The sequence below is a fragment of the Hakea prostrata genome, chromosome 2, assembly GCF_041222555.1.
Source record: "Hakea prostrata isolate BN-2017 chromosome 2, UWA_Hpros_2, whole genome shotgun sequence".
NCBI classification, from domain to species: domain Eukaryota; kingdom Viridiplantae; phylum Streptophyta; class Magnoliopsida; order Proteales; family Proteaceae; genus Hakea; species Hakea prostrata.
In genome coordinates this window covers 18,636,126-18,780,304 of record NC_142601.1, presented here as the reverse complement: position 1 = coordinate 18,780,304, position 144,179 = coordinate 18,636,126, and the positions used below count along the sequence as shown (strand labels likewise).

The 144,179-nt window shown below is 39.1% G+C and overlaps 4 protein-coding genes, 1 non-coding gene and 1 pseudogene across 7 annotated transcripts; 5 read left to right on the top strand and 1 right to left on the bottom strand.

The window, feature by feature from the left end:
* Nucleotides 1–13,670: 13,670 nt before the first annotated feature.
* On the top strand, nt 13,671–15,343 carry LOC149023949 (uncharacterized). Its single transcript, XM_089142866.1, has 4 exons — nt 13,671–13,972; nt 14,167–14,256; nt 14,345–14,485; nt 14,798–15,343. The coding sequence occupies exons 1-4, from the start codon at nt 13,751–13,753 to the stop codon at nt 14,837–14,839; spliced, it is 495 nt and encodes a 164-aa protein (XP_088998992.1). The 5' UTR covers nt 13,671–13,750; the 3' UTR covers nt 14,840–15,343.
* A 3,016-nt stretch (nt 15,344–18,359) lies between these two features.
* On the bottom strand, nt 18,360–18,466 carry LOC149023948 (small nucleolar RNA R71). Its single transcript, XR_016171859.1, has one exon. It is a non-coding gene; the product is annotated as a small nucleolar RNA R71 (small nucleolar RNA).
* Nucleotides 18,467–19,614: 1,148 nt separating this feature from the next.
* On the top strand, nt 19,615–20,076 carry LOC149023947 (uncharacterized). The gene has a single exon (XM_089143384.1). It carries the CDS (start codon nt 19,615–19,617, stop codon nt 20,074–20,076), a length of 462 nt encoding a protein of 153 aa, XP_088999510.1.
* Nucleotides 20,077–47,586: 27,510 nt separating this feature from the next.
* On the top strand, nt 47,587–69,878 carry LOC149023946 (DEAD-box ATP-dependent RNA helicase 8-like). The gene is made up of 9 exons (XM_089144377.1): nt 47,587–48,075; nt 48,830–48,890; nt 57,457–57,691; nt 64,312–64,550; nt 66,995–67,246; nt 67,329–67,509; nt 69,451–69,539; nt 69,619–69,692; nt 69,788–69,878. Exons 1-9 carry the CDS (start codon nt 47,852–47,854, stop codon nt 69,864–69,866), a joined length of 1,434 nt encoding a protein of 477 aa, XP_089000503.1. The 5' UTR covers nt 47,587–47,851; the 3' UTR covers nt 69,867–69,878.
* A 9,621-nt stretch (nt 69,879–79,499) lies between these two features.
* LOC149023945 (protein DEFECTIVE IN EXINE FORMATION 1-like) lies at nt 79,500–119,565 on the top strand. Of its 2 annotated transcripts, XM_089144375.1 has the most exons (14): nt 79,500–79,975; nt 80,316–80,426; nt 80,922–81,004; nt 81,666–81,783; nt 81,893–82,053; nt 82,333–82,838; nt 82,965–83,035; nt 84,897–85,153; nt 113,252–113,433; nt 117,791–118,074; nt 118,217–118,361; nt 118,451–118,633; nt 118,726–118,980; nt 119,075–119,565. In XM_089144375.1, exons 1-14 carry the CDS (start codon nt 79,824–79,826, stop codon nt 119,222–119,224), a joined length of 2,658 nt encoding a protein of 885 aa, XP_089000501.1. In that variant the 5' UTR covers nt 79,500–79,823; the 3' UTR covers nt 119,225–119,565. The 2 variants fall into 2 exon arrangements, with proteins under 2 accessions (XP_089000501.1, XP_089000502.1); XM_089144376.1 differs by having other exon boundaries at nt 118,726–119,167.
* Nucleotides 119,566–129,358: 9,793 nt separating this feature from the next.
* On the top strand, nt 129,359–133,125 carry LOC149023944 (disease resistance protein L6-like; annotated as a pseudogene). Its single transcript, XR_016171469.1, has 5 exons — nt 129,359–129,928; nt 130,862–131,957; nt 132,084–132,392; nt 132,488–132,820; nt 133,069–133,125. The product of XR_016171469.1 is annotated as a disease resistance protein L6-like (transcript).
* The last annotated feature ends 11,054 nt before the right edge of the window (nt 133,126–144,179 follow it).

Genomic DNA, 144,179 nt, shown 5'->3' with positions numbered 1-144,179 from the left:
CATTGTCACGGGTCACCCGGCTTCAATCCCCCTGCCGAAAGGGTAATAGCATGTGGGGTACCTAGCCATGCAATTCTAGACACTCCTAAGTATGTCATCCAGTAATCATGATAGTGCTAGAGACATCAGAAGGCTGTGGAGGCATGTGTCCCATTCCACAGCCTTCTGATATCCCAAGCTAAGATATCCCAAAGGAATACCCCTTCCATCACAACTACACTACAATCACTCTTTATCATACCATTAATAGTTGTGCAATATCATGAAAGATGAAGTACATCAAGGAATACCACAAACAGCAAGTGTATAATAAGATTCACATGCTTTATACAATTACAGCAAGTTACATGATCAGAGAATAGTAAATAGAACAACAGAACCATCATGTATATGTAATTGCATATAAATAAGAATGCATGTCCTTACCTGTAATTATGTAAAACTCCTCTAACTTGAATTATAGAAACTATTATAAGACTTCTACTTGAAACAGAGAACACCTAAGCATAGGGTTATAAGAATATATAAGAGTCAAGAGTCAAAACAATTCAAAAATCAAACCTACACAGTCACTGGAAACCAGCCGGTTGCTTAAGTTAAGCGACCTCCACAACCGACCGCCCCTGTTTCAGACAGTTTCCAACTCCGAAAATCAGACTTTTTATCATCCGATTTCAATCCGTTTTGGGATGATCTTAGTCCGAATTTCAAGCTTAATAGGTCTAGAACAAAGGGGTAACAAGAAACCCTAGAATTAACCAAGATTTATTACCCAAATCATTCCCCTTGATGGGATCCATCCATTAAACAAATGCAGGGATTCGTTTATGGACAGGATCTCATCAAGAACATTGAAAAGGGAGATACAACAAATCAATTGGGTAACCACTAACAAAATGGGGATGGGTTCATATCAATCAGAGGTTAAAAAGAAGAGAATTGCAAATGGAGATTCATTACCTTAATCAGAATCACCAAGAATAGAAGAGAAAATGTTTCATATCATTAACAGCACTTCAAACCTGAATCCCACACGTTTCCACAGCCGCCTAATCGCCCAAAATAGCAATCCCGAACATAATAATGCGTTAATAGGGCAAGGGATGCTATTTATAACGAACAGGGGAAAAAATAGGGCAAAACCCCGAAAACAGAACCGGGCGGTCGCTCCAGGCGGTCGCTTGGTTCAATCGACCGCCATTAGCAACCGCCCCCATATATATTGCTATACAAGGGTGCTTTGCTCATGGGGTTGAAGACCAAGTACAACCTAACCCAAACGAAGACATGGGGAGATCTTAGTGCGAAAATCAATCATAATAGGTTTGTAACAAAGAGGTTAGGGTTTCATCATAACATATGGCTCATGAAAAGGTTATGATCACGGAAAGAGAGGGAATGATTGTTATCAAGAAAATAACAAGAAATCATAGGAAATCTAGTTTAGGTTAATAGAAACATTACCCATGAGGTTTCCCTCACATAGAAGGTTACAAAAGGTTTCCAGAAAGATCATTCAAGGGTTAGGGTTTCAAGGAATTTATTTGGCTAGGGTTAAGATCATGATGATGATCATAGATCTCAAAGAATAGAATGAGATCATGGAATAGATGGTTGCAAGGATGCATCATCTTTTTCCTGATCTCAAACAAGAACAAGAACGAAGAAAGAATAATTAGAAATCCTAATTAGGTTAAACATGGATCATGAAGAAAATATAGTGATCAAGTTTAGGTTAACACAAATATCACCCAAGGGAAAGAGAAACAACGAATCAAGATTCACCCATGGGAAAGAGAAACAAAGAATGCACAATCTAAAAAAGTGTTGGGAAGTTTCCAACAGATAAAATAACATTAGGGTTTCAGATATGGTTACCTCTCATGAGAGTTGGTTACCTCCCATGAGAGTTACCCATAATTAACTCCCACAAAAACAACCCAAGATAGATAAAGGAATATCTCATTAGTATTTCAAAATAAAGAATGGAATTAGGAAGGGTCTACCAATGAGAGAAAATAAGGTTCTCAATTAAAGTGAAGGGAAAGAAATTCAAATCATACAATTAGGGATTACTAACAAGAATCCGTGTATCCCACGAAAAGACTAAGGAGAATAAAGATTCACCCTTAGGGCAAAGAATTTACAATCAAGAAAGGTTTTGGGGAGGGTCCAATGAATTAATAGAAAATAGAAGGGTTGCCAATTGGTTATCCTCTCATGAGAGTTACCCAAAAATTTCCCTTTAAAATCTCACCCTTTTGGTTTCCAATGGTCCAAGGAATAACAAGGATCAACCCCTCAACCATGAGGACACAAGGGAAGGTCATGGTAATAATATGAGACCTTCCCCACAATAATAAAGATAGGTAGGAAATTAGGGAAAGTATCATTAAGAGCTTTGGTGGAATCAAATTCAAGGATCATCGCCATATGGCTTCAAGATCATATGGCTAAAAGAATTAAAGAAGAGGTCATTACAGCAGTGTAATACCCTTCTCAAAATCAGAATATCAGAAGTAGAGAAGAAAGAATGAATTAAAGAAGAAACGAATTGAATACTAACCTTTTAGAAGAGGAACCGATGAAGAAATTTGAAGAGATACTTGAGGATCTTCCTTGGCTTCGAAGGAGAGGTTCTAGGGATCTTCCCACGTTCTCCCAAGGCTTAGAAACAGATTGAGAGTGAAACACATGAAGTTCCCCCTTTTAAATAGTACAAAGAGTTCAAGAGTTACTAGGATTTCACCAAACTGACCAAACTGCCCCCGGTGGTTGATTGATTGCCAAAGAGGAAAGTCAAAGGTCGATCCCACACTATCTAGAGGTTTAGAAACATAATGGGAATAGTTTACCACGAAATTAAAAGAAATAAAGCTTTTGAAAACCTTCAAAACAGATATTTACCAAAATGCCACTGCCTGGACAGCTTGTTCAAAAACAAAGGATTTAATGGGCTAAACTTCAATATTTTTGGATGGGCTTCTTTCAATACATCATACTACTTACCTAATATGGAGGGATGTCTTCAAACTAGGTCCAACTAAGCTTTAGGTCCATCAACCAAGTTCTTCTTCACAAAAAAATAGTTCAACACCAAATCAAATAAGGTTTCCATAAGGAAACACCATCATCAATATCCATGGGTTTTGGGTCAAACACCATATCTTCTACTGAGATGGCCCACAAAGACATCTTCCTAAGATTTTCAAAGATAGTAAAACTGAAATCACGGTCAAACTTCAAAGTCAACATTAAACAAAACCCGACTTCACCCAAAACAGATCGGGTCTTCGGGCTAGATTTGGGCTGGGTGTCACAACCATAGGGTTAGGGAGTGGAGTCCAATAGCGGTAGCTAGCCTGTGAGGATTCTCATTCCTAGTTTGCGAAGGATACTGAACCGAGTTGGTTGGTGCCATAGGGGATGTATTTGGCCTTCATGTAGTATGTTACCATTATCACTTGCATTGGATTAGAAACCCCGACATGCGCCAGTACTCATGCCAATGGTCGTGGTGAGAGAGTGTTGACTTAACCCCAACCATGGTTTGAGAGCCAGGGGTGGACTTACCCTTTTTCCCAAGATCCCTACAGAGGTAGCCAATCCTTGCCGGATTAGAGTGACTAGACCTACCCAGAGGAGGGCTGGTGTATATCTTAAAGCATGTCAACCGTTAGAGACTTGCACAGTTAGATCTAGTAGCATTTATACTTTGCACTTCATGCATATTATATATTCATTTCTATTGATGTTGACATATGGATGAGAATTATTGTTGTTCTTATTGAGTTCACCAAAACTCATTCATTTATTTGTCTATGTTATATTAGCTTGTACAGATGGAGGATATATGCCAGAAGATGGATTGGTTTCCCATGAAGGAGCTTTCTCGTGTGAAGAGGATGTGGCACCGGCAATGGGAAATGGAGATAGCCTATGCGGGAGCTCCTGCGAGTGCATAGAATGCGGTTATAGCACCCATTGATGGGCATATGAGACAGGTTGCCAGACAGTTTGCCCATCGTATGGAGAAGAATTGGAGAACCCCTCACCTTGACAAACTTGAGTCTAAGTTTTTAGCTTTAGAGAAAGAAACTGGAAAGAAAATCACTTAATTCTTTTTATTGCTTCCGCTGAACTCATATTCTTTTTGATCATTTATTTCTTTCCTTGATTATTTTATTGGAATATTTGGACTCCTGTAATCATTTTATTTAATTATTGAACTTATTCTTGCTCATGATTATCTTTACTTGCATTTATTATTATTGATGGGTAAGACCGTGGATCCTATGACAGATCACTCCCACGAGTTGTCGGGTAGGTAACCGAGTCCGGCGGGTGGGGTGTGACACCATCCCTTATGGTTAGAGGGGCAAGTACCATCCCTTATACTTCCTGACTAGCCTAGCTCACTACGGGGGTGCTTGGAGAAGAAGACCCATCCGGGTGGGTTGGATTTAATAATAAAAATGGGAAAACAAAGGTAGAGAAGGAGAAATTCCCAACTCAAAGCACAAACCCAGAAAGCCGACGATATGACGCTAGCTGTTCGGGAGGAGCATGCATGTGCACAAGTTCCCAAAAAAGAGAAGAAAAGAAAGGAAACCTAATATTGCTTTTTAGGGTATCAATATACACAGAGAACTCCTTGGGAGGGTTCGAATTAACCCTCTCGTTGGGATTAGGGACCCAGAGGAGATAGGTGAAGGGAATAGAGAAATGACTAGAGATGTCGTCAAGTTCGGCATGGAGAATGTGAGAGACAAAGTAACTTGGTCCTTGGGATGGCCTTTTTGACGGTCGGGAGGAAGCCTTGCACTTTTGGGAGACATGGGTTGAAGCAGCAACTTCACCCTCCATTTGGTTTCTTGATGGGCCTCTACGAGAGAATTCGGTTGAAGGATCGAACCATCGGTCAGTGACCTTAAAATTTCTATCGCCGGATATTTCGACAGAGATCAAAGGGCTGTCTTGGTTGGCTGGCTCATCTCCCTCAACTAATCTATCAACAGAATCATCATCAAACGTTCTACCACTACCTATGACGAAGAAGGCTTACAGATGAATAAAAAAAGGGAAGTGAAACCCCAAACAATCGAAGGATGAGGAACCGAAAGAAAGATACGAAAGCAAAGAAGAAGGAGAGAAAGGAGATGAACAAGTAAAGGAAACACTTACTTGTTCAAGCTTAAGTGGATTTGAAGACAAAATGCACGAAAACAAAGTGGCTTGGAGCTGGCTGTTGTCTTCAGTTACAGGTGAGTTTGTAAGAAAGTAGAGTGAAGAGGAGAAATGGAAGCTAAGGATGGTTTAAATAGGTTCAGGAGAAGTATTTGAACGAACGAGACTGATTCTAATCAACGATCGAGTACGAGTGATAGTTCAAGACCATGGATCCAACGAACAAGATTAATTTGAGATCAATGGTTGGAAGGCAAAGACGGTTTGAGACTGAGGGCATCATGATGGCGCATGTTTCCAATAAACACACGTGACACCGCAAGCACGAGACATGATGAGCTAACGGGGCTCGAGAAGACATAGCGTTACTAATAGTAAATGCGGCTTAATGTACGATCGAGAGGTTAAGGGATGTTTAAACTTCCCCTTGCCATGCTTAAGGCTTGTGGTCGAGAAAGACATACCAAGCGATCGGTTCAGTCATCCCGATCTCTTGGTCTAGGGGGTTCATAATAAGCAAGGAAAATAATAATTAACCGGGTCGAACCATGGTCGAGACCGATTCAAGAATCAAATCAAGGGGTATAGTAAGCATGAAGGAACTCAAACGGTTATAGAAGGAGACGTGGTCCCTTTAAACTTGAGGTAGACAATCATGCTCTATATGGAAACCATAACGAACTCACATTAAGGGAGAAAAACCCTATGATCGGACAACTACCAACGAAATTGGTGAATTGATCAGACAGTTAGAAATAAGAGGTAAAGCTTCTATAAAGCTAAGCACAACGTGAGAAGAAGGTATCTGAATCGTTTCCCTCCATTATTGTTTTTCAATTAAGCTTTGCAACTAGCGAGAGCATTGTGGTGGTTCATTGATTGACTTAACCTTCGGAAGTGGCTTCTCAACCATTGAGTCGGCCCACATCTAACAATTGTTTTGCAGGAACTCGAGAGTAGAACAATTTTTGGGCGCCTCATGTGCCCTATATGGAAATCGTAACTAACTCACATTAAGGGCAAAAAACCCTATGATCGGAAAGCTACAGATGACAATCATGAATTGATCCAATGATAGAGAGTAAGAGGTAAATACTACATAAATCGAAAGCACAATGCGAAAGGAAGGTAATTGAATTTTTTCCTTCCATTCTCATTTTTCAATTAAGCTCAGCAACTCGTTAGAGCTTTGTGGTGGTGCTCATACTGACTTAACCTTCGGATGTGGCTTTCCGACAGCCGAGTAGGCCCACATCTGACGTTGTCTTGCAGGAATCCGAGGTCGGTCAATTTCCGGACGCATCAACATACACCAACCTTACGCATAAAATCCCCCTAGAAAATTAAATCATACAAACAAGCTGCCACATCCTCCACCATGAAATGACTATTTACAGTTAACGGTTGAAATCCAAAATAATTTCTTAATAGGATTATATAATCCCTTTTATGGGCTAAAATGACCACAACGCCCCTTAAGTTTAGTTCTATTTTCAAATTTAAACCATAATCATAGATGTGGGTGAAATAATTCCATCTTCACCCAACTTCTTGTTCATTTCTTCTACCATCAGAGCTCCACCTTCCTTACCCTTATGGCAACAACACCCTTCCCAATCCATTCCAGCACAAGAAATTAGGACACCAAATTCAATTCATGATTCAAGTAGATTGATTTCCTATGCATCGTGCACTGCAACATTAGGATGTGCATGTAAACAAAAACTCTAAAATTGATGCATTTGTCCATTTCTATCGGAGTTCTACTTTCTGGACTATGATCTCTTACGAATTTGGTGAAGAGGGAGGATTAATCATCGAGTCCTTTTTCAACTTGGCATACCTTTTGCTAGTGTTTCAATAAAGAGCTGCCACCAAACCTATCTAATTTCCTAATTTTGGGATCGACTGGGATGTGTCAGTAATAATTTGCAAATACATGAAATATATATATATATGTAATTTGCTCAATTATATAATTTGTTTTTGTTTGGGTAAAAAGCTCAATTATATAAGTTGATCTTTAACTTTTGCTTCACTTTGCCTCTTGAATATCATTGTCGAATGAAATACAGAAAGCATAATCAAATTTAAACTAGATATGGTAACCCCATACAAAAGTGTAATACGTAACTAGAGCCGAACTGAACCAAAGATCACAAATGGATTTTTCTTCGCTTCACTTAGAAGCTTAATATTTTTTTTTATATGAAGATAATTTATTCAAGCATCAGAGCCGAGGGCGATGAATTACAACATTCCACTAGTCAAGGAGTGGAACTAGGCCAAAGAATCGTGCTCTCCGAATACTGGCTTTACCTGTTAGCTACACAATTGACACTCACAGAAATATGAACAAAAGAGAAAGACTCAAAGCGGGCTTGTAAGTTCTAAATATCACTCACCATTGGGTAATAAGTAAAAAAGCATGCACTAATGAAGCGTTTACTCTCCCATTTGGAGCTTGTAGGTACCTTTTGAAGGTCTTGGATCAATTTATCAATCTGTATTGCCCTCCCATGAGATGGGCTGAAACGTAAAAGGGCTAGCAAACCACACGGCCTAAGCATATGAACACCCAAAGAGAATATGGTCCATGTCATCTACTCCTTGATTGAATCATTGGAAAAATGAGCCTATAAGGTCTCTTTAATTCAAAGCCCTTCCTCCAATTGGAAGACCATTGACGTGAGCTTTCCAAAGGAGATGCTTTATGAGTATGGCTTTGGCATATGACCTTTCAAATAATCCCTTTGTGAATGTTCTTCCACCTCGGAGTTGCTGATGAGGATCCTTCAAGTCTTTTCTAATCTCTCCTCGACATTAACTTGAGCATGATAGGCAGTTTTGACTGAAAAAAGTTCCATCCTTAGGGGCTCCCCACACCAAGTAATCCTTAATAGAAAATAAACTAAGCTGAATAGAACAAACAACACTACTATCTCTTGGGTGGAATGTGTTTCCAACAAATCCTACTTCCATCTACAATTTTCATGGTTTATGAGACCTGAAACCCACACTACTATCTGGGCTGAAGACAATACTGGATTTTTGCAAATCTATTTAGAGGTTCAATGTTGCCTTCATATTATATATTGCCTCAAATTTGAAATCCTAAAAAAGGAGGCTGTCATTGACAAATAATAGGTGTGATGGCTGGAGCTCTGTTCTTCACTCTGATTCCTCTAATACGACCATGTTCCCCAGCTTGTTTAAGAGTAGATCTTAGACCCTGTGCACCCAAGATAAACAATGCAGGGGCAAAGGGTTCCCCTCTCAAATGCCGCGGGTGGGGTGATGCATTCACTAACCAATCCATTCACAAGCAATTTATAAGAAATGGAGGTAATATGGTGCATTATTATATCAACTCATTTCTTGCAAAACCCAAAATCTAGTGAGAATGGATTCAATATATGACCATTTTAACTTGTCATGTGCCTTCTTCGTATCAAGCTCTAACCCTAAGAGTATGTTCTTTCCTTTCACCTCTTCTTGATGTAGTGAAAGTGCTTCTGTGACATGAAGATATTATCTGGAAATGAGTATAGATGGAATGAAAGATAAGTGATGTGGGGTAATGACATCTTGCAGAAGGGATTGCAGACAATTAGCTATGGTCTTGGTGGCTACCTTTGTTGCAGCACCACCCAAACTAAGCGGCCTTAGTTGGTCAGCAGATTCAGGGCATGGTACTTTTTGCAATAAACAAATGTGAGATAGATTTAGAGCTGGATCTATATAACCCAAGAAGGAAAAATTCATTAAGAAAAGCAATCAAGTCACTGTTAATACAATCCCATAATTTTTTTAAATAAACAGGGGAAAAACCCAGCTGACCCAAGGGCCTTGAGGGGACCTTTTGAGAAAAGGGCTAGCTGACTTTATCTCCTTCTGTACTAGTTGAGCACATAACATGGTGTTCATCTCCGGCTAAGAGTAAATCAAGAGAATCTCGGTCTATGGGCTTGGCAGTGAAGGCTTAGGTAAAGTGCTTTACAAGGATAGAAGTGATTTCCTTTAGATCTGTGGACGAAACACCATTGGCATTTGAGCTTAAGAATCTTGTTTGCTTGCCTTCTCTTCAATTTGATGCATGCAAAATAAGGTATTAGAGTCTCCTTCTTTCAATCAACTTATTCGAGAGCTGTAAAGCCATATCATCCCTTCCCTTGTGAGTTCTTCAGTCAATAAGCCTGACAAATTGTTCACCCTCTCTTGTGAATAATCCTTCCCTCCGATCTTTTTCTCCCTCTCTAGGTCTTCATTAAAGACTTTTGTATTTGTTTGACGTAAGCGAAGGCGTGCTTGTTTAAAACTCGAAATTGTTCTTGACTTTCTTCAAGTTTCTTCTCCATTTTCAAGGCTACTGAACCTACTATGGATATGTTCTACGTGCTATTTGCCACGTCTTCAAATTTTCGGTGTCTTGTCCATGCATACTCAAATCTAAATGGCTCTTGGTTTGTGAAATCTCCTGGATTTCTAACCCTTTAACCCATGGTTTTAAGACCACGAACTCGAAACTTGAGTCGGCAACAATTGTGAACCATTCGAGTCGAGCCTGAAGGTTCAAATATAGACCCAATGATAGTGGATGACCTTAGTAATGACTCAACCACTCTTTTGGAGTTTAAGAGGAGAGAGAAGGTCAATCACGAAGGCATTAAAAGGCGATTTTGGCACGTTTGAAAATCGATGAAGGAGAATCCAAATACAAGGTAAATATACCCAAATGTAGATACTTATAAGACCTTTCATTTAAGCCGAAAAACATTGAAATCAGACCTTGCTTGAGGGGTTAACCAAAGGCTGGTCGATCGAACCGGTTGCTAGGTCTAGGTCGATCACCCATCCCCAGTTTCAAGGCAATTTCGGAAAATTGGGTTTAAAACCCTACTTTATGACTCCGCTCACCTTTGAACATATTTTCTAATGCTAAAGTGGGGCTAAGGTTTGGAGAGGAGGAGAAACCACAGGACATTCCGGATTCCATCCACGCGGCGATGCTTCAAAACCCGAATCATTGCTGAAATGTTGAGAAAGATGGTTCTTCAACCTCTCTTCTCTAAACCTATTTAAATGGTTTTATCCATCAATAAATGCTAGGTTTTGGTATTTAATATTGAATGCATCTAATGCTTTCCACTAGTTATCTTTATGTTTCCCTTTATTCTTGAGAGTTGTTCACGCGATTCATTGCGAACAATTTCGCGTTGAACCTCTCAGAGACGCCTGCGGGCACTTGCAAGAGCCAAATTTAGGGTTTTTCATTTGAGGCCTAGTTGGGATGAATTGTTGATACTTTTAGGACTCTATTGCTATTAATTAGAAGCCCCAAAAGTCTTGCTTCGATCCGATTTCAAATCGGAAGTGAAGTATGAGTTTTTCTTGAAACTAGGTTGAGGACGGGGGGGGGGGTCCAGCCGTTCAACCTATCCTGTAAGCCTATGCAACCGGTTGTGTTCAAGAAGTGTAATTTGGACCTCTTTTGAACCTCAATTGATCCCCAATTAATACTTACTCTTCCTCTTATGTAATTAAGATTATTTTGAGCATAATTACCTACTCTTCAGTGTGATTGGTGGGACTTTGGAGAGTGAAATCAAATTGAAAGGTGAAGAATATACTTAACCATATCTTGTATGTTTAATATTGTTATTCAATTTCATTATTGATATCTTGCTTTATTTTTTATAATATCATGGGAAAAAGTAGTTGGTGTAGTTATTATCACTTATGTTCTTTTATTTGTTTATTATGCAAGGGTGCTACTTATACTTTTAATCATCTAAAAAACATTTAGACTTCTGTTGTTAAACAATATTCTTTCTTTAAACTCGGATTATGAATCTGATTGAACTAACTTTGATATATGATTTGAAGATAACTGTAATAACTTTCGATACTTTATTTCATTTTTGCTCTTAAATTATTCTATGTTGTTATGGATTGTCTATGAACCTTATCCTATAGAGTTATCACCCCCACAGGTATTCGGGTGAGTCCGGATTCAGCTGTGTGGGGTGTGAGTGTGTGACACCCAATAAATGCAACTGTTTGCCAAACTGTGTTCCAAAAACTATTATAGCTTTCAATGATTTCCCACTTTACTTGCAAGTTGCAGACAATCTCTAAGAATAAGAACTCCATGGAAACATCATGGAGCTCAATCCACATATCAGTGGTGTTAAACTGCCATTTTTCCTATTCGTTCCATCTTTGAAGAAGCAACAAATTTCCTGCAATAGGCCATTTACCTTCCTCAATCACGTTCTTCAAATCTAGCTCATGATGGAAGTGACAGAAGAAAAGATTCTCAGTTGTGGTTATTACATTCACCTTAGCACGAGCTTGAGTTTTGTATCGCTTTGCTTCCAACACTTTTCCAACCAATGTGTTCCTACAAAAGAAGACAAGCCTATCTTTGGGGTCATTCTCAACACAAACAATATTATCTTTTGGGTCCAATAGATCGTAGTCCTCGGCAAGGTTTAAAGTATCAGTATCGAGTATTGTATCGATCTAATGATTTTAAGAGACGTATCGTCCTGTATCGAGCATTGTATCGCTTTGACTAATGTATTTTAATGTAATTCAATGGAGAGACGTATCGAGATGTATTGTATCGGTTGGGTCGGGTCAAATATGAATACGTATCGGCTAGTATCATATGGTATCGTGAGATACTTTAAACCTTGGTCCTCAGTAGGGAATGTTTGAGTAGAGGATGATGCCATGAAATCAAGCATTTTTGGGTCAGGTTCACGTTGGTTCAAAGTATATCATTTCCCCCACCCAAAAGATTGGTGCTTAAAATCTTGCGATTGACAATTTGACGCGTACATAATAAAAGAACCAACTTTTTTTTTCCTCCAAATAAACTTAGTAGAGAAAATCCAGGCATTGTAGAAGGTTCATAATTCTTCAGCCCTTAATCAAACGGTCAGATAGGACTTGTAGTTAATTGGTCTGGTAGAGTATGAGTGTGGATGCTAATGGTGGGTTAGTAAAGCGGTTAAAGGCCCAACCTTCCACAGGGGTTTTCACCCATTCGGCGACATTAATATTCAAATTTCCATCCCAGTATATAAGAAGCTCTTAATCCAAAAAACCCTAACAGGAAGCATTCTGTACTCTCCCGACAACCTTACAATCAAGGGCAGACCCACTCAGGGACTGGGGGGCCATGCGCCCCCCTCCCCCCGAATCTTATTAGATATTCAAAATGTCATTTTTAATTAGAAATTAACTCATCAATCTCTATTTATTCTTTCATATCTCCTTTCTCCTCTCTCCTTCGTTTCTTTCTTTTCTATAAGGTACTCTTTTTCTTTGTCAATTTATTTATTGTTTATTTTTCATTTATTTATTGTTTATTTGATTTATATTCTTCGTTTCTTTGTTCTTCTGTAATTTTATATTGTAAATAAAATGTCTATAGTTAGTAAGGTAACTAATTACCATTGGTTTACATCTCTTACCTAAAAAAGATATAGTTTGCATTTGACTTTTTAGGGTTGAAGTCATGTTGTTTTTTTTTTTTTTTTTTTTTTCCGATACTCATGCTCTAATTACCTGTATCTTGTTAAAACAAAAATATCATAATCATTAATTTACCTATTCCCACAATATGTGTGAAAAAGCATTGGTGTTTTTTCAATCTGGATTTTCATTCTTCAGCCCCCAATATTCAATCTTGGTTCCACTCCTGGTTACAACTAGAAATTATGTGGAACTCAAAAGTAAAAAATAATAGAACATAAAAAAAAATCCAGCATCCTAACTTGTGGGCTTCGCTGTAATTTGTGGTCAATAGCTGATGTCGGGAGCCAGGGGGCGGGGGGTCGCTCGGTTCGGTGAAGCGCACGGTCGAGATCGAAATCTCGACCGAAATTTTGATCTCGACCGTCCGTCTGGGTGTCGAGACAGACGGTCGAGATCGAAATCACGGTCGAGATCGAAATCTCGACCGTCCGCTGCACATGCTGCGCATTAAAAGCGCAGCATGCAAGTCACACACCAGAGCCTGAGGTGACCATCCAGACTCGTGGAACATCCAATTGGGTACGGTAATAACGACCTCTTCATTAAATGTGCTCCATCGGGTTGTCGGGTCTCATGCATGGTTACGAGAAGATCGGTTTGAGTTGGAATGGAAAAGTAACATGCACTGTACGTGAAGCCAATATGTGGTCAAGTCAATCGTGCTTATCTATTCCAAAGTCCTTTTCGCCACGTCATTTTTATTTTATATTTGTCAATTAATGGTAATTGTAACGGCTCACCGAGTCCATCCCAGCCAACTTCCGCGTCGGCGCGGTTATTTTCTTCTTAAAGGGCTCTTAGATTTTTTCTGACAAGACTCTCAACCAAACAACTTGACTTTTCTTTTATTTCCGATCCTTCTAGAAAGAAAGGAAAAATACTTCTCGTGGAAAATTATTACACAGATTAGAGTTTCTATAAATCAAACCCTGTTAGGCTCCTCTAGTCCTCTGCTCTCATCATTTAACATTTCACTACGCATTTGATAGAAAAATCGAAAAGGAAGAAGACGATAATGGCGTATCGGAGGCCGAATCGGAGCGATGTTCATCTGTCAGAGGAGGAAGAAGCGAGGATTGAGCAAGAAGCTAGAGGTTACTTTGATGGTTTGGCTCCCAAACGCCACACCAAGCCTCAGCGCAGTGATTACTCATCTCAATACACAGATATGCTTGATAACTCCTCCGATTTCATCCCTGAATTGATCAAGTTTCAACAGCTCGAGAACGATTCCCAGGTTTTGCTTTCACCTCGCTTGTTCTACTTTTCCTTCCCATCCTTCTATGTTTTAGATCTTCATTTAAAGCTATGAAAAAACCCATTAACTCAAACATCAATTGAATTGATGAGTCAAGAGAAATTCCAAATGTCGCTAGTTTTTTCTTTTCCCCCTTCATATCTGATGGCTCTTTTGGCTGCATGGATCAAAAGAAAATGGTTTATAACGGGAGCAGCGGAGAGGAATACGTGGAGACAGAATACTACAAAGATCTCAACTGCGTGGACAAGCAACACCACACTGTAAGAGATTGAGTGCTGTTTGATAGAATTTTTCTGAGCCGACGTTCTAGGTTTTCATTTTCTTGGCGTTTTTTGTTTGGTATGGCAGACTGGAACGGGGTTCATTAGGGCAGAGAACACCTGTGGAAGTTCATTTAAGCTTGCTCCAGATACTTGCTCTGCTTGCCCTTGCTCTGGTAGAGGAAACCCAGCAACCAACGATTGGATTCCTGCCGCTGATGATGAGATGGTAAGAATGAAAAGGTTTTTCAAAAAAAAAAAATATATATATATATATATATATATATATATTTTGTAAACTTTCAAAAATAATTTTGAAATCATTGTAATTATATTCTCGCTTGAGCTCGACTTTAGTATTGTCTCAATGATTTTAATATTGACCGTGATTTCGATCTCGACCGTCCATTTCTCAAAAACGGTAAAAATCATTTTTTAAAAATAGATGGTAAAGATTGAAATCTTGATTGATCTTGCTTTAGATGTGAATCATAGTACAATAGTACATTTTTTTGACTAATTTTGCTTAATTTTGATGCAGGTAATTCTGAGATCAGACAAACCTAATAGGAGTGATATATGAAGGGCATTTTCTTAGCTGATTCGGACAATGATGTTTATAACTTAATGATTCGAACCCTCAATGTTGTATGTCTGGCATGTGCATGTTGACTACTTGTTAGCATTTACCCCCAAAAAAAAAAAATCATTGTTATTTGAAGTATTAGAAAAGCATATGCATGAATGAGGTTATCGATTTGGGTGTTTTTAAGGTATATTTTCCGTGTCACCCCTAGCTTACCTTTCAAAATTAATGTCATCCTCTAGCATGGTTTCTTTGCTAGATAATAAAAGAGTGGAAAAAATAAATATGTGAGACAATTGTTGTGAGATGGGGAATAAGAAAGAATTTTATGGAAAAGTTGTGAGTGTGAGTCTTGTTAATACAATAACCTAGAGGAGGACGAATATATTACCTCTAATGGATTTTATCTTTGATTAATTGCTAATTTAAAATTAACTTGAAATTTTTAAATAAAAATTGAGCAATTATAACCAATTCATAACACAAGAATTTATAGTAGTTCAACTTGTAAAGTCTTCATCCACTTTTCTCTTAGTCTTAAGAGAAACTTCCACTATTGATATATGTCAATACAATGGGTAGAAAATTAAATTCTTACAAATATTTGTTGGTCAAGGGCAAAAGCACCCCTTACAAATCTTTGGTCTAATAAGATAAGTGCATCATTAACTACTTCTATTCTAATTTACTTGGAGTATGATTAAAACAAGTTACAATGATATGGTACGATATTACCTAACAAGGGTATCATACTTTAAATGAGTGATGCAAATAGAATGAATGCACAAAATGAATGATTTGTAATACTTCTAAGTCACCCAAAGGCATATAATCACCTCAGCCTAACTCCAATAAGCTTGCTTTTGCATCCTTGGAATATCCTTGAAGGGTTGAGTAGAGGTGAGAAGTAAGAGTACAATTGATTTTTTATAATTTGAGATCTTGAGATAATAAAGTAGGAAGAGTGTAATCAATGCACTCGATAGAAGCTCTCAAATGAGGTTAAGCGGGCTTATAAAGATGGCCTTGAAGTCTCCTAGCCCAAATCCTAACAAATAGATTTAACAGTCACATTATGATTGAAACAGTGTGTTGTTTGAAGAGACGGTGTACCGTTTGGGCTAATATAGTCATTAAACTAGTTGTTGGAATTAAATTGATTCAGATGGTGCACTGTTGGAGCTGGATGGTGTGCCATTACATGAGATGGTGGATCATTTGGACCAATGGATCAGTCTATTAGATCACTATGATTGCACTAGTGCACCCCCCCCCCCCCCCCCCCCCCCCCCCCTCCCCCCCCCAACCCCCCCCCCAACCAAATAAACCCCCGCCCCAATATTGGATTTCTTTGGTTTTTTTTTTTTTTTAACCGTTAACTCTATGAAATAGAGTTAAGATTTATAACTTTTATACTTGAGATGGCTTGCCTTAGGAGTATTTTGTCTTTGTTTTAGTGATAGTATTCATTAGGTGTTGTTTTATTTAGTCTCAACATGTTGCATTTTGTTTAGTTCATTGTTTGTCACATTGCATGAATTTCCCTTCTTTTTATGGATGAATTTGACTGTTTCTCTTTCTCTTGAACATGTAGGTGAAGATTCACAATAGAAGAACATGTCCACTAACTTTGTTATAGAGTTGTTGCTGCATTGCTACAACAACGGAGCAGAATATTCTCAGATCCAATTCAAATGGAATTGACCAAAAAGGGCTAACTTAAGTGGACTAAATTCTTGTAAATACATGATGGTTTTCAGCCCTTGATCTCAGGAGGAAGGTTCTAATCCTATGGCCAGAATCTAACCTAATGATTGAAGACATTTATGGAAGAAAGAGAAGAGAGGCAAGGAGGAGAGAAGGAGAGATTCGACCAAGGTGTGGAAGAGAGACTTGGCTGAGAGGAAGGAGGTAGAGAACGAATGTTGGAGCTCTTGTGGAAGCAAGGAGCTGCTGGAGTTGCTGATTTGCTGAAGAAGAAAGCTGGAGCTCATGTGGAAGCATTGAAGCCTTAGTTTATTCTTGTTTTTATAACTCTATCTTCTTATTTTCTAGTCTCATGTCAACTATACTTGGTTTTATGTATTTGAATTCTGTTATGGGCTAAATCTTAGCTGTGTTGGGATGATAGTAGTACCTAAACCTGAATTTTGATATGTAACTAATCATGTGTTCTTTAGTTTTATTGCAATCCACTTTATTGTTAATGAATTCAGCATGTTATATTGACTAATTTCAGTTCTTGAATGATCTTTCTTGAATGAATGTTATGATTTCATTAATTGGAAAATTAATGAAGTCTAGGTGTTTGTTGAATTGTGTGAGTTAGCATCATCTTTAATTAGGTTGTGTTAATTAGTAGGTTGGGTAGGAATACCCAATTACCTCACATTACCATTGATTGGATTGGGTTTAAATTGCATTCTTAATTCAATTCTTCATAGGAATATGCTGATGTTGATTTAGGATGCTAGCTTATGTGTATTGGAAAATACCATATTGCCATTCATTCCAAGTTCTTGATTTATCTTGGGGTTGTAGTATTGCTTTAGTATTTGTGTTTTAAAATTCAGGGGAAGGGAAACTTGATTCCTAACACACTTGTCTCTCATTAAGTTTCTTCCATTGCTCAAATCTACATTTTAGTTCCTTAGTTTTCTTTACCTGTCATTTGGTTAATTAGTTAGACAAATACCAATCAACCTTGTTAATTTCATTTAAATCAATTTTACTTTTACATTGAAAGTTAAGGATATAATTCTCCGTGGGATTGATTTTGTACTTATCATTTATTACTTGATTGCGATACGTATACTTGCGTAATATCTTGAGATACAAGCAACAAGTTTTTGGCGCCGTTGCCGGGGAATTTTGTCTTTGATAATTAGTGTAGAAGTAAGTTTTTGTTTTATCTACTGAAATTTCTTTACTTTGATATTAGTTTCCTTTTATTCTCAGGTGCTTTTACCCTTGTATGAACACGCTGCCTGATCAAGAGTTGGCACCCTTTGACATCGAAATAGAAAGGACATTTCGAGCTAGAAGAAGGGAGCAACGAGGCCTAGCAGCAGTTCCAACAATGGCTGAGGCAGTGAGAAATGGATTGAATAATAATGAGACTAATATGGCAGCTGAGGGTGATGATAGAGATAGAGCCATCAAAGCATATGCTGTCCCCATGTTGCATGAGCTGAATCCAAGCATAGTACGGCCAGATATTCAAGCCTTACATTTTGAACTTAAGCCGGTGATGTTCCAAATGCTTCAAACTGTGGGACAATTCAGTGGGCTTCCAACAGAAGATCCTCATCTCCATCTTAGACTCTTCATGGAAGTAAGTGACTCTTTCAAGATACCTGGAGCAACTGAAGAGGCTTTGAGATTGAAGCTATTCCCTTATTCATTGCGGGATAGAGCAAGAGCGTGGTTGAACTCCTTACCTCCCCAATCAGTAGCTACATGGAATGACTTGGTAGAGAAGTTCTTGATGAAGTACTTCCCTCCAACAAAGAATGCCAAGCTCAGAAATGACATAACTGGTTTTCAACAGTTGGATAGTGAGTCTTTATATGAGGCATGGGAGAGGTTTAAGGAGCTCTTGCGTAAATGTCCTCATCATGGCATTCCTCATTGGATTCAGATGGAGACTTTCTACAATGGTTTAAGTGGACAAACTCGATCCATAGTGGATGCATCAGCCAATGGGGCTATATTGGCAAAGTCTTACAATGAGGCTTATGAAATTTTGGAAAGGATGGCCAACAACAACTACCAATGGCCAGCTGAAAGAGCTGCTGCAAGTAAGAGGGTGGCTGGAATTTATGAGTTGGATGCAGTGACAGCCTTAACTGCACAAGTTTCATCTCTCACTAGTGTGTTAAAATCTGTAAACTTGGCTGCAACTGTACAACCACAACAAAATCTAGCAGTCTCTTGTACATATTGTGGTGGGGAGCATGTCTTTGATAGTTGTCCATCTAACCCAGAATCAGCCTACTATGTTGGTAATTCCAGCAAAGCTAATAACCCATATTCCAACACTTATAATCCTGGTTGGAGGCAGCACCCTAACTTCTCTTGGAATGGTCGAGGACAGAATGTAGGCCCATCATCTACCCCAACTAGACCTTATCAGCTTCCAAGTGCTCAACGGCAAGTGAAGATTCAGCCTATAGAACCTTCTTCATCAATTGAGCTCCTATTGAAAGAATACATGGCAAAGAATGATGCAATTATTCAGAGCCAAGCAGCTTCATTGAGAAATTTGGAGAATCAAGTAGGGCAACTAGCTAATGCTTTAAGCAACAGACCTCAAGGATCACTGCCAAGTGATACTGAAAATCCTAGGCGGGAAGGGAAAGAGCATTGCAAGGTTATTTCATTACGGAGTGGGAAATATATAGAGCCACCTCATGTTAAGTCCAGTCAACCGAAGGAAACTAATCCTGTCCAAGAAGAAAGGGAAAAGGAAGATCCAGTGGCTGTTCAAAAGGACCAATCTGATTTTGAAAACCAAAGTGTTGAACCACCAGCTACAGCTCCATTGCAACGGGGTTCTCCGAGAAAAAGTGCCTTATAAACCACCCCCCTTTCCTCAAAGATTTCAAAGGCAGCAACAAAACCATCAGTTCAAGAAATTCTTGGATGTTTTGAAGGAGCTCCACATCAATATACCATTGGTAGAAGCACTTGAACAAATGCCAAATTATGTGAAATTCATGAAAGACATCCTTTCTAAAAAAAAAAGATTTGGAGAGTTTGAAACAGTAGCCATGACACAAGAGAGTAGTGCCTTCTTGTTGAACAAGCTTCCTCAAAAATTAAAGGATCCTGGGAGTTTCACCATTCCTTGTGCTATTGGAGAAAATTATATTGGGAGAGCCCTTTGTGACCTTGGAGCTAGCATTAACCTTATGCCAATGTCAATCTTCAAGAAGCTTGGTGTGGGAGAAGCAATGCCAACTACGGTAACACTTCAGCTGGGTGATAGATCCTTAGCTCATCCTGAAGGAAAAATTGAAGATGTCTTGGTAAGAGTTGATAAGTTCATCTTCCCTGCTGATTTCATTGTTCTTGATTTTGAAGCTGATAGAGATGTGCCCATCATTCTTGGAAGACCCTTCTTGGCCATTGGAAAGACTTTGATTGATGTGCATAAAGGAGAATTAACTATGAGGGTAAATGGAGAGCAAGTCACTTTCAATGTTCTCCAGGGCAATGAAATCTCCAGATGAGATAGAGCAATGCTCAATGGTAGATATCATAGAGGAGCTGGTTTTAGAAGAAGTTGAGACAAAGGGTAGTAAAGATCCATTAGAGCTTTCATTAACATCTGAAATTTCACAAGTGGGTGATGAAGCGGTAGCTACATTAAATGGTTAGATGCAAGACCAGCTGAGACATTAAGAAAGAGTGGATTTGATCCTCTTGTATTATCTGAGCATGCAACTCAATCTCCTAAGCCATCAATTGAAGAGCCTCCTGTGTTAGAATTGAAGCCTCTTCCAGGACACCTTAGGTATGCCTATTTGGGTGAAGGAAAGACACTTCCAGTTATCATTTCAGCAGTGCTAACAGCAGAGCAAGAAGATATGTTAATTAAAGTGCTTGAAGAAATACAGCAAAGCATTAGGATGGACCATATCGGATATCAAGGGAATCAGCCCATCAATTTGCATGCACAAAATTCTGCTTGGAAGACTGCTGTAATAATTCTGTGGAGCATCAAAGGAGGCTGAATCCAATTATGAAGGAAGTGGTCAAAAAGGAAATCATTAAATGGTTAGATCTTTGGGGTGGTGTATCCAATTTCGGACAGACAAGTGGGTGAGTCCGATTACAATGTGTCCCCAAGAAAGGAGGAATGACAGTTGTGGAGAATGATAATAAGGAGTTGATACCTACAAGAATAGTGAGTGGGTGGAGAATATGTATGGACTATAGGAAGCTTAACAAGGCTATAAGGAAAGATCATTTCCCTCTACCCTTCATTGATCAAATGCTTGATAGATTGGCTGGAAAAGAGTATTATTGCTTCTTAGATGGATACTCAGGGTACAATCAAATAGTCATTGCTCCTGAAGATCAACATAAGACCACTTTCACTTGCCCATATGGTACCTTTGCCTTTAGAAGAATGCCTTTTGGTCTTTGTAATGCCCCAGCCACTTTCCAAAGATGTATGATGGCCATTTTCACTGATATGGTGGAACAATTTGTAGAGGTGTTTATGGATGATTTTTCAGTTTTTGGAGAAACTTATGATGAATGTCTCACTCACTTGGCAAAAGTTCTACAGAGATGTGAAGAAACCAATTTAGTCCTCAACTGGGAAAAATGCCATTTTATGGTTAGAGAAGGGATTGTTCTGGGACACAAGGTTTCCAAACAGGGTCTAGAAGTGGATAAAGCCAAGGTTGCCATTATAGAAAAATTACCACCACCATCAAGTGTGAAAGGGATTAGAAGCTTTCTTGGACATGCTAGGGTTTTATAGAAGGTTCATAAAAGATTTTTCACAAATATCTAAACCATTGTGTAGCCTCGCTTGAAAAAGAAAGTCGGTTCGGCTTTAGTGAAGCATGTATGACAGCATTTTTAGAGTTGAAGAAGCAGCTAATCTCTACACCCATCATTGTGGCACCGGATTGGTCTATTCCCTTTGAGGTCATGTGTGATGCTAGTGATTGGGCTGTAGGAGCAGTTTTGGGACAGCGTAAGAATAAGGTATTCCATTCAATCTATTATGCTAATCGGACCCTATCGGAGCACAACTGAATTACACTTGTCACCGAAAAAGAGCTCTTGGCGTTGTGTTTGCATTTGACAAATTTAGAGCTTATCTAGTGGGGGCAAAGGTCATTGTGTTCACAGATCATTCAGCCATCAAATATTTGATACACAAGAAGGATGCTAAACCAAGGCTGATTAGATGGATCTTATTGCTTCAAGAGTTCAATTTGGAGATAAAATATAGGAAGGGGACTGAGAATCAAGTGGCTGACCATCTGTCTAGGTTGGAAAATCCAAACCAAGCAGCTGAATTTGAAATTAAAGAAGTCTTCCCTGATGAACAACTCTTTGCTGTTTCCCTCTCAACACCTTGGTATGCTGATTTTGCTAATTATTTAGCCGGCGGACTTCTACCCCCTATGATGCCCACTCAACAAAGGAAGAAATTTTTACATGAGGTTAAAAGGTATTTCTGGGATGAACCATTCTTATTCAAGCTATGTGCAGATCAAATATTGAGGCGTTGTATCCCTGAGGTAGAAGTAGAGGATGTGTTGAGGCAATGCCATGACTCCCCATATGGTGGACATTATCAAGGAGATAGGACAGCAGCAAAGGTCTTGCAATCGGGGTTTTATTGGCCAAGTATGTTCAAGGATGCCTATCAATTCATTCAAAAATGTGATAGATGTCAAAGAGTGGGAAACATCTCAAAAAGGAATGAAATGCCCTTAACCAATATCTTGGAAGTAGAATTGTTTGATGTTTGGGGAATTGATTTCATGGGGCCTTTTATTCCTTCATATGGAAATCTTTACATTTTAGTAGCGAGTGGACTATGTATCCAAGTGGGTGGAGGCTGCTGCTTGTTCAACTAATGATGCAAAGGTGGTTATTGACTTCATGAGAAAGAATATCTTCACTAGATTTGGTACTCCAAGAGCCATAATCAGTGATGAAGGTTCACATTTTTGCAACAAATATCTTGGAGCTCTATTGTCTAAATATGGAGTTCGTCACAAAGTTGCCTCAAGCTATCACCCCCAAACAAATGGACAAGCTGAAGTTTCTAATAGACAAATCAAGTTGATTTTGGAGAAAACAGTATGCCCAACAAGGAAGGATTGGTCCATAAGGTTAGATGACTCCCTTTGGGCCTACCGGACTGCCTACAAAACACCTTTTGGAATGTCACCATATCAACTTGTGTTTGGAAAGGCTTGCCATCTACCATTGGAACTAGAGCATAAGGCATACTGGGCAATTAAGAAATTCAATTTTGACTCTACTTTGGCTGGTGAGAAGAGAATGCTACAACTCCATCAACTTGATGAATTCAGGCTCCAAGCATATGAGAATGCCAAACTCTACAAGGAGAAAGTGAAGAAATGGCATGACAAGAAAATCTTGCAGAGGGTATTTGAACCAGGTCAGCAAGTTCTGCTGTTCAACTCCAGACTCAAATTATTTCCAGGAAAGCTGAAATCAAGATGGTCGGGTCCTTTTACAATAATGACAGTATTTCCACATGGAGCAGTGGAGTTGCAAGAGGGCATCTCTAACAGGAAATTTCTAGTCAATGGGCAGAGAATCAAGCATTATTGGGGAGCACCATTGGAGCGGGACAAATCTTCAATCAACCTTCAAGAGGCTTAAAAGAAAGGGAGGTCACTTAGATTTCATTATTTTTAGTTTAATTGTGTGCTATTAGTTCATTAGGTGTTGAATAAAAAAAAAAAAAAAAAAAAATAAAAAAAAAAATGAATGATAGATAATTTGCTAACATGTATATTTTGATGTGCAGGGAGTGTGGGGAACAAAAAGAGAATGATTGGGTGTTTTGCCAAACTTATCATTAAATCAAACTGCTGAACAGAGCATGTTTCAATATCCAGCAAATTTCACTATCTTTGTAGTAGCGATGTGGCCACAATGCTACTACAAAGTTTTGACCCTCAGCTACGGGTCTTGCATGTTCTGTTAACACATTCCATTCTCTGTTGAAACTTACATTCTGTGTTCGTTGCTATAGCAAAGCTGCAGCAAAGCTACAACAACGATTAAACCACTCACCCGACCCGGTTTCATCTCAAACCCAACCAACCCATCAAAAATACACTTCAAACTTCTATCAGACCATGCTGAACCCATACTGATTCGAACCAATTTCATTTTTTTTAAAACCCTTCTAAACCAATACCAACCCAAACCCATAAAACCTCTCATTTCAAACCAAAATCAACGAAACACTCAGCTCACTTCGTCGACTCTCACGGCTCCATCGTCTCCTCCACTGCAACTCATCCTCCTCTTCTCTTCCATTTTCTGTTTTTCAAAGACTTTCACACCTCCATTTACCTACATTCACCCACCAAAGCAATCTTCTTCTTCACCGATAGCCCATCTTTCACAAAAACCCTAACTTTTTCCCCCATTCCATCCTCGAATCACTTCTCAGAGGACTACCGATGCCGTACTGGGTTTCGGGCATGTTTTTGTGGTATTTCGACCTTTCATCTTCCCTACACCACATCAGCTAAGTGTTCTCCCCATTTCTTTTCTTTCATTCTATATTTTTGAACTTTCGATTTCTTTGTGTTTTTGTTGAATGTTCAATTTGTGGTTTGTGGGTTATGTGTTTGTTCTTATGTTGTCTTAGTGTATGTTTTCGTTAGGGTATATACAACTTTTCTTATTTGTTTAGGTGTTATTTTGGAGCTACAATCACTTGCACACACCAATACAGCATTTCTGGGTCATCGTTACCCTATGCTCATATCCTCTGTTTTTATGCTTGCCATTTGCACCTAAAACAACATAGAATTTGTTTGTTAGTGTTTGTTTTTGTTTGCTTAGTTATAGTTCATTGTTTGTTAATTGTTTGTTCTTGTTTTCTACTTTTATGGTGTCTCTGTTTTTGTTAGATAAGGTATGTTTTAGTGTTTGTTTGATTAGTTATTTTTTTTTTTTTTTATTTTCTACAATTTGTTTGATTAGTTGTTGTAGTGTTTTTGTTAGCTAAGGTCTGTTTTAGTGTTTGTTTGACTTCAATAGTGGTTGTTAGGGGCCAACCTTGTGCACTCCATTCGAAATGGCCCCTAAGAAGAAGAGCAGAACAGACCCTAGTTCTAGTGCTTCAATGAGTCCCTCTTATTTTGCCTCTCCCATAGCTGAGAACCGCTTCACATCCATCTCCACCAAGAACTTTCTTCCGGAGAAGGGGTTCCAATTAAAACCCAATGAAGCACAAGCCTTTCCATTCATCCCATCCATTATAGCTAGGCATCATTGGGAACAATTTTGCACCCATCCTGGTGCCTACATCCCTTCCATAGTCTACGAATTTTATGCCAATCTCACTGCCCCATCTCAGGATCAAGTCTATGTTAGGGGGATGCACATACCTATAGATGGACCATCCATTAATGCCTATTATGCATTGGACAATGTGGAGGATGAGCACAATGCCTATCTTGCTTCAGCGAGATCCAAGCGCCATGCATAACATTATCCGGACTTTATGTTCTCATGGCACGGAGTGGTCCTCCTCCACCCAAGGTGCATTAACTATTGCCCGCCACACCTTGCAACCGGCAGCCAAAATTTGGTACCATTTTTTACAGACCCACTTGATGCCCTCCACGCATAGTCAGACTGTTTCAGTGGATAGAGCTTTGCTCCTCCACTCTATTTTGGAAGGGCGTCGGGTTAATGTGGGTCATCGCATTCATGAGGCCATTTGTGCTTGTCTTTGCTAGGCGGGGTGGTAGTTTAGCTTTTCCCTGTTTAATTACTGCTTTATGTTTGGCTAACCATGTTGATGTGCAGGCTTCTGATGTCCATACACTCAACAAAGGTGCCATTACACACTTCAGTATCACTCGCATGCTTACACCTAGTTCAGCTCCCCCTTCCAGTGCACCACCTCCTGCTGCAGCATCAGCCATTCCTCCCACTTCTTCTACCTCTGGTGCTCCATCCTCTAGTTACACTCAATTGGAACAGCGCCTCAGTCAAGTAGAAGCCACCCAATTTCAAATGATGTTGGAACATCAAATCTCTCGTGACCTCTTCCTTGGTTATATGCGTTATGTGGCTGCCCGTGATCGCGCCCTTGAGTCTAACTTAAGGATGAATAGCAACCGGTTCCAATCTTTTCCAGCTTTTCCCAACTACCTCTTCGCTAATCCTTGGGGCCAAGATGGGAACTACATTCCTAATATAGATGAGGAGGATGAAGCTGAAGCTGCTGCAGCTGCTGCTGATGATGAGTTCCATTCATTAGATGATGATGATGAGGCCTAGCTTGTTCAGGGAAGTTCCGTTCTCTCTCTTCTTTTATTGTGTTTTCCTTTTATTACCTTACTTTTTTTTTCCTTTCTTTCGCTGTGAGGACACTGCTCATCTTTAGTTTGGGGGTAAAGTTTTGCAATGTTCCAATAATTGCATATGTTATCTTCATGATATGGATGTCCCCAGTTAACAGTTAATTTTCTTCAGTTTTTTTTTTTTAAAGTTGCTGTCCAGTTTTAGAGTAGCTGTTTTGGGTAGATGTTTTGTGTAGTTAATCTGGCTTTTCATGAAATTTGGATGATTGTTAAGTAATGTGAATGTCAGTGCCTCTTACTCTGGTTTTGTTGGAAATCTTAGCACAATTTTGCTATAATGATCTGATGTCTGCATTTACTCATGTTTGTGATGCCATACTATTGATGCACCAAGTGATGTTTCAAGCTCTAGAGAACCTGGGGAAAGCTGGATCAATGTGAGAGTTTTTAGGATTTTAGAATTGATTAAATGAGAACCTCAAGACTTACACATTAGGGATCCCCATTTGGTTGTTTCCAAGAACTTTGTGCATTGTGAATATTGATTGAGGTTTGACCCCTTCCCTTCCCTAAAAGAATAATGCTCCGCTGATTTGGGTTGCCTAGTAACCAGGAATATGCATGTAACCCATGTGTATTTTTGACGTCAACAGTGGCCCGAAATATGAGTATTGTAAAAAAAAAAAAAAAAAAAAAAAAAAAAAAAAAGAATAATGTTCATTTGTTTTGGGCAACCTAGTAACCGGGGAATATGCATGTAACCCATGTGTATTTTTGACGTCAACAGTGGCCCGAAATATGAGCATGCAAGGCACTCTTGTTTGTGATCTTGTTGAGTAACCGGGTATCTTCATCACAAATGAGCGATATTCGCGTAAAAAGGCAAGATGACAACATAAAAAAAAAAAAAAAAAAAAAAAAAAAGTTCATAAATAATAAGTTTGGGGGTCAAATGCTCAAAAGAGTATGAAACAAGTTCTTGGGGTTGTAAAAAGATATGGATTCCTAATTAGTGGAGAGGTAATCATTTGGTCAACATATTAGATCAATGAACTAAACTTGATGACCATGATTCAGCTATACTAGGGTGATCTGGGGCAAGATCCTTAACTTTCACACACACACTTGAGAGCATCCTGATGAGTAAAGTATGACATCTAAGTGTTATTGGCCAGATGTGTTGGATCTGAAAATTTAGAAAAAGATTGAGAGGCAACTTCTGTCTAACACTCATCCTATTGCATGCTTAAGCCAGGTTATTTGCTTTTCTTTTCTTTTGATTTCCTCATGCTTTCATTAGTAGTTAGTTGTTGTTTTCATTTGTCTTTATTGCTCGAGGTCAAGCAATGTCTTAAGTTTGGGGGTGTGATAACTCTATGAAATAGAGTTAAGATTTATAACTTTTATACTTGAGATGGCTTGATTTAGGAGTATTTTGTCTTTGTTTTAGTGATAGTATTCATTAGGTGTTGTTTTATTTAGTCTCAACATGTTGCATTTTGTTTAGTTCATTGTTTGTCACATTGCATGAATTTCCCTTCTTTTTATGGATGAATTTGACTGTTTCTCTTTCTCTTGAACATGTAGGTGAAGATTCATAATAGAAGAACATGTCCACTAACTTTGTTATAGAGTTGTTGCTGCATTGCTACAACAACGGAGCAGAATATTCTCAGATCCAATTCAAATGGAATTGACCAAAAAGGGCTAACTTAAGTGGACTAAATTCTTGTAAATACATGATGGTTTTCAGCCCTTGATCTCAGGAGGAAGGTTCTAATCCTATGGCCAGAATCTAACCTAATGATTGAAGACATTTATGGAAGAAAGAGAAGAGAGGCAAGGAGGAGAGGAGGAGAGATTCGACCAAGGTGTGGAAGATAGACTTGGCTGAGAGGAAGGAGGTAGAGAACGAATCTTTGGAGCTCTTGTGGAAGCAAGGAGCTCTTTGGAGTTGCTGATTTGCTTGAAGAAGAAAGCTTGGAGCTCATGTGGAAGCATTGAAGCCTTAGTTTATTCTTGTTTTTATAACTCTATCTTTTTATTTTCTAGTCTCATGTCAACTATACTTGGTTTTATGCATTTGAATTCTGTTATGGGCTAAATCTTAGATGTGTTGGGATGATAGTAGTACCTAAACCTAAATTTTGATATGTAACTAATCATGTGTTCTTTAGTTTTATTGCAATCCACTTTATTGTTAATGAATTCAGCATGTTATATTGACTAATTTCAGTTCTTGAATGATCTTTCTTGAATGAATGTTATGATTTCATTAATTGGAAAATTAATGAAGTCTAGGTGTTTGTTGAATTGTGTGAGTTAGCATCATCTTTAATTAGGTTGTGTTAATTAGTAGGTTGGGTAGGAATACCCAATTACCTCACATTACCATTGATTGGATTGGGTTTAAATTGCATTCTTAATTCAATTCTTCATAGGAATATGCTGATGTTGATTTAGGATGCTAGCTTATGTGTATTGGAAAATACCATATTGCCATTCATTCCAAGTTCTTGATTTATCTTGGGGTTGTAGTATTGCTTTAGTATTTGTGTTTTAAAATTCAGGGGAAGGGAAACTTGATTCCTAACACACTTGTCTCTCATTAAGTTTCTTCCATTGCTCAAATCTACATTTTAGTTCCTTAGTTTTCTTTACCTGTCATTTGGTTAATTAGTTAGACAAATACCAATCAACCTTGTTAATTTCATTTAAATCAATTTTACTTTTACATTGAAAGTTAAGGATATAATTCTCCGTGGGATCGATTTTGTACTTATCATTTATTACTTGATTGCGATACGTATACTTGCGTAATATCTTGAGATACAAGCAACACCCACCCCCCCCCCCCCCCCCCCCCCCCCCCACACACTCCCCCCCCCTCTTTTTATTTAAAATTTTAAAAAAAAAAAAAACAACCCCCCACCCCCCCATACTCACTTTTTTCTTTTTTTACCTAAATTTTTTTTTTCTTTTTTTCCCATTTTTTTTTTTTCCCCCCCCCCCCCCCCCCCCCCCCCCCCCCCCTCCTCCTCCTCCCCCCCTCCTCCTTTCCCCCTTTTTCTCCGCGCCCCCCTCCCCTGGGCCCCGCCCCCCCTCCTCTCGTTGGGGCGGGTTTCCTTTTTTCTTTCCTTTCAACCCCCCCACACCAATCAAAAAAAACAAATATACCCCCCTTTTTTTGCATATAAATTATTATGGGGTGATGTGGCACCCATGTGGCAATGTTGGCATGGTATTTTTTCAACGAGACCCACTTTTATTATATCCCTCATTTTCTCACAAAATCCAAATAAATATGTGAGACTTTCAAATGGGATGAGGTAAGAAAGTGACATTTTACGTTGGCAGACAAGTTTTCTTAATTTAAGGAAGAGTGACTATCCACTTTCCATCCCATTGAACCAAACAAACCATGCTTCTAGATTTTATGGAAAATTTTACGTTTTTTGACTCTCTTTTTTTTTTCCCACCCACTTCAAATTCAGCAAACAAATGATGCCTAAGTTATCCAATTTATTAATCAGGTCCCTTATAGGATGAACATATATTAATGATATCCTATGGCTAGGAACTCACAGGTAAATGTTGATGTAAGCAAATTAAACTTTTCAAAATGCAAGAATAACTTTGAATGAAAAACCATACATTCTACTCATTTCTTCATCTTCCTTTATGGTTTGCGGCTTCTTCCTTTCTCAGTTGTAAATCCTCACAAAGTTTGGGAACTTTAAAGTTAAAATGTGAGGGTAATATTGAAAAAAGATTGTTAAAAACTAACTGAGACTAATGGTGTTATAAGGGATCTAACTGATAAATTGGATAACTAGGGGGTCGCATAAAAAATTTCCCATGGTTTTATGGCTCATTCATCATTTTTGTTCATCTAGCTTATGATAATTCCTTCATAAGTACAAGAATCTTTTGTTGACTTATTCCTTGTGGTTGGAACTACTATGGGAAGGTTAGTTCATGTAGTAAAGGATCCCATGCGTAACTTGTAGTTCAAGTTCCAACCTTGAAAAACCTCAATGACAAGCATTGTTTCAGCATTGAATGGAACCAATTCGAAAATCACCCCCATATTTGTGTAAAAGTGGTATTGGGCGTACATTTTAACCCTTTATTTGTACCAACCCATTGATATGAGATCAACCAAGAATTGGGATCGGGGACCTTTGGATGTTGATTTCGATGTGGCGATTCTACTAATCAATTGTTGATTCCTAGAACTTTGACGACTAAACAATTTTGTTGCACCCAAATCTGACTCCTTCAAGTGAACTGTAGTCAAACCAAATGGCTAGGTCAATAGCCTGTACACTAAGACAAAATGAGTATGGGTCGACTTTGAGACCAGAGAATTATCTTTGAAGCTCAAATTAGATTCAGTAGCAAAGTTGCCCCGAGTTGGGAATTTTGAAAACTAGAAATATGATGAATAGTAAATGTTCAAGGAGTAAATGCACACTACCAAGTACAATGAGGGGTATTTATAGTGGAAGTTGATGCTTAGTGGTGGTTGGATCATCCAACGTGTCCCAAATTTCCTTTGGGGATGACCCAGGGCTTCTAGGCATATTACCATTCGGACAAGTCTAGGCCTAACACTAGCAAGGCAGGTAAGGCTATTGTTGACAAGACCTAACCTTTTCTCCTTGCAACCTGGTTGGAACAAAGTCCTAAGGTAGGGGTGTCAATTTGTAGCCCAAACCGTTAAAACCGAACCGTACCGGCCCGTTATAGCCCAAACCAGCCTAAACCGAACCTTAATGGGCCGTGTTTGGGCTGAGAATGGCAGAGCCCACACCAACCCAAACCCAAACCGCAACCCTTTATAAACCATTTTACAACCCACTTTATAGTTTTACATTAAATATTGTTTGAGTTATCATATTACCACTAGGTAGTTGGTATAGACTATCATAAAAACTTAGTATGAATTCAAAGATCAAATAATCTTCTATTACTTGTGAATGACAATTAGAAGGATTAAGTATGAATGTCCAATTGAATTTATCAAGTTTGTTTAAATTAAGTAAATATTTATCCAATCCAAAGATATTTCTTTGCATATCAAGCTAAATACCAACAAAAAAAATAAACGGATTTCATATAAGGGGAAAAAAGCCAACTTTCTCACAAAACGACAACCCAATTTCAAGACAATCAATTATAGCACAAGTTGGAATTTAAAAGGGCTTTTAGTTTGAAGATTTGTTTTAGGAGGACTATCCAATAAAGCCGAAGGAATGAACTTGTAGTTTTTATATTACTACTTACTATCTGAGTTTTTGATTTCTATAAAGTAGGTGTAATTTTTACAATGTGGAATGACTTGTCATTTTTTAATGGGAATTGATCAATAACAATTTTGCTTTCCATAGAATTTTGGCTCTTGTTGTAGGATACTCAACTATTTCTTTGTGTTTTTTTCTTGGATACAATAAATTGTTAGCCTGATCGCAAACCACACCAAATCGAAACCGGCACGAAACCGTTATTTTTCTAATGGGCCGTGTTTGGGCTGGGTGTATTTGAGCCTGAAACCGCTCCAAACCGCATCATTGACATCCTTACCCTAAGGAGATAGGGGTAAGGTCTATCTCCTAGTAGGTAAGGCTGTTGTTGACAAGGCCTAACCTGTTATTGCAACCTGGTTGGAACAACGCCCTAAGGAGATAGGGGTAAGGTCTATCTCCTAGCAGGTACGGAAAGTCTAACCTCCAGGTATGTAAGGACAAACTGTACTACTTATCCCAGGATAGGAGCCCAATTCCTAAGTCTCATCCAAGTTACACGGGGATGGGTACATCCCGAGACACTGATATCTGGAGCCTTCCTGTTAATGAAGCCCTCTTGGCTTGGGGCCTTGACTTCACGCCTCATCTCTCACTAGGGGTCGATGAATCAAACTCAACTCACGCAAACCTGGTTTGGACTTTGGTCTATGTCACACCCCACCCGCTAGTACGACCCGCCCAACAACCCGTGGGTGTGATCCATAGCCACAAGATCCGGTTTAACCATCAATAGTAATAAATACACACAACGCCAAAATCAAGAGCAAAGAACAGTTCAATAATTTATGTAAAGGAAAAAAGATTCCAAAATCCAATGAAAAGTAATAAATGTAATCCAATGAATGAATCAAAGGAAATGTATCCAAAAGAATGTTTTCAGCGGAAGCTAAGAAAATTTAATGATTGATTTATTATTATAGTCTTTCTCAGGACTGGCACAACCGTCTTCTATTCTCTCAATAAAAGATGTCATAAAACCCTCTCTCATATTGACCTATCCAAATGATGAACCACTTGGATCCTCTTTATGTCAATAGGTGCCATAAGAGCACTCCATGCACCTGCAATAGGCTTCATGTTGTGTAGCACCAATTTCCATTGACGTCTCCATAGTGTCTTCATTAGAGTTCTCCCATACATATGGAACTTCTCCCGCATCTGTATAGTCATCTGAGGAAAAATAGAGACAATCCACAAAGATGAGTTTTGACAAACTCAGTAAGGCAACAATTTCATGTACACATCAGCATTGCAAACACATCAAGAGTAAAAAGAAAAAGTGATAAGCAACAATATGGATGCATCTAGCAGCTAACCATGAAACTCTCTAAGAAGGCAACACCAACCCTCCTCTGGGTAGGTCTCGTCACTTTGATCCCTCACGGACTGGCTACCTCTGTTGGGATCCCTAGCAACGGGGTATGGTCCTCGTCAATCAACCTTAGCTTGGGTTCACTCTCTCACCACAACTATTGGCATGAGTACTGATGCATGTAGGGGATTCTAACCCAATGCAAGGTCCTGAAATAACATACTACATGTGGTCCAGATACCTCCCTTATGGCACCAAACAACTTGGTTCAGTATCCTTCTCCACCTAGGAATGAGAATCCTCACAGACTAATTATCTCTATTGGACTCCATTCCCCAACCCTATGGTCACCCACATATCGTTGGGGCAGATGCTCTCATGTTCCCACATGACTCCCAAGTAGCCTATTGGGCTCCCATGAGCCCAACCCTACCATTGCTTAATCAATAGTGGACCACTGAATCTCCTCACAGACTGGCTACCACTGTTGGATGAAACAAAGTCACGTTGTGAAATCCCTCGGATTTTGACCAAGACCACTAACCCGAAGTACAAGTAAACGACAACTCTAGACATATGAGCTGAGCTTAGGTGTTTGGAAATCGAACCTATGGAGGTGGATGACCACTATGAAGACCCGATCACTCTGATGGAGTTCAAAAGAAGAGAGAAGATCAATCGTGAAGGCATAAAATGAGGTTTTGGCATGTCCGTAAACCAATGCTAGAGGACTTGAATTTCGAGATAAACCATATCAATGATCAGCCCTTGAAATGACCTTTCTACCCTCCAAAGCCCGACGCAATTGGCTTTCTCATGAAGGAGATATAGGGCCAGTTGGTCAAGGGGGGTTGACCAGCTGGACCAACCGCCTCGCCCAATTTCAGGGTAGATTCTAGATTTTGGGTTTTAAACCCTGTTTTGTGATTCTCTAACCCAAACGCATTTTTTATGCAAAAAGGATGCTGAGAACGTGGGAGAGAAAGGGAGCTCGTGATTTTGAAGTTTCTTCACTCCTTGAGTGGTGCAAAGAGCGAGAAATAAAGGAAATTGCGCCATGAGGTAAGGACTCTCAATAACCCTTTGTAACCTCTCTTCTAAATGCAATTATGATGAATCCTTTACATGGTTATGATGGTTTTCATTGTTGGGATTCATTGAATACTTCCTATTATTCTTTTAATGTTTCCCAATCTTTTGTGAGAATTGGTTCATGCAATCATTTGCATTCACAACAGCCAAAATTGGGGGTTTTCGTTTGAGAACCAATTGGTGTGTTTGAAAGGTAGTTTGGGGACCCTAATACCATCAAATTGAAGATCCCAAAGTTCTATTTCAAGATGAGATCGAATTAGGGTCGAATTTAGGGTTTTTGTCTGAAGCCCTATACTAGGCGGTTGACCAGGACAGGTCGACCGGCCCTATATGGCCCCAACCCCCTACCCTTTGTTTGGGTGTGTGCTCTAGCCCCTTTGATTCCGAACGATTCTTGATTATTAATCATTTAACTTTCTATTGTTTCTGGGTTATTTTAGGTCAATTGCACTCTCTTTTTGGTGATTACTTTGGGATTTCAAAATTTATATAAGCTTAAAAGGTGAAGAATATACTTAACCATATCTTGTATGAATGATGTGTTATTAAATCTTTAGTATTTTGTTATCTTGTAATCTATTATGTATTGTGTGTGACTTTGCGTGAACGAAAAGTAGTGATAGTTTGTACTTACTTCTATTTCAAATTTCATGAATTGTTGTATGAGAATGGCATGAATGTGTGGGCTTGATTTAGGACTATGTCTTCTTATACTTATATACCAACTAGGGTTGTGGGATTCTCCCATTACCCTAGAAACTTTATGTATAAGTGCACTTAGACCTAAGCTCATGAATGCTATATGTCTATAAGTGTTTGGCTAGATAACCCTATGAGTATTACTACCCTTCCAGTAGGGGTATTGAAGTCGGTTAACCAATGATGTTAGTGGCTGGGTCTTGTGAGTACCAAAGGCCCATTGTCATCATGAAATGGTAGGGTTGCATATAATAGATAAGGGCTCATGGGCGCTTAAGACCGGTAACCAACTTATGAGAGGACATGGAAAGCATCTTGTCCATTATATGTGGGTGACCATAGGGTTGAGAAATGGAATCCAATAGATGCCTCCCGTTGAGGATCTCATTTCTAGGTGGATAAGGATATCAGACCAACAGATGTCTCCCGTTGAGGAATGATATCCGGACCATATGTAGTACAAGACTGTATGACTATGCATTGGGCCTAAAGTTGTCATTGACACGTGCCAAATCTCATACCAAACGGTGATATGAGAGAGTGGTGACTTATATCCCCAGCCATGGATTAGTGTGACTTTACTCAACAACTACGGAGAACCCAATAGACGTCTCTTGTTGAGGGAGAGTGATTGAGACTGCACAGAGGAGACTGGTGTCCAACTTAATGCATGTCTACCATAGAGACTTCACGATAAAGTTAGGAGTATAACATTATATTCATTCATTCACTATATTATCATCATGATACATGTTATCATTGTTAATCATAGATGTATGATGTGGGAATTTGTGGATGAATGCATGACATGTTGTTGAGTTGATCTCACTGAGTTCTGTTGAACTCATTCCTTTATATGTATGTTTCTTTTAGATTACACTGCGGGTTATGAAGACTCCATTCAAATGGAGGATTCGTCACCGACAGACTATTATAACAGAGTGACTAGAGAGGAAGTGGAGTTTCATGCCTGTGCCATGACTGTTCCTATGGAGCTAGATTCCAGTAGAGAGTTAGTGATACTTTGGGATTTGATAGTGTCCTTTATGGCACTATTTTATATTTATACCCTCATATCTTTTGAGAAGGGAGAGGACATCTTTTACCTAGACATTTAGTTTAATTCCACTACAAAACATTATTCCCTTTTACTCTGATATTCATTTTGATCAATATTAGTTAATGGATGGTTTGATCCCGTTGATAAATTTAGATTTTATAATTTTTATAATAAGAATTCATTTTATTCTTGTCCTTTGATTTTGCTATATCATATGTGTCACATCCCCCCAGCCGGTACCCTATCTCCAATGCCCGGAGGTGTGATCCGCAGCCCCGAAGATCAAGTTTAGGGTGATCATATCCCACCTAGCACAATAATATAATCAAGAGCACGAACAAATCATTGTATTAAAGTAAATTAAGAAACAAACAAGAAAGGATTCCAGAAGGATCACAAAAGAATATCAGAGTGCGAAAATAAAAAAGATTAGAGTAAAGAGTATAGCAGATATATACTTTACAGACCAATGCGGAAGGTAGATCGAATCTAAGATATTACAATTGAAAGAAAAGAAAAGGAAACTAAGAATCATTTTAAAGCTAAACAAAAGAGTATCTATGTCCATCAAACAATATCTAGACTCAAATGTCTCCGTCATCACACGGACGCTCAAGCCTTAAGATCCAGATAATTCTGGTCCGCTCCGTCATCACACGGGTATTGTAAAATCCGACCTTATCCTTACCCTGACCCGGCCCGGATTTTATACTGTTACAGGTCCGAAGACCCGAAGTGGTGGTAGAAGAGACCTATGGGCCCTCTTAGTGGATGATTCGATGCTTGATGCTGAGCCCATGGACATTGACAATGATGCCCCTCACTTGTGCACCTTGTCAGCGTTGAGTAAAAATCTGCGCATCGATGAAGATTGAATTAGTTGAATCACTTCCCGGAACCCCGTATCAATCCGAAGGTATTTTCTGAAACTAGACTTGTTGATTGACTTGTAGGAGAAAACCCCGCTCAATTTGACCCTGTATAGCATTCCAAATCCACTCCTGAAGTTGCTGTCATAGCTTGGTCGAGTGCTTGGTCGACTGCCAGTCGACCAAGAGTAATGAAATCCGAGTTTGCACTAAATCTCTTCCCATTTTGCCCCTACCTTTTTGGAACTCGTGAATGAGGACCTAAACTAATCATTTGCACTCCAGAGCTCGAGGTTGGGCACTCTCTTGGGCTATTCCTTGAAGTTTGGGAAGATCTTTGACTCCATTCTTTATTGTATACACTAATCATCAACTCAAGGTATGATTTCTCCTATTCCTCTTCTAATCTATTCATGTTTCTATCAATTAATGATCTTGAAACCATGGCTGAAGTGCTGCAACCTTGCAAACACTTAACCATGGGTTTTCCCCCTTTCACTTCCTTAATCCTCCCCCACTCTTGCTATGCTATGATTCAAATGAGATTAATTGCACTCCATCACTTTGATTCTATTCAATCTAACCTATTTTGATTCTAATCTGATATGTAGATGCATGATAAGCTTAGGCTGTAATGAAATTAAGATTCTAGCTTGATTCTTAGCCCTCATTTGATTGATTCTTATCATCCCTTTCAATTTCTATAAGTTCCAATTTAATTCTTGCTAAGCATCATATAGAACTTAAAATTCGATTTGGGTATTTTTGATTGAACCGTTGGATCATCATGAAAATTAGTGTGTAATATCCTCTTACTGTTATAAACATGCCCTCCAAATTTCATGACGATCGGAGCACCGGAAGGACAATTTCGGATCAAGTTTCCATTGCTGTCCTGAAGATAACAAGTCTTGGTCATTGCTTGAGTCGCTTGACGATCGACCAAGCCAGTCAACCAAGAGTTGTTAAGGCCCTGTACTCAGCCAATTTGATCCGTTTGAACCCCAATTCAATTGTTTTCTTCTCTGACATTAATTGTATGATTATCTAGGGTATCATACTTGGTAATCATTGAATCTATTTACAACTTTGAGTAAGGTAAGGACAGTCGTTAACTCAAGTATTTTAATTATACCAACATGCTTACATTATGGGAACTTATTGGTTATGATCATATGAGAAATCCTTTACTATACATGATTGTTATGTGTTTCCTTGTTAGTAATAGAATGTATATATCATTTAGAATATCATGTTCAGTTTTACTTTATGATTCATGTATGATCAATCATGTTATGATATGTATTTGTTTATATGACGAATCATTGATTTAGTATAATATGATGAGATTGAGATTGTGATTGACTACGTATGACTTGGGATTGGGAGGTGTCCTTTCGACACTTCTGTCCTTGGACATTGGAGGGAGTAGTATGGGATATTCCTCGAAGGTGTCCATCGACGCTTTCCCGGGTTATTGGATGACATGTATAGGATTGTCTAGGTGTATGGTTAGGATTTCCCTTGTTGTATCAGACCCGAATCGGAAGGGTATTGAGACCGAACGACCCGTGATAGAATATGGTTGAAGGGCACTCAAGACCGGTACCCAATCCGTGAGAGGACTTGAACTATATTGCGGATACCCGAAAGGGGCCATTTATTGGTAGGGTTGCATATGGATAGACTTGGGCTCACGGGCGCTCAAGACTGGTAACCGACCCGTGAGAGGACGTGAGAGATTCCCATTTATTATATGTGGATGACCAATAGGGTTGATGAGTCCGTAATCCAGGATTACGCTGACTCTAGTGTGAAGGATACCGGAAAGGATCGCCGGGGGCGAGGAATTGACGTATCTGGATCTGACATGATATGACTGAGTAGATGACTTGCATTGGGCTAGGCTTTACTTTGACATGCGCCAATACTTATACCAAACGGTGATGTGAGAGAGTGGTGACTAAATCCCCAACCATGGTTTTTTAGATGACTTTACCGAACTTCCCCAGGCAGACCCAAGATATCTTATGATTGAGGGGGAGTGACTGACGTCCCAAAGAAGTATGGTGCCATGACTTAAAGCATGTCTACCCTAGAGACTAGCATACTTAAGATTAGAATCATCATTCATCATTGTCTCATATCATATTGCATCCTATTTTGACTTGTGTTGATTGAACTGTGGATTATGAAACGACTTGCCTTGCTGAGTTCTTTTGAACTCATTCCTTTTGTGCAATTTGTTAGATTACACTGCAGGTACAGAAGACCTTGATGGCACGTCCTATGACCCGAGCTATGATCCCGCATACTACCCTTCGGGTGATGGCTACGCGGAGAGTCAGAATTGCTATACCGAGGAGGATTATAGTGCGTACCAGGGTTAGCCCCACATTAGTGAGGGAGCGGCCACGTTGGGTTTACTTTATCCATACTTTTGAAGAGGTTATCATTAGGATAGAGGAAACCTATGTGTAGGCCCCATTTCTCTGGATGACTGTAACCATTTGGATATTCTCTCTCTAGTTCCTTTGGATTTGTTCATAACACTAGGTGTAACTTAACTTAATTTATCACTGTTCCTCTGTTGGTGAAGGAGTGACTTCTGATCACTCTTTCTCTTTGAGACTCTGTTATTTAGAATTTGATACTTAATATATTTCCGCACTCTAATTTACTATCTTCTCTTATTCAATTGATCTATTTATGGTTTGTTTTATACATTGATTATATTGTTCATGATTATGTTATCGTGTATGTGGGAGGCATGGCTGCTCGATCTGGATCTTCGGGCTGTGGATCACATCCGGGTATGCCCAGATAGGATACTGGCTGGGTGGATGTGACAGGTATGCTTCACTGTATTGCTTGTAGTCACCAACATCTTGGAAGGCATACGAGTCACACGTCGTGGCCTCGTAGTTCGGGATCTCCCAGTCATCAATATCTGCAACACAATCTAAAGAAAACATGTTCCCCAAAGGTGAGCTCAAATGAACTCAGCAAGCAGTTCAAACACAATTAACAATTATAAACAATCACAATCTCAAGAATAAAAACAAGGCATGAATGCAAATGATATGATACAGTATGCAAGTATGCTTCTAACTCTATATATGTCACATCCTCCCAGCCGGTACCCTATCTGGCATACCCGAGAGTGTGATCCACAGCCCGAAGATCAGGTATCGAGTAATCAACCTCCCACATAAACAATAACATAATCATGAACAATAAAAATAAAAGTGCGGAAGATAAACCATAGATCCAAATAAGGAAAGAATGAATCATATATATAAATCAGAGTACTAGATATAGTCAGAGTGTCTAAAACAGATAAGTAAAGTGAGGCAAAATCCCAGTCTACAACCAGCGGAAAAGTAGTTCTAAAAGAGAATAAGCAAGACAAAATCTAATCCCAATAGCAGGTACACTGGGTAACTAAATTGTTCTCAACTTTATAGACAACATCCTTATAAGTATAAATCTCATAAACAACACAAGGGCGCTTCCACTCAATGGTCGGACTAAGCATCGTACGGAGCATAACCACTCGCGGGATCTTCAGTGTAATTGTTGTAACCGCAATCACCTTCCTAGAGATATGCCTCTTCTCCTTGCTCTTCTTCATAGGGGCCGTCATAATATTCAAGACTGCAGAGAATAGTCTAACAAACATTGTACAATAAAGGAATGAGTTTCAAAGAAACTCAGCTATGCGATTAAATCCATAATAACATAAATGGCGGATTTCGAACAAACATAAATGCAATATGGTATGAGACAAGCAATGAATGAATGAATCTAACTCTACATATGCTGGTCTCTATTGGCGTACATGCTTTAAGTCATAGCACCGTACTTCTTTAGGAAGGTCTCAATCACTCATCATCAGTTGGTAATGGGTCCGGCATCCCTCGGGACATTCCATGGCTGGGGGTATAGGTCACCACTCTCTCACATCACCATTGGTCTAAGTACCGGCGCATGTCAGGGTTAAGCCTAGCCAAATGCAAGTCTTCTACTTAGTTACATCAAGTCAGATCCAGATACGTCCATTCCTCGTCCCTGACGATCCTTTCCGGTATCCTTCACACTAGAGTCCTCATAGTCCCTGACTACGGACTCATCAACCCTATTGATCATCCACATATGGTAAACGGGAAGCTCTCACGTCCTCTCACGGGTTGGTTACTGGTCTTGAACGCCCGTGAGCCCAAGTCTATCCATATGCAACCCTACCAATAAATGGCCCCCACAATGTGATTCCTGTCCTCTCACGGGTTGGTTACCGGTCTTGAGCGCCCATGAATCCCCATTGCTACCACGGGTCGTTCGGTCTCAATACCCCTCCGATTAGGGTCGACATAACGGGACATCCTAGCCAAACACTATTAGACAAGTCCTAGATATGTCATCCAACAGTTTAGGAAGGTGTCCAGGAGGGCATCTCCGGAAACATCCCATAATATTCCCGTAGTAGTCCAAGGACAGAAGTGTCAAAAGGACACCTCTCCTTTCCAAACCATACTTAAGCATACACATGCATCAATTCATATCATCACATGTATGGTAACTTCATATATGGAAAGAAATCAATAATTACAATCACTTTGTATATAATTGGTAAGTAAATCATACATGAGTCAATTTAATATAAGCAAGTAATGCTACTGTTATCAAGATTATGCAACAGTAATATATCATTGTAAGAATCTAATTAAGGAAACAATTCAATGATATTCAAATATAGAAACTAGATTCATGCTATCTATGTTGTTAAAGAAGTAACCATCCTTACCTTTTATAACTCGCAAAGGAATCCTAAGAAATCAAGTAAGATCTTGGCAAACTTGAGAAGAAGGTCCTAAACAAGTGTATACAACATATTAGGAAAGATCCCTAACAGAAAAAGATACCAAAACATCCAACACAGACCAATTCCGAGTTGCTTGTACTCATTGGTCGAGTGGATTGGTCGTTGGTCCAGTCGACCAATGCAGATAGTAGCTAAAAAAAACAGAGTTTTGAGATATAAAATCCGAATTTGGTGGTTCAAAAGGGTACTAATCAAGGGGTAAACTACATCAGTAGTATCCTAACATATAGGGGACCTCAAAACACTAATCGAATCAAGCCATCAAGATCCAAATTAGGAAACAAAAAGTTACCATAATTAGATCAACCATGGATCTTGAAGAATTCAAGATAGAAATCAAAGACAAGAACAATAGGAGAATGGATCATTGCTTCAGGTAAAGGTATCATGAAAAGCATACTTAGATCTTCAAGGAAATAGACCTAAGAGCATAAATCTAAATAAGGAAACAAAACCTACCATATATGTAACTATCATGATTCATGAAGAAAACATGGTATGGTAGAAGAGAAACAACTAGAGATTGATAGATCATGGATCATGAAAAGAAAACACAGCAATAGACTACTAACATGATCAATATAGAAGATCCAAGGAGATCAGAATTCAAATCAGAAGTTAAACAAAGACTAGATCATGGCTTGATCATGATTCCTTCAAAAGCTTGCAATGATCATGGTTAAGATCATTGTTTTAGCCATTAATCCTTAGGATGATCATGAGAGACAAGTCCAGAGATGTTTGCAACAGAGAATGCAGCATCTCCTCTACTGTCTCAACTCAAAAAGGAAAGAAAAACAGAGATGGAGGAGAAGAAGAGAGTGTAGACATACATTTGATGCAAAAGGAAGAGTTTTGATGAAGATCTGTCAAGAAAATCACCAAGGATGCAAGGGAGATGACTTGCAGAGGTCTTTGGTTCGTTCCAAAGAGTTTGGAGGCAGAAAATACGAAGTAGACTCGAGATTGGACTTAAATAGAGCAAGCAAGACCTAATTGCCAAAGACAGCACCCATTGGTCGAGTGGATTGGTCGACTGGTCCAGTCGACCAATGCAGACAGCAATTCCAAAACAGGGAATTGAAGACCCAGATCAAATCCAATCCTAAAGGGGTTTTGCACACATATCAAGTGACTTACCTAATAGGTAGAAATGTCTTCAAACCATGATAGAGAGCACTCCAAGTCCATCAACTAATCCGATCTTCATCAAGATTCAGTTTCCATAAATAGAACTTCATCAACTCTCATGGATTCAAAGCCAGACACCAAGTCCTCCACTGGGATGGCCCAAAGCTGACTTCTTACTTTACTTCGAGTCACTGGACCTACAAATAACAAGGTTTCCGGGTCAAGGTTAGGGCTGGGTTTTACAATGTATGTTGGTCCCTATTGGCAGACATGCATTAAGATAAATCACCATACTCCTTTAGATAGGTTTCAGTCACTCTTCCCTCAACCCTCTCGGTCTATTGGGTTCTCCGCGGTAGTTGAGTCAAGGCATCCCTCTTGGACTTTCTATGGTTGGAGTTTAGGTCAACACTATCACTCACCACCATTGGCATAAGTATTGGCGTGTGTCAGGGTTAAACTTAGCCCAATGCAAGTCATCTACTAAGTCACATCTACTTAGGCTTGGATACTTCCATTCCTCGCCTCTTGCGATCCTTTCCCGTATCCTTCCCCCTAGAGTCATTGTCTCCCTCTCGGCTACGTAGACTCTTAAACTATTGGTCATCTGATGAGCACATTTATGTGTGAAATCTTAGGGCATGCCTCTCGCATTATTGGCACCCACGAGCCCAAGTTTACTATATGCAACCCTACCAATGAATGGCCCCCACAATGTGATTTGCGTCCTCTCATGGATTGGTTACCGGTCTTGAGCACCCACAAATCCACATTGCTACCATAGATCACTAGGCGTTAATATACCTTCCGATAGGGTTAGATATGATAGGGTTTTCCTAGCCAAACACTACTAGACATGCCCTATGTATGTCAACCAATAATCAGGGAAAGCGCCAAGGGCACCATAGGAAAGCGTCCCATACCACCTCCACTATTGGTGTCCAATGACAAAAATGCCAAAAGGGCATTCCCCATTCCCCAATCCCCAATCACAACTTAGGCAAATCACATCACATCATGATTCCATAAACATCATATCCAAGTCCAATCACAATCCCATCATTCACATTCAATACAAGTATGTAAATCACATCATCAATAGCATATTGTAATTAAATAAGTAAAACAGTATAGAAAAGAATCTAAGACATTAACTATCATATGCAAACAAGATCAAAAAATATATAGAATACAATAATGTCAATTGTGAGTGAACGTACTCACCTTGTATTCAACTTCATAAACTCCAAGAAAGAGATCAAAGGGCAAGTCCAAGATCACCAAAATAACCATAAACAAACATGTATAGAACATAAGGAACAAACCCTAACAATCGAAAACAAAATAGAAGCAAAACAGAGAAAAATTGTTATCACTTACTCCGTTGGTGGCTTAAAGGGACCAAAGGTAAGTGACTAAGGCTCTGTTGTACGGATAGAAAGCCCTAAAATTGGACGGAAACTTTTTGTTTGAGATCGGGACACTCCGAAATTAAAAGAGAAACTCTATGTAATAGAAGACTATCTAGCATGATCTAAGCATTGAACAAGGTCATTGGAATAGAAATCTAATAGACCCCCTAATAGGCTTAATCCGTGGATCGATCCATAGATTTCACGGAAAGACTAGAATGAATAGGGATTCATCTTAGAGATAAGAAAATAGAAGATTATGCATAGAAAACAACCTAGGAATAGATCTAACATAGATTAGAATCAAATAACAACAATAAGAATAGATCACGGTCTCGTGCTAGGTTAAACATCGAAATCACACCGTATTGACTATGGAACTAATAGAGTGAATCCCCCGTTCACTCTAAGACCATGAGGATTAGAGATTATGTCACTACAATAGCATAAGACCTTCCTCACAATCAAGAAATTGGGTAGAAATAGAAGAGAGAATAGATCTAGCGAGAAACAGATCGATTACTAACCATGTAGAAGAGGAATTGATGGACAAAAACTTCGACGGATGCTTGAGGATCTTCCTTGGCTTCGAAGAGGAGGCTCTAAGGTTCTTCTCATGTTCTCTAGAGGCTTTAGAACATTATAAGATGAAAAAGAACGAAATTGGAATATATAGGGCTTCAAAAACCTAATTTTCCAAAAAGTGACCAAACTATCCCTGGGAGGGTTGGTCGCTGTACTAAGTGACCAAGCATGACAGTAAGGTCAAAAATCAGATTTTTGGTCTCCGAAAGCCACAAGCTCCACTGGGTCCTTTTCCAACTTAACAAAGGGTTTTTCTTGACTTTATAGGACCTTCCAAAGTTCTCATCACTGTACTCTTGGTCCATCTTCCAAGTCAAACTTTATTCAAGACACCTCTTCTTCCAAACTCACTCGGGGTTCCTTACTAGGATCCACACTAAGTTCAGGATTAGGATTTTGCGGGATTTCACAATATGATTGTTTGGATTTGTCACTGAACCGTTATCCTGTAATGTATCACCCCCACGGGTATTCAGGTATGATTGGATTCGGTTGGGTGGGGTGTGACACACGTCACCGTTATCACAAGTCATTTGACTTTAATACCCCTACCGAGAGGGTAATAATATGTGAGGGTACCTAACCATGTAGTCTAAACCTCCTAGGCATGCAAACCAACAACCATGATAATGCTAGGGGCATCAAAGAACAATGTCTCATACCAGTCCCTGATATCCCAAGCTAGAAATACCCAACAAGGATAATCCTTAATCATAGTCAAAGCAAACACATCATTCCACATCAAGTAATAAATTAAATACATCTAACATTATCCATAACATGTCATCATCGAATAAACATATTTAGCTACTGTTACAGCAGGTTATAAGACTACATACATGTTCATAGTGATAGGAAAATCATCATAACATCATGTCAATCATATATGGAATTGTAACTTTGTCTTAGCGGAAATATCACGGAAAAGCGTATTAAGTCTCTCAAATAACCACTCCAATAGACCTCAGAGATCACCTAGATTAGGATTAAGAAGTTTCATTAAGGTCTAATATCCAAATAGAGCAAAAACAACATCAAAACAACCTCTGGAAGTGGGCTAGTTGCTTGAGCCAGTTGGTTCAATCGACCTCCTTAAGCAACCGCTTGCTTTATTAGGAGTTTTCCGTTTGAAAAATTCAAACTTTTGATCACCCACCGCGATTTGATTTTGGATTGATTGAAGTTCTAACTTTATTCTTAGAACTCTAGAGAGGGCACCACACACCAGATCACAGAAGAAGAATGATTTGAATCCATATCATCTTCTTCGACAAGATCAGCCTTTGATTCAAATATGAAAATTCATCTCTTGGAATGATCCAATCGAGATCATCGATGGAGAAGGATCTAATCAATCCAACCACCACCATAGAATTTTAGAGGGAGGAAATATTCTGTAACAATATAGAATTCAAGTAAAATAAGAGAGTACATAACTAACTTCTAAAAGATCTGAAAGTCAAAGCAAGATCCAAGCCTTCTTCACTAATCGAGGGTTCTTCACCACCAACCACGTGTACACAACTCTACTTAGTCCACAGCAGCCTCCACGAATATAATAATGTGAAATTAGGTTGTGGATGACTATTTATAGGGAGCCAAGGGCAAAATAGGGTTTAAAACCCGCAGCCCAACTGACCGATCACTTGGGGTGGTTGGTTAGGTCAATCAACCGCTTTAAGCAACCACCCCTTAGCACTTTTCAATATTTGGGGTGCTTTGTTCTCCCGATTGATCCCTAACACCAATTTAACTTAAATCAACATGCAAAGGGCTCTTACAATCTTACCTCGATCTTAGACATCTTCAAACTCAAATTGTCCCCTGCTGGAAATCCATCTGCCTAGCCCATCTGGGTTCTGACTGGATCTTCTTCGGGTTCCTAATAAGGCAAGTTCTTCACTAGTAGTATCCAGATCCATGGGATTAGGGTCTAAATCATGGGCTTCAATCCGGATAGCCCACAACTTTTTCTAGCTAGAACTTCGGGTACTCAGGCCTACAATATGGATTCCGGGTTAGAAAATACAGATGTTATTATAGTCTATCCCAGGGTTTGGTACTTGGCCTAAAATAGCATAAGACCTTCGGTTTTTTTTTTCTTCTAGCAATGGTTTGATTAAGTGGATTGGAAAAGCAGAATTAGCCAATATTGGTTCTATTTGAATTGATTTATTGAATCAAATTGAGTTTATTAGATATAGGTTGATCTAGATCATACTTTTTCAACCTTATTCAACCCTTCTTATTATAAAAGACCGACTTTTGATTGTCACCCTCTTTTTTTTTTTTTTTTTTTTTTTTTTTTTTGGGGGGGGGGCTTCATTTCAACTACGCACACCCTGACCACATCCTCAGGAGCATAGTTTAGAACTATTTAAATATATGATGGGGCTTTGTCCCTAATTTAAAAGACATTTGAACTCTTGATCTCATATCATGAGGCATTGGTCTTTGACAGCTAACTAGCTGAGCCAACCCCTTGAGGTCTCCACCACCCTGTTTTTGCTTTCATGCTCTTTTATTGGAAGACAAGTGAAAACTCAAAGACCCCTTTGATATCCCACCAGAAAACAATTTATGAAATTTCTTGCTTCAAGAAACATAAAATTGGCTAAAAACCATGTGATAATACTATATTGTTTTAGGTAATTTTTATGAAAATTTCTGCTTCAAAAATAGTTCAATGTAACAACTATTTGTTTCTTGAAGCAAAAGTTAGGGGTGGGCTAAGTTTAAGTGCAACAGTTTAGGGAGGGTATTCATGTAATTTGATATTCAAAAAATAATAATTCCTGCTAATAATATTTTTGCTTCTAAAACCAAGTTTTATCAAATGCCTAAACATATGTTTTTGTTTCTATAAATAATTACAAATGTATCCGATATAAATGGAACCAGAAGGTGGGTATGAATTTTTATTTTATTTTTTTAATTTAAATAAAAGTAGTGTAAAAGTAAATTAACAAGGAAAAACATTATCTGTTGTGCATAGTAGTGCACATATGCCAGATAGCTGACTGAAAAAGCAAAGAAACTAAAATATTATTTTGAACTTTTCAAATTTACAATCAAGCTTTAAATCTCAGCCAATTATTTAGTATAAAAGTGCACTACTGTGTGAATTTTTTTTCCACACTAATCGTGGTTCGTCCGCCGGTCCAAATAGTTCTACTGCATGGTACTTTGAGATCAACGCCCGTTTCCGGATAAAACGAGACAACGAGGCAAGTTTTGGATAAGATTTTAAATTTCAATAAGGGTGGAATGGTCTGTACGTACGTTCCCGCTGTTTTGGGCCTTTGGCGCACAACGAACCCAACAGATGAAACCGTGGAAATATTTTAATCCGGAAGGATGAGTTCTTGTCCTCTTCTCGGTTTTCATGTTACGTTCATTTCTTGTGCCCAGGTCCGAGGCTCTGAGCTTACCCGGACCAATCGCAAATTCCAGGGATAACTGAACAAAGATCGCTGAGGCATTTCTTCTATTCTAACCATTTACAGTTACAATCCGATAAAACCCTTGAAAGAATTCAGATCCAAAGAAGTAGAATATACAGTCGAGAAATCGCAAATCTGAGGTGTTTGCGGCAATGAATTCAAGAGGCAGATTTGGTCCTGGGACCATGCATGGTCCTGGTTATCGGTACATTCAACCGAATTACGTTCACAGAAATCCTCTGCAACCCACTCTACATCATATTTGGCAACAACAATGGCCTCGACGCAACCAGGCCGAAGTCGAAACTGCTTCCATTAATGATACAAATCCGAAGGAAGAAGAAAAAAGAATTCAATCCGAATGCATCGACTTAAGGTACCATCCTTGCTCATTGTTCGAGTTTATTTGGATTATTTTTGAATTTCTTATGGAAAGCCTACCCAGGCGAATGCATCGACTTAAGGTACCATCCTTGCTCATTGTTCGAGTTTATTTGGATTATTTTTTAATTTCTTATGGAAAGCCTACCCAGGCGAGCTCTTACATTTTGAGTTTCTGATATATTGTCTCTTGCGAACCCACGACAGCCTATTCGGATTTGTTGTTGTCTCTTCTTACCCTGTTCGAAGCTATTGATCCATAGAGGTTGTCTTTTCCATTAGTTATTTGCCTCTAGTCTCAATTTGCAACAGGGATCAGCTGTTGTCGTAAACTTTGGGTTTTGACGGGCTTTTAACTAAGTGCATAATTTTTTCCCATCTTGATATTTTATTTCATTAATCTTGTGAGGCTTCATGTCCCCGAACTGCTTTTACAATTTTATTTTTTTTCTTTTTTTTTTGGGTATCTTCTTGTCATCAATTTCAGTTGCTTCGGTTGAAAAATGCTTATAGTGGGTTTTTATGCTTTTAATTCCCCAAGACTCCCTCTTCAAAACAAGAAACGAAGAAGATGATGATATTCTGACTTTTTCTACTCACTGTATGATTATCTGTTGCAATTGCATTTGTCGAACTGTATAAATTATTCTGGAATTACGTTTTAGCTGCTTTTGCACTCCTTGACTGTTTCCCGACGGATTCTTGGTTAATTGTCATATTTTCTGTTATTCTTAAAATTTTCTTCCCAGTTCACAAAATTGGAAGGCTCAGCTGAAGCTTCCGCCCCCAGATACCCGGTTCAAGACAGAGGTACAACCTTGATTCTGCTGAGACTCATTAATAACTAGGGTTTGCTTGGTAAATTCTCTTGGTCTGTCTTTGCTCTGAGAATTTCATATGAGTTGATCTTGATCTCTTCAAACGTAGAATGCAGCCGATTGGACATCGGTTGGTGCTGTAACTTTTTGTTGTTGAGCAAAACTTCCATTTCCATGCAAGTGCTTGACTTGTGTTCCATTTGGTTTTGTTTGGTGCCTTGTAGTCTCCAAAATGTTCCTTCATTTCAAAGCTACTTCCTTATTCCTTGTTGATTTGCTAGATTTGATGGATGTGTCTTGTGAGGATGATAATCTTGAGGAAAATCATTATTGTATTAGTTCACACCCTACATATCACACACTGGCTAGAAGATTTAGTATTTATTTGCTAACGGTTTTTCTTGAGAGTGCGCTTTTTGCTAGAATTGTTTTCTGGCATTCTCATCAGGAACAATGTTTTGATCACTGTTTTGTAAAACCTGTGCTCAGAATGTTTGAGAGCGGCATGGAACAAATTGGCATTTGTTAGCTTTTGTTCTTAAAAATCATTTTTATGACAAAAAATATCATTTATATATATGAAATTAAAAAAAGTTTTTGAAGTCTAATATACCAAACCATAGTAGTCCTTTTGACATAGTGGGAGTAAGTACTTTCTCACTTTAGTATGCAAAAGACATCCACATAGTACTTTCTCACTATAAAAGTCAAAAGATATCTACTACATCCATATGGGAATGTCCAGCCCTGCAACTTTATGTTGTATTTTGATACACATGTTTGGCTAGATGCTTCTGATTAAATAAAAGAAGAATTTAGAGTCATCTTCCCAACATTGTCCACCTTGCAAAGCTCAATCACAAGTCATAACACATATACTATGCAAAGGACCTTGTTCTTGGCCGGATGAAACAATGACAAAGAACCATCATAGTGCAAATACCAAGGTTCTTCCCAAAGGCCAGGTCTGTTATATTCGTTGTTTATGCAAACCGTTAGTAACAAGTAAAGATGCATCATAGAGAGGTCTTGTTAAGTGCCCTTGTTAAGCTAGAGAAACTTCACCCACCTACCTATATGACAAACTTTGTTCAAATAAATCAAGAAATCAAAGATAAAAAAATGAGTTGATCATCACATCTAACATTCTCACCTCAGTGTTACACTGAGACTAGAGCATTGAGTCCGGCTCCAACTTAGCCACCATGGCCATCATTGCCTCAAGCAGCTCCATGTTTAACCCCAAATGATTGTTGTACTGGTAGTTGGGTTTTAGATAGTAGATTGCACAATTTAAAAACTCACATTATATATAAGATTTTCATGAAAATCGAGTGAATGAATTACTAATGAATTGCATATTTACTTACCAGCCTTATGCAGTGGATGTATAGTCCACCTATCATTGATGATCTTCAGAAAGTTCTTGTAGCCTCTTGGTTTGCCTGCCGTACGGCCTCAATGGCTATGTACAGATGGGTATGGTAGGCCATTCCATAGAGGAGTTCACTATATGTAGGACCTTTATAATAGGGTCCATCGTCTTCAACACTATCCCCCCTTTTTTTAGAATTCATCTAATGATGTTGTACCCTATGTTGTGCGCCCTCTCGGGGTCTTGGATCCTGTATAATCAAACAAAGCTTGAGATGCAAACATGGATCTCAACCTTGTTCTCTTGCCCTCGATACTCTTTAAGGTGATATAGTTCGTGGCAAACCTTATGACATTGGTTCGCATTATGTCACCCCGCATACTTGCCTCATTTTCTGAAGAGCATAGCCATGATTATATATAAAGTTTGTGACCTATCTAGCCCTCTCCACTATGCTCTCCACAATCCATATTTTCCCAATGTCCTTCAATAGGAGGTTGAGACAATGGGTTGCACAGGGCGTCAAAAATACACTCTACTCTATAGATTGCATTATCATCTGACCAACCTTTTTGAAATTAGAGCCGTTATCTGTCACGATAGACACCACCTCATGCAAAAGCCCATAGATGTTCTTGTGGTCTCTCATTTGCTTGGATGCATCCACAGATCTCAAGAAGATGGTCCTCCTATCACAATATACCATAAAGTTGATGATGGATTTTTTAATTGGACTGGTCCATCTATTAGATATTATGGTGAATCCATACGTCTCCTAGAAGAGCCTCATTCCTACAATGTAAGCCTCTAGCTACTCCTACTATGTGAGACACTTGTTCATCACCTCATGAGTGGTGGGCCAAGGTAATAAGGACCTATCTCTACGATCGTGTCAATCATGGACTGATATGATAATAGGGCCCCTGCATTGTTGGTTGGAATAGTGTTGTAGACCAATCCATTTAGCCTTTGCTTCCTTCTCCTTGCCCTTCATGTTCTTCTATGCCCTTGAGATTTTAGCTGCTTTGCCCCCTTCTTCCTAAAAACATCTGGATCCGGTCACCTTGAAAAATTTGTTGAGGGAGAAAGAGCATTCCTCTGAATATGTGACTAGAACATGCCAATTCACCTCCTGACCCAGATGGTCTAGCTCCTGCAGCTTTAGAGGGATCAGTTCTTGCATTGCCTTTGGTCCTCTCCTGCTCCTAATGGTGCGACTGCCTGTTCTTTGCCATTGCCTCGCTTTACTTCTTGGCCTTCTCTTCTCTATGGACATCAACGGGATCAACATTGTCCTCCTTAGAATTAGAATCAATAAGATAATAGAAGACCCCCTCACTGCCTCAGCTAGTGCTCTAGCCACTCTCTGCTTGTCTGTCTTCTTCTTCCCTACCTCCTTTCCGAGCTCTTTGATTGCTTTTACAACCTATGCTGAAACACTGTTGCCCACTTGAACATACTTCGAATGGCCGGTGAGATGTGCCTTAAAAACCTACTAATGCCACCTAAAAAATTTTAGCCATAGAAGTTGTAATATGTCCTTGCCTTATTACCGTCAATCGACATGCGGTGCTACCATGCAGGGTCACCCCTCACTCTGGGAGCGGCACCCTATCCTTGCTCTTTGCCCTGTGAACCACCTTCCTCTCCATTTGCAACATTACATGCCTCCTACTTTTAGACATTATCATCGTTGCATCCACAAAATGATTGCATAAGTTGCTGAACAACATCTAAATAATATTCTTTTAGACAAAAAAAAAAATGTACCTAGCTAGTAATTTTTCCCTTGCCTACATTTTTTTTTTTAGCATAAAATGATTTTCTTGATTTTTTTGGCAATAAAATTCACTACCCATGGAAAAACCGGCGATGAAACCACTTGGACAACACTTTAGGAATGCATAGAGAGCCATTTCATATTTTTCTATAACTTTCAACACCTTTTCCCCTATTTTCCATAATTATTTATAATTTTTATAAATATTTTCTAATTTTCGCAAAATAAAATTTTATTATTTATTGCATGGAAAAATATTTCGACTAGATCGTAGATCGGCCTATGGAGTTCAACATATCTTTATTCCATCACCATACAAGACATATCATGCCTATTTTTTACATTTGATGTGTAGGAAGATACATTTTTTGACATTGAGAAATAAAAAATTAATCCACTTTGAGAGAAAAATTTCGACGTTGTGAGTTTATAGATTGGCCCATGATGTTCAACATATATTATTTCCATTCCCATCCAACAACTTCCTAACATGTATTTTGAAAATAATCTAGTTTGGGAAGAATGGTTTACCTTAGATGTGAAAAACTCCAAGATCTGACTGAAATGACTCTAGCTCTACACAATGCACGCATTTGCTGGCAAGATCCATGCAAGAATACGTGGAAAATGACAAGATCGACTCAAAGATCACAAAAATCGGACTCTGGAGGACATAAACACCCAACAGGAAGCTATGTCAAAATTTCACTCCCTTCTGAGCGAAATTTCAATGAAATGATCTCTTATAAAGCAACTCTATCTAAATATCTTGTGATACTTATTAGATTTTCGGCAAGATTTTGCCGAGACATTGTAAAAACTCATTTTGGCCCCTATTTCGTTCAGTACTCACTGAATTTCACCGAAAAATCGTGAAATTTTGTGCTACATTTCTACCCCCAGAACCTTTGTTCAGTCCATATTGATATCAGCAATTTCAGGCCCACTTGGAGGTTCACAAGCCATTACTTTTGGTTGTTTACATCAAAACAGTTCAAACTACCAGGGTCTTCTGAGTGGCATTCAGTGTTGGATAATGTTGAATCAATTAATATAAAAGTATAGACCCCTAGCATGAAAAAAATCTCCATCACCCCCTCCCCAAAAAAAAAGAAAAGAATATAACTGCATAAAGCTACTTATACTACATTTTAACAATTAGAAAAGAGAACAGGCACCAGTCAGAAAGATCAGGATGAGGAAACAGTGGAATTTAGCAAGTGTTGATATTAGCAACTAAAAGGAGAACACAATTGGATTCATTACAGCAATCCACAGTCCTTTCCAGGTAATCTGTGACTTTTGATCATCACATCTAACCTACAACTTAGTTCTACCTCCAAAAACTATGGAGTCTGCATCAATATCAGCAATTCCAGGTCGGGCTTAGCCAACAATGAGAATAGCATTAGCAGAGTGTTGCACTGAAACAACTAACAGAGGGGAAGCCATGGATTTTGCTTCAATTGACATTGGAAAAGATCGAAATAAACCAAGAAAACTTCTGAATCGGAGTCGCTGATTATAGATTGCTGGTCGCGAGTATGATATCTGAAAGCATGTTGGTTTTGAAGACCTAAAAAAAGAATCTGCAATCCATATTCTTGACGAGGAGATGATTGAAGATGGGATGTTTGTCTCGGATGAAGTTGCAGGTTGCAAGAAGGAGATGAAGTTGAGTTGTGTCTAAACTCTTTTTATTTTTTGGGGGGTATTGATGCCTTTAGCTTGACTAGTCCCAGAAGTCCATACTAACCCCACAACCACATGGACCAGGTCATACTGGGGTTGAACAAAAACCAATCAACTTTCACCCAAAGCAGTGAAGAGCATGAAGCACCTCATTTGAGTAGCCCCAAGGTTGTGTGGAGTCAAATTCAGGCTTCCTTAAGGAAGGTCCCTTGCCAACTTGACAATCCTTTAGGGTTAAAATCTTAATGATAATATATGCTGTGTTACTTGATTAGCTTGAGTGATATGCGGAGGTCTTAGAAACAGAGTCCAGTTTGTGAACTTACGAATGGGTAACGCTAAAAAAACTAAATGCCTGTGCAAATACTAGTATGCAAGTGTGTGCCCCTTACACTTGTCTGTATTAAGTAAAACCCATTTATTCTTCATAAAGTTTGCAGCACAATCGCCATTCTTGTGGGCATGTTAACAGAAAGTGGTAGAAATTGGAAGAAGTATACATATATTTTATTTTATTTTTTGGTGAAATCATACATATATTTTATGAAAGTTTTAGGAAGAGTAAACTTGAATATATTATATTTTCATACGAACTTAAAATTTTATTTATAGATTCTGATAGAGTGCTCGTGGTTCTTTGACTTACTCTTCCATATCAAGCAGTTTAATAAACTTTTATGTTAGGCATCTCTTTACCATCCATGCCAAGGCTACTTGCAAGTTGCAACGTAATGGTTGAATTTTCTTTTTAATAAATGTCAGATTCTTCAAGTTTTTCAATGATTCTTCTGTGAGAACTTATATATAGGATATGTTGTCAGCACACAGCTTCAAATCAGCTCATACCTTTCTTAACACTAACATCTACCCGCTGCGCAAGCCACAGGCAGTTTATTAGGACTTGTGACATCGTGAAGTGGTCATGATACTAGATTTTAAGTATCATATTGTTTCGGGCCCAACATATCAATACTGTACACGTCTTTTTTTCTTTCTAAAACGTTTCATGCAATATGGGATTGATATAGTCTGATGCTAGTTAAATGCATTCAATGTGCTTCCTATAAACCATGAAACAAGAAACCATGAGAGAAATACAAAACGAGGGGCAAGCTGCAGGCCTTAAAATTAACTTTTCTATCTGCAATATGATTTGGAGGAAATTGTCGAGGACTATTAAAGCATCGTCTGTTTGACTGCCTTGGCATTCAGTTGCCTTGACAAGTAGAGTTGCCTTGGTCACCTGGGCCGGAATTTTTGTTGCCACTTTGGGTCCTGGCCCCCATCCAATGCCTTGGGTTGCCTAGATGCCATGACAAATATCTAATATAGAAGAGCCCTAAACTCCACTGTTTCAATAAGTTTGGGGGATTTACACCAGTCGCTCTCTTGCTCTCTCTCTCTCTCTCTCTCTATATATATATATATATATATATATATATATACCATCTTTTGCCAGCATACAACATCTAGCCCCATAACACCTGACCTGCTTAGATTCTTTGTCCATTGCAAACTCACATGGATAATGTATTGGGACTACTTGATTGCTAAACAAACCAGTGTAGTCACCAAAACTGCACCTAACAATGAATGGACAATACCATGTCTTGCACGATCTTATTATATCAAATGGTGGGATAATTGCGACATATCCAAATGCAGCACTCCGGCCCTCATCAAGTCTCTGACAGGCCTCGAACCAATACCAACAATCTCTCAGGCTTCATCTACCAACAGCAGAAAGGCCAAGCTCTTGGCTAAACAAGCTCTACTTGAAGCACAAATTGCGGCCCTTGATGAAGACGAAGAGGACGAAGACAAAGACTATGAACAATCCATCAATGACTCTTTGATGCACCATTGCCATATTGGACAACATGCTCAGGATTCACTGGATGACGAAGAAGATGACGAAGATGATCTTCTCACCGAGTCTGTGGCTTCCTCCCCCTTTGTGCGTGTTGCTAGCAAACCCGAGTGAGGCCGTGGACGTTTCAAGAAGATTACCAATATTGCAAAGGCAAAATGCCTTATGCCAATTGACCAATCCTTCCAGTTCCCAAGATGAGAAGTTGGGAAACTGTTAGCCATAACGGCATCAAAAAATGGCATGTAAGTCATGACGGCAATACCGGCACCCTATTACCCAGGGTAAGATATGGGTTACTGTCACTATTCCGGCCCTGAATAGTCTGATGAGTCCTATCAGTAAAAGGACAACATGTTCATCATTCTGGTTTAAGAATGGTCCAGCCAATATCTGGCTTGGTCAAATAGGATAAACCAATCTAGCCAAAACCCGGCTCAGCCTAATTGGGTTAATCATTTTGAACCAGACCAAAAGGGAAAACAGTGTCCTTGACACATGGAATGCCCTGGAATGGTTCAACATCAATCATTATTGCATCTAGCGATGCAGAACAAAAATCCTCTGGTCGTGAACAACATAAGATCCTCCAACAACTGTGATCCAACGGTGCACACCAAAGATCCTTTCAACAATGCTGTTCTATGGCCACAATGTGGACAATGCCCCATTCACCTATTATTTTTGATCGGATGGTTCCACTTCCTCTTTGCCTTCTGATATGCATTGCTGGAAAACATGAAGTCTGATCCAGATCCTATCCTTGCTTGAGCCATCCATCCAAGATCACTTTTTTTTTTTTTTTTTGGTTTTTTGTTGGGGGAGGGAGTGGATAGAAGGCCACACTGACAGATCTGGTTTTTTCACAGTCAAATCTCAATTTTATTTTTTTATAGAATTAAATTTCTTTTTTCCTTTGGGCTGTTGGAGGGAGAGATGTATGTCCAAGAATTAGAAACTTCTTACAGGTTGGACCTTTCGACCATATTCATGCAGTTTATCTTTTTTCCCAGGTCCACATCTTCAAATGTGTCTGTCTTATGTTGATCTTGTGTAGGATATGGATTATTTTATCCTTGATAGTCCTTTCATTTATGAGGTATGGATGTCCTTCCTTTGTTGAAGGGAGTTGCGCTAGAACATGCCTTCTTGCATTTGTCTTGAGCAAGCATCAGAAAATTTGATTTTCTTTCTGGAAGTGCATATAGGATCTTATGAAGGCAGACATCTGATATTTTTGGGATTCTTTATGTATATTACATTCAAGGATATGATTAGTTGGGATGTATATTCTAGGTTGGCTAACCTAGTTTGAACAACGATAGGAGTAGCTGCCTTCCCTGTCTCTCTTAGATCATAGTTGTACCGTTCACCTCTAATTTACGTGTCTGTTGTGTTTTAGCTGAAGGCATGCTGGATCATGGTTAGCCTGTGGTTCAAAAAACTGAGTTTGACCAATATCTCGCCAAGTTGGCGCTTCTTCCAACAACCCCCCCCCCCGGTTGAAAACATGGCCATATTTGGGTAGGAAGTATAACATTTCAGTAAAACTTGTACATGTATCTAGGAAAGATCAACCATCTATTTAAGGTTATCAGAAGTCAGCAGCTAATAAGTAACACAAAAGATATCCACTGCGGGCTCTTTTGTCTTATTTCTTTTGACAATTGACAGTGGAAAGAATTTCTGGATGAAGGGGGCTTGCTTTATTACTTTTTTTCTCCTTTCAATTCTATCTGAGGATAATTTCCATTTTCTGCTGAATTTCTGTTTAAATACTATTGTTGTCCAATAATATTATGTTTTTTCCATGTTAATTGAAACATCCGACTTCTTTTTAGGATGTTACGGCTACCAAAGGAAATGAGTTTGAGGACTACTTTCTTAAACGGGAACTGCTTATGGGCATATACGAAAAGGGTTTTGAAAGACCTTCTCCAATACAGGAAGAAAGTATCCCAATAGCATTGACTGGCAGTGATATTCTTGCAAGAGCGAAAAATGGGACCGGAAAGACTGCTGCATTCTGCATTCCTGCTCTGGAAAAGATTGATCAAAATAAAAATTCTATTCAAGGTGTGCTCGCCTCCCTATGAATAATGTTTGCATATAAAACCATGCTGTGGCATGGTAAATTGTCTTTCTTTGATATCTTTTGCAGAGTTCAGTAAAAGTGAGCTTCTCAATTGAAACTAGACCTGGGTTGGGTTCTATACATGTTGGGCCTTTGGTTCAATCTGTTTAATCCAGAAAATAGCAGTAGGCGTATCCTTTTTATTTTTTATTTTTCCTGTGCTCTGAGTTATGTTGATTTGGTTTCTTTATGTTTCTGACAGCAGCTAATTTAAGACTAGTCCTTGACATTTAGAACTTCTTACCATAGGATTATCCGCTAATGATTTCAGCAGATCACAGAATGTAACTCTGCAACAAAACTGAACATTAACACCTCACAGCAAGTTGTTTGGACATGGTATGTTTCTAACAGTATACTGGAATTAAGTCTGGCCAAGCAGAAAAACCCCGTAACAGTTTTGTTCTATGAGCTGGTCAGGAAACAATTCAATGGCCAGAAAGAAAGCAAGTAACAAAATAAAAGTCAGCTCCTTGGATGGGGCTGGTTTTCCTACCAAGGCAAAAGTGCTTTTAATCTGAGTGCCTCCTAAAATCTCCCCCGGTTCTAACTGCTCAATCCTGAGATACGATTAAAACTCAGAATAGTGAGTGATTGCAAAATTAGCAATTAAGTTTTGTGATGGAATTGATATCCCTAATGAGGGTAGGTCTACTGGCGTTGAACCACTTTTTAGAACATCAAACCAATCTGATCGTCAAATTTTGAGTTACGACAGGATCTCAAAATTAGAAAGTAGACATCGGAATGGCTACTTACTGATTATTAGGAATCCATCCAGCACCAGCAGAGCAAATTCAAGTTACCATTAAAGGAGTAAATTGGTATTAGAGAGTTAAAATCCGAGCAGAATCTGATGAACACATCTAGAAATCCAATAGATTCAGATTGCTGCAATTGGACATCAACTGAGAGAGGTGCCAGATTTGTTCTTTGATCTTCCACCAGGTTTGATGTATCAGCAAGACCAGTCACCATCAGTGTTTCATAGCAATTCAAGCAGTTTTATGGATCTTTGAATGCTTCTCAGATGCATGGAAATTTGCAGAAAACAATAAAATAGAAACAAACAAGGATAAAGGAGGGATAGTGTCTTGCACTGCACACTGCCTCTTATTGGAACTGACTCACTCTGATGTAGCCTTGGTTGGGCAGGGCCAGTTCTTCCTGGATCTTAAAAACAGAACCAGCAGGGAGTAAAGGATTTGAATGTCAAACGGGTAGAGGCCGTTTATAGTGTATAGTGGTCTGTGGGGGATGGGGCTATAGGAATAGTGTGCAGGTGCCTAGGGAAAACTTTTTCAGTCAATTCTGATGGTTGGATGTTTGAAACCTAAGAGTTAGCTGAGGAGTTTCAGGGATGAAGGGTCAAAGGGCTTGTAGTGGGAGTTAGGGGATGTACGTAGGGCCAAAAGAAGGTGATCTGGGAAGATGATTCCTTTAGAATGAGACCTAAATGTGATGGACAGATCTGTATTTTCCAGTTTAGGACAGTTAGGACTTTAATGGAGATCAGATAAGGAAAAGATGGGGCTTTATGGTTCAAGAGAAACAATAGGTTGAGAGGCTCCTTGGCTGCGGTTTGAAAGTCTTTTGCTTCGGAGGAAAGGGTTGGAGATGAGGGGGAATCAAATAGGTTAGAAGGTTTTGGGAGGGGGGGGGGCTACATTTAGGGCTTCTCTTCAAGAAAACTTACTTTTCTAATGCCGATCATCAATTGCAGCAACTCTCACAGTCAATTCTTGAAAACAGCCTTGGGAGAAAGAAGAACTTTTAATCTAATAGACTGAATCCAGTCACAGTAGGGGTTTGGATTTTAAACACCAAGCTTCGATTACCACCTTAGACTTACAACTTCTAAGGATCCCAGCAACTTGAGTTTGAGCCACCATGAAACCTTGACCAGACTTGAAATACTAGATTAAAATCCCTCACTGGGAAGGAAGGCAGTAGCCAGATATTGCACAAAGCAAATATTGATTAACCATATTCTTTCTATTTTAGAAAGTGGGGCTTGAATGGCCAATTACAGATTAGTTTCCCTTCAAGAATAGAAACTAACTTTTTCAACTTTAATCTAATTCAAAACTATTTTAAGATAAAGACAAGCTCCTCTTTTCAGCTTTTGACCAAACAAAAAAAGACAAGCTCCTCTCATGTGTAGAAGCAAAATACGTAAGTGTAAAACTCAGTCTTGGTGAAGGAGTGAATTACATACCACTTAATAGTTCCAAAAGTGTGTGGCTTATAATGATTTTACTATAACTGATCTAGAGTCTGCGTGTCCCAGGGGGTGAAAAGAGGAATCCCTTCAAGATAGAGTAGGTTCTATGTTTTACTCTCTTTTTCTTGCTCTTTTAAGTGTTGTGTTGTCATTGTGGGTTAGAAAAAATGGAAGGTGATTACTTTCCTGTGGTAGAGGTCAGCCATTGGTGCAACAGTAAGGTTGCCCCATCATTATCAAGAGGTCACGGGTTTGACTCTGGAAACAGCTTCTTCGCAAAGCAGGTTAAGCCTGAGTATATCGTGATCCTTCCCAGACCCTTCAGTGGCAGGAGCCTCGTGTCCCTATGTACCTTTTTTTTAAAAAAAAAAGAAAAGAAAAGATAAACCGTGGCAGATCAGATTGTTCTTCACATGGTTAAGGATCTGGGAGGACTTTCAGTTACGCTGGATCAAGGATTGTGTTTTGCCTACACCTGTTTGTTTGACGTGCATTGTCTTCAATCTTCTCTAGTCACATGATAATGTGTTTTGGTGGTTACCAGTGGGGCTACAATGCCCTACAGGACCCGTTAAGGAAAGCTTGCCTTGATCACACGAAGGACTGATTTGGCTATTTGTAGGGAATTCCCTGGATTAGCTGCAAATCAGCATTCGTGGCACACCATGTATTGAATTTTCCATGGTTTTTTGTGGGCATCAGACCAATTGATCTAAGTTAATTTTTCAAGTATTTTTCTAAGCTGTGTAGATATATTGTGAATGGACATGCTACATGAGTAGATGACAACATGGAAATATTTTCACAAGATCCTGATGACATCTAACGTTAATGAAGCCTTACATTTGTTTGGGCCTCTATGGATAAAGAACATTTTATTTCAGCCTCTGTATTGCTTAAGTTTGAACTTAAGCATGGTAGCTTCACGCCTTCACATGGGTGGATTCAGATGGGTCATCTGGATCAAGATCATGCAATTGGAACACGATCTGTTAATTATGGTCATTTTTTATGGTTCTAGTAACAAGAATTTAGTGAGTCTTAGAGCTTTGCGTTAGTTTAAATTTGTCCTTGTAAATTAGAGAGCAGTGAAGCAAAAGAAAAGAAAAAGAGATGAAAGGTAGAAAAAGAGAAGAAGATACTGCAATAGCCTAGGAGGCCTTATGTGTTTGTGTAAGCCTCCAAAGCAAACTCTCTTATTTATAAACTGAAATCAGACTACAAATATAAAAAGGAAACCTCAAAGACTGAAAACAAATTAAGCTACCGAGCTGCCTGTTTCAAGTTCTTGTTAACTTGAGATGCTATTATTCTTCCAATTTTACCCTCCAACACTTCTCAAGCTGGAGCATAAAGATTAAACATGGCCAGCTTGTTACAAATGTGGTTGGCAGTCCCTGAAGACATTGTGAGCAAATCAGCCAACTGTTCTGTACGAATATGTGCTGGAGAAATTAACCCTTGTTGCAGCTTCTCATGAACAAAGTGCAGTTCACTTTAATATGTTTTGTCTGTTCATGAAATATTGGATTAGTGGCAATGTGAATAGCCATCTGATTAACAGGATTAGTGGCAACATGAATAGCCATCTGATTATCACACCACGCTGTTATAGATGAGTGCTCTTTCAACTCTTGTCTAGTCCACATCAACTCACAAATGACTTATGCCATAGCCCCATACTCAGAACTCTATGCTTGACCTAACCACAATGGCCTCTTTCTTACTCTTCCAAGATATAATTTACCACCAATCAGTGTGCAGTCTGTAGTTGACCTCCTATTGATTGGTGACCCAACCCAACCAGGAGCCTTTGTTAAGATACCTTAATACTCTTAGACCTCCATCCTGATGAGATGTCCTAGGAGCAGGCAGAAATTGACTGTCAATTGATTGGAAAGGCAATGTCATCCAGGTCAAGTCATTAGTGAGGTAACTCAATTTTCCAACAAGCTTTCGATATCTTTTTGGATCATCAAGGATATTTTCATATTCTGGCATAAGCTTCACATTGGGATGCATAAGAGTATTTAAAGGCTTAGAACATACCAGCCTTTGTCAACAAATTAATTACATATTTTCACTGTGACAATAAGATCCCTTTTTTAGATTGAGGAACTTCTATACTCAAAAAGTATTTCAGTCTCTCCATGTCCTTAGTCTGGAATTGTTGTTGCAAATACAACTTCAACTTATCAGTTCCTTTAAAGTCATCTCCAGTAATAATAATGCATCAACATAGACAATGAGGAACAGACTTCCAATACTAGAGCAACAGGAAAATGCTAAATGGTCACTGTCATGATAATGAAGTCCACAATCCAGCACAACAAAACTGAATCAGTCAAACCATGCCTGAGGCGATTACTTTAAGCCATACCAAGTCTTTTCCAGATGACACACCATACCAATCTCTCCCTGAGGAACGAACCTTGGAGGTTGCTACATATAAACTTCCTTGTGGAGCTCACCATTAAGGAAAGCATTTTTAGCATCAAGTTGATATAGGGGCCAATAAAACATTGCTTCCAAAGAAATTAAGATTCTGACAGATGTCATCTTAGCGATGGGAGAAAAGGTTTCTACGTAGTCCACACCATACAACTGGGTGTACCCCTTCATCATGAGTTTAGCCTTCAATGAGCAAGACTCCCATTGGGGTTGACTTTCACTACATACACCCAACGACACCCAATGGCCTTCCCAGATGCTAAAGGTGCCACATCCCAAGTATTGATTATCTTGTAAAACAGACAATTCTTCCATCATAGGAGTTGTCCACTCTATACTAGAAAAGGCTTCTACAACAATCTTAGGAAGAGGATAATTCTCAAAGGTAGAAAACAAGTGTGGAATGTGGATGATAACTTAGTTCAAGGTACAAAGTTAGGAATAGGATACTGAGCACAATTTTAAATGCCTTTGCAAAGGGCAATCGGTACATCAAGGTCAGCTAGAGGAGGGGGAGAACTTACCTCCAGATCAGGGTAAGAAGGTGCTGGTGAAGTAGGTGTGGGAGCAGGAGGGGGCAGCATCCAGGTGGTGTCATTGTTGGCACACAATTGAGGCATCCATCTGATCAGCCAGAATTTGCGGACAAACAACTGCCTGTGGAACATAGTCTGGACAATGGTGACAGGGACATCATCATCAAGGGTGGAGATAGAATCATCAGTAGAGATGTTGATTCAAAGAAGGAAACATCAACAGAGACAAAATATTTCTTAAGTTCAAACAAATGACATCAATAACCTTTCTGACTACAAGAGTAACAAACTTACATTTTAGAGCTATGAGATCCAATTTAGATAACTCGGGGCATATATCATGGACAAAGCAGACGCTCCCAAACGCACGAGGTAAAAGAAAATGGGGAGCAGATGGAAATAAAGTTGGAATGGTTACTGTAACCTACTGCTCTGATACCATGTAAATCAGAGAGAGATAATGCTAAAGAAAAGAAAACAGAGGAGGTGAAAGGTAGAAGAGGAAGAAGAAGATACTGTAATAGCCTCGGAGACCTTACTTCTTGTGTGTAAGCATCCAAAGCAAACTCTGATTTATAAACTGAGATCAGGGTACAAGTACAAAAGGAAACCTCAAAGACTGGAAAAAAATAAACAAATTAAGCTATGGATTTTCCTATCTCGAGTTCACGCTAGAGCCTTTGTTCTTACCCTAATGGTCCTAAACCTCTCCCAGGAGTCTTATTTCAAGAGGTCATATGCATCACTTTACTAGTTCTTTTTAGGTATCTGATAGTTGACAATCGTTCTTACAATCATAATGTCAAGATATGCTTAGAGGTTTTCCATTTAAATAGAACTAGCTCAAATGCTTCAATTTTTTGCTGCACATGTTGTTGTTGTGACTTTTTGGTTCTTTGAACATGATCCTTGTAGAAGTGCTTCTCCCCTGCCACCACATCCCCCCCCCCCAAAAAAAAAAACCCTTAGTTTATGCGTGTATATTTTCTTTTCTCATAATTTCTGTTCTTTCTTGTCTCACCACTCCTGTTCACTTGATAACTGCTCTACCAAATTTATGTACCCTGAAAATTGGACCTTAGACTATTCCAGGGTTTTTACCAAAAATAAATAAAATTGGACCTTAGACTATTCTAGGGTTTTTATTGAAACATAAGATATCAACCTTCCATTAGTAATTTGGTGCATCATGGTGTAGAATGCTGTAGCTTTTTCTGTGAATGATGTGGTATATGTGCGCTAAACATTTGACAGTTCTTATTGATATTTTTCTGCCTTAGTTACTTCCTTGGCTGCATTACCCGCTCTTTCAAACTGTTGGAATTCTAATTCTTACTGCGCCATATTCTAGTTATTATTTTGGTACCTACTAGGGAGTTGGCGCTTCAAACCTCACAAGTATGCAAAGAGCTCGGGAAGCATTTGAAAATTCAAGTAATGGTAACTACAGGAGGAACTGGCTTAAAGGATGATATCATGCGTTTATATCAGCCAGTTCATTTACTTGTGGGTACCCCAGGTAGAATACTTGACCTTGTGAAAAAGGGGGTTTGCATCCTGGAAGACTGTTCAATGCTTGTCATGGATGAGGTATGCTATCAAATCACTTATTCTTTTTTTTTTTTTGGGATAAAAAATTAAATTATTCTGTAATATGTTGGTCTTCAATGCAATTCTGACACTTTCAAAATACTCGTGAACTGAAAAGTGGTTGCTCTCTAGATTTTAGTGTATATATTCTCCCTGTGACCATTTTCATTTTTTTGCAAACATTCTTCTAATGAATTCCCTTCGAACATAAGTGGCAAATGGAATATACAGTATTGTGGTCAATCAAATATTGTTAAGTCTTGGTATTTATTAGTGTTCTGGTCGAGCTGAATGTTCCTTTTGCTGGTTCCTGTGACCTGCCCCTACCTGCCTGACTCAAAACTGATCCAATGTGCAACATTAGGCTTTTTTATGGGCAGGGGCCAAAAGTGATGAGGAAAAGAATCCAATGACTTTGAAAGAATTGAATGAAGAGCCGTATGTGATGAAAATCTCATGTATGATTCTGTAGAGTGATATTAAGGGTGACTTAAAAAAGAGTCAAACTATGTTTCTTTGGGAATTGGGAAGGTTGGGTCATCAGGATCAAAGGTAATTGACTAGCTAGGGAAACCCACACCCGTCCTCCGTTTGTACTTTCATGAGTGTCGAAGCCCTTCCTTATTGAATCTTGATTGGGATAAAAACATCTGCTCGGAAACTGAATGCTAAAAAGTAGTATAGCTGTAGGGAATCTACCTTATAACTAGGAGAGTCCACCTTTCCGAGTTAAAGAGAATCCACTCTTAAATTAAGGCAACCGATCCCCATCCTATGATGCAGAATGTCTGTAACAGAGGAGAAACAAAAGCTTTATTGAATGAAATTGTATCATGGGGATCTGAACTGAAATGTGAGTCTGTGACATTACATTACCACCCTGATTATTGTTATAACTGCTGCTATGGTCTTAGTATTTAATTTTCCTTTCAATTGCTTTTAAGTAGTGAATTGTAAGTAGATACCTTTAGTTGCATTCATACAAGTTCATTCCTAATGAGGGACAGAAAGTCAAAAAGGAAAGGAGAAGATCGAGAGAAGAAACCTGAGAAGAATCAGAGTTTCAGGGGGAGGATAAAGATTCATTATCCCTTTAATATTCATTTACTCAAGAACACTCCTATTTATTTATGGGACTGTGGTGGCTGAATGACTGTGTAAATTGCTTGGACGAACGGTTTAAAAATCTTACCTTTAAATTTGATAGAATTAAATATGGATCGTCCATCATAAGCGGTTTAGATTTGATTCAATAGATTGAATGGTAGGATTTATTTACACAGCCGTTCTTTTTTTTTTTGGTGAATATTTACACAGCCGTTCAGCTATTTTATGCCTTTATTTATTTATTTAATTTATTTTTTGGAGGGGGGGGGGTGAGAGAGAGAGAGAAATGTGAAGAAGGCAAAGTTGAGGGGAAAAAGGAGAAACCTGGAGAAGAATCAGAGTTGCATGGGATGGAGGAGAAATTGAATATGAAGAAGCAAATTTTTTTTTTCCTTTTTTTTTATTTTTTGATTTTTTGTTGGGGGGGGGGGTTTGCATGCACAAACTAGATCAAGCTTCTAGTAGTTATTTTCTATTCCATTGTAATAAACGATGATTACTTGAGTACTCCAAACCATAACCCACATCCGTCCCCAAATGGTATTCTAAAATAAAAATGACAAGACAACCTCATTGAACAAACCAAATAAATTAAATATCCTATTAAACCCAAATTTTAATTGGACCTTGTTGATCTCCATCTGGATATCAAAGTGGGTTTGGGTCGGCCAAGGAACTGCTGCATTAATTCCTCTTTATACAATAACTTATGTTTGAGGTAGGCGCCATCTTAATTTTCCTTGCCTTGTGATGCAGTAGTGTTGCAGTGTTCTGATCAAAAGTAGAAAGGAAACCAATTCCTGTGGGTTGTGTTACTCTGGTTTAATTGTGAACTAGATCTCTAGTTTAGACCAAGGTTTAAGAAAACTTGTTTTGTTTTGGTGTTTTGGTCAAGACCAAAATTTTTGAAATTTCCACCAAAATGGGGTACTTTACTGTCTCTTTTAGGCACCACAAGAAGATCAATGTGATATGTTGCCTCCCAACCCAACTGGTTTCTGGAACACCATAGGCCTAGTAGAATATTATTTTATGCTGGTAACAGTACATTTTACTTTTACATCTGGAAAGTAGGATACATTTGCAAGAGTTAGAGTTGGTTAAGGAGTTTCAGAAGATTATTTGCTTTTTAAGGTTTGTTTCATAGTTTACTAGTTTCCTTTGTTTAAAACAGGTTACTTCTTTTGTTGTGGACCCAAGATGTAAATTGTGAATGCAAAATGTGTACATACATATATAAATTGGCCATCAGTATGTCTATCAACTGCTGTTAATTTTGATTAAATATAAGATCACATGTTTATTAGATGGGATCTATTGTGTTTTTAATCATACAGGCTGATAAGCTTCTGTCTCACGAGTTTCAACCGTTGGTAGAGCACTTGATCACTTTTCTCCCTGTGAATCGCCAAATTTTGTTGTACTCTGCAACATTCCCCATCACTGTGAAGGCTTTCAAAGATAAGTTTCTGCCAAGACCTTATGTCATCAATCTCATGGATGAGCTGACACTCAAGGGCATAACTCAGTACTATGCATTTGTAGAGGAAAGACAGAAAGTCCATTGCCTCAATACTCTTTTCTCTAAGGTTTGGTTTAAATTCCATTTTGAATGTGTTTTTCAGTTTGATCTGCAAATTTGGAGGAACCTTAATAGTCTCTTGTTTTCAGCTCCAAATAAACCAATCTATAATTTTTTGTAACTCTGTCAATCGTGTGGAGTTGTTGGCGAAGAAAATCACTGAACTGGGATATTCTTGCTTCTACATCCATGCTAAAATGCTCCAATCTCATCGAAATCGGGTTTTTCATGACTTTCGTAATGGTGCCTGCAGAAATCTTGTCTGCTCAGGTAAGGGTCACTATGCCATTTTATGTGAGAAGAAAATACTTATGTGGAGGCAAGGTCATAAGTGTCTTTTATTGGGTATTGTATTGTAAAAATGATCATAGGAGATGTGGCATATTATATAGGAGAGTACCAGAAACTCTAGATACATATTGGAATAGTCAAGAATGAATATGAATATGAAAATGCTTAAGATTATCCAAAATACATTTTGGAAGCATAAACACTACAAATAATTAATAAGCATAATACATATAATGATTAAAAACAAGAAGTAAGTACGAGAAGGCAACAAGAAGGCAAGTGCATTTAATTGATTAGATAAGGATTAAGCTTCTTACATGTAGTGATGCCAAATTTCTTCAAGGTATGGTATGGTATCAATACCTTAAAGATACTTTGCATATCAATTAGAATCGGCAGATACCAAATGATTGCTTATAACCTTCAGTGGAGGTTTACACTTTCCAGTCTTAAAACTAGGAATTTGCTGAGTCAGGTCATTGATATCGTGTGCCCTAAAGTGTGTTTGGGACTGGATAGATGAGTTTTCAGTGCAGCTGGCTGCTTCTCGTTCTGGTGCATATCCACTAATTTTATTCATTCTAGATTGGGGACTTCACAGAAATCCCAGTTCAGCTGAGCTGGACCTTGAAACCAGCAGCTTGGTTGCTCTTCCTTTTTTTCCCCTCCTTTTTCATCGTCTCTACTTATTTCTCCTATTACAGTTTTCAGTCTAATTGCATTCAAATGCTTGGACTGTTGAGCACATAAGTTCGTGTTACAAGTTTACAACTTCATTCTCACGCTAAGTACATAGGGTTACACTTCTATGTACATTGTCACTAGCACAAGTCTGTTTTTTATGATACCCAACTTTGCATACGTTCAAAGTATGGTCTGTATAGGGTACACTATGGTGAACTGCTAGTGGACTTAGTTCCTTAATTGGCAGTACAATGTTTCAGAGTTCTCATAGGATTGGTGTTTCGTAGATTCACATTTTTATGGAAGTTCTAGGGTAAAATAGTATTTTTATGGTAAGTTTTTGTTGTAGCCTGATTTTGCCTCAACCACGACAGTGCAGAGGATGAGGATGGCCAAACTATAGGGAGAACCTTTTTTATTTTCTCCAGTTCAACCTGCATACCCCAGCATTTTAAATGGTTTTCAGTTTTCCTGAAGTATCCATTCCAAGCAAGGCTTCACGGATTCCAGTATAATTCAGATCGGTTGGAAGGAGCTGGAATCAGTCAAGACTCTATCAGGATACCATTTTCTGAGTCAGCTGAATTCAAGGTCGGGTTGCTGATTCTATTTCAAATGACGTGATTCATCCAGTCTGTTTCTGATTTTTGAGTCCTTGCTGCATAGATATTGTCAATCAAGCCAGAGATACCACCTTGTTAGTCCTGAGAACTGAGAAATTGGATGGCCTCTAGTAAAAATCTCCCTTCTTCATTCGTTGTTATTCTGACATGATGAAGTACTTCTGCACTTTGCAAGCTTTCCTTGTTGAATTGGCTAATCAGGCAGCTGGTATTTGGGTTTTCCCGGAGACCAAGATAGACAGGTTGGTGGTATGGTTTTGTTGCATTTTCTCTTGCATTCCGTATCAGTATATGTTATTCTCATAAAAGATAGGTTTCTTAAAAGTGAGGCCTAACCATAGTCTAAATTGTTTATAAAGCCATTTCTGGAAGTGACAGGCTTTGGTAATATAGGCTACTCAATGCATTCCATATGTAACTTTAATTACTATGAAAACTCTCATCCATGTTACTGTTCTAGCTAGACATAAGCACAAAACCATTTTCTTTGAATGTTAAATTTTCTGTCGAAGAGGCTTAGAGTTATGTAGCTGTCTGTGCCTTTTGGTTCTTAAACCTGATTATCATTATGTGAGGTTTCTCATTGGGGTTCTTTTTCCTTTCTATTGGGCAGATCTATTCACTCGGGGAATCGATATCCAGGCAGTTAATGTTGTCATCAACTTTGATTTCCCAAAGACTTCTGAAACTTACTTGCATAGAGTATGTGTATATATACCCCTTTCTCTTTCAGCTTGAATGTATATTGAGCTTCTGTCTTTCCTGAAACATTTTCTAACAGGTGGGTCGATCTGGAAGGTTTGGCCATCTTGGTTTGGCTATTAGTTTAATCACATATGAGGACCGGTTTAACCTGTAAGTGCAGTTCCATAAAAAAACAGGATATTCTGCGTATTTATTTCTGAGGCTGATGTACCCCTTAAACTGCATCTTCTGTGGTCTGTTGACAGATATAGGTTTGAGCGAGAACTTGGAACTGAAATCAAGCAAATTCCCCCACAAATTGACCAAGCTATCTACTGCAAATAGTAGTAGATTAGGCTGCCAAGGGACATGGTTCATAGAAGTGGAGGATTCACCATGGAAGTTCAGTCAAAACAATGTCCAGGTGTAGTTCTTTGCATATTAGGTATCATCTTCTTCCAAAATTATGATTCTTCAACAAGTAACTCCAATTTGTTGTGGTGCAGATGTCACTGGAACTGATGAACTTGTGACCAGCCAACCCTTTTGGATTCCCAGAGGTCTCTAGCACATCTCAATTGTGCTTCATGTACAAATTACTTGATACTCTTTTGGAGTTGTAATTATAGAATCTTCAATAAAAGAAAATGAAAAAGAAAGAAAACTGGTGACTCGATAATCATGTTGGGGTAAAAATGTATCTCTACATGAATTTCTATCGAATTTATTTTTTTCCCTCTTCCTTTCTAACATAATATATGTGCCACGGAAGAGAGACAAGTGCTGGTTTAATCTGTTGATAATCAGTGAGCATATCTAATGTTTTACAACTGCAATGTCTAAAGATCCTCACTGCAAGTGTGCCTCAGCTGCGAAAGCAAAAGTTTGCCAGTAAATTCAGCAAAATCTGTAATCTGTAATCTCTCTTTCTCTTATTAATCGGTCATTTAACAAAGTAGAGAGGATTGGGGCATTCCCAAAGATTTTTGAGAGAGAGGCTCTGGCGATTTAGGGTTTTGATGGTCTCCCCGTTTGCGAAGCACTTGGATCTCCTGGTTCCTTGCTTCTGATCTGTGGACTGAAAACCCTTCTTCCCTTCTTGGCTTGTACTTGATCTACTTGCCTAATCTCATTTCATCAAGCTTGAATTCGCCACGTTTCGATGCCCGATTGCTATGTTTGAGGTCTCTGTTTCTTCTGGGCTTTCTTGAGCCCTGTTCTCTTTGCGTGGATCCTTCATCTTCACTTCGATCTTGCATCTGGGTTTGCATCTGACATTATTTGGCTCGAGAAATCTGGTTTGTCTACCTTTACTCTCCTCTGATTCATCCTTTTGTTCTCCCACTTCAACTTTACCCTGATCCAGGTATGTATTAAGACCCTTCGACTCCTTCATTTATTACATCATGTGTTTTTGTTTTTGTGATGTTTACTTGTGCTGTGGGTTCCTTCCTGTGTGAACTTTTAATTTGATTTTGGACTGCATGCATGTCTTGGAAATATGTTGCTTCATTTTTGCACTTCATCTTTCACGGAGCTCGATATGATATGTGGCACATGATTCTCTGTTTTTCATGCCTTTTTATGACATCATGAGACTGCATCTTCATCCTTTTTCCTATTTCCCTTCTGATCATGACGGCGATGAATCCTCATTCGTTCCAACTTCTGGCAGCAATCATCAACTATTCTCTCCTTGGCCCCTTTTCCCGTCCACATTTTGGTTTTCCCACCTCTTCCCGATTACTATTTATCGATGGAGACGGATCTGCTTCTCCTATCCCTCTGCATACCAACATCAAGCTTCCTACACTGTCTGTGTATCTAAAGCCGTGGTCAGGTCCTCTGTGGATAGGAACTTCATGGCAAATCCATCCTCATCATCCTCTATCTCTAACCTCCACTCTGACTTCCTCCATTTCTTACCTAACGATCCTTCTGCTGAGAGACTAGCTGCTGATTTTGCTGCTAAATTTGATCTTCCTGTCCGTCCCATTAACAAAGTCATACTCACCTCCCAGAAACTTGAAGAAATCACCCAAGATCTCAAATACACAATTATCGGCTGGGTCCCTGATGGTATCCACATCACCTATTCTAAGCTCCAAAAGATGGTCAATGGAGGCTAGAAATCCAAATCTGTTAAGGTGGAGGGCTTTCACCTTATTGAAGGTGCACACGATCGTTTTATCATCAAATTTGGTAGAGCCAGAGACTTGAATGTTGTCCTCTTTTCCCAACCCTAGTACTACAGGAATCATGTGGTTTTCATGCAACCCTGGAATCAGTCTGTCCAAGCTAACCTCTCCCCTTCCAACTTTGGCATCCTATGGGTCCAAATTACCAATCTGCACTGGAGTTTACATAAATTAGACATTCTCCTTGATCTTTTCTCCACTGTTGGCCATGTATTAGACTTAGAGAACCCAGAGGGACCTGTTGCCTCAAATAATCTCCCAGCTGCTCGCATAGCTATCCCCCTCAACCTTGACCTAGTCACTTCTGTCATCTTTGAGATCACCCCAAAAAAACATCAAGTCATCTATTTCAGCTATGAATACCTCCCAACCAATATATGCCCAAATTGCATTAGAATTGGCCACAAGAGCCTTGAGTGCCCCTTCAAAACCACCAAAGAACTCACACAGTCCATATCTTCCTTGAAAGCTGCAGACAACCTTAAGCTGCTCCTCCCTAAACTGCTATTCCTGCGAGAAGAGTGAGCCCTATTACATAAATCTGTAGAATCTATGATGATCTTTTCCTTGGCACCATCCCTTTCAACCCCACTGATTTGAATGCGATCCCCAATCCACCCATTCAAGCAACCTACACCAAGGAAAGACAGATCTGTATTCTGAAAGCATTCCTATGGATGACACATACTTTCAACCTTGAAATCCCTAGGTATCATGCATTGAATGATCCGATACCTATCAATATCATTAGACCTTTGAAGGATCAAGACCACATCAATAATGCTCATCCTACTGATTTTGAATCAATGGAGTTCTCTATCTCTCAGCCATCCAACTACAACCCTCAACTCACCACAAACCTCACTCTTGCCACAGAACCCATATCTCACTCAACCAACATACCAATTACAACCCCTCCATCTCTTACCCCACTCTTCCAACATTTCAATTGGATGTTTCAACAAGTCCATAACTATGGATTCTCCCCTGGGCCAAGCAGTGAACAATATGCCTTTACTGAAAACAACCATAGCAACATGATTGGGAAAAAGGAAGCTCCCCTTCAGCATTCTCCTACTCTGATCCCTTACAAAAGAAAGTGCACCATTCAAGAAGTTGGTGAAACTTCTGAAATTTCTGGAGCTGACTTACAGAAGCAGAAACTCAAGCAAGCTGAACCTGAGGTGTTGATGGCAAATCGAAAATTGCCATCACAGGGGCCATGATTGCATATTGTCTTAGTTGTCGAGGTCTTGGCCACATCTCGACACAAAGGGAAATCATTAGAAATATCAGGAAATTCAGGCCAACTTTTGTTTTCTTATCTGAGATCAAAAGCATCACTTTATGTCTTGAATCTTTTTCTAGAATGTTAGGTTTTGATTCCTTTACCACTTTCCCTCCCCTCCACAATAGTGGAGGCCTTCTTTTATGTTGGTCATCATCTGTCAATCTTACTGTTTTGTGGTCATCTGAGTGGTGCATTCATATTGTTGTATCTTGTAACTCATTTCAATGGACTATGACTTTTCTTTACTTGAGTTCTTATCATAACATCAGAAAATACCAATGGCTTACTTTGCATAATTTAGCACAATTTGTGGATAATGCATGGATCTTGGGTGGGGACTGGAACTCTTATATGTCTAGCTTCGATAAGTTGGGAGGTCTCCCACTGAGGCAGCATAGGACTTCTGAGTTTCAAAACTTCTCCTTTGCTGCCAATCTTTGCCCCATACAAGCACATGGCTTGAAATTCACTTGGTGTAATAAACAAAGAGGTAAAAGAAGGGTCGAAGGAATTCTGGACAGATTCATGGCTAACCCCTATTGGCTCAATACCTTCCCTGATGCCTACGTCCAACACTTTACAGTTACAAAATCTGACCATTGTGCTCTTATCCTTCACATAGACCCCCCCCCCCAATCAATAAATCCAAGAAACCATTCAGATTTGAAAATTTTTGGACCCTTGAACCATCATTTCTTGACATCACATTTGCTGGATGGAATTCTAATGCTAAAGGTTCCCCCTCACACATCCTCTCTACTAAGCTTCAACATCTCCAACAGCACCTCAAATGTTGGAACTGGTCTCATATTGGTGACCTACATAAAAAAGAATCTCAAATCAGATTGGACATTGACAATCACATGAAATGTCCAACTAATCATAGAGATTTAAATTGGGAAATTGCTGAGAATAAACTCTTAGCTTCTCTTCGACTGACTCTCAATCAGATTGATATCAAATGGCATAAAAAATCAAGACTCCAATGGTATCTTCAGGGTGATAGAAACACAAAATTCTTTCATTTGACTACCATGAAAAGGAGAGCTAGAAATAGAATCCGATCCATCAATTACAATGGTACAACCTGTGATGATCCTGTACTCATTGAATCAGCCTTCATTTCACATTTCAAAGTTGTATTCTCATCCACTAATCCTACCTTTGATGAATCATTCCTTGATCCCATCAGAGGTAGAATCTCGGCTGATCACATTCATATACTTAGCTCCCCTGTTACTAATGAAGAGATTTTTTTCAACCATCCTTAGCATTTCTGGTCATAAAGCTCCTGGCCCTGATGGCTTCTCTAGTGGCTTCTACCACTCTTCCTGGGATATGTAAAAAGGAAGTCATTGATCATGTCAAAGGCTTCTTTAGAACTTCTACCTTCACATCGGCAATCAATCATACCTTCATTTCACTCATTCCAAAAGTTGATATCCCATCCTCTGTGAATGATTTTTGACCTATAAGCTTATGTAATGTTACTTACAAAATCATTACTAAGATTATGGTCAACATAATCAAGCAAATTCTGCCTGGAATCATATCCTTTAATCAGAATGGTTTCATCAAAGGAAGACACATCCAGGATAATATCCTCATTGGTCATGAAGTTATGCACAAGATCAATCAAAGGAAAAAGGGGAAGAGAGGTATCATGGCAATCAAACTTGACATGAGCAAAGCCTATGACAGACTTGAATGGTCATTTATAAAGAGAGTCCTTCATGCCTATGGCTTTCCATCTCCTTGGATTGAGTGGATTATGTTTTGCATTACCACTCCACAACTTTCCATCCTCATTAATGGTAACCCCACCAAGTACTTCAAACCTAAAAGAGGTCTTAGGCAAGGAGACCCTCTCTCCTCGTACATATTTATTCTATGTGCTGAAGTCCTCCCCAGTCATATTGAATTAGCAAGATCAAGGAAGAAAATCAAGGGTATCAAATTATCTAATGGTGGAGAAAGCCTCTCCCATCTTGCATTTGCTGATGATCTCATTCTCTTTGGTCAAGCAAACTACAAAGCGGCATCCAGGTTTCAAAAGATCATTGATCTTTATTGTCATGCATCTGGCCAAGCCCTCAACTCACAAAAAACCAGAGTTCATTACAGCAAAAGCACCCCCAACCGAATCAAAAAACATCTCTCAGATATCTTCAACATGATACCCACATCTGAACTTGATATTTACTTGGGCATTCCACTCTTTAGTGGTAAAATTAAGCATAAGCATTGTGAAGGTCTCATTGATAGGGCCAACAACAGGCTTCAAGGGTGGAAAGCTAAGTTACTTAGCTATGCGGGGAAATCTATGCTCATCCAAGCTGTATCTCAAACCATGCCAAATCATTACATGTCATGTTTCTTGCTGCCAAAAAAAATCCTTCTCTCTATGGAACAGGCTAACAAAAAATTCTTTTGGTCAAATGGAGACAAAGATCATGTACATACTGTTAGATGGAGTACTATTTGCCAATCAAAGCGTGAAGGTGGTTTGAATATCAAAAACCTTGAGGCTTTCAATCATGCTCTTATTGCTAAGAAGGTCTGGGAGCTCATTACTGAGAAAGACTCCATGTGGTTTCGTGTCCTTAAAGACAAATACTTCAAGAACTGCTCTTTCCTCCAAGCTACTACACCCCAAAATGCATCTTGGGGTTGGAAATCCCTCATTAAAGTCCGTGAGATGCTTCTCAACAACATCTTCTATCAAGTTGGCAATGGGGAAAATATTAATCCATGGTGCACTAGATGGATTAACCCTCTGATGAAAAAGCTGTACTTGAACCCCATCCCACGGGATGCTCCAACCAGTGTCTCTCACTTTATTGATCAATCTACTTCTACTTGGCGCAGTGATCTTGTGTATCAATGGTGGGATCCCGAGGTGGCTAATACCATCTTGAACATTCCTTTATCATCATCTTGTAAGCAAGATAGCATCATCTAGGACCAAACCAATACTGGTCACTTCACAGTTGCCTCTGCTTATAGGTTATTTAATACCAGAGAAACCAAACTTGATCCCTTACCATGGTTAAAACTATGGCATCTCCCTCTGAGTCCTAGAGTCTTACACTTCACATTGAAGCTGCTCCACCAATGCCTCCCCTCCCCAAACCTTCTATCCAACAGAGGATGTGAAATCATGGATACTTGCTGCCTATGTTCTTCGGATACTGCTGACATTTAATCACATCTTTCTTAAATGTCATTTTGCTAAACAGGCTTGGAGTCGTTTCAAAATTTGCTGGTGAAAATACAATGTTGATGTGGACAAACAGGTCTCTCAATGGATCAACACTTCAGTAAGACATTCTAAGGGAGAAAGGGCATTAACACTTCATCTTATAACAATATGGCTCATCTGGTCAACTTATAACAAAGCTGCTCATCAGAAACATTACAAATCCCCAAGCCTAATCTGGTGGCTTGCGCACTCCCTGAATGCAGAAACTCACAGATGCCTCAACTCCAATAGTAAGACATTGAAGAAGAAGCTCACAATTTGCTGGTCTCCCCCCCCCCTCAAAGCTACATCAAGTTCAACATTGATGGCTCCTCAAGATTGGGATTAAATGGTACACTTTCTGCTGGTGTTGGCGGTATTGCTCGAGACAACCTTGGCCATACCTTATTATGTTTCGCTAGATCAAAGTTCAATTTATCTGCTCTTCAAGCCAAAGCTGAAGCTCTTAGAGATGCAATCCATCTAGCCATCAAGAACAACTACAAGAAAATCATCTTCGAAGGAGATAATGAAGCTATAATCAAGCTTATTAATCACAATGACAATTTGGAACCTTGGAGGATCAAGAATACATTGGATGAGATCCGTTCCCTGAAGCTGCATTTTGATTTTATTTCCTTCAATCACATACACAGGGAAGAAAATCATGTGGCAGATAAACTAGCCTCACTTGCTGCCTCCCAACATTCTCTTGATCTTATCTCTGTTAATCCCCCACCCTTGATAAATTAGAATCTGTATTTTGATGCTACTGGTTGTCCTTTCCCTAGAGGTTTTCGATTTAAAAAAATTCCCTTTTCACCAAAAAAAAAAAAAAAAATCCCGGTCTTTTTTTTTTTAATAACCGGAAGCTTTAAACAGTGAAACATAGAAAAAAGAGATGGAAAAGAAAAAAAACGATGAGGAAAGATGCAGAGGAAAACGCTGAGACAGGGAGGAAGAGGAGAAAGACAAGAATAAAAGAGATAAAAAACCAGTACGAGAAAACTAAAATGCAGGGGAGACAAAGGGAAACAGAGAAAAGACTGATGAAAAAAAGTGGCGGAGAGCCTCAGGCGGAAAGAGACGGAGAGAGGCGGAGAGAGAGAGTCTCTCTGCCTCAAGAAACGGCGCTAGGGTTACGCTTTTCTTTTCAGTCGCAAGGCGGAGAGATCGCGAGAGAGGAGATGAAAACTAGTCTCCGGGGAATTCTCACATCTGATCATTAATAAGGTGGATGTGAAATTTGTTCTAAATATGTAGTGGAGTAATGTGAAAAGAGCATAATCTTTTACCCCGGAGGTGAAGAATTTCGAGTTCATCGGAGTCCATTCGTATGCTGTAGATGTTGTCAAGCAAGCTTGAAGAAAAAAGCAAGGCTTTAACACTGGTTTTTACTCCAAAGAAAATAAAATAAAAGCTTAAACTGTTAAGGACTTGACCTCTTAAATGACGGAACAAAGACACGAACTACCTTCTCTTTTGGGTAAGAAAGACATGCTATGCATTTTTTCTTTGTACAAAGGGGCTTTATCAAGCTGGGGATGAGGATATTAATATGCCTCAGCAAGAGTCAGACTCACGACCTCTTCACTAAGAGGTGTTGGTTTCACCACTAGAACAACTGTGCGTTGACAGACTACTTTGCATTTACCTAGTGTAATTCAATGCTTAATGATAGAGAGCAACGAAGTAGATCATGAGTTCATGGGCTTGATTTAGCAGAAAAGGGGGCAAACCTTTAGTTTTGAGTACACAAATTCATTAACTTCTTCATGCATTAATGCACCAAATATGACGAACCAGGCCGAGCCATGTGGAACCCAAAATGGAATGGATTGGGGGCTAGGTCGAGGTCCCAGTAAACATGCCACGAACCGAACAAACTGGCTCCTTACAATTGGACCCTTTTGATGATAAGCAAGGGCCTCGGGATAAGTGACAAGTGGACGAGAGTTCCTTGAACATTATTTATTTATTTATTTTTTAAAGGCGTTTTTATATATAGGGAAATTAGGGATGGGGATATTACATATGCTGTCAGCAAGGGTTGAACTTATGACTTCTTCACTAAGAAATCAGATTCCTAACCATCCTACTAATCCTCCATAACTTCCTTGAGCAAATTTGAACGGGTCCCTACTTATTAGAGCCTACAAGGAGACATCAAATGCAATATTTGACAATAAAGTGACCAACTTTCCTTCCCTCCTTGGGATGCATAAATTCATTATACATGCCAAATGAGATTATAGTCATACACTCATGCCTCTGATAGGCCCGGATGAAGCTTCCATTTCCCTTACGTGGCACTTTATGTATTGGACTAGTGCCACCTAGATGATCCAATAGTCAACAATTGACATGTTCAACTATAAATATTTTTCATCTACAATATTTAATTGTAATGCTTATTTACTCCCACAACTTCCTGTGAGTTTCACTGCTCGAATAGTTTTAAAGCCTCTTACAAGAATCTATCTTAACCTTGGGAAACAACTTCCTGACCACTCGATTCACCTTGCACTCACCCTTCTTTGTTCAATATAAACTAGAACCAACAAGAGTCAAGTGGGGATCATAAAAGGGTCCAACACATTTGAGCAATTACAATATAATTAATACTATATATTAAGCATTTAAGGGCACTAACACAGTAACACGCACTTCAGTCTCTTTTCTCATTTATTTATTATTATTATTTTTCAACACGTGATTTTATTAAGGGGATGGGTATTAGTGTTACATAATGTTTATTTATTCTCTCCCGAAACAGAATCTTCTCCACCTCCTCATCTTGGCACCCATTAAATTCGAGTCCGGATCAGCTCCGTGCTCCTCGACAAGTTCCCAACCACATAAAACAGTGGGGTCCACGGTGAAAAATACTTTTTGGAAAAAACAAAAAAAAGTTTAAAAATTCATCCGTTGGCCCCACTATTTTGTGTGGTCGGGAACCTGTCGGGGAGCACTCTGTGCTACCCTGACGGGGTGAGGATCCGAATTCATTAAATCCCCTCCCCTTTGTATAGAACTTGTATTTTGTATGGTATTTGATTAAATTTATCTCTACTATTACCGGATGAAAAACCAAATGATACATGTGTGTTATACCATTGTCATATTATTTTGTCAATGCAAGGTTGTTAGAGTAGTAAGATCTATACTTCTCAGTAGAGATGTCATGGGTTCGACTCTTGAGCTCTCCCCTGTAATCGAGGTATGCGCAAGTTGGCCGAGTTTTTAAATGTGTGATGAATGGCTGTGAAGAAGCATAATCCTCAATCCGTAGTAGAGGATTCCAACTCATTCACGCTGTGTGTCATTTATAGAAATCAAATTCTTCGGTTGTTGTCTTTATTCTTTTACTTTTGTGTAAGAAATTGAATTGTATGACATAAGCCGCCACTCCATAGCCTTTTCTTCTGGTAACCACCACTACTCCATGGCTAGGTGAAGATATTCGTCGTCATTCGCTTCTGCATGTCTCTACGAACCTTGCTGTTGATTTTAGCTTTTCTTCACTCGTATATGTCGAACTGAAACGTAAAGATTTTTGTTCCCAGGAGGAAATGATGAAAACAACAGTTTCGCTGCTTTGTTTCCTTGTTTTTGCTTATCTGAATATCATTCGCTGCGTATCTGAATCACCACCAAGTGAAACGAGGAAAAACAAGTTTCGAGAACGAGATGCAAGCGATGATATACTCGGATATCCTCCTTTGTGGGTTCTTTCACTCGGTTACCTTCTTTTGAGTTTGTTTACTATATTCCTTTTTGATGATCAATCAAATAAGAATGTTGAAGGTCCATGAGTTCATAAGATTTAACTTGACTTACAATTTACTGTACGTTAGGGTTCTTTCAGAATTTTTTTTTTATGCCATTTGACCAATTCAAAATTTTCAGTTCCCCCCTGAATATTGATGAAATATGTGGTCTTGTGATTTATTCAGGTTTTATTAGTACTATCAGAATTCACAACCTTCAAATATCGGGGGAGGGCAGGAATTCAGAACCTTCATCACACTTCATGGTGGCTAATGTATCTGTTTCTTGTGTAGTGATGAGGATGCTTTGTTGAACACACGATGCCCTCGTTATTTAGAACTAAGATGGCAGAGGGAAGTCAGTTCTAGCATATATGCGACCCCTTTGATTGCCGATATCAACAGGTAACTGATTTTCAAGCTATACCGTAAATAGCTTTTATTTTTAGCTCACATGAAGTTTGAATTATGCATATTTTGTCTTCATCTTCTTAAATATAATGTAGTCTAATTTTCCTCGAAGTAAAATTTGTTAGTAAATTACTATGTTATAGGCTCTGTTTGTTTCAGCGTTGAATTTTACTTGAATATTTTCAAATTTTACATGCCGAAAAAGTGTTTCAATTGTTTTCCAAAACAACTTTGGAAAGGAAAAAACATTGAAAACCTTTTCAACTTTTCTGTAGAAAGAGTTAAAGGGAAAATTTTCTAGGCAAAATTTTACATCGAAACAAATGGAGCAAGCCATTCCCAATTCAAGGGAGTAAGACTGAACTGGTAGCATCTAATGAATGCACAGGAAAAATTTTCCTGGATTGATACTATTTTTGTGCTCATATTAGTATCTTGATTGATTATATAGGGGTAGATTTTTGCTGAAAAAACTGTTTTGAATCTCAGTGACGGTAAGCTTGATATAGTGGTGCCATCGTTTGTTCATTACTTGGAAGTGCTAGAGGGTTCTGATGGAGATAAAATGCCAGGTATAGTTTGATATAGTGGTGCCATCGTTTGTTCATTACTTTCTTATGTGGTTTGTCTGAAGCTGTTTCTGCCTTTAGTTTTTGTATTCGGTTGATCTGAAGTAAATACATCTGACAGACAGCAACTCAGAAATTTTAGGAGAAAACACGAAGTCAAAAGAAATGAAGGTTTAGTCTTGTGTCTGCAATTTAATAATATCATCTTCTGGGTTTTTAGTAATTTGGACTGAGATTGCTAACTCACCCCTTCGATGCTAGGATTAGGTAATGCACAGACTTGGCTTATGGAGGTTTTTCGATCTCCCTTGTGTCTCTCTGTTATCCTCAACAAGGTTTTGGTTCCAATTTCCAATGTATACTGAGGACAGCTGACCACCTAACAAATTATCTAATTGGAGGGTCTTAAGGATGGTTATATTATTTTTTTCTTTTATTTACTGTAAACGTGGTAAGCTTTTTTCCCAGGTAATCTTGCCATTTAAATTTTTTTTTACTCCAGCACAAATGGTTGATACCTAAGTTGGGCCATGACTCTAGAATGATATGCATGTTTTCTCTTGCAATAAATTTATCATGAATCTAAGCTTGCAAATAACTTAGGTTGAAGAGATGGATTGTTGATGTTTAATGAATTAATGTATGCTATTTATGTGTTTGTCAGGTTGGCCTGTCTTTCACCAGTCAACTGTTCATTCTACTCCTCTCCTATTTGACATTGACAAGGATGGTATAAGAGAAATAGCTCTGGCTACCTACAATGGTGAAGTGCTATTTTTCAGGTAAAAATCACTTTAATGGTTTTAGGAGAGTTTAATGAAATAACCTTGGTTGTTGGTGCAGTTTGCTCAATTTTCTTAACTCAGGCTCGTCTAATTTTGTGTATTTCAGGGTCTCAGGCTACTTGATGACAGAAAAACTTGAGTTACCTCGAAGGACGGTTCGTAAAAGCTGGTATGTAGGCTTGCATTCGGACGCAGTTGACCGGTCTCATCCAGATGTCAATGATGAATTGCTTATTCAGGAGTCTGCTGAGAAGAACTTAGCATCTCGTAAGTAATCAGTTGTTTAGATCACCTTTGTAATAAACCTGGGTCTAATATGGTTGGGTACTCATTTGCGCCTCACATAGTTTTTTCACCATCACATACTAATGAATTTTCATTTTCTTTTTTAGAATTATTTTTTTTAACCAGGAGGTGGTTGGGGAGGGACTTTCAAAGTTGTCAGAGCTTTTGACATTCCCTATGCCAATTATTATGTTTTTTGAGGCACCGAATATTTGTTTTTATTTTTTATTTTTATTTTTTTATTATTGTTTGTCTTTGCAGAAACAAATGGAAGTACACCTGGATCAAACACTTCCATTCTTTTGACTAGACAAGATCACCGGGGCTCCTTGGTGAATACGTCCCACCCAGAGAATGAAAAGAAACTGAACTCTTCTCAGGCACAAACAGATATTAAGCTGCCAAGTAGCATCAATATATCATCTGGAGAAATTGAATCAGCAGGCACCATCAAAGCAGAGAATGTGACAAACTCAAGAAGGCTTCTTGAAGATACTGAATTAAGGAAACATGAGAGAGGCTCTGAGGCTAAAGCTTCTGATGGGGTTTTGAAGGGTGCAACTGTTGAAAACAATGCAGCACTGGAAGCAGATGCTGACTCATCTTTCGAGTTGTTCCGTGACAGTGATGACCTAGCTGATGAGTACAAGTACGACTATGATGATCATGCTGATGAATCCATGTGGGGAGATGAGGAGTGGACTGAATTGAGCCATGAGAAAAAAGAGGATTATGTGGATATTGATTCTCATATCCTATGCACTCCAGTGAGTGCAGGCTTTAGATTTGTGTATTTGTTTATTGATGTGCTTGCTATTTTCCACTTCTAAACAGATGGAGGTAGAGATAATACTGTAATTCCTAGCTGAAAGCATTTCTTTTGTTTTTTCCAGGTGATAGCAGATATTGACAATGATGGGATATCTGAGATGGTCATTGCAGTGTCCTATTTCTTTGATGATGAGTAAGTTATTTTCCGTGTGTACTGCATTATCTTCTTTTTCTTCTTTCATAGTGTCTTTTTTATTTAGTTTGACATTCAAAATCTGATAGAACCACCACAATACGCTCCAGCACTTTTTACTTTCTTTCATGTTATCAAGTATTGATATGATTTAGACCAATATGGTCGACACTGTCGAGATTGGTCATATCATTATCAACATAATGCAGAACCAGTACATATTTTGTAGTACACGATGCTGCAAATGGTTGTACCCAATGCATAAGGCTCCTGCCAATGTGGGGTCTGGGGATGGTCATACTGCATGCTGCAATGCTGTTTTCATACTCAAACCTGAGACTACTTGGTCACAATGCCATATCATAATTTATTTGAATGCTGGCTATGAAGACAGAAATGGCATAACATTGGTTTTTTAACATTATTTGCCATTTTTTATGGTTCACGCAGCTTAAAACACTTGATTTGCATCAGAAGTATTTGCATGTTGAGGCTTGTCTGGCATATCATAGGTGTCTTAAAACTAGCTTGCTGAATGTCTGATACACTTTTCTGTACAGTCTACAGTTACCTTTTCTGCCTGAAGCTTGCTGCATGTTTGGGACAATATCTGGGCTTCAGCTTCAATAACATCAAGATCCAGTTGTTGGATCTCAATGAATCTGTTATTTGCCTCTCCAGAGCTGGTTTTTGGATGCTTCTGGAGCTGAAGCTCAGAAGCTTTCCCCAAACTTTTGTTTAACATTATGTCCTGCAATGGTATACTAGATACTAGGTATGTGGTAATCTTACTATATTCAACACTTAAGCCCATCCACATTATTAATTTCTGGGTAGGTCTCATCGAGTCTTCCATGAAAGGGTTTTTGAGGTACTTTGAGCATTGTCATCATCACCTCTTCCATGTAAATGGTGGTTGCTTAGACTTAGTCAAACATCACTTCACCTCTATGCCAGGTGGCTACTATGCATTCCACCTCCTCATCCTCTCCCTGGACCATGTGGTAGCGAACACATGGTCCACTTATATTGAGCGGCTTCTAATCCCTCAATAATCCCCCTAAAAAATAGGATTAAGTTAATTAATCATACTATCCAATATTTTATCACTAAGATTGATATAAGCATGTCACCTTATGCTTGCACTATTCATCATAAAAGAAAAAAAAAAAAAAAGCAATTGGAAAAATATAATTTCAAATCAATATGAAAACATTAATATGCAGGCATTACAGAATGGGTTGAAATTTGAACCTATTATATTCAGCATCTGATTTTTAACACGGTTGACATTGTGATTCATCCTGAGTTTGATCAAAACCCTAAAATTTCGTCGAAATATATGAAACCCTATCTCACTATTATATAGGGTTTTTTTCAAGCCCTTTAGAACTGGATTATTTTCAACTGTATCACATACCATGTGTGGCATTGTGAATGTGGATGTGTATGTGTAGGCTTGTACCTGAAAGTTGCTAGTCTTCTAGCCGTACAATATAGGACAGCTCGGAATTTGGAAACCTTTAGGTTTTACTTCTCTAGCATGAAAAATGGTTTAGAAGATAAGTTATTTGGATGTTCATTGCTGGGTGCATATATTTTGTTGACTGCATCCTTCATCCGTCGTCATTGCTTATTTGTGATTAGGTAACTTGATGTTGATTTTGGCATCAGACATTCTTGCTTTTGCTCACTTTTGAGATGATCTAAAAATTTTCTCTTCTAAATTCTTTGGTCATTTAATGCCACAAATCTCTTTGAACCTTTTTGCTTGTCTAGTGATATTGAACAACCTCAAAGCTTGATCACACTTTTTTGTCTTGACTGAATTGAATTAATTGGTTGGGTATTAAGATGACAGGTACTATGACAATCCGGAACATTTAAAGGAATTGGGTGGTATAGATATTGGAAAATATGTGGCCAGCTCTATTGTGGTTTTCAATCTTGATACAAGGCAAGTTAAATGGACAACAGAACTAGATCTGAGTACCGATTCTGGAAACTTTAGTTCTTACATATATTCATCGCCAACTGTCGTCGATTTGGATGGGGATGGGAATTTGGACATTCTTGTTGGAACTTCTTATGGCTTGTTTTATGCTTTGGATCACCACGGTAATCCCCAATGCTGCTTACTATTTTTTCATTGTCATACATTTGAAGAGTAATGTTATATTGTAGTTTAATTACTAATTGGTTTAATGAATAGATGCACTCCATAAACTGAAAAAATCAGTTACCCCATGGTTGTTAACGGTATTAATAGCATTGTCAGTAACTCATTTTCCTATGAGAAAAATGTTGTTGTATAATCTAAACTGGGTGAGCGCACAGTATCCCCTTTAAAACAAAAACAAATAAATTATGGGATAAGGACCCTGATACGTATACTATGTCTAATATCCTGACCTATTCATCCTACAGGGAAGATGTATTACTAACTGAAATAAGAGGTCTAGTTCTTTTGAGATGAAATTATTTTCAGGCTGACAAACATAGAAGAGGGATATAATCAGCAAAGCAATTTCACTTGACAATTAGAGATCAACTGGAGCTTGCTGCTTGACTTGACTAAGCCCCCTTCTGCTTGCTGGCTTTTTTATCATTCTAGTTAATCTGTGAGAGATTAAGATATATCCAACACCTTTAGCGATTGCTTAAAGTGAAGTGGTTACCGGAGATGCTAATTGGGTCCTGGAAGAATATATTTATTGCTAGACCTTCATCTTTCTTTTGAATCTGTGTCCTCAGGCGCCAGGTTACCCAAGGAACTTCTATTAATATTAAGCCGGAGTGACTTGATGGTTGCATGCTATCCAATTTTGATATATTATATGCTTTTGCATGCAATTAACTTCTTTCAACAATAAATTATGGTCTCAAAAGGAGGTGGTACTTAGAATCATGTTATGGTGTTGAAAGTCTGGTCACAAAGCTAATTGTCTTCAATCTTCATGAATGTGGATTTATCATATATATGATTATGTGTATGGAATGAATTGAGTGACTTGAGTCACTGGATTGTGAAACCACCATTATGTTTTCTCTTTGTCAGATCTATTGTTCTTCTCCCATAATCTTCTTTGTGTCTGTGCCCATAGTCTTCTTTGTGTCTTTGTATTGCTAGTCTGTTAGTTTAGATATTAGATACTGACTACAAGTTGCATTGACCAAGGAAGAAAATTCGATTGAAGCAGGAATTTTGACCTTCCAAAAGGCCGAAATTTCGATGTTTCGGTCAAAACTGAACACTTTTTTCTGAAAATTGGAACTTCAATTTCGGGCCTCATATGGACTCAAAATGATTTGGATTCTTGCATACTACCTATTTCAAGCATAATAAATACAACGGAACTAGTATTTTGCCAACGAAAAATCATTGAAAATTTATCATTCAAGTATACTAACAAATGATTGGTTCTAACAAGTGCAAACTGTATTGCATATAGGCATAGAATCATTAGCATACATGAATTGTTTTGTAGAATGGTTATACATACAACAAGTCAACAAAATAAAATGACCGACTAGATCAAGTGATGGTGTCTCACATATATTAAGTTGAAGCCTATAGATCATATATACATAAAATAAAAATACATAATTTTAGAAAATAATTATTAAAGTCAGAAAATGAAAAAATGGTAGCAAATAATAAAAAGATAAGTTTAACAAAACACAATAATAGATCATAGTCCTAGGCTAAACATATATTAATTTCAAGGCAATACAAGATCATATAAGGCATGAAGAAAACAAAAATAAAAAAAGGGGAGGTTTAGAACTATTGGGTATGGCTCATGCTTCACATTCTATTGTTGCCAGAGTTTCTTTTGTAGCTGTTGTGGCTTTGGAGGTGTTTGGAGGCAAAAAATGAGCAAAATAGGTGTTTGAAGGCAAAGGAGTTGTGGAAATTAGGTGAAAATGGAATAGAAATCAACAAAAACTAAGGAAAAACAAGCTGAAATGTTGAAATTGTTGAAATTTCGGTCGAAATGGTCGAAACCTTTGAAATGGTTGAAATCTCCGGAATTTCAGTCGAAATTTGACACTTTTCTGAAATAATTAGATTTTCGTTTCGTTTTTGAAAAATGCAGACATTTCAACCGAAATTTTGACAATTTCGGTCAAATTTTCTTCTATGTCATTGACTATAAATAATGGACTTTGCAATTATGAGAAATTAATTGAAAACAAAATAGTTTCCTGATGCCGTATACAATATCCTAAATTCCTAACTACCTCCTTGTTTGGGTGTCTTCCATTTTATTTTATTTTTTTCCTTCTTCTCTTTTTGGTGTAGTGGAGGAGAAAGGGATAATCAAAACTTGATATTGTAACCACTAGGACTGATATACTGGAATCAGCCCCATCATAAACATATGGCTGATGTGAACACAAAGACCCCTTGGCCAATACCTCAAGTGGGGCCCCCAAGATGGCTCCAAGAAGCCACCCTAAGCTGGCCAAACCCTTTTAAGGGGGTACTTTGGGCATTCTATCCCTTATTTTATTTCTGAAATTATTTTTAGAACTTTCCAGAATTTTTGTTGATTCTAGTTGGTTAATTTGAGTTGGATTTGGTTTTGTTTGGAGAATTTTATTTAGAGTTAAAGCGTTTTGAATGAGTCCTAAGTGGGTGGAAATTAGTTAGTTGAGATAGGATAAGATAAGATTCCTTATCTATTAGGAGTTGCTTTATCATTAAGAGTTTAGTTCAAGATGTAATTGGATCTATATCTGTTAAGAAGTCCCAAGTTGAATAAGAGTCTTTATTTTTAGGCTATGGATAGCCTCTTCTTGCATTGTAATTTTCAGATTGGATTGATTAATGAATTGAGTGTTTTGCCAAGAGGTGGCAGGGTTCCTTTGAGGGGGACCCTGCAGTTGTATAGTGAAGCATTCTATTCTTCTGCATTTAATCTTATAAGCATTCTTAGCAATCAAACAGTAATCTCAGCAAGCATCCCCAACCTCCAAGTAAGTACAGCAGCATTGCCCACCAATCTCCTGCCTCTTCCTTGTCGGCAGCCCTTCACCACCCTCTCCCTTACCCATGCAAACCTAGAATCCCCTCCTCCCTCCCACTGTAGGTATCCCAGCCCCTTCCCTCTTGTTTAGGCCTGGTAAACCTCCCCAACCCCACTGCATCTACCCCTCCCCCTTGACCCTCCAATTCCATCAGACCCTTACCTCCCCCTTAAGCATTCAAGGCCTTTCACCCTTCCCCGTCTTCTTCATGGCAGCAGCAACCCCTTCCCCCGAGAAAACCCTAGTTCTCAGCCCCTTTCAAACTCCTTTCACCCTCATTAGGATTGCTGGAAACCGAGACTCAAGTTCTACCATTATTTTCTGCAATTCAGTTCTATTCCCCTAACGTTAAAACCTGCACTTCATCTTCAACACTGAGAAGTTGCAGGAATTTTAAAATTGCAGAATTCTGCTTTGTTAAGCTCTATTCAGTCAGTTCATACTCTGAGAGATACAATAATATAGAGAACTATTCTGTGAGTACAGAACCAGCAGAGTTGAGGCTTTTTCCACCCTACCGGAAACCCTAATTTGGCCTTTGAATTCAAATTTCAAATCTGGAATTGTGAATACAATAGGATACTGTTGTAAGTCATAAGTGAAGTCCAAGGGGTAGTTTGGTCTATTAGAGAATTTTTATTGTTTATGTTTTTAATCCTACATCAAGTATCATTGTACTTGCTTGTGCATAACTATTATTATAAATAAAGCCTTGCTATGTCAGGATTCTTTCAACTCTTTCAACATGTAATCAGAGCCATCTGATGAAAGCACCAACCTCTTTCTTTCCTTTCTCCCAATCGCAGAGCCCAAAGAAAAGAAAAGAAAAGATCAAGCAAGAACCACCTTTGATAGAGTTTGCTTCTTCTTCTTCTTCAGGTATCGTAGAGCCTTCTTCTTCACATCGCCTTCACCTTTGCAGCTATTGCATCACCTACGAATCACCAAACCCAGTCATCGCAACACCACCCAACCAGCCCCAATACTTCCCATGTTGATTTTACCCTAAAATAAATAAAAAAGGGGTAGGCCTATTTATGGTGGTGATGTGGTGATTTTTTCTCTTACCAAAAATTATTTCTCTTCATTCTTGATTGATTACTAGTTCCTGCGATGGCTGATCAAACTGCACCCAACTCCTCTGGTATATCTGATGATTTTCCCGTTTCATCTATTCCTCAGGATCGTGATTTTTCTCTGCTTCAGATGACTATTGTCAAACTAAATGGGACCAATTATCTACAGTGGTCTTATCTGTTCCTCTTGCAGTTGGTGCTCGTGATCTTAATAGCTGTCTTGATGGGACTTCTACCAAACCTTCCTCTCCTGGTTTGCAATTTACCAAGTAGTATACATATGAATGTCTGGTAATGAGATTTCTTCTTAATTCCATCGAACCAGGCATGGCAGAGAGCTATATCCTTCTCTAAGATGTTACTACTATTTGGAAGGTTGTTGAAGATATGTACTCCAGAGTAGGCAATGATACACAATGCTTTGAAATCAAACAAAAAATTCATCGGTTGCAACATAAAGACCTTACTCTCTCTCTCAGTATTATATTACACTTCAGGGATATTACTAGACCTTGGATTTTTATGGAAAATTTACAGCCAAAAATGTTGAAGATGCTATTGCTAATCAAAATTGAGAGGACAAGGTTCGGGTTTATGACTTTTTGGTTGGATTAAATATAGAGTATGATCAGATTTGTGCACATATCCTTTCTTGTGATCCTTTTCCCTCTTTGGAGTAAGCCTATGCCATGGTAAGTACAGAGGACAGTCGATAAAAAGCTATGGTGCATACATAGACTCCTGATAAATCTGCATTAGCTGCTAGTTCTGGTAATCCTAAGCCTAGTTTTGGTGATTCTGGGCTCTTGTGAAGTGTGAGTATTGCAGGAAGGAATGCCATACAAAGGATAAATGTTGGAAGTTACATAGACGTCCATTCAATTCCCTCGAAGGAGGTAAGAGTGGAAATAGGAACAACAATCCTGCATCTGCAAATTAGACTATTCCAGACATCCAGAGTACTCCAACACCTATTTCCTCATACGAGATCCAAAATATCTTTTGTTAGCTGATGACAAGGCTTGACGGGTCCTCTTTCAGGTTGACTCCTAGCGCAAGTGTTGTATCTGCCGTTGCCTCTACCTTTAGTTCCCAACCTACTACAGGTATTTTCGGTTGTCACATTGTTAATTTTATTTATCCCTCCTGTATAATTAACTCTGAGGCAACCGACCACATGATAGGCTCATCTTCTTTATTTCCACACTTATTCTTCTAATCCATTTGCTTATAATGTTCGAACAACTAATGGATCCCTATCCCCTATTTTTGGAAAGGGCTCTATTATTTGTTCACCTAATCTCACCATTTCATTTGTTTTGTATGTTCCTAAATTTTGGCTAATTTATTATTTATTAGTTTCGTAACCCGTGATATGAACTGCAAAATAACCTTCGTTCCATACCATTGTGTTTTTCAAGACTTGGAGACAGGGGCATATGATTGACAGTGGTAAACAAAAGGGACCTATTAGATGGTTTTGATTCTCCATCAGCTCTTTTTACAATTTCTACATCATCTTCTTTTGTGTTAATGTCTTTGTTATAGTGGCATAATTGTCTTGACCACATTCCTTTGTCAATTTTGTCTATATCATTTTTTGATTTAGTTAGGAGGTGTAACTTGAATGATTTTCGTTGTGATGCTTGTATTTTGGCCAAGCAAATTAGACATATTTATCCCATTTAAGATAATATAAGCAAAGTTTCTCTTCTGTTATTCATTCTGATATGTGGTGTCCTCGAACTGTGTTTATCTCTGGCCATCGTTGGTTTGTAACATTCATTGATTGTTGCACCAGAATTACTTGGTTTATCTCTTACATAAAAAAGGTGATGTGTTTTTCTGTTTTCAAAATTTCCACAATATGGTTAAGACCCCGTTTGGGGCTAATTTAAAATCCTTAGGATAGATAATGGGACTAAATATTCGGGTGGTAGCTTTCCCTCTTACTACTCTAACCTTGGGATTATCCATCAAACTAATTTTTTTGATACACCTCCCCAAAATGGGGTCATCGAGCACAAGAATAGGCCTCTTTTAGAGGTGGCATGATCCCTTATGTTCTTATGCATATACCTCCTTGGTTTTGGGGTGATATGGTTCAAACTGCCACCTATCTCAATAATAGGATGCCTTCCTGTGTCTTAGACTCGCACTGTCCTCTTGAGGTTCTTTTAGGAACAACCAATTTCACTGTGCCCTCTAAGGTCTTTGGATGTGTTGTATTTGTTTGCAACTAGTCATGGTAAGCTTGATCCTAGAAGGTTACGGTGTATATTCTTGGGCTACCTCCTACACAAAGAGGTTATAAATGTTACCATCCTAGATCTTGTGTCTATGGATGTTGTTTTTCAAGGACGAGTTTTATTATTTTCCCTTCTGTTCTTCAGGGGGAGAGTCTTAGTGAAGAAGCTTCGGTGTTCCTTGAGATTTCTCCTGAGGTTCCTACTGTTGAGCCTCCTTTGGCAGATTTTACTGTGGAAGATGGAGTGACGGGATAGGAACAACTGGTGATGATGTGCAGGGGGAGTCTGGACCTCCTTTAAAGTCTTACCATAGGAAGCACAATCCCCCCCCTGAGCCACGGTAATTGGAAGCACTAGATCTTAGTCCTGAAGCAACCATTTGTCCTGGTGAGTTTGTCTTTAATCTTAATTTACCCATTGCATTAAGAAAACAATAACGTACTTGCACCAAATACCCTTTTTCTAACGATGTGTCATATCATTCCTAAACCCCAGAATTGCAAAGCTTTATTTCCTCTTTGTCTTCTACCTCTATCCCTAACTATGGTAAGAGGCAGTGTCTCACTCAGACTGGAAGAGAAAGCTATGGATGAGGAAATGCAACCTGTTCTCTCATGTGCTGTAAACCAAAGGGTGGAGTCTCCAACAATTAAATGTGAAGAATGCTTTCCTACATGGAGAGCTGTAGGAAGAAGTATATATGGATGTGCCCCTTGGTTATTCTAGTTCGGAAACTTGACGAAGGTGTGCAGATTAGAAGAGCTTTATATGGTTGAAAGCAGTCCCCTAGGGCATGGTGTGGAAGATTTCACAAGGCAGTGATCTCCTATGGCTACATGCAAAGTAATGCAGACTATACTTTCTTTATCAAGCCAGATGGATCTCATACTACAATAATCCTTATATATGTGGATGATATTGTGATCACAACAAGCGAGGAGGAAATTACAGCCTTGAAGACCTTCTTAGGGACAGTTTTAGATAAAAGATATGGGTAGACTCAGGTACTTTCTTGGGTTAGAGTTGGCTTACTTTGCCAATGGTGTCTCTCTCTTAGAGAAAGTACACTTTGGACCTATTAGAAGAGACTAGAATGCTAGGGTGTAGACCTACAGAGACCCTAGCGGAGCCTAATCAACACTTAAAAGCTAAGGAAAGAGAATCAGTTAACAGAACCAGCTACCAAAAATTTGTTGGGAAGTTGATTTATTTGTCAAACACTAGGTCTTGTCAAACACTAGGTCAAATATCACTTTTGCAGTCAACGTTGTTAGTTAGTATATGTATGATCCTTATTATCTTATTTTTCACATCTTGTTGCAGTATATTGTATCTTGAGGTATTTGAAGGCATCTCCAAGGAAAGGTATCTTAATTTCTCTTAGGGACATCTTAGAGTTGAAGCATACACAAATGCAGATTGGGCTGGGTATTCGGATGATAGGAGATCTACCTCTAGGTATTGTTCTTATGTGTTGGGTAACTTGGTATCCTGGAGGAGCAAAAAACAGGCTGCAGTGGTTTGGTCAAGTGCTGAAACAGAGTTTAGAGCTTTAGCTCAAGCCCTTTGTGAAGTGTTATGGTTGAGGGGTCTTCTTCAAGAACTTGGAGCAGATCTGGAAGATCTTATAAGGTTGTATTCTGATAAGAAATCAGCAATCATCATCGCCGATAATCCAGTTCAGCATGACAGAATCAAAATGTGGAAATTGATAGGCATTTCATTAAAGAAAAGGTTGAGTCTGGGCTGTTTCAGATTTCTTTTATTACCTTTGACAGCCAGCATGCTGATGAAATTTGAGTGTCAAGTTATTTAGTAGTATTGTAGCAAGTTGGGGAGTGTTGTATGTCATAAGTTAAGTCCAAGGGGTAGTTTGGTTTATTAGAGCTTTTTTATTGCTCATGTTTTTAGTCCCAAATTGGGCATCATTATACTTGTTTGTGCATAACTATTACTAAAAATAAAGTCCTACTATGTCACACTGACATAAGTCAAGATTCCTTCAACTCTTTTAATAGATTCAGATCTAGAATTCAATTTCAGCAGGCTTCTACATCACCTTGGAAACCCTAAAACCTTTCCTTCTTTTGTTGGAATTTCCTAGGCAAACCCAAGTTTTGGGAAATTGCTAAAATACCGCTAACACAAGAGCTGGTTTACATCAACTGGTGTCAGAGCTTTAGTTCTAGCAGTTTTAGAAGATTAAGATCACTATGGATATGTCAGAACTAAGTAGATGGCTGGGACAAATTCTGAAGGGCTAGCAAGATATACTTGTTCAAATGACTAAGCTGAATACCAGGTTTACAAACCTAGAAGATAATTGGAGCAACAACTGTCCTTACACCGGAGTCCAGTCGGGGAAAATTGGGACAACACAGGCTTGCAGAGCAACTCAAAAGGACTTGGTGGCTGAAAAACCCAGTCAAGAAAGCAACTAAAGCAGCCTTAGCTACTATATCCAAGACTACCTAGTCAGTTAGGTGTTCTCAAAGAAGGGGAGATACAGTATCCCAAAGCCGCCAACCCACTCCTCCAAAGGGAAGTATAGTCTCCACCCTTGGAAGTAGCGCTAGAAGAATCTTCTGACAACAAAGGCACCTGGAAAATTTAGTAACTTGTACAATAATGCTGCCCATGCTTTCCAACGTAACTACGGAGGAGTTCCAAGGAGACCACAAGGCCCAATCATTGAGAACCAGGAGGAGATCAAATCCAAAATTTCTCCAATTGAAGATCACCGTGGCCCTGAATTGAAGTTCTAGAGTTGCTGCCCACAAAGTTCAAGTCAGCACTAGCCCCTCTTTTGCACTATACTGAACCCACCCTTAACCTTGAAGGGTATCTTGGCGGAGTCACTTCAGCAGCAAACTAACTTGGATTCGGTATCTTCATCATGCCTACTTGGACCAGTGAAGAAGAGGCTCGTAGACCCGAAGAGCATATTCACCAATCTGTCATTCTTCTAGAGATTTGTCTAGGAGCAGTGTTGGCCACTTTGTACCTACTACTTCCTCCCGATTACAAGATGTGAGGATGAGTCCACACCAAGGGTGTTTGAAGCATTGACGAAGGAGCACTAGAGTAGCGCATGCATCAGGAGTGAATGTTTTCAAGAAGGGGAGAATTGATGTGAACACAAAGACCCCTGACCGAAACCTCAAGTGGGCCCCCTAGGATAGCTCTAAGAAGCCACCTAAACTGGCTGAACCCCTTTCAAGGGGTATTTTGGGCATTTTGGCCCCTATTTCATTTCTAAAATCATTTTTAGAATTTCCAAAATTTTCATTGAGTCCAGTTTGTTAATTTGAGTTAGGTTTGGTTTTGTTTGAAGAATTTTATTTAGAGTTAAAGCTATTTTGAATGAGTCCTACGTAAGTGGAAATTAGTTAGCTAAGATAAGGTAAGCCCCTTTCTTTTTCTTTTACTTTTTCTTTTTTTTTTATACATAACCCCCCACTCTTATTATCTTTTTATCTTTTTATTCTCCCCCCTACCCCACACATCTTCTTTTTTTTTTCCATTTTTTTTTGGTTTCTTTTTAGAGTCTAATAAGAGTTTGTATAGGAGTTAAGTTAGAGTTTGTATTCATATAGAATTCTATTCCTTGTAATATTCTACTTTCCACTTAATTATAAATAAAGGGCTTGAGATCATGGATCAATAAGCCATTCTACTACAATCGTTTATTTCTACATGGCATCAGAGCCTAATCTCGATTAGGGAATTAAGAAAAAAAGAGAGAAGAGTGTCGAACTTACCTCCTCCCCTCTCTTGCTATCTCTGTCGTAGAAAAGGATCGAAACCCATCGTTTTTTTAGCAGTTCTTCAAACCAATCGATTCTTCAAACCAATTGAGTAACCATCGAAACTCATCGTCCTCTCTGGCTGATATTCAGTACCGCTGCATTCAAATCGACAACACCAAGAACAGAAAAGAAGAAAAAGAAAAAGAGAAAAAAGATCCGCTGCACTCCATCACCATCACAGTTTTTTTTTGGAACGATATTCTGAATTTCTGGAACCAGACTCCTTCAGCCATCGCAAGAAACTCTGCTTTCTGAAACGATATTCTGGAACCAGACTCCTTCAGCCATCGCTGTCTTCATCGTCTTCAGCCATCGCTGCCATCATCGTCTTCAGCCATCGCTATTCACCCACCTCTGCCATCGAACCAGGTAACCCCTTCTAAATCCCGTCTCCCTTCTTAAGCTGCCCTTCTAAAACCCATTAAGCTGGCCCTTCCAAAACCCATTTAAGCCTGGACCAAACCAGACCATATTTCTGAACCATATTTTGTTCCCATAATTAAGCCCACCTGAACCAATCCTATTTTCTTCTATATATATATATATATATATGATGTTTCAAGGGTTCATATTTTTCAGAGTTTATTTGTTTTAGTAGAGAGAGAGAGAGAGAGAGAGAGAGAGAGAGAAAAAAAAAAAAAAAAAAAAAAAGGGAGATTTGATCATATAATTGTTTGGCTATTGCATTGTGCGACGTTTTCGTTTTTTTTCACAAGGTGACTGAAGAACTGCAGACAATTTTTTCAACATGGCAACTATTGATGGTACTACTGCTCCCGCCGGCCCTGAACATTACCCAAATTTTCATCCTCTTTCGGTAAGATTTGATGGGACAAATTATTTGATTTGGTCACGATCTGCTTACTTAACTATTGCTGGAAGAGGACTTGTTGGATACATTACGGGCACCACTATCAAACCTTCTACACCACAAGGCGTTTCCCAGGAAAAATGGATCTCGAATGACTCTCTTATTATGTCCTTTCTCTTGAATTCCATGATTCCAAATATTGCCCGTGGATATCTATTACTTGATAACTGCTGCCCAAATCGGAAGGCTACTACTTGAAACATATGGACAAATTGGGAATGATGCACGGGTTTATGAGCTACGAAAGAAGCTTCATGAGACTACCCAAAAGGAACTGACTGTGGCCCACTATTATGCTGAGTTGCGATCTCTTTGGCAAGAGTTGGATCATTATGGGGATTATCACCCCACTAATCCAGATGATGTGGCGACTTATAAGAAGCACATTGATAAGATTCGAGTATATGACTTCTTGGCGAGTTTGAACGTGGAGTACGATCGGATCGTAGTACAAGTCTTAAGTCGTTCTCCCTTTCCTACACTAGAACAGTCTTATGCTCTTGTTCGGTGTGAGGAAAGTCGTCGATTAGCCATGCTTCATACTCCTATTTTGGAGAAATCAGCTTTACAATCTGTTCGCACTAAATCGATCGGGCTAAGGAGATTGTCAAGTGTGAGCACCATCACAAACCCTATCATACTAAGGAAAATTGTTGGAAACTCCATGGGAAGCCTTGCTGATTTTGAGAAAAAAAGAGCACAAAAAAAGGAAAATCGAAAGCTCATATCTTTGAGACAGTTTCCACAAGCACCCTCTGCAGAGATGTTGGTCTCTCACGGGAGGAGTTAACTTCTTTGCGACGTATTCCGCAATCTTCTACTGCCGGTACAACCTCTACCACTTGCTTCCTCTACTAATCAAACCAACTCCTACCTTGCTACTTCAGTGTAAAACTTTTACAAGCTTCCAAGTTTCTTCGGTTTCTACTCCTTGGATTATTGATACCGGAGCCACGAGATCATATGACAGGTTTATCCTCTTTTTTCTTACAATATTCTCCAACTTCGGAAAGGATAAAGTTCGAATGCTTGATGGCTCCTATTCTTCCATTCTTGGAAAAGGGACCATTCAACATTCTCCATCCCCTGTCTTTGTCTAAAGTTTTACATGTTCCCTCTTTCTCTACTAACTTGCTCTCTATCAGCAGTCTTACACATGACTTAAATTGTAAAGTGACATTTTTCCCATCTTATTGTGTCTTTCAGGATCTGGTAACGGGGAAGGAGATTGGACGTGGTAAACTAGACAATGGACTTTATTTGCTCGAGCCGATTGAAGGATCTACTTCGCTCTGACTACATCTTCTAATCAGGTCCATTCGGTAATATCAGACCTTCATCAGTGGCACCGTAGGCTAGGTCACCCCCTCTAGGAACTCTTAAGAAAATATTTCCCGATTTAGTTTCTTCTTGTAATGAGGATGATTTTTTTGTGAAGCCCGCATTTTTGCGAAGGCACTCGTTCTACTTATTTACCTTCTCTTCATAATAGAAAAAATATTCCTTTTATGTTAATTCATACTGATGTGTGGGGTCCCTGCCGACGTGTGTCTATCACTGGCCATAGGTACTTTGTTACTTTTATTGATTGTCACTCTCGTTCTACATGGATTTATCTTTTAAAACAAAAAAATGAAGTTTTCCGATGTTTTCGTGATTTTCATAATATGATTAAAACTCAGTTCAATGCCACTGTGAAGATCCTTCGCAGTGACAATGGCACAGAGTATATTGATGGTGAATTTCAAAGATATCTCTCTGACTCTGGCATAATACATCAGACTAGTTGCGTTGATACGGCTGCCCAAAATGGGGTGGCCGAAAGGAAGAATCGGCATCTCTTAGAGATAGCCCGTTCCATTATGATTGCTATGAATGTACCCGATCTTCGGAGTGATGCTATTCTCACTTGCTTCTTACCTTATGAATAGGATGCCCGATAGGATACTTGGTTTTAAATGTCCTAATGAGATTCTTCAAGGAGCCTCTTCTTTTGTTATTTCCCCAAAGGTTTTTGGATGCGTGTGTTATGCCAGAATCACAGCCCACCAGAGTAAGTTGGCTCCCCGCAGCCTACGCTGCATATTTTTGGGGTATTCTGCTACTCAGAAAGGGTACAAATGTTATCATCCTCCCTCCAAGAAAACCATTGTATCCATGGATGTACTTTTTCATGAGTTTTGCCCTTACTATACACCTCTCCAGGGGGAGAGTCCTAGAGGAGAGGTGTTCTTTCCGACTCTAGATCTTCCTTTCACACACCAACACAACTTAAGAGTCCCAGAAGAGTTTCCTGACCAGGGGGAGACTTCGGCCAGTATACCTGAGGACTCTAATCCTCCCCCTTCAATTTCTGAACCATGTGAAGAACCTAGCCAAGGGGAGACCACTCTGTGAGACACACTTTGTTGGGGTCTTTCAAAACCAGATTGACCAAAATAAAGAGGTGCGGACTTATCGGAGGAAGAAAGACAACCGGCTAAAGCGGGTGGAGAAAGGGGATATGTTACCACTTCGGTCTCCTCGCTGCTCCGAATCGATTCTCTCCGAGGTATCTTCTTCGATCTTCCTATTGCTGTTAGAAAAGGGGTCAGATCTTGTACTCAACATCCCATAGCTAAATATGTTTCTTATAACTCTTTGTCTGACTCCTACCGTGCTTTTATATCCTCTCTGTCATCTGTATCTGTTCCTAAAAGTTGGCAGGAAGCCTATGCTGATAAGAGATGGAAGGAAGCTATGGTAGAGGAAATGCAGGCAATGAAGAAAAATGACACTTGGGAGCTGGTTACACTTCCTCCGGAAAAAAAAACCAAGGGGCTGCAAATGGGTATTTGTGGTTAAACAAAATATGGATGGATCGATCAACAAGTTGAAAGCTAGACTAGTTGCAAAGGGGTTTACCCAGGACCTATGGGATTGATTATCGGGAGACCTTTGCCCCGTTGCGAAACTAAATACTGTCAGAGTTCTGTTGTCAGTAGCTGTGAACAAACATTGGAACTTGCACCAACTAGACGTAAAGAATGCCTTCTTACATGGGGAGTTAGCGAGAAGAGGTCTATATGGAAATCCCACATGGTTTTTCCGATGACAATATCTGCAGGGAAAGTCCGTCGGTTGAAGAGGTCAATATATGGGTTAAAACAGTCTCCTAGATGCTTGGTTTGGACGCCTTGAGAAGGCAATGACTTCTATTGGGTACAAGCAAAGCAATGCTGATCATACACTATTTGTCAAGAAGTCAAATACTAACATCACACTTCTCATTGTCTATGTAGACGATATTGTCATCACAGGGAATGATGGTGAAGAAATTCAAAAGTTGAAGAACTATCTTGGCAAAGAGTTTGAAATTAAAGATCTAGGGAAGTTACAGGATTTCTTAGGGATTGAGGTGGCTCGATCAAATAAAGGTATATTCCTATCCCAAAGAAAGTATGTCCTAGATCTATTATCAGAAGTGGGAATGTTGGGGTGTAAAGTAGTTGATACCCCTATTGAAGCTGGAGCTAAACTTAAAGAAAAAGAGGGAGAACCAAGTGGACAAAGGAAGATACCAAAGGCTGGTAGGGAAGCTTATCTACTTGTCTCACACCGGGCCGGACATTGCTTATGCTGTAGGTATAGTGAGTCAATTCATGCATGATCCATATTTAGCTCATATGAAGGTCATTATCGAATACTACGGTATTTGAAGGGAACTCCTGGAAAAGGAATACTTTTGTCACCCACCGATAATCTAAAAGTAGAAGCATACACCGATGCAGATCGGGCTGGATCTCCAGACAGAAGTCAATTTCAGGTTACTGTACCTTTATTGGAGGTAATCTAGTCACTTGGAGAAGTAAGAAACAGAATGTGGTAGCTTTATCTAGTACTGAAGCTGAATATAGGGCTATGGTTCGTGGAGTTTGTGAGCTACTATGGTTGAAAGGCTTGCTGCAAGATATTGGAGTCCAAGTTCCAAACCCAATGATGTTATATTGTGACAACAAGGCTGCTATTAGTATTGCTAATAATCCAGTGCAACATGATCGAACTAAGCACATTGAAATTGACAGGTTTTTTGTCAAAGGAAAGTTGGAACAAGGGCTTATCTGCATGCCTTTTGTAAGATCTGAAGACCAATTAGCAGATGTTTTCACTAAGGGATTGAAAGAAAGAGATTTCCTTCCTATTGTAGGCAAGTTAGGCATGAGTAATATCTATGCCTCAACTTGAGGGGGAGTGTTGGATTCTATTAGGAGTCTAATAAGAGTTTGTATAGGAGTTAAGTTAGAGTTTGTATTCATATAGAATTCTATTCCTTGTAATATTCTACTTTCCACTTAATTATAAATAAAGGGCTTGAGATCATGGATCAATAAGCCATTCTACTACAATCGTTTATTTCTACACTATAAATAGCCTATTCTTGCATGGTAATTTTTAGATTGGATTAATTTAATGAATTGAGTGTTTTGCCAAGAGGTGGCATGGTTCCTTTGAGGGGGACCCTGTAGTTTTCTAGTTAAGCATTCTATTCTTTAGCATTCAATCTTCAAAGGGGCTGGCCTGGGGGAAGTTATCGCGTCCTATTCTTTTACCATTGTTGTCCAGCGTTTCCTTATCGGCGCGAAGGGAGGAGCAGCCTGCAAAGTCTGACATGGCTTGAATCATTTTCTTTTTCAAGTTTCGTGAGCATTCTCAGCATTCAAACAGTAATCCCAGCAAGCATCCCTAACCTCCAAGTAAGTACAGCACCATTCCCCACCCATTCCCTGCCTCTTACCTGTCTGCAGCCCTTCCCCATGCTCTCCCTTGTCCACATATACCTAGAATCCCCTTCCCTCTTCCACCATAGGTATTCCAGCCCCTTCCCTCTCATAGGCCTAGTAAACCTCCCCAACTCCATTGCATATATCCCTCCCCCTTCACCTTTCAATTCCATCAGACCCTTCCCTCCCCCTTAAGCATTCAAGGCCGTCCCCCTTCCCCTGCTTCCTCACGGCAGCAGCAACCCCTTCCCCCAATCACTGTAGAAACCCTAAAATGTTTCCTCCTTTTGCTGGAATTTCCTGGGCAAACCCTAAGTCTAGGGAAATTACTAAAATACCCTTAACCCTAGACCTGCTTTGCATCAATGGCTAGTTGTACATTGGGTATGTGGTTTCCTCTCACTTTATTGCTAGAGTTAGGTTAAGGTGAAAATATTATGTATGTTTCAATCACATTTCTTATTCCTACCTGTTTCGAGCAGCATTGTGTCTTACAACTCTTATTGTTAATATCATTTAATAGTTTTTCCCTTCCTGGATGCGGTGGAAGTATTTTTCATTGGGTTCCACATATTCCTCAAGAAAGTGCAAAAGATAAGATGATTATATGGAAGATGAAATTTTTTCCTGTAGCAGACACATGTTAAGACATACTTGTTTTATCTTTGTAATCGACATTGGGTTTTACCCTCTTTTTATTTTTACTTACTTGGGTGTCAAGCTAGGTGTCTCAGGTTAGAATTGGGACTGATTTATTCCTGGACTTCCTGTGTAATTAGTTTAGGAAACTTAGATCTGAATTGGAGTGAGCTGTAGAAGTTACTAACTTTTGGAAAGTGGACATAATATTCTGTCTAGATCTATGAAATCTTTTTATATAAATAAAGGGCCTGCAATTCTAGGATCTTGGTCCAGAATAGCAGGGAGCTTCTTCCCAAGCTGGTTTGATCTTCCCTTCTTCTCCTCCACCACTTCTTCTCTTCATTGTTGCTGCTTTGATTTTCTAAGCTGTGGGTTTCGTCACATGGTATTAGAGCCTTAGTTTGATCCCTGGGCTGCTATTTTTTCCTGCAATTTTGAGAGTCCTATATTGCTTGTTGGTGCTGCCTCTCTACTTATTGATTTCTGATCTGACAATCATTGGGATGAAGGATTAAAGCTTCTCAGTCTGATCTGTATTGCTGCTTATCTGCGATTCGATTCTTCTTCTAATACATGCTTCTTGTGGAATTTTTTTTTCTCTTGTTGCTGGTTGCTGCCACTCAGTGAAAGTGCCTTTCTCTTGTTGCTGGTTACTGCCAAGTTTGGAGGATTGCTCATGGAATGATTTTTAGTTTCTCCCTATAATACTGCCTGTGGCTACTCTGTTTCACAGTAATCTGGTAATCAGCAAGCCCTTATCTTTTTGTCATCTTGTTTGCTCCCTTGGATCTTGTCCGACCACTGAGGTACCTATTTTTATTCCTATTGCCATGTTGGTCTGATACATGGTTTTAAATTTCGCGAAATCTCGGCAAAATTTCGCTGACATTTTGGTTTTTTGGTCCACACCAAAACATAATGAGGGTTGACATGAGAAAGTCTATATTTTAGTCAAAATATCAGTGAAATTTAGACCATTGGGTTGCGAGATTTTGTCCCAAATCTTGTTTATAAAAAGGGGGTTGTGGTCGAAAATTTTTGCTCGTTTTGGGTGAAATTTCAACCTTGGTATTCCAGAGCTGATCCTTCATTTCCAGTGTGATTTTTTCTCTGTTTGAGTTGATCTACAACATCTTCCACATCTTGTTGCGTGGTTCTTGCTGGCAAACGCGTGGCTCCGGTGGCCTTTCACTTAGATCTTGGAGTTTTTCATCTCAGAGGTAACCACTCTTCTCCAAACTAGATTTTTACAAAGTGCATGCTAGAATGTCGAATGGGTATGGAATTAATATATGTTGAGCACTGTGGGCAGATCTACGGACTCATGGTTTTGAATTTTTTTTCCTCGAAGTGCATTATTTATTTATTTGTCGGCATAAAAAATCTATTTTCCTGCACATAAAATGTAAATTATATGCATGATATATGCCTTGTGTGGTGATAGAATAAATATATATTGAACTCTAGATTTCCAGTTTTGCATGCGTCCAACCTAACATGTGCTAATCAAAAACACCACTTAGTATTAGGTTTTAGGTAAAAATAACACTCTCAGTGTGTTTATGGCCTCAAACTAGACTGTACACAAAAAAACTAGGTTAGAATGACCCCAAAAACCCACCAAAACTTAAGGGTGAAATTAAATATATATATATATATATATATATATATATATATATATATATATATATATATATATACACCTCCTCACGAAGCCTTATGTGGCATCACCGACTTTTTCACGGGCCATGCTCCAGAGGGGTTTATTTCTTAGTTACTCATCAAGGATTATTTTATAACACTGGCCGTCACCAACAGTTATATATATATAAAGATTCCAAAATTTTGGGATCTTTGTCATCTTCGTAGGTACTAAGATAACTAAAATTTTCACACATTGGTCTGATATAAACCAGACTCTATTTTTCTGGTTTTGCCTTTTGTATGCCTTTGGTTTGGAATGTACTGCTAGCACAGCTGAGTATGCCTCTGGATTTGAAACATGCTACTACAACAGCACTGGGTTTGACATACACTGCTGATACAGTCTTATTTTTACGATATATTGTTGGGTCTTGAATTTGTGTGAGACTAACTTTTCTGTTTAAAGATACATTGCTGGTAAAGCGTTTGTTCTGAGTTATATTGCTGACATATACTGTTGATACAGATCCTGTTTGATTTAATTGAAGTCCACTGCTGACGTTCTACAAAGTTCAAATTCTTTGGTTTTTTTTTCTTTTTCTTTTCCCTTTTGGGTGTTTGTGTTCATCTACAGTGCCGTAGTTCACCGTGAGATCAGTTCTGATCCACCAGCTAGATAGGAACTGCTGGCTAGATTACCTTTATTTAATTTTTTTTTTTTGGGTGTTTCTGTGATCATCTACAGTACTGTAGATCACCCTGGGATCAGTTCTGATCCACCAGTTAGATAAGAACTGCTGGCTAGATTATCTAGTATCTGCTATACTCTATTTTGGTTTATATACTTAATTCTGACTGGCTTATATGAGGTTAAATTGTTGGCATCCTCCGATTAAATTCATTACTAAGTTGCCATCATCTTACCTTGGTGACATACACCCCATCGGTTTGGGATTTCCTTTGTCATTGTGTGGGGATGATTGAAGATATATCTGGTTTTCTTTGCAGTTCTATTGAGATTTGGTTATTGATTGCCTACATGTAATGAAGCACGTGAGGGGGAGATTGAAGACTTATTCTCTATCTACTCAAGACTTGTATTTGAAGATGGTATTTTGTAACAACAATATGATGTAAACCCGATTTTAGGGTTAGAATTTCTTGGATGAATTCCCTAAAATTTAGGGTTTGCCTAGAATCTTCCAGCAACTAATTCTAAAATTCTATGCGAGAGGTTTGGGACTACTTTGAGATGGCTCAAAATTACTGGATAACCTATGGGGTGGTTTGGAATTTGGATGCAAAAGGATAAGAGGCATATTGTTTAACTTGGGTTTCGGGGAAGTTTGGGAAAGCTTTAGGGTTTTAACAAAATGAGGATGGGCTAGTGGTTTGAGATAAGTAATTCCTAATGGGTGGAAGTCTGGAGAGGAAATAATTCTAGTGGGATGGGATAAGGGATAAAGAATATGGAGTTAGATGGAAAAGATTTGGGTTGTTATAGGATAACCTAAAATTGTTTGAGGAAGGGTAGGAAGCCTGTGGTTGGGTATAAAAGGGAAGGGGAAGCTTGTGGTTAGTTTTTTTTTTTTTTTTTTTTTTGGGGGGGGGGGGGGGGTGGCACATACCGCGGTGGGGTCTTCGACTGGGGTGACGTCGTAACAAGGTAGCCATAGGGGAACCTATGGCTGGATTGAATCCTTCGTGATGGAAATGCCCTCTTCCTCAAGCTACAGCAAAAAGCCCTAACCGTTTGGGGCGGAGCAAGAAAAGCGAAGCGAGCTGCGCATGATGCGCGCTGTAGTTTTTCAGCTGGCTTAAAAAAAGCCATAGCATGCTAGTGGAGGCTGAAAAGCTGAAGTGTGCTCAAGCGACGAAAACAGAAGCTAGACGTCTATAGATGTCACGCCCTTTTGACTACAGCCCTGGTTGGAGACCACCCTGTAGTTTTCTTTGCGCTAAACACCCAACTCAAATCTCAAATAAATTGGCGGGTGTTCCTGCTATCTTTCTTTCTATCTATCTATCTATCTATCTATCTATCTTTCTTTCTTTCGTTCTTTTATTTTCTTCTCTTCTCTTTTCTTTTCTGTTTTCTTTTTTGTAATTCTGCCACAAGAACCAGAAAATAAAGAAACAAACAAAAAGAGAGGGGGAAAGTGGGGGTATCGCAAGAAAGAGAAGGAGAAGGGGAGGGGGGTGGATTTTTTCAGGGGTTGGAGTGTGTTGCAGGGGGTGGGAGAGGGGTCCTAAGGGGCTGGCAGGGGTGGGGGGAGGGGAATCAAGGGGCTGCAAATGAAAGGGGAAACCTGACTAGTCAAAGAAAGGGAAGGGGAAGGGCTGAGATGTGCTGGGGATGAAGGGGAAGAGGGGTGGGGGTGTACTTGGAGGAGTTGCTGGAGATGATGATGGCTGCTGGTTTGTTGAAGAAAGCTTGCTATAATTGAATCAAGGAGCTGAGAATCCGCCGTGGCCTTCCCAAAGAGAACCACGATCTATTTCCCACAAGTAATCTTCAATCTTTATTCAATGCAAATTGTCTTTACAATGAAAATATTGGCTTATTTATAGCCTTACATCAATAAAAAAAGAGTCTAACTCTAGTTGGGACAGAAGCTAACTCAACTTGGGTTTCCTTCATAAGTTAGGATGCACTTTACAAATAAATAACAACCACATAAAATAAAACAACTTGACTTAAAATAAAAGACCCAATTATCATAAAGAGTTCTACTTAAAAGAAAGACTCCCAAGAACACAAGAACTGAACTATTGACTCAAACTAACACTCTAAAACATGATTGGACTTCAGAAAATTAAAACTGAAATTCTAAAATTATCGTCAGCAGCTAGTTAGGGCTAAAAAATGACAAAGATGCCCTTTTTGGGGTTCTGCTAGCATAAGGTGCACCACCTTGGTGGGGTCTTGGGACCCACACAAGGGTTTTGGCTAGGGGTGGGCCCTTGTTCACATCACAATATCTACTTACTTGGTCTATGGTGACTGATAAGACCCCGATCTCAAAAAACGATGAATAAATTCACTCACAATGATAATAGCAACATTGAATCAAATAATCTCCAGACAAAACACACTACTAGCAGTAGGTGAATCCTACGACTACCCAAGAGCAATAGCTCTCACCTTATCTTCCTCAATAACTCCAAAAAATTGTCCCCTCTACTATTCCTTCCCCCTATTTATAGCAATTACGTTCCTACAGTATTAATTAACAGAATCATCCCAATTCGAATAGGACTCTTCAATTCTAATCCTAAAAAGTAATTCGAATAGGACTCTTCGAATCTAATCCTAATTGTAATATGACTCTTTCCTTCTCTAGATTTTAGGGATTTGCTTTCCACGCTGTCGAGTGTAGACTCTTGATACAAGGGGCTTATCAATACTCCCCTCCAACAGTTTCACCTTGTCCTGAAGGTGAAAATCTGGAAAGTGGGACTGCATCTCGTCTAAGGGTGTCAATCGGTACGGTTTCGGTAATTCGGTACGGTTTCGGTGCGGTACCAACTTTGAATACAAAAAACCAGAACCGTATCGTACCGAATTTAAACGGTACGGTACGATTTCGGTATTTATAAAAACGGTTCGGTACGGATTCGGTATTAAATCGGTACGGGAAAACGGTTTAAACACGGTATGTAGTGTGGTACAATTTTTGTACGAATAAACTTATGCCACTTTTGTTATTAGTTCATCAAATCCTAATGAAATTGTGATCAACCAATCGATATAATTTGAAATTAACATAGATAAAGCAAATAAATCTAATTAATAGTGACAAAACAAGTAAATCTAAGAAGAGAAGTGAATGATGAAACGAAAAATTGAAATAGGGAATTAGAGATAGGGAAAATGTTAAGTGTTTTAATTGTAAAATTACAATTTACATCTCTTAATTTTGTATGGTACCAATTCGGTACGGTTTCGGTATGTACCAACGGTATGAGTACCTAAAACCGGAACCGTACCGAATAAATTCGGTTTCGGTACGTACCGTACCAAATTTTGAACGGTACGGTACGGTGCGGTTTTAGGCGGCGCGGTTCGGTACGGTTAAACGGTTTCGCTACGCAATTGACACCCTTAATCTCGTCATAAGTTTCCCAAGTATTTTCACAAGGAGGCAGTCCTTTCCATTGAATCAAAACTTCCAAAACCCCTTGGGCAGAAAAGCGAATGTTGAGCAATTGTTCTGGTGTGGGATGTAACTCGCCATTCTCTCGCAAACATGAGGTAAGAGGCTGGGGGACCATGTGTTGACCAACTGCTGGTTTCAACTGTGAAACGTGGAACAGAGGGTGGATGCGAGTCCCTTCTGGTAACTGTAACCAATAAGCCGCAGGGCCCACTTGGTTAATGATTTGGTATGGCACGTAGAAACGATGGCTTAGCTTTTCATTTGGGCGGTTGGCAAGTTTCTAAAAACGATAAGGCTGGAGCTTAAGAAAGACCTCATCCCCCACCCTGTAGTGCACCTCCCGGCGATTGGGATTAGCGGTGGTGCGCATCCATTCTTGGGCCACCCAGAGATTAGATTTGAGATCATCCAATACTTGATTTCGCTCACTAAGGAACACATCAACATCATCAACCTTGGACCGACCATCTTCCCAACGCAAAAGTGAAGGCGGTTCATGGCCATATACAATCTGGAATGGAGACATTTTAGTGGCTGAATTGAATATCGTGTTGTACCAATACTCCGCCCAAGGTAACCAATTAATCCAATCCTTTGGTTGGCGAGCACAGAAACATCGTAAGTAAATTTCAAGGCTGCGATTCACCACTTCTGTTTGGCCATCGGTTTGTGGATGATAGGCGCTGCTATATTCAGGTGGGTGCTTGCTAGCTTGAATAACTCCATCCAGAAGTGACTAAGGAAGACACGATCGCGATCTAAGACAATGGATCATGGAAATCCATGCAAGCAGATAACTTCCCTAATGAATGATGCAACCACTTCCTTAGCAGAGTAAGGGTGTGAAAGAGCAAGGAAATGGGCGTATTTGGTGAGACGATCCACTACCACCAGCACTGTGTCCCCGCCTTTAGTCTTGGGTAAGCCGCCAATAAAATCCATACTAATATCCTCCCAAATGCGTTCCGGAATTGGCAGCTGTTGAAGGAGACCTGCAGGTTTCATAGCCAAGTATTTACTGCGTTGACAGGCATCACAACTAGCCACAAAGTCTCGAACAGAAGCCTTCATTCCCACCCAATAGACCACAGCCGTCAATCGCTTGTAAGTCCGCAGAAACCCTGAATGCCCACCAACTGGGGTGGAGTGATATTCGGACAATAATTTGGGAATTAGGGGGGATCCTTCAAGGATGACTAACCTGTTTTTATAGAGTAATGTTCCTTGTTGGAGATGATAGTAAGGATAGTCATGGGATCCTTTCAGCAAGGCCTGAATAATTTTCTGGTAACGCTCTGAGGCGTGAAATGTCGCATCTAAACCCTCACTTTCCTGCCAAGTTGCTGTTGTCATAGAGAAAAGCTGCTTATCATCCTCTGACCGTCGCGAGAGAGCTTCGGCGGCTTTGTTTTCGCTACCCGGTCAGCACAATATCTCAAAATCAAATCCCAAAAGCTTTAAGACCCACTTCTGTTGATCTGTAGACACAATGCGTTGTTCCAGCAAATATTTCAGATTCTTTTGATCAGTTCGTACTTTGAAATGTCTCCCCATCAAGTAGTGACGCCATTTCTGGATCGCTAGCACAATTGCCATTAGTTCTTTCTCATAAACCGACTTGGTTTGTGCGCGAGGGGACAACACTTGGCTCCAGTAGGCAATGGGGTAGCCATCTTGCATCAAAACCGCACCCAGCCCAAAACCTGAAGCATCAGTCTCTACCAAAAACTTCTTCGTGAAATTTGGCATAACCAATACTGGAACGGTTGTCATTGCTGTTTTAAGGGCATTAAATGCCGTGGTTGCCTCTTTACTCCACTGAAATGCATTTTTCCTCAATAAGTTAGTAAGCGGAGCGGCAATCTTTCCATAATCTTGGACGAATCTGCGGTATACCCGGTTAAACCTAAAAACCCTCGCAAGGTTTTAAGATTGGCGGGTTGGGGCCACTCCACCATGCACTTGATCTTTCGTGGATCCGCAGCAACTCCGTCTTTAGATATGATGTGCCCTAAATACTCCAATATAGCAACCCCAAACATGCATTTTTTTCGGTTGACAACGAGGTGGTGCTATGTGAGAAGTATAAAGGTAGTTCGTAAATAACCCACATGTTCCTCCATGGTCCTGCTATACACCAAGATATCATCAAAGAACACTAAAATAAATTTTCATAAATGTTCTTGAAATACCTCATTCATGAGTGATTGAAATGTGGCCGGAGCATTCGAAAGCCCAAATGGCATCACCAAGAACTCGTAATGCCCATTATGGGTACGAAAAGCCGTTTTTTCCTCATCACCTTCTGCCATTCTGATATGGTGGTATCCTGCTTTCTATATCAAGTTTGGTGAACACTGTGGCTCTGCCCAACTCATCCAACAGTTCGTCAATTGTGGGAATGGGGAACTTGTCAGGAACTGTGAGTTTATTCAAGGCTCGATAATCCACGCAGATACGCCATCCGCCATCCTTCTTTCGAAACAACAATACTGGACTGGATTAAGGACTCACACTAGGTCGTACCAATCCTGCTATTAACATTTCCTGTACCCACCTTTCGACCTCGTTTTTTTGAGAGTGTGGGTAACGATAGGGTCGAATATTAGGTGGGTTACTTTTCTCGGCTAGCAGTATCCGGTGGTCTTGCTTCCTTCTTGGTGGCAGTTCAGTTGGTTCAAGCAAATAGTTGAGCAAAGTCGGTTAATAAATTTGATATCTTGTTGTACTCTGGTGTACCTCTATATCGTCTCCATCGGGATGTTGAGGCTGCAGCCAGTAGCCAGTAGCCATCACCGCCTGCTTGAATAGAATGTAGCACACTTTTCAATGTTGTTTCCAATCGCAGCAAGGTCAGATCCCCATTTAGTTTCACGGGTCGTCCTTGCCACTCAAAGTTCATGGTTCTCAAACGCCAATTACTGCGTACTTCCCTGAGTGTCTGCAACCATTCTACACCTAAGATTATATCAATGCTACCCAAATTGAAAGGGTAAAAATTTTGTACAAAGACCTCACCGCCCAACTGAATCGGAATCTATCGACAGATCCCTGTACCTTTGCTAATCGTTCCATCGCCCAAAGCAACCTGAAATTTTGTTTTCTGGATTACCAATCCCAACAGCTCCACCAACTCTTGAGCGACGAAATTGTGCGTTGCACCACAATCGATCAAAACGATGACTTCACAGCCATTTATCTGTCCCGTTAGTTTCAGGGTATGTGGTGAATCGATTCCCACCAAAGAAGTATGCGAGAGTTCCGTCTCGAGCACTGGCTCCATTTCAACTGTTGTATTGTCGTCATCGACCACTCCTTCCGCTGCTGCAACTTTTGGATTATCATCGTCGTGGACTAACAGCAACCTTAGTTACTTCAGAGGGCATCGGTGGCCTTTGGAGTATGGAGCGTCACACCTGAAACATACCCCTTTGTCCATTTTATCTTTGATTTCTTCCTAGAATAGCCATCGTGAGCGTCCTGAGTTCACCGTCGTCGCTGTGGTTGCAGTCGAAATTGTGAAGAGGAAGACGAGGGTTCACTTCTTTGGTTTGGGCGAACCGAGCTATTAAAGCTTTGGTTCATTCCGGTTCCCTGAACCGTATTGGTTCCTCTAATATTGGTGTTGGGTGGGCTGAAGTTAATAAAGCGTGAGGTTAAATTTTGGGCCGATTGAGTGGGCTGGGCCAAAAAAGATTTCTTATTTTTCCTCACTCTATTTTTGTCCTCCACGTCTTTGGCCAGGTCCATTATTTGGCCCAATTTGGCGAGGTCAAATAATCGTACCTCCGCCCTCACTTCTTCGTTTAAACCAGCGAAAAACACCCTTTTCAACCATTCTTCATCTACCGCTCCGGCTGCCGCTGCTAATTTCTCAAACCCTTCTCTATATGCTGCAAACGTCCGACTTTGCTTATGATTAATCAACGATTCTTGGGGAGTCTTCAGTTGTGCTAAGTTAAATCGATGGATCGTCGATTTTTTCAAGTTTCTCCATGATGACAATGGTTGTTGCAATTCTCGGAAGCGTATCCATCCCAGTGCCGCACCTTCAAAACAAAGAGTTGCAGTTCTGAGTTTCTTTACATCGCTTAGTTTGTATAGGTCAAAGTACCTCTCAGCCCGTGCGATCCACCCCATCGGATCTTCCCCCATGAAAATTGGCATCTCAAGATGTCTAGGAAAGAAGTCTCTCGATTTCTCTGGTTCGATCTTTCGCTCGCTGTAATTTGGAGTTCCTTCGTTTTCATTCACCTCAGGCGTTAAGGTATGCATCTCTGCTGATTTTCCTTTCAACAGCATGACCCTTAATTCCTCTCTGAAAGTGTCATTTGCCTTTTCTCCTTTTTCTATGTGTTGTGCTAAGAGTCCAACTTGACCTTGAATCTCTTTCACGATACTTTCCAATTCCTCTACCTCTACTCCATTCGACTCTTTACCATTCCCCTGGAATCGATGGCTTTGATGCCAAATTGATAAGACCCCGATCTAAAAAAACGATGAATAAATTCACTCACAACGATAATAGCAACATTGAATCAAATAATCTCCAGACAAAACATACTACTAGCAGTAGGTGAATCGTACGACTACCCAAGAGCAATAGCTCTCACCTTATCTTCCCCAATAACTCCAAAAAATTGTCCCCTCTACTATTCCTTCCCCCTATTTATAGCAATTACGTTCCTACAGTATTAATTAATAGAATCATCCCAATTCGAATAGGACTCTTCAATTCTAATCCTAAAAAGTAATTCGAATAGGACTCTTTGAATCTAATCCTAATTGTAATATGACTCTTTCCTTCTCTAGATTTTAGGGATTTGCTTTCCACACTGTCGAGTGTAGACTCGTGATACTAACAACTGAAATACCAAGATTGTGGTGTGGTTCATATTCACTACTGCCTATTAAGCATTTAAGCTCATAATCTTGTGGTGTGGTTCATATTCACTACTGCCTATTGTTCTCATTGTTGATGGTTCGTCCGACATGAAGATTATTTAAGTTGCTATTGATTATCTCCTAGATGAAGTTCTCTCTGTGTCTATAGGCGTTTACTATTGCTACTTGTGCTCAAGATTGACGAAGTTTTTCGATATATGTTCTTGTTATTCTAAGCTAGAGCCTTTGATATGTATACTTCAGCTTGAGGGGGACTGTTAAACGACATTGACTATTTACCCTTTTATTTTTAGTTATCTGGATGTCAATATAGGCGTCGCAGGTTAGATCTGGCACTGATTTTTTTTCCAGATTTCCTATGTAATCAGCTTTGGAAACTTGGATGTAGATCTGATTTGAAGTGAACTAGAAGACACTACTTTTCAATCTCTCTATTTTCTGAGAAGTGGACAGACTATTCCGTCTAGATATGTGTAATCTTTTTATATATATAAAGGGCCTGCAATTCTAGGATCTTAGTCCAGAATTGCAAGGAGCTTTGTCCTGAGCTGGTTCAATCTTCCCTTCTCCTCCTTCTCCACCAATTCTTGTCTTCTCTGATTTTATAAACTGCAGGTTTTGTTACAATTTTAAAGGAGTAGTTTCTAATGAGCGTTGAAATTCTTTTCTGCAATTATTTCCTCCTTTCAAACAGACATTGTGTACTAGCAATCTATCAAGGACATAACTAACAACTGAAATACCAAGATTATGAGCTTAAATGCTTAATGGAACGTGAAAGTCTGTCTACTATGGGAGTGAACCGACTGTAATTGATACAATAATGTGCCATTTAGCTTTGTGAAGAGAATGTTATACAAGAGCATTATTGAATAATTGAACAATATTGATGTGTGAGAACAGGTCATCGTTGTATATGAAGCTTTTTATTTTTTGAATAACCATTAACTTAAAATCAACAAACTAAAATAGTAAAATTACATTTAGAACTTCATGTTTGAATTAATTTATTGAGCTTTGCTTTGATTTATGGTGGTTTGGACCTGACACTGGTGAGTTCTTTCAGGTAAGATGAGGGAGAAGTTTCCTCTTGAGATGGCTGCAATTCAGGGATCTGTAGTTGCTGCAGATATCAATGATGATGGAATGATTGAACTGGTAACAACTGATGCACATGGAAATGTCGCTGCATGGACTGCACATGGGGAAGAAATTTGGGAAGTGCATCTGAAGAGTCTCATTCCACAGGTTAATCAGCTTCTTCACTTTCTTGAGTGATATTGATGTAGGGGAAGCCCTAGAAACTAGGGGACCTACAAAGTGGGTTACTAGACTCTTAGAATGAGACCACCTATCCTTGACAGGTAGTAAAAGAAAAAGGAATTGCAGCACCTGAATTCTGATTAAGCATGCATATAAGACAGTTAAAGCAAAGAAAGAAACACAATAAGTCCTAGCTAATGAACACAACTAAACAAGAATCAATTGGGAAACAAGGATATTGGCACCATAACTCTAAATTGAATGCAAGAAATCTAAAGAAAATAGTACTGTCCTAGTCAAAATCAGGTTTCAAACAATGAATTCAGCAATTAACAATGCAAAGGAATCTGTGGAAGTTTAGTTTTAAAGAAACTACTGCAAAGGAAGAAAGATAAAATTAAAAAAATATTCAAAGAGAGACTTAATAAAGTTACCTGCTGGTCCTAGCTGCAAAACAAGGGCTAGAAAACATCTAGGAACAGAAATAATAGAAAGAAAATATTTCTAAGCAATGATGAAACCTAGGAATGGACAGTAGGGTTAGAATGGAGAACCACAACAAGACTACTGTACTAGAACTGATAATAGAGAAAGAGAGAAAGAAAAGAAGAAATAAAAAAATAAAAAAAAAGGTACGACAAAGAAGAAAGAAAATGTTGATGGACAGAATAGCAGGGAAAGAGGAAGAAAGAGAGAAAGGAAAAAGAAAAAAAAAAGAAAGAAAGAAAGAGAAGAGAAGAAAAGAAAAGTGAGAAGAAAAATAGAAAGAATCGATAAAAAAAAGGAGAGAAGAATGCAAAAAATGCAAAAGAAAAAAAGAGGAGAGAAAGCTGATCCACGCAAGAGAGAAGTAGAAGAAGAGAAGAGGAACTTACCCGAGAAAGAGAAGAATCCATGCCAAGAAAGAGACTTGCGCAAGAGAGAGAGAAATCTTTGAATATTTTATTCATTCATGCTCCCAAAATGAGTCCCATATAAGATTTAAATAATAAAATTAATCCCTCCCAACCCTACATACTTGATTTCCAAAATAACCCCAACTTAAGTAGCAAATATAACCCAAACTCAAACTAATTCAAAATTGGGCCAAAATATACTCTAGGCAGCCCTTAAAGACTTAAACATAAAAATAAAGAAAGACCAATAGCAAGCTAATACCCAACCCACTAAGACTAAAGAAAATAACATGACAAACTGCCTATGAATAGTGCTCCTCATCAAAGCATAAGACCTTAGTAATCCGGTAGCCTCCGAACTCATCGTCCATCCATGTAGATGTTGTCGTGGGGTGATCTCTACGCCAGCGTCGCTGGTAAACTCGAAATTGTCCGTTGATGTCCTCATCAGATAAAATTGATTTCAAGTAAGGTTAGCACCATAGAATGACCATCATAGTCTAGGTTTAGTCTTCGATACTGGAACTCTGGAAGATTATTCAGAAGCCAAGTAGAACAAAATGCTGCAAGAAGTTAAACTGCCTGACAAAGAGAAATATGAACAATAAACAATGAACAAAGTTACTCGCCCAAAAAGCTAACCCAACGAAGCTAGGCTGTACAAACTACAAAGTGGCTCTCCAACTCTAGGAATGAACTAAAAGGGAAATTTAGCCCAAGACTGGACTGATGCATAATGAGGCCTAAGTGAGTTTTTCTGGTACGTGTGCTTGGCTGTGGCAGTTAAAGGTTCCCCATACAGCCAGTAAAGCCAGGCTATACAAATTATGAGATATTTATTGAAGAGGCAGGTTGGTGGTTCACTTAATAATATGGACAGTCTGTGGGGCTTAGTGCTTGTTCCTTGATGTAGCATTTTATAAGGCTAAGGTGACACCCTAATGTTTGCTCAAGCTTGCTCTTGAATCTCCAAATCTCTACCTGCCTGAAAAAGCATAAAGCTTCCCAATTCAAATATTCAATCCATGTAACTGTCTGGAAGTAACATATTAAGAACACCTGATGTCATCCTGGGGAGCTCTAAAACACTAAACTTTTTTGGGGTCACTCAATAACGAAAAGTTAAAAGATAATGGCAAAACTGTAGATAACCTGAATTTTGCAAGGGGGTGGCCATATGGTTAATTAACCAGATTATTCCATGGGTCAATTGGTAAACATGGCAAACACACAAAGGGTATTAGGAATTATATATAGGGTGAGGACAAACTTGGGAAGGAAATAAATAAAGGGACAATGAGGGAAGACTGGGTGGCGCTCAAGTAAAGGAGCTCACTCAATTCAACACATAAAAGAGCGGACCCGGTGCAGAAGGCTTTTGCACAACAGAGCCCTCTAGGTGGGCAATTTTCCTATGCAGCTTTACCCCAATAATTTTTGCTGTGAGGCTATCCTAATGCTTGATTCAAAACCTATGGGGGCTAAAGTCTTTTGATTTGAGTCTCCATGATGTAAACTATAAGCAGCCCCCTAATGGAAGCCTCAAGAAGCTGTAGACAGCCACCACTTTCGTGTGCTCCCTTGGGGGTATTTTTGTCATTCTCTGAAATTTTAACCACTCCTAGTTTAGAAAGTCATATTTAAGTGGGATTCTCTTTAATTAAAGGAGTAATTGTAAGTCGTTAGCAGTCTTTGAATTTCAAACTGTAATTAGTTCAGTAGCAGTTTGAGTCCACGTTTAAGTTATAGGTCTTTCTAGAGTAGAACTCCCTAGCATCAGGTTCTACTTGGAGTCTTCTATTTTGGCTATAAATTCAAGGCCCTGCAATGTAACAAATCAGTTCTGATTTCAATAAAATTGCTCAGAGTTATAGCCAAGGAGGTTCCGATCAGGTTGGAGTAGGGTTTCCAAGGAGGGAAACCCTGCAGCAGCCTTGTGTCTACTTTCTTCATTGTTTCAGCATTCTACAGAAGCAACAGAAACTCTCCTTCCCATCTCTGTCAAGATACAGCAAGTACAAAGTCAGAGCCCCAAAACCTGACCATTGGCCCTCCTAACCTCTCTTTCTACACCTCTACCGATGGCAAGTTTCTGGAATCTTCCAAAGCTGGAATTCCAGAATCCAGCAAGCAATTCTAAACCTGGACGGCATTCCTCTTTCATTCCCCTATCAATTGTAGCCCAACCTAACACTCCAAACTGTAGCTGCAAGGCTGAAACCCTAGACTTCGCTGCAAGCCCCAAGAAACCCTGGAAGGTGCTGCTAATCATCTACAGCAGTAGCAACAGTCTTTCCCTTCTATGGTTTAGGTTCCATACCGAGCACCTTTTATGCCTTAAACTTAAAGGAAGACTCTGCAAGGAGGAGATTGAGCGTGGGCTACCTTAAAGACAGGGGGGATGAACTGCATGAATCGCTTTCTGTTCAACTTTAGCTTGTTAAACTATACATTTGTCTTTTCATCATTTTTTTGGGGCACACCAGTAACTTATCTAATCCTATCATATGTGGAGGCTGGATTCGATCCTGGGTCACTGCTACAATTAGCAAGTGATCTTACCAACTGAGCTTGTTGGCTGTATATTCTGAGTCATTTTTGTTTTTAACTTGCTGCCCGTTCACTTGAAATTAAACAGGGGTTTACGTGTAATATGAAAAGTTTTAAGTTGGGGATATTTTCAGTCTTCAATTTTGTGGTTTCCTAAAGTCGTATTAAATGACTGAGCGTGGCGTTCATCAGCCTTGACTTTTCGCTCTCTGTGTTCAGTTGCAAATGATTGGAAGAGACAACATGTTTAGGGAGGCATCTATTATTATTATTCTCATAATTGCCTGTGTTCTGGTTCTGGGAAGTATTCCCCGACTTTTTTCTGGTTAGGTGCCATCTGGGTCTTGTTCAGGGTGATTTCCCAAATTATGGCTTATTTTCTCCTTCCCTTGATATTTTATTTTTGGGTGGAAACAGAAATTTATTTGGAACAGAAACCAAGAGGAAAATAACAACCCAAAATATCCACAAGGATAGGCGAACATACAAACGGAGGGAAACATTAAAGAAAGAAAATCAAAATTTGACCCATTGCTGCAAATGCTGCCAAGGTGTCAACTACATTGTTTGATTCCCTAGGGGTATGTTGAAACTTAATTGACTATACTTGACTCACTGTACTTGCAACTTGATGTTTTGCCATGTGTCAAGACATTTCAAAGCTTCCTCCCCCCAACCCACCCTCCCAAAAAAAAAGAGTAAGGAAAAGCATTGTGGCCCATCTCGGAAGCAGCTCTAAAATATTTCATTGTGTTGATAATTGTTGTGAAGCTATTAATAACCTTTTTCTCCCCTCAGGGTGGTGGGTTGTGTGGTTTACACAGATTTGTTCCAAGTCGTATTATGTGATGCAAATTGATGTTGTTAGTATTCACGATATTTTTCATCTCTATCAGGGCCCAACAATTGGTGATGTTGATGGGGATGGTCATACAGATGTTGTTGTCCCAACAATATCGGGAAATATATATGTTCTTAATGGCAAGGATGGTTCTCATGTCCATCCCTATCCTTATCGTACTCATGGAAGAGTAGCGAATCAAGTTCTTCTGGTTGATCTAAATAAACGTGCCGATAAACAAAAGGGGCTTACAATTGTTACAACATCATTTGATGGTTATTTATACCTGATTGATGGGCCTACCTCATGTGCTGATGTTGTTGATATTGGCGAGAACTCGTAAGAGCTCCTTGATTCTAGTGCTATAATTGTTATGTTAGCATACAATATTATCCATGTGGCTTTTTATTTTTACCATCATTTAGTTTCAAAGTATTTTCTAGTATGAAATTGTTTTGCAAGAAATTTTTTTTTGCAACAGATATAGCATGGTCTTGGTGGACAATCTTGATGGTGGAGAGTTGGGGGATGATCTTGATGGGGGAGAGGACCTTGACCTCGTTGTTACTACCATGAATGGCAATGTATTCTGCTTCTCTACCCCAGCTCCATATCATCCCCTCAAGGTAGGTAACTTTTATGGGCAGATGTGTGTGCATATATAACTTTTCCCCCATTCTTTTGTTTGATATTCTTACTTGTATATTTGTTCCAGGCATGGAGATCGCCTAACCAGGGGAGAAACAACTTTGCACCCCGATACAACCGGGAAGGTATCTATGTCTCGCACTCATCCAGAGCTTTCCATGATGAGGAGGGTCAGGACTTTTGGGTGGAAATTGAGATTGTGGACAGATACAGATATCCCTTAGGATCTCAAGCGTCTTACAATGTCACTGTAAGCCCTCTTCTCAACACCTCATTTCTATGGAATTATATCTGTTGTACCAAAATATCTGATTCTTAGTTTTTATATGCTTGCAATTGTAGACTACTCTACTGGTTCCTGGGAACTATCAAGGAGACCGGCGGATAACAAGTAATCAGGTCTTCAATCAACCTGGGAAACATCGAATAAAGCTTCCCACGGTATCCGTACGGACTATAGGGACTGTTTTGGTGGAGATGGTTGACAAGAATGGCCTCCATTTCTCAGATGAATTCTCACTCACCTTCCATATGTATTACTACAAATTACTGAAGTGGCTTCTGGTTCTCCCAATGCTTGGAATGTTTGGTGTACTGGTGATTCTTCGTCCTCAGGAGGCCATGCCATTGCCTTCATTCTCACGCAATACTGACTTGTGATGTACTTTAATGGGAGATGCTTTGAATGCAGACAATACACTGGTGGCCAACTTGGGGAATGCCTGAATTATCATGCCTAGAGTTTCCAATCTTCCAGCAAAGAACAAGGCAAAGCTTAGTATGTTACAAAGTCATCTGCATCTCGAACTGGGAGCTGATTGCTCTGAAAGGTGGTTGCTGAAGTTAAAGATCATTTGGTCACAGAATAGTTACTTGCTGCCAGTGTGTCTCTCCTGGCATCTTCTCGATGGCACCCTTCTACCCTCCCCTCCTTTGTAATGGAAGATATTAGCAAACTGTGATCAGTAAGGATGTATTTAAGTCAACAACTTCTGTACCCTTTTGCCTAAGTAAAATTATTGGAGTATTGCAGAAATTTCTTACATATCGTTGGGAAGCATGTGGAAAAATCTATCCATTTATGTAAATCAATGAAGCAAACAAAACCAAAAAAGTATAGAAGCAGAACAAATGAGAATACCAAACGAACATGAGATTTAATGTACATGGACATCTCTTTAATGTGAGGGGAAAATCAGGAGACAATTTTGATAATAATCCACCAGAACAAGTGAAGGATGGCAATGATTCACCCCTCAGAAGTTTATCTCAAAATTTGAGATTACAAAAGTAAGAAAGGAACAATAAGCACTCTAGAGATAACTAGGTATCTCACATTATAATAAAAATGTTATCAAATCACTACTAAAAGTGACCAGCAATGTTTCCAAAAGTTTGGAGAAACCAAACTAAACAAGGTCAATTGTAACTTTGATTTTCTTGCTTATGTTAAGTGTTAGATGGTAGATTGGAATGAATCTTCAATCTTAATCAGAGAGTACTCTATTTATATATGAAATGGTTACATAAAATAATAGCTGGAACATTGCATTGTTTACATGTGTCTATAATCTAATCCCCTCTGGCAAAAGTCAAAGAACCTTTGAGGACCTTGAATTTGGAGTGGAAAATCCGAAAACAAGTATAGATAAACTCTCAATAAGTACATCAAAAAGTTGGTCAGCAGTGGACATGTAACAAACATGAAGATCTCCTTTAGCAATCTTATCACACACACGTGGAAGTCCACCTCAATGTATTTGGAGAGAAGACTAAAGCATGCCCAACTCAGACAAAGTGACTGAATCTAAGTAAGTTTCGTGGTAGCTAAAGCAAGAGCACGGCATTCACTCAGCAATGGTAGTTTGCTTCCACGACTGCCACGACACTAAATTGTTGCCAAAGAAGATAAGATACCCAATCGGCATCCATGTAAGCCTCAAGAGTTAGTGAGGAAAGATTGAGATGAAGTCCAAATAAATCGTACCCTTAACATAACAACCTCTTCAAGGTACTCCAATGAACCTCCTTAGGTGAAGCCAATGCCTAGTTGGTACATACTGTAAGCCCCAACCAAACTTCTATAAGGTGTTGGATCAGACAAAACAAGTCTATCAATACTATATCAATGAGCTGAAAAAGCCCAACATGTTCCAACAAATTGCTGATATATCTTTGTTTGAGACAATATTAGGCCTGTAGACACTAGAAATAATTCAACACCCAAGATAAACCAAGCCAGGCCTAAACCTTTTTGAGAGCAAACTCAGAAGATGAGGACTTCATGAGACAATCTATAGCAACTGAAGGACCCAAGATTAAAATACCATCAACATATACCAAAATATAGAGTGGCTCAAAAGAGTTATGGCAAAATTCTTTTTGAGGAATCTATTTTGGAGCCCCATAAAACCAAGTTGAAGTATGAACTTAGGGATGCAACCATGCCTTATACTTGAGCCCATAAAGAGACCACTGAAGGTTGCAAACATGGGTCCGTATTAATATGGTATCCGCATAACCAGGTGGTTGATGCATGTAAACCTCTTCTATCAAATGGCTATTAAGGAATGTATGGTTGATATCAAGTTGTCTAATTGACCAATTAGTAGAGACTGCCATAGCAAGAAGCCAAATAGTAGTGGGCTTCACTATGGGACTAAATGTCTCATCATAGTAAGGCCAAATTCTTGGGTATCACCCATTGCAACCAACCTAGCCTTGTAAAGCTTTATGGAGCCATCAGATCGGCATTTGATATGATAAAACCATTTGCAACCAATAATGTGATGATCTAACGGTGGAGGAATCAACACCCATGTATGATTGACGATTAGAGCATAAATTCATTATCCATAGCATGTCTCCAAACAACACGTTTTGAGGCTTGGGACCAATAGGTGGGCTTAACATCAATAGAGCCAAGGGTAGCTAGGCCAATGGTAGACGGTACTTGGTTGCCATGAAACTCTTGGGTATCTAGGGTTCAACTTCAGTGTTACACATTAAATGCACAACACTGAGCTATGTATGGCCACGATCAAATTGAGTGGTCGAGGTCAAAATCTATACCACTCATTTTGCATTTTTTTTTTGGTTACAAGTATGTATTGTTGGCGGGGGGGGGGGGGGGAGAAGAGAGAATGAAACGAGTGGTCGACATTTTGACCTCAACCACGCATTTCATCCTCACCGTAACAGCTTAGTGTTGCACATTAAGTATGCATCATTGAAGCTCTATTCAGGTATCCGAGGGGTACGGTGCAGGTGTTATCTTAAGATCTAGTGATCATATGGTGGGTGTGAGTGGATACAATAGGTGACAAGTCAGTAATGAGCTAAGAGGAAATAGTAGTTGGAAGTATTAAGAACTACCAGTAGTAGGCCCAACTAAAATTATTATCAACCACAAGCCCATCATTTAAAGTCCCATTATCACAAGGCCTAGAAAATTCATTTGAAGTATCCAAATATGGTTCAAAAAGAACACTAAGCCTAGAAAAATCATCATTATGATCCACATTAATAGGCCCCCATGCTTCAACTTCAGTAGTTGTTGGGCTCACACGCCCGAAGGAAGGAGTCTAAATATTTCATTCAGCCCAAGTGCGGAAATTGCATGATTAAATGTGTCAAGTTTATTGGATATAATAGTTGTGACTGAGTCTTCTTATTCCAGTCCAGCTTCAAATGGACAAGATCAATGTCTTGCAAGAGGGCCTTGGTCAGTATCCGGCAACCTCCTTGTATTAGAAGAATGGAAGAAAAAACAAGATTGGTCATTCCAATATAGTGAGTTTTGGATCCAACTTCATGGCGTGCCACCGGAGTTAATAGATGAAGAAATCCTGTTACAACTCACTGAAAAAGTAGGTGAAACTATAACTAACTATAACTATAATGGCCATCAATGGGTATCAATTTGATGGAAGTGGCTTATGTGCGTGCGCACGTGAGGTGAATATAATGCAACCTCTGAGGATTCTAGTTACAGTTAGAAGAGAAAATGGTGAAAAAACGAAAATCAATGTGAGGTATGAAAGGCTCCCCACTATATGCTACTACTGCAATGTTCTGGGTCATGATGATAAACATTGCAATGGCTTCTTTGAAGCACTGGAAAAACACAGCAAAGAGCACTTATGCAATCTTGTTGGGGGCTGCGACTTGGCACCAGAGGCAAGAGAAGAATACAAACTTCGTGGAACACCCCCTGATGCAAGACTGGCTGAGAGAGCTTCAATGATTTTCAGGAGAGATGGAACAGTCACCCTATTGGGATGCCGGAGAAGATGATCAAAGTTGCTGGTCCACAACACAACAAAACTTAGATTTGGGCACGGGAAATCATGCTGACACCTCAAACCAGGTACGTCAGGAATGTAACATTGAAAACAAACTTTCATCTATTGCTGTCCCACAAGTCAACACATCATCCCCATACCCTCGAAACTCTCATTCACCAACCCATACGCAACCTTGGACCTCTCAATCACTGTCCATTATCCCATCAATTACCGTTGCCAATCTCCAAGGTCCCGTTAACCATCTTTCCCAAACTGATATTTCACACTCCCCCACTACTTTATTTCTCCAAAACCTCCTACAAATTAACCCTGAGCAGCACCAGGTTATTTTGAACCTTTTGAACCAACTTCGCCTATCAAACCCCATGGACCCCACCAACACTTCTGTCTCAAACCCCACTACTACAATACCTATTGCTATAGTTCCCTCACTCTCCAAATCAAACAACAATAACCTCTTTATCAAGAACCCTTCTGTCCCTCTTTCCTTATTGACGCTAGAACCCTCTACCCAAGACCCCCTGCCTTACCTTACTGCCTCAGACTGAAAGGAGACCAAAGTCAACCCCAGCTCACTTACCCAAGACCATTAGTTGGTGGACCCTATTGCATATCCAATGGGTTCTCAATATCACCACAGAACATTCAACCACCCATATTTTCAACCTCGAAAACCATCTTGCCCCGTCTACACCCCAAGAATACCCAACAGAAGTTCTCAGGAAAATTCAAGAAAGATAAGCAAAGGAAAATTTTGGAAGAAGGTGGTTCAAATCAAGAGATGTTCATAAAGTCTTAAGGCCATTTTTTAGACTCTTCACCCTGGGTACTGGGGTTCAGTCCCACGGGTCACAATGTTGATTTGCGGGGGATGGGGAGCCCCCTGTGCAATTCGATCATTATTGAATCTCTCCAAGGAGGTGAAGCCAAATATCTCTTCTTAATTGAGACCAAGAGCAATCAGAGAAGTATGGAGAGGATTAAAAGGAAATTGAATTTTGATAATTGTTGGACAGTGGAGGCAGAAGGAAAATTAGGAGGACTATGTGTTCTTTGGAGCAATTCTTACACAGTTCAAGTTATATCTTCAAGTAATCATATTGTGGACACATATGTGATTAATGAGCAAAATGAATGTTTCCACCTCACATGCATGTATGGGGACCCTGAAAAAGGAAAGAGACAACAAGTTTGGGATTGTATTAAGAAGGTAGGGGATACTAGAAGTGGTGCCTAGGTATGTGTGGGAGATTTTAATTCGTATCTAGTTTGGGCTGAGAAGCATGGGGGGGAATCATCAGCTTTCAAGGGAGTTGATAGCCTTCCAAGATGTGCTCAACCATTGTAATTTAATGGATCTTGGTTTCAATGGCCCTACATATACATGGTCCAATCGAAGAAGGGGAGAAGAGGAGAAGATCCATTTGGATAGAGCAGTTGCCAACGACGTACCCTCTTTGAAAATGCTGTTGTATTTGTGAAGCTGGCAATAAATTATGATCACAACCCAATTGTTCTAGATTCTAATGGAAGGAAAATTACAAGTAAGCACCCATTTCGGTTTCAAAGAATGTGGCTAAAGGGAGCAAGAGTAATTATACCTTTAAAATATCATGAGAGAATGACAGATAATAGTTTAATATTTTTGCAGAATCTGAGGTAAAACTTTAAAAAGGAAGTAAGAGAAAAAAAACAAGTATAAGAGAGAGAATTTTCTATAAATACTCCTTGGACCTATCATTTTTACTTATCGCACTACTATTATAAGAACATGAACTCAAAGAAGTGACAAAAAATAAAAAGAAAGAAAGAAAGAAAGAAAGAGAGAAGGAAGAAATGGGTAAATTTTTATTTTCTTAAAAATCATTTACCATTCAATTTGCATAAAAAATAATAACCAACCTACAAGGCAACTATTCAAGAGGGATGGCTTAAGGTAGGTGATGACAGTGAGGTTTGCAAACTGGTACAAAGGCATAACAATTGCAAAAGAGTTAAAGAGATGGAATAAGGAAGACTTTAGCATAATTCAAGAGAACCTTAAGAAGTTAAAACAAAAGCTTGAAGCAATTCCATAACGTCCAAGTTTTGAGGATAATTTGGCTGAGGAGGACTACATTTTAAAACAACTGAATGAAGAGATGGAGAGGGAGGAATAGTATTGGCATAAAAAATCTAGATTATCTTGGCAAAAATGTGGAGATAGAAACTCATCATTCTTTCGTGCCACCACCTTGCAAAGAAAAAATAAGAATAAGATCCTCCACATTAGACATGAAGAGGGGAATTGGGTTAATTTTGAACGTGAGGTGAGTATTGTTCTATTAAATCATTTTGAGAAAGCAATTATAGATGAGGGAACTGACCAGGTTGCTATCACCGAATCTCTAGAGTGTGTTGATGCTTTAATTTCTAAAGAATTGAATAGGGCATTATTTGTTGTCCCCACCATGGAGGAGGTGCGGAAAGTAATTGCAAGTATGGGGCCTCTTAAAGCTCCAGGGCTTGATGGGTTTCTTCATATCTTCTATCAATAGATGTGGACTATCACAAAGGATGAAGTTTATAATTGCATTGTCAGTTTTTTTTACATCCAAGACCCTACCGGAGGAATTAAATCAGACCTATGTGTGTTTGATTCCGAAAGTAAAGAATCCAGAGAGAGCCAATCAATTCAGACCTATTAGTCTTGGTGGTGTTGCAATTAAAGCCATTGGGAAGATTATGGTGGAAAGACTAAAGCTAGCATTATCAAGTATTATCTCACCATATCAAGGTGCCTTTGTTCCAGAAAGGTTAATCTCTAATAATATCTTTATTTCTCATACAATTTTTCATTATATCAATAACCTAAAGAAAGGGGAAAAAAAGAAGAAAATAGCAGTTAAGCTTGATATGCAAAAAGCCTATGATAGGCTTAGTTGGGATTTCATCAAGGCAACTTTGTTGAAACTTGGTTTTTGCAATTACTCGATGGATGTCATCATGGAAACCATTACATCTGTCTCCTACACGTTGCTACTGAATGGAGTGGTCTTTTATTCCCATAAGGGGGATTAGACAAGGAGATTTGTTGTCACCATTTATTTTTATTCTGTGTTCGCAAGTGCTAAGTAAGATCTTACAAAAGGCTGAAAGTGACAAGTTGATTAGAGGGATTAGAGTAAGAGAAAGAGATCCTCCTATCTCACAACCTATTTTTGCTGACAATTGCTTACTTTTCTTAGAGATGAAGCTTCAAGAAGTGGTGAGCTTTAAAAGTAGTGTCGAGCTCTTTTGCAGAGCTAGTGGCCAAGCATTAATCAGGGGAACTCTACTGTCACCTTCAACCCAAATACACCACTTCAATTTAGAAGGTGGTTTGCCAAAGTTCTGGGAGTTAAACAAAGCGAGGGTCTAACTAAATACCTCAGGCTTCCCACTAAAATTGGGGTTTCAAAAATAGAGGTGTTTTTTCACCAAAAAAGAAAAAAGAAGGAGGTGTTCCAAGAGCTAGTGGTAAGGACTGAAGCAAAGACTCAAGGATGGAAGAACTTGTATTTATCCAATGCTGGCCGAGAAGTTTTGGTTAAATCCGTGGCATCCTCAATGGCCATGTACGCAAGGTCTCATTTCTCTATTCCCACAGCTACTCATGACTCAATTCATAAGTGCATTAGTAACTTTTATTGGGGTCAAAGAGAGGAGGGAAAGAAATTCATCGGGTTTCTTGGAGTAGGTTATGCAAATCTAAAGAAACAGGGGGACTAGGTTTTCGAGAACCTGTGCTCCATAATAGAGCATTGTTGGGGAAAGTTGCATGGAGATTAATTCAGAATCCATAGTCATTTTGGCACAGTTTATGAAAGCCCTTTACTATCCACATACGGATTTTATGTAGGCCAAAAAAGGAAATAGACCTTCATGGGCGTGGAAAAGTGCTCAAATGGGGAGAGAGGTGCTTGAGGATGGCTTGATTTGGGAAATTGTAGATGGATCTCAGGTAGATATTTGGGACGGCTGATGGATTCTAGGGAATGATGACTATATGGTACTACTATAAAGCCCATCAATTGCACGGTTAACAAAGTTGTTGATTTAATCCATAGCCACAAGAGAGAATGGAACGTTGACTTAATTAGCCAAGTCTTCAACAACAGAGATCAACATGCCATTTGTAATATGAAGTTAAGCTTCAACCCAAGAGAGGATAGGCGAATATGGGGCCTAGCACGTAATGGAGTTTATACAACCAAGTCAGCCTATCATCTTTTGATGAATAAAAGAGAAAGATCACAAGCAACTTCTCCATCGTCATCTAGATCCCACAAAAGGGAGGTGGTTCCTAATAGAGTTTGGAAGCTTATATGGAGTGTGGTTTCTGTTCCTAAACTCAAATCCTTTTTATGGAGACCTGGCAAAATGTTATTATCTCCAATCTCCAATCACATAGTCTTAAGGGAAAAACCAAGGTTTATTGAAAAAAAGGGCAAAATAATATTTGAGCATGGGGTGGGGGGTGCGAATAATAAGTTTAATCATCTCTTCGTGGGACAAGCATTAACGAATTTTCACCACACATATTGTGCGGGCCCATATGGGACCCATTATAGATTCCACCTCTGAATTATTTTATCATATTCAGACATAGATTCCACATTAAAAATTAGGTAAATTAATAGGAGGACTAGAATATATATAATGCAATCATAGGTAAATTATTATAAATATATTGAAATAAGCATATGGGCTAAAATTGTACGGCTATGTTTTTACTACCACTTAAAACTTTAAAAAATCATGAAAGAAAGAACCTAGAGGAGAAATTGTAGGAGAAAAGATAGGTTTGAAGTTTATTGAACTAAATATAAAAAAAATAGTCAATTTTCATAAATTAAGTGGAAAAAAAATTCAATGGTTATGATTAGATCTCTTTAAACCGATGGCTAAAATTCTAAGTGTGAGAAAGTTTAGGGACTACTGGGAGGGGAACTAATAATGTTTTTCACACATAGAAAGAGAAAATCAAAAGAAAAATAATGGAAATTTTGGAACTCTTAAAAAAAATCGAGAGAGGGCCATTTTAGTAACTCCCATGTGATAGACTTGGGGATAATGACATTATTAGCCAATGGTTGGACTAACTTCCTTGTGAAGAAGCTCCTATTCGTAGAGAGAGATGACGAGTTGTATAGTAAGTTAGTAACGTTCCTATTCTGTTTCCAAGTATCTAAAAAAATGAAAAATTGAAATATCAAAAACCGTTACAATGAGTGAAATGAACTTGTAGAGGTCCAAACACCATTATCAAGAAGTCACAAACAAGAGTATATAAGATAATTCCATTGGGATAAATTGCCTAGGTATACCAACAACTCTGAATCTAACGGTCATGCCCAGGTAATAATAAATGTAAAATTCAAAAATGTGAGTGGAAAAAGTAATTTGAACGATGGAAATTTCCAGGAAATTATATACGCAAGCATGTGATTTTTATTTTTTTTTGCAATGGTTTATTCTTAGCAACTTTATTTGTTCTTTACAAGCAAAATGAATATAAAAAACTTGAATTAAATTGTCAGATTTTTCAAACACCATTATCAATGAAGCTAAAAACAAAAGTAAGATAATAACTTGCCTAAGGTATACCAACAACCCTTAAACTTAGAGGTCATGCCTGAAAAAAAAAGTAGAATTACCATTTGCAATTGCTCTAATATTTCTCTCCTTTACAAGAAAAGATGAGATTTATTTTTAATTAATCCATACACCATATTAGTGATCCTTAATTAATGTGTACCATCTGAAAAGAAAATTTATCAAACAAAATGACATTCGGCTTGACGAGCCTTTTTAGAGAGGGGCAGCCTGTCGCGGTGAACGAAAAAGCTTGGATCATGAGCAATAAATGCGCAGGATCATCAAGCCGAAATTTCGACCGTAGGATCCGAAATTTTGGTCGAGATTTTAATATCAACCGTTGAATTTCGACGATCAAGATCGAAATTTCGATCCTACAACCAAAATATATGGCTTGATGGTCCTGTGCATTTATGACCCAAGCAAATTAATTTTTCTTTGCTGAATTTGTCATTTTCTTCTTGCCAAAAGCAAAACAATCCACTCTCCGTGACAGGAAAGTAAGTCAAGTTGTACACTACATCTTTCCGAATTTTTTTTTTCTTTCCTTTCTTTCTTCCTTTTATTTTATAATATTTTATTTTTTTCGTGAGCAATGATTCGAGCATAAGACCACACAGGCTTACCTTGTCTTCATTTGTATAAAAAAGAAAAAGAAAAAGAAAAGATATATTATTTTTATATTTAAAGATTATTTCAAAAACGGGACCAAACCAAATTATGATATTTTAAAAAGAAAACAAGAAAGAAAAAAATAAAGAGAAGGAGAAATTTTTTAAAAATGGGCCCCAACGCTCCTGGGGAAGCTCCCGCCCATGTGCTTTGCCGTGTTTTTCGCTTCATTATTATTGGCAGCTTTATTTTCTGAGTCGTCTATCCATCAGACGACTATTATTGACAGCTTTATTTTCCTTTTTCTTGTTTTTTGGTAGAAGGGAGCTTTATTTTCTGTCTATCTATCAGTCTATTCATGATTCCATCAAAAAAAAAAAAATGTCTATTCACGATTTATTTATACCCAGAAAGACAACATAAAACAACCACTCAAGTCCTATCTTTTTCATCTTCTTTTAGTTTGTTTGACATTTGAAACCAAGAGTAATTTTTCGAGCAATTAATTTCATACCATGGCTTCAATTAATCAGCAGCAACAGGTCTCCTCTTCTGGTTCGAGTTTTAATGTGTTCTTGAGCTTTCATGGCAAAGATGTTCGTAGAAGTTTTGCTGATCATTTATACCATACTTTGGTGGATGCTGGAATTCAAACATTTCAGGGACGAAGAAGAACTAAAGAAGGGAGAAAAGATTGCACCTGAACTAGAGGATGCAATCCGGCAGTCAATAATCTCAATTCCCATATTTTCAAAGAACTACAGTTGCAGCAAATGGTGCCTCTTTGAGCTAAATGAGATATATGAATGCAAAACAAGAAGGAAACAATATGTATTTCCCATTTTCTACAATGTTGAACCAAGGCATGTGCGACATCAGACCGCCAGCTATGCAGAGGCTTTTAACGAGAAACACCCACAAAGCTTTGACCCGAAAACAGTGCAAAAGTGGCAACACGTCCCAAAAGAGATCGGAGGCTTAAAAGGATGGCATTTCATGGAAGAAACGTAAGTTCAACAGCTTCGTCTGGTTCCAATTGATGTTATGTTTGTCTATTGTAAAGTCATAACTAATAGAGCAAATTGCGTTAGCACCCGAAATGGAGGTTTTAAAGCACAGACACCGTACTTTTTGTTTGAAAAATACATACACCTCAATTCATTAAACACATTAGTCCATTCTATTAGTAAACAATTAAGTTTATTTTAATTAAATTTAAAAAATACCCTTACCAAAATCTGAAGAAAAAAATAAAAAATCCAACAACAATGTCTTCATCAAATAATCTTCGTAGGTAAAAGAATGATTTTTTTTTTAGTAAATGAGAATAAGATTTCTTTGAAGGGTATTATAGTCTTTGCAATAATAATAAATTTGAACTACGATTTCAAAATTAAGAGAGTTAATTCTTCTCCTTACCAATGGAGCAGTGAATCTTGTTGGATCAAAGGGGACTTATTTGGTAAGGACCATAATTGACTTTGATCTAAAATTAAGAGGGGGAAGGGGATCTGATATGGTTTTCAGCGAACTCTTTTTCTGTTTTCTCTCTTTTCTAGTTAGATGGTAAGCCTATCACTGCTGCCTGCAGCACTTGGAAATGCGGTATGTTTGCGTTTCATTTTTTATTGGAATTTCATTTCTGCATGCATCCATTGGTGTGCTTGTGTCCCTCCTCATGGATTTTTTTTCTTCTTCTATGTTAGGCTCCATAAATTAAAAATACCAGAAATTTCATATCTTGCTTATTATTTTATTCACTATATCTGCTCACTTCTGAAAGATTTTTCTAGGGAAGCAATACCAAGATGGAAGAATTTACTAAAATTGCATAATATACATCAATTCAAATAAATCACCTATGGGTTTTTTCATGTTCAATATTTCTTATGATTATTTTGTATATCATTATGATTTTCTTTTTTGAATTAATTAAACAGGTATGAGGGGAAGTATTTAAGAGAAATTGTTAAAGAAGTTTTGAGTACACTGAACAAGACACACAAACATGTTTCTGACGAGCTAGTTGGAATTGAAAGCCATAAAAAGAAAATGTTGGAGCTATTAGATATTGAACGTAAGGTCACAAAAATTGTAGGGATATGTGGACTTGGTGGCATTGGTAAAACAACGATTGCTAGGGTTGTTTGCAATGAAATTCTTAGTAAATTTGAATTTGATCAACATGCATTTGTTGAAAATGTTCGAGAGGATGCTCAAAATGGGATTTGTTATTTACAAAACAAACTTATCACAACTATCTTAAAGAATAAAGGTCCAAAAATTGTTGATGTGGATGATGGGACTAAAGTGATCCAACGAACATTTCATGAAAAGAAAGTTCTTGTTGTTCTTGATGATGTGGACCAAGATGAACAAGCGAAGTCTTTGATTGGGGATGGCGAATGGTTTGGCATTGGAAGTAGGATTATTATCACAAGCAGAAAAGAGAATGTTTTAATTGCTAGAAAAGCAAATGAGATTTATAAGCCCAACTTAATGGGTTTAAATGAGTCTCTTGAACTTTTCAGTTATTATGCATTTAAAAAGAATCAGCCTCAAAAAGATTATTTGGATATTTCTAAAGAAATAGTAAAAACCACTGGAGGACTTCCTTTGGCTCTTAAAGTTATAGGTTCATCTTTGTTTGAGCAAAAAAAACCATTTTGGGAAAGCAAGTTAAAGATGTTGCAAAAATTTCCCGATGATGATGTCATGAAAAGATTGAAAATAAGTTACGATGACTTAAAAGATATGGAACAACAAGTGTTTTTGGATATTGCTTGTTTTTTCATTGGGATGGAGAAAGATCTTGTGTGTCATATATGGGAAGGGTGTGATCTTTATCCTCAAGTGAGTCTTGAAGGTCTCCGTGCAAAGTCTTTGATAACAATTAATGAAGATGGTGAGCTAAGGATGCACGATGTGCTTCGAGATCTTGGAAGGGATATTGTTCGTCAAGAGAATAAAAAACCACAGAAACGTAGTCGAATATGGTTTGAAGAGGAAGTCTTGGATGTGCTTTTCAAACAGAAGGTAGGTACTGGATGCACATATTGTTATTTTTGTATCAACTATGTGAATTTCGTATTTGGTCTTATTTTTCTTGGGGTATTAAAAATTATATGTTTTGGCATTTGATTAAAGTTATACATTTTGTAGGGAAAAATTAAATGTTCAAGACTCGCTATCGACTTTAAGAAAAGCAATATTGACTCCAAGAGTAAATCAAGGAATGAATGTTTGATGGGTTCGAGACTTGATGCAATGACTGACCTAAGATTGCTCCAACTAGATCATGCACAGATGTCGGGTAATTGCATCAATTCTTTTTCAGAATTGAGATGGCTTAGTTGGAAAGGATGCCATGAACAATATGCACTAACCAACTTTTGTCCAGAAAAATTGGTTGTCCTTGATCTATCAGATAGTGAGATCACAGAAAACTGGAGAGGTTGGGACCATATCAAGGTTTGGAAGACTAGCCTCTCTCTTATTTTTAATTTGTAAAATTTTAACATGTTTTAGAAAACAAATCTCATAATTTTCTTATGATTATTTTGCAGGAGGCGATAAATCTGAAAGTCCTAAAACTTAAGTCGTGTGAACAGATACGTAGTGCTCCCGACCTCTCAAAAAACCAACTTTTGGAGTTAATAAGTTTCAATGCTTGTATTAACTTGGTTGGAATTGACACTTCTATTGGTTCTCTCACGTCCTTGGTAACTTTAGATTTGAGTCGGTGCAAGAGTCTGGTGGGTCTCCCTACTGAAATTGGTTCTCTTACGTCCTTGGTCACTTTATATTTGAGCGAGTGCAAAGGTCTGGTGGGTCTTCCTACTGAAATTGGTTCCCTCACGTCCTTGGTCACTTTAGATCTGAGTGAGTGTAGAAGTCTGGTGGGTCTACCTACTGAAATTGGTTCCCTCAAATCTTTGGTCAATTTACATTTGAGTTGGTGCACGAGTCTAGTGGGTCTCCCTACTGAAATTGGTTCTCTCAAGTCATTGGTCACTTTAAATTTGAGTGGGTGCAAGAGTCTGGCTGTTCTCCCTACTGAAATTGGTTCTCTCACGTCCTTGGTCACTTTACATTTGAGTGAGTGCAGGAATCTGGTGGGTTTCCCTACTGAAATTGTTTCTCTCAGGTCCTTGGTCACTTTAGATTTGACTTGGTGCACGAGTCTGATGAGTCTCTCTATTGAAATTGGTTCTCTCACATCCTTGGTCACTTTAAATTTGAGTCGGTGCAAGAGTGTAGTATGTCTCCCTACTGAAATTGGTTCTCTCACGTCCTTGGTCACTTTAAATTTGAGTTGGTGCGAGAGTCTGGTGGGTCTCCCTACTGAAATTGGTTCTCTCACATCCTTAGTAACTTTAAATTTGAGTGTGTGCACGAGTTTGGTGTCTCCCTCCAGAAATTGGTTCTCTCACATCTTTGGTCACTTTAAATTTGAGTCGGTGCAAGAATCTAGTGCGTCTCCCAACTGAAATTTGTTCTCTCACATCCTTGGTCACTTTAAATTTGAGTTGGTGCGAGAGTTTAGTGGGTCTCCCTACTGAAATTGGTTCTCTCACGTCCTTAGTCACTTTAGATTTGAGTGTGTGCACGAGTCTGTTGTGTCTCCCTTCAGAAATTGGTTCTCTCACGTCCTTGGTCACTTTAGATTTGAGTTGGTGCGAGAGTCTGGTGGGTCTCCCTACTGAAATTTGTTCTCTCACGTCCTTGATCACTTTACGTTTGAGTGTATGTTTGAGTGGATACAATAGTCTGGTGGGTCTTCTTACTAAAATTGGTTCTCTCACGTCATTAATCACTTTAGATATGAGTCGATGCAAGAGTCTGGTGGATCTTCCTACTGAAATTTGTTCTCTCACGTCCTTGGTCACTTTAAATTTGAGTCGGTGTAAGAGTCTGGTGGGTCTCCCCAGTGAAATTGGCTTTCTCACATCCTTGGTCACTTTAAATTTGAGTCGGTGCAAGAGTTTGGTGGGTCTCCCTTCTAAAATTGGTTCTCTCACATCCTTGGTCACTTTAGATTTGAGTGGGTGCAGGAGTCTTGTGGGTCTCCCTACTGAAATTGGTTCTCTCACATCCTTGGTAACTTTAGATTTGTCTAATTGCACGAGTCTGGTGGGTTTACCTACTGAAATTGGATCTCTCACGTCCTTGGTCACTTTAGATTTGAATCGGTGCATGAGTCTGGTGGGTCTCCCTACTGAAATTGGTTCTCTCGAGTCCTTGGTCACTTTAGATTTGAGTCGGTGCAGGAGTCTGGTGTGTCTCCCTACTGAGATTGGTTCTCTCAAGTCCTTGGTCACTTTAGATTTAAGTCGGTGCAAGAATCTGGTGTATCTCCCTACTGAAATTGGTTCTCTCACGTCCTTGGTCACTTTAGATTTGAGTTGGTGCGAGAGTTTGGTGGGTCTCCCTACTAAAATTGGTTCTTTCACGTCTCTTTCACGTCCTTAGTCACTTTAGATTTGAGTCGGTGCAAGAATCTAATGTGTCTCCCTATTACAATTGGTTCTCTCATGTCCTTGGTCACTTTAGATTTAACTCCGTGCAAGAATCTAGCGTGTCTCCCTACTGTAATTGATTCTCTCACATCCTTGGTCATTTTATCTATTTTGTGTATGTGAGTGATAAAGGAACTCCCAAGTGGAAGCACCTATGCTCATTGTTCATCAAGGATACCTCAAAGGCTCCATATGTTCTGTTGCATGACAAGCTCTCAATTAATTTCACTACTGAAAAGGTCTTGTTTTTAGTCTTTTGCTTTGCCTCTTTTACTTTGTGCCTTCAACTTTCCTAAATTGCTCTATATCTGCTGGTGCATGTACAGGCTTTTAGACACACAACACACTTCACTAGAACCTGGAGGAGACGCAACAATTCAAACTTCACTACCAACTCCTAGTTTTTCTGTAAATCATCTCAATGTTTTAATGGTTTACAATAGGCCATAGCTACATGAAAAGGGAGATGACAGTTCTGGCACCTTTCATTAACAAGAAGAGAATAATTAAGAAATCATCCTTGAGCTTTCAAGCTAGTTGGTCATTTTCATAGCTTGTAGATGGAAGGATCACTTTCTTTGTATCATATAGTCTTGACGTTGGCTAGAAGCCTCCACAAATATTTTGTTATTTGTGGAGAGATGGGGATCTTGTGTATGAGCTATACCCAATTGATACTTCTAGCTCTATAAACGTGTACAATAATACCAACCAAGACTGCTGCTTCCCCCTCTTTAAGGACATTTTTGTTCCCTTCTTTTTGAATTACAAAATCATTGTAATTATTACTCTGTGCACTCATATTGAATTCAATATTCAAAGCTATTGTGTTTTTCATTCTCAGGCTTCCCACCTAAATGTGGAAAAGATTGAGTTGCAACACCTCTCTTAAATTCTTGGAGATTTGCTAAGGGTCGATTTGATTATATGGTTTTTATCTTTAAAATATAAAATCAAATCAAATCAAACCGTTTAAGACCTTTAGAATAGGGGAAGACATGAGAAAACAAATGAAAAATAAAAAAGAAATATACTGATGCTTCCAAGGTAAAAGTACAGATTTTGTTTCATAGATGTTACTTCGATTCAATTTTCTTTCTAAATCCAGTTTTTCTTCAGTTCCAGACAATCAAAAATTTCAGCGACAATGCTAAGTTAGAATGAATGCAGAGAAGTAGAACAGGACAAATTGAGTTCGGAATGTTAGAGAATTGAGACTAGTATTATTGTTAATGTACATGAGACATATATGATGTACTTTTCATCCCATATAAATATATGGTCTCATTTGTGAGATCAGAAGATTGACTTCAGTTCTCTCTGTTATCTCACATGGTATCAGTCTTAGGTGCAGTCCTTTGTATATGCGGTTTCTTTTCTTGATGTTTGTGTGTGTCTTCTTCTTGTTTCTTTCTGTTATTTTGTTCTTGAAGACTCTGCAGTTCTTGTTGTTGTTTCATTTTCTCTTTGTGTGTTCATCAATGGCTTCCAAATCCTCCACTTCTGACATTCATCTTTCTGAACCGGACACTTCTCTCTCTTTTTCAAATGCTCATCACTGTCTATCGGTGAATCTTTCCTCTACAAACTATCTTGTTTGGCGTAGTCAGTTTATGCCTCTGCTTCGATCATCTGGTCTGCTTGCTTTGATTGATGGCTCGCTTCCGCATCCTTCACCTCTTCTTGATTCAGATTCAAGTAATCCTGTTCCAAATCCTGTACTTTTCATCTAGCAGAAGCATGATCAACTTCTTATGAGTTTGATCCTTTCCTCTCTCATCGAATCAGTTCATTCGGAGGTGGTTTGCCTTGAGACCTTTGTAGAAGTTTAAAAGTCTCTTTCTTCTACCTATGCCTCTCCTTCTCAAGCTCGAATCATGCAGCTCTGGATGCAGCTCCATGGTATTCGAAAAGGTTTTGAGTCTATGCAAGAATATATTCTGTGGGTGAAATGCATTGCTGATGCTCTCGCTCTTGCCTCTTCTCCAATCTCAGATGCCGACTTAGTGTTGTTTGTTCTTGGCGGATTAGGCTCTGGTTATCAAGACTTTGTCATGTTGACTTAATGTTGTTTGTTCTTGGCGGATTAGGCTCTAATTATCAAGACTTTGTCATGTTGACTTAGTGTTGTTTGTTCTTGGCGGATTAGGCTCTGATTACCAAGACTTTGTCCCCTTTATGACAACATGGGATACTCCGATTCGTTTTGCAGATCTCTGAGGCTTGCTATTATGTGAGGAAATTCATGCTCAGTCTATTCTTCAAGACATTACTAACATCTCAGCGCAACTGGTCTCTTCTTCTCTTTCCTCTCAATTTGTGACTTCTGGTGGTCCTCCATCCTCTGTTCATTCTTCTTGAGGTCGTTCTACCTATGGTTACCATGGTGGTTCACAAAATTATGGTGGCCGAGCAGGTCGCCGTGGTGTTGGTCGCAATCGCAAGAACTATAAATTGTGAATATGATTTTCTATTCAATATGATAAAGTACAACATGACTATTTATAGATTTACATCATATGATAATGAAGTGACACGTGGCTCACTATTACTATACTCAACATCCTCCCTCAAACTTGGCCGCCTACTAAGGCGAAGTTTGGAGCACAAGCCCATGAATTCACGACGCGACAGAGCCTTTGTAAATAGATCTGCTAACTGATGTTTCGAAGAAACAAAATGAGTGACAATATGACCCAATGCCACCTTCTCCCTAACGAAGTGATAATCCAATTTCACATGCTTGGTACGCCCATGAAATACAGGGTTAACAGTCATGTATAAAGCACTAATATTATCACAATAAAGACTAGTAGGCATTGGCTAAGAAATTCCAATATCACGCAAAAGAAAGCTAAGCCAAGTAAGCTTAGCGGTAGTAGAAGCTAAAGCCCAATACTTGGCTTCTGTACTAGAACGAGAAACAGTGGGCTGTTTCTTAGCATTCCAAGAAATACAATTGGCACCCAAAAAGGTACAAAATTCGATTGTTAATCACCGAGTCAATGGACAACCTGCCCAATCAGCATCAGAAAGTCCATACAATTGAAAAGAGCTATCAAGGCGAATCCATAGATCAAAGTCCAAAGTATAGACTTTTAATGTAGCGAAGAATCCTTTTAACCGGCATAAAATCAATCATTGTTGGGGCATGCATGGATTGACAAACCGTATCGATAGCAAAAAATATATCGGGCCGAGTCATTGTCAAGTATTGTAACCCTCTTACAATACTTCTAAATAATGTTACCTCTGAAAAAGGGGCAGAATCAATCTCAAAAGAAGAACGTGAAACCATAGGTGTCATCATGGGCTTTGCCTCATCTAAGGCTCTTTTTGGTATCAATTCTCATTGTCTATTATGAGATTTTTTCATTGTTTTAATTGGTTTGGCATCTATTATCATTTTTATTTTTATTTAAAATAATATAAAAACCTTCAAAATTCACAATGGATTAAAAGTCCATTATCGATTATAGGTGAGAAGTCATTCTCATCATTTATGCGGTGGTATGCTTGAAATTTTAAAATTATGAAGAGGGTACAATAGTAAATGCAAAGTATTTTATTAAATCCCTTCTCAAACTCTCTCAAACCCTAAAGCATGCTCTTCGTTTCTGAAAAATTCTTCTCAAACTCGCGGTGGCTTCTCAAACCTCCCTGTCTCTAAGTCGGCCCTTTTTGACAAATCAGTGACATATTTTGCTTGAGACAAAAAAAAAAAAAAAAAAAAAAGAGTCCAAGATCCTTCATTGCAAAAGTCTTCCCCAAAGTTCCAACAAAAGTCTGAATAAAATTCAAATCGTTGCCGATGAGAACAATATCATCCAATCCACATAAAGCAATAATATCATGATGCGCCCACAGCCTTATAGATGAACATAGAACTATCAAATAGATTGCATATAAACCCAAATCCAAAAGAAAACCACTAAAGTAGTCAACCAAGTGTGAGGAGCTTGGCGAAGCTCATACAAAGATTTGTAAAGATGACAAACATCATTGGGTCTAGAACAATCACCAAGCCTAGTGGTTGTGTCATAAAAACTGGCATTGTTAATTTCCCATGTAGAATCGCATTTTTCACGTCCAATTGTCTAATGGGCCAGTGTAACATTGTGGCAATACTCAACACTAATCTAATGGAACCAAGTTTAATAACATTAATAAAAGTCTCAAAATAATCTAACCCCTCCTGTTGATTAAAAATTTGAACAAATTGCGCTGGCACCCCAAAATGAAGGCCTTAAAGCACTAACACTCACTTTATGTTTGAAAAGCACAGAGACCCAAAATTGGATTTTTATTAGATATATTTATCAAATTTATCACTGAAAACAGTTAAATCACTGTTTATTTTCTAAAAAATATCCCTATAATAAACCGTGAAAGGTTTTTAGTGACAAATTGGACAAATATATCTAATGAAAATCTAATTTTGAGGTTTATGTGCTTTTTAAACATAAAGCGGGATGTCAATGCTTTAAGGCCTCTATTTTGGGGTACCAGTGCAATTTGCTCTAAAAGTTTTAAGTAGATGTTACATGTCACTGCAGTAGAAATGTCCACTTAGTAGTTTTTTTTTGGTAAGAATGTCTAGTGAGTGGGATCATGGATATTATGAGAGTGCTATAAAGCTTATATGTTTATTTGAAGCAGTAATGCACTAGCTGCTTTTACCCCCAAAAAAAAAGAAAGAAATTGTGAACCACTATAGAGGACAATTTTATTGAGAGTTTTTTCTATGGCGCTTTCGCCAAATTCATGACTGCCCCCTTAAGTGCATTAAATTACTCCTTTGACGGTCAAAATGTTTGATCGTTGTCCAAAATGGAGTGCCTCAGTCTAGTATCCTACCGGCAAGGGAGGTGGGGTGGTTGTCGCCGGAAGGGAAGGGATGGCGGTTGCCGGCAATGTGGGGTTTCCGGTGGGGGTATGGGAAGAAGATGGGTTAAGGGATTCTTAGGGTTGGGTCACTTAAGTGAGTGAAATGATAATTTTGTCATTACACAGTGACGATGATATATTGGACATTTCACAATCCAAGCTCAAAGATCAAGAAGCTTAATCGATAAGAGGGGTAACTTGCAATATTTGAACTTAACCAAGGAGGATACTGTGCAATTTATACCATATAAGGGGACAGTCAAGATTTTGCGCTCACTTAAAAGGGTGCCCAGCAAAAAACTCTTTTATTTAAGGTATTACCCTAGCTTTCATTGGTTTCGTTTTCAATCGGCAGATGCAAACAACTTGGAATTCTATAGGAGATTGGGGTGGGACAAATGGCTTGCACATGGATCAATAATTTGGCACCTTAATTATGTGTCTCAACAAAAGTGAGTTCTAAGCCAAAGTTTTGGATACATCTCCTTACTGTTAATTTGTGTTGCTTGAGTTTTCAAATAGGAAGAAAGTTGTGGCCAAAGATAGTGTCTGCATATGTTTTTATTGGGGGAATTGAGATTGTAATCCATACATAATTCAATTGAGTAACTATCTTGTAAGGGTTATGTGGAAAGCATACTCTCTATTTAGTTTTATTGATGTTGCAACGCAGGCTCTATAATATATTTTTTTTTTTTTAACCCACAAACTATCCCCACCACAAAACATCATTATTAAATTGTGGGGTCCCCCCCCCCTCCTTTTTTTTTTTTTTTTTTTTTTCTTTTTCTCCAAAAGAAATTTTTAACCCCCCCCCCGCCCGGCCCCCCCCCCCCCCCCCCCCCCCCCCCGGGGGCCCCCCCCCCCCCCCCCCCCCCCCCCCCCCTAAGATGGCTTGCTAAAGAAGAAAACTGATTCAGCTACAAGCACGCCCTAATCCTACTTATGGATTAGGGTAATTACCCTAATGATGGCAAACTCGAATTGACGGCTACGGCTAATCATTATCGAAGAAATAATCATCGCATAACCTAAAGAGTTATCTCAGGAGTCCTCTACTAGTCCAAACTAGTAGAAGTCTGTTGCTCAACAGATCTATCTGCTAAGATCCAACGACTACCCGAAGAAGGCTCAAGTGCATCCAACGAAGGAGATTCGAAGGTACACTCTATATAAACCTCACTACCATACGAGGTGAGGAGGATCGAAAACACACAATCTGAGACTCAGGTTCAGATACATACTGATAGACTTAAACTATCAGCGGCTTACGATCTAGATCACCTTTCCCAGTTCTTCATTCCTTAGCTATGTACTTCTAGCAGAGCCGTTTGTGATTAAGTTCATCAACTGACTTAGCCTTCGGAGGTGGACTCCCGACCCCCGCAGTCGGGCCACATCTGACGCTTTCGTTTTGTAGGTCATCACGAGGAGATCTAAGGGCTGAGCAGATTTTGGACGCATCATTTGGCGCCATCTGTGGGAAAGACTTGAAAAGCCATGGTGACTAGATCAGCAGCCACAACAGCTGCTGCACAGCGCAATTCTGGTGTTCAGATCCCTGGACCGAATAATCCAGATATTCCCCAGGGAAGCCAAAATCCTATCGAGGTAGATGATGGTCAGGGAGGACGTAATCCTCCTGATACACTCCAAGATCAATTGGATCAGGTAAAGATTCAACTTTCGGAGGTGAGCCAAGCACTCCGCCTGCTCACCAGACGAGTGGTTTTACCACAAGAACCTGATCAACGCGACTCAGGGAGATGTGCATTGCCACGTGATCAAAGATTGGCTAAAGACCGGAATATCGGTCAGAATTTTCGTGAAGGAGACCGAGGACCTAGGAGGATTGATGTTCAACCTAGGCGAGACGATCGGTTCGACAAACCGCAAGAGAGTACAACTGATTCAAATACAAGGTTGGATACAGGGGTAAGAACTCACTCACCAACTGTCAGAAGAACCGTTCGCGATGATCGAGCAGTTCGCGATGAGCGGAATGTTCGGGAAGGACGGGCTGTTCGTGATGATCGGATAGCACGGGATGATCGTGTTAATCGAGGTCGTGATCATATTGCTGAAGATCACCCGACCCAGATTGGTCAGGAATTGGCCAACATCAATGAGAAATTAGGGCAATTGGCTAAGGGCAGGATTGCTGAGGATATTTACTCAGTCATTCGGAAGACCCCCTTTGCCGAGCCAATTGTGGGATATCAGTTTCCCCATAGCTTCCGTTTGCCTACCTTTTCTACATTCGATGGCTCTAGAGATCCAACAGCTCACATCGGCTATTACCAACAGACCATGGCAATTTCAGGTAATTCTGATGAAATTTTATGCAGGGTTTTTGGTTCATCTCTAACTGGAGCAGCACAAAAGTGGTTTTCAAACCTCCCCTCTGGAAGGATCGTAAACTTTGATGAGTTGGCGCGCAAATTCATAGGGCGATTCCAGAGTGGAATACAGGTCAAGAAAACGGAAAAAACCTTGTTTACTGCCAGACAAGGAAAGAACGAATCAATCAGAGAGTTTCTGAAAAGATTCAACAAAGTAACGATGGAGATAGAAAATTTGGATGAGCAAGTAGCCAAAATTGCTCTATTCATGGGACTCACTAATCGGAAACTCCTGGAATTATTACTACAGGATATGCCTGCGACTTATGCTGAGTTGGTATAGAGATGCCAGAAGCAGGCTGAAGTCATGGAGATTCTAGACGCGCGCAAAGGAGATAATAAAGTCTCCAATAAGGAACGTGAAGGCTCCTGAGCAGAAGTAGAAGCCAAAGAAAAATGTCCGTGATCGGGTTGGAAAATCTCAAGCTTGGCGCCAAAGGTCTCCCGGTAAAAGTGAGTACACTCCATTGAATGTTCCTCGGGCTGATATTTTAAATATCATCAAAAGAAAAAATATCTTGAAGTGGCCGCCTAAAATTCTTTTGAAACCCGGAGAGCAACAGGATCGAGAAAAGTATTGCCGATTCCACAAGGACTATGGTCATTATACAAATGACTGTCGTCATCTGAAAGCAGATAATGAAAGATTAATATCTCAGGGACATTTGTCCAGTTTTGTTAGCAGAAGGAGGGAGGAGCCACGTGAGCCACGTGCGGCTGCTCCTAAAAGGGATCGTTCGGTTAGTTCGGAACGATCAAGGGAGGCCCCGAAGTCTAAGAAGGGCAAGGAGGTGATTGAAGCTACTCGGTCACCGATCCTTACCATCTTCGGGGGACCAGAGCCCGAATCACTCCGAGTCTGAAAACAAAATCCAAATTTGTTGGAACCGGAGAGACGCAGAAGCGAAAGAAGCTGAATGGTGAAGATTCTATCACCTTTAGCGAGGAGGACGAAAGAGATGTTTGTTTACCTCATGATGATGCCATAGTCATCAAGGTAGAGATTGCACGTCGGGAAGTGCATAGAGTTTTGGTTGATACAGGGTCTGCAGCTGACCTAATTTCTTACGAAGTGTATCAAAAATTGAAGGTGGATCAGGACTTGATGAAACCTTCATCCACACATCTATATGGTTTTGCAGGGTCATCTGCAGTGGCGGAAGGATCGGTCCAGTTGGACTTATCTATTGGAAGTTTTCCTAAGGAAACAACCGTCCGAATCAATTTTTTGGTGGTTCGGGAACTGCCAGCTTATAATATGATCCTCGGGCGACCATCTTTATCCAAGCTAGGTGCTATTGTTTCGACAAAACACCTGAAGATAAAATTCCCGACTGATATGGGAATTGGTCAAGTCTCCTCTGACCAGAAGATCTCTCGGCAATGTTACGTTGCCTATTTAAAAGACAAGGAGGGCCCGAGGAAGGTAACTGCCCTACCTATAGAAGTTCGAGACGATCGGGAAGAGGCAGAGATGCAAAGACCCGAACCAGTGGAGAAGCTGGAACAAATCCAGCTGTGTACCGAGGATGAGAAAAAGATTACTTATATCGGGTCTGAACAGCTGGAGGAATTTAAAGATAAGTTGAAGTTATTTCTTCAACAGAATAAAGATGTATTTGCATGGTCTGCTGAAGACATGCCAGGAATCGATCGGGCTGTCGCAGAGCATAAACTCTGGATAGATCCTAAGGCGAAACCAGTGATACAGAAAAGGAGAAATTTCTCCATTGAAAAATATGAAGCCGTTCGTAGCGAAGTTGAAAAACTCAAGAATTCTGGTTTCATAGAACCAATTGAATGCCCAACTTGGTTGGCCAACGTGGTAATGGTAAAAAAGGCGAATGGGAAGTGGAGGATGTGTACAGACTACACAGATCCTAACAAGGCTTGCCCTAAAGATTGCTATCCGTTGCCTCGGATTGACCTCTTGATAGATGCGACTGCAGGATATGAAACTTTAAGTTTCATGGATGCCTACTCAGGGTATAATCAGATCCTTATGAATAAGGAGGATGAGAAGTTTACGGCTTTCATGACTGATCGTGAAAGCTATTATTATAAGGTCATGCCTTTTGGCCTGAAGAACGCAGGAGCAACATATCAGAGGGCCGTCAACAAGATTTTCAAAGAGCTGATAGGAAAGAATGTTGAAGCTTATGTTGACGACATGCTAGTGAAAAGCTTTACAAAAGCAAATCATATTGCAGATTTGACTGAGGTATTCTCAGTACTGCGAAAGTATCAAATGAAGCTAAACCCAGAAAAGTGCGCCTTTGGAGTCTCCTCGGGCAAATTTTTGGGCTTCATGGTATCACAGAGGGGAATTGAGGCTAATCCTGCCAAAATACAAGCTCTGGTTGATATGGAGGCTCCCAAAACTGTTCGTGATGTGCAGTGTTTAACAGGAGAGTTGTCGCATTGAATCGATTCATCTCCAAGTCCTGAGA

What these genes read in the sequence shown, in the direction of transcription:
- LOC149023949 (XM_089142866.1), top strand. Translation starts at nt 13,751, where the DNA reads ATGGCGTATCGGAGGCCGAATCGGAGCGATGTTCATCTGTCAGAGGAG. An exon ending in AGCTCGAGAACGATTCCCAG is followed by an intron (nt 13,973 to 14,166) that starts GTTTTGCTTTCA and finishes ATGGATCAAAAG; the next exon opens with AAAATGGTTTATAACGGGAG. An exon ending in TGGACAAGCAACACCACACT is followed by an intron (nt 14,257 to 14,344) that starts GTAAGAGATTGA and finishes TTGGTATGGCAG; the next exon opens with ACTGGAACGGGGTTCATTAG.
- LOC149023947 (XM_089143384.1), top strand. Translation starts at nt 19,615, where the DNA reads ATGACACAAGAGAGTAGTGCCTTCTTGTTGAACAAGCTTCCTCAAAAA.
- LOC149023946 (XM_089144377.1), top strand. Translation starts at nt 47,852, where the DNA reads ATGAATTCAAGAGGCAGATTTGGTCCTGGGACCATGCATGGTCCTGGT. An exon ending in ATACCCGGTTCAAGACAGAG is followed by an intron (nt 48,891 to 57,456) that starts GTACAACCTTGA and finishes ACTTCTTTTTAG; the next exon opens with GATGTTACGGCTACCAAAGG. An exon ending in TCAATACTCTTTTCTCTAAG is followed by an intron (nt 67,247 to 67,328) that starts GTTTGGTTTAAA and finishes TCTTGTTTTCAG; the next exon opens with CTCCAAATAAACCAATCTAT.
- LOC149023945 (XM_089144375.1), top strand. Translation starts at nt 79,824, where the DNA reads ATGATGAAAACAACAGTTTCGCTGCTTTGTTTCCTTGTTTTTGCTTAT. An exon ending in TGAGAAGAACTTAGCATCTC is followed by an intron (nt 82,054 to 82,332) that starts GTAAGTAATCAG and finishes TTGTCTTTGCAG; the next exon opens with AAACAAATGGAAGTACACCT. An exon ending in CTCATATCCTATGCACTCCA is followed by an intron (nt 82,839 to 82,964) that starts GTGAGTGCAGGC and finishes TGTTTTTTCCAG; the next exon opens with GTGATAGCAGATATTGACAA.